Raw genomic sequence first — 144,179 nt, forward strand, 5'->3', positions numbered from 1 at the left:
GCCATGGTGATCTGCTTCAAATGACACGCACTTGAGAGAATCTAACAGCTTGTTAAAATTTGTTACACAAGCATGCAATGGCTCACATTAAAGAAATTCATGAAGTCGCAAATAAGTTGCGGAAAGAAGAAAGGTGGGGAGGTTGAGGGAAAGACAGCTGTCTCTTAGAGCGACGGTGTGAAAAAGTGAGGTAGTCAAACGATCAGAACGTCTGCATGAGCTCTGGCGTCAAACAGTAACAGTACACTGTTAGACAACATTTAGCTTAGAATGCTTTCAACAGCTGCTGGGTGAAAATATTACGTAATGACGAGTATGTAATTGATATTGAACCAAGGCTCCTGCAGTCAAAATGAAAAAGATATCAGTTCATTTGACGTAATATGATTCCACAGCGGGGCCATGTCACTATCGTGCAGCTAAAGGGCCGTAATGCAATCCAAGACCTTATGTACGTCATAGTGCTCATGCTACATGCTCACGCTCTGCTGACACAGTCTTTACCAGCTGCTGTTGGCTCGGTCTCTAATAAACCAGTTGTCTATGAGAATGAATATTCCTGTCATAAATGCTTAAGTACTGTTAAAAGTAACAGTACAATGTATACTAAAAACAGCCATGTCTTTACCAGTGAGTAGTCCCTACTGGATTTCACCATTTTGCAAGTAAAATTCTCTAATAAAAATTATTTAATTCAGAAATAATTTTATTAACTTCATTATTTACAGTTTTCACCTATGAACCTATATTAAAATGAGCTGGAGAACAATGAGAAATGTATATTCACTGAAAGAATAAAACACAACAAATTCTCTCAGAAATGTTTATGCATCTCTATATGAAAAATGTTTTAAAGAATTCCTCTTCTTACCGTTAACCTCACTCTCTCATTTTCTACCGCTTATCTGAACTACCTCGGGTCACGGGGAGCCTGTGCCTATCTCAGGCGTCATTGGGCATCAAGGCAGGATACACCCTGGACGGAGTGCCAACCCATCGCAGGGCACACACACACTCTCATTCACTCACGCAATCACACACTACGGACAATTTTTCCAGAGATGCCAATCAACCTACCATGCATGTCTTTGGACCGGGGGAGGAAACTGGAGTACCCGGAGGAAACCCCCGAGGCACGGGGAGAACATGCAAACTCCACACACAAGGCGGAGGCGGGAATCAAACCCCCAACCCTGGAGGTGTGAGGCGAACGTGCTAACCACTAAGCCACCGTGCCCCCCTACCGTTAACCTGTCGAGTAATATTTTTTTTAATGAATTGCTTTGGTTTCTTTTCATTGAGTCCACAAAGGCTTTGATAGGAGTAGTTGATATTGGCATAGATTACTTCTTTTGCGTTATACTGACATGTTCTGCTTGTATTCAGATACAGAAAAAAAAACAGCCACTAGCTCATGACTACAGTAGTCCTACAGCAACACCACTGTGCCATGGCATAATTTCCACATGTCTCCAGGATAGTCCTGAAGAATGTGTACATGAATATTATCTAAAATATATTCTCTCATTTGGTGTTTTGATGATAGGAAATACACTGTATTTTTTGAATCCTGACCTCTCTGTTGTTCCTTCACCCACTGCGCTGTATCATGTGCTCATTTTCTTCTTGATTAACGTATTACACATATGGCTCTATGAGCATCCACACCACAATGAGCAGGTGTGTTATTACCTCCGAGTGAGTCATTATGTAAGAGAAGGCTTGACCTTGAATTGTCTTTTAACTCCAGTGATGAAAGCTACTTGTGTACCATGCGGCTTCTATCAGTATGCACAGTCACAGTTATAATTCCATCAAGACAAGAAAAAAGGATTTCTGTGTGGCATTCAGTCAGTTGGCTGACCCTGAATCAGGTCAAATCACCCATCTGCTGTAAAAACAACCTTCATTTATGGCAGCTTCATTTGCTATCGGTCTGAAATACTCATATTAAAAACTCTATTGACTACAAAAGTGTAGGTACAGTTTTTTTTAATTCTGTTGGTTTCTGTGTGTCCTACATAGCTGTTCCCTGGCACGTCATAAAGAAATTATTTCTCCGGCTCCTGAGAAAAGCTTGATCTGACGTTAACATTGCAGGAACCTCAGAGGGACATGTAGAAGTAGGCCTCAGCTAAAAGTGTAAGCTCACTATCATTTAAGTTCATTGAAGAAGCTGTGCATCCATTTGAAAGACCCAGATAAGTGCATCACGCCGGTAGCTCTGGTACACATCTTCGTCACTGCAGACGCACAACCCAAATTACAGAGTTTTTTCTCTGTATCACATTTATGGTGCTGTGTGTGTGTGTGTGTGTGTGTGTGTGTGTGTGTGTGTGTGTGTGCATGAGTGAGTGAGTGAGTGAGTGAGTGAGTGAGTGAGTGAGTGAGTGAGTGAGTGAGTGAGTGTGTGTAAGTGCATTTATTGTTGTATTAAGAATGAGGAGTTGTTGGGAGATGTGTTATGGTGTACTGCTATTAGTATATACAGTGTTAAAGGAAATATGAAGGTTGCCGAAGCATTTTTCCTCCCATGGTTTCTGAGTAAAGAAAGAAAATTGGAAATAGATTTACAGGAAATACAAAAAAATATATAATTTATGAAATCCAAACCGTAATATAAAACAAACATATAAAAGTAGTCTGAGAAAAAGTACAACTGTCTCAGTATGTAGGCTACAACAGTTTTCAGCTTTGGACATATGAATACCTCTCTCTCTCTCTCTCTCTCTCTCTCACACACACACACACACACACACACAAATACACACACATTCAGAAGCACAGATCTGCACCATAATGACATTATTAGGACTAAAGTAAGACCCTCTCAAGAGAGACTATATTTAGAGAGGGGCAACAAGCTTAACTTTTCCACTTTCTCACTCTTCACTGGGTATCATTTTTGATGTGAACAGAAGAGAAACTGTTGAACTTAACATCATCTAATAATAAATAAATAAACATATGTAACAAAAGCACACTGGTTTTGAGACGTGAATGATCTCCTGTCCAGTGTGTTCACTAAGAGCTTGTACAAATGGCAACTTATAGTGTAACGGCTACAGCACAAGACATAACTCTAAATGTAAATGAGTCAAAATGGGTGTTTTTGTTTATCTAACGTAACCTATGGGAAATTATCTAAAAATATGATTGGCAGAATGCAAATTTGTGGCATGAAAGTGCTATCCAAACATCCAGTCTTTACTTTCCTGAAATGCTGAATGTGGTGAAGTCAGGAACTGGACCAAGTTACTTGAATACATCGTATTTTTCTTTTCCGAGAAGTGATGGAAAACAGCGGGGATGTGCATGTTTATCGAGTAACAATTTGCGTCTGATTGACGCAGAGCTCATAATTCCACTAGCAATTATGAAATATTTGTATAAACATTATTTATTTATTTTATTTATTTATTTCTTTTTATTTATTTTTATTTATTTTTATCTATTTTTATTTATTTATTCATTTTAGAACAATTGACTGCAAGGTATAAGTAAGTATATTGATATTTCTTTATCATGCAAAAAAATGGACATACAGTATTCTGATGAACTAGAAATGCAGCACTATGGGAATGTTTCTATAGTGGCTACAAGTAAAAACTGCTGTTAAATATGCATGACAAATCTATGCTGGACAATCAGGCCTCGCTAATGGAGTTATTTAAACTTTCTTTAAAAAGGGGAGCAGCAGGTTTGAAGTTGTGTGAAGGTTTAAAGATTATGTATCACTGTACAGTTCAGATATAACCTCTGCTGAGCAGAGTATGGCATTTTTATAGGCTGCTTTGTTTCATTTCTTGGTCTTGGTAAGTAGACTTGTGCTTTAAAGAAGCATTTTTTTCTCCATCACTAACAAAATAATTTGGGCAAATATGAAAATATGTCTCAGGTGAAACTTCCCTTGATGTCTGAAAGAACTAAATCTGTCACTACCTTGTGAGTATGTGTACTTGGCTTTTGTTTACCTTGGGAAAAAGATCCTTAAAGGAGAAGGTGGTGTTCTTTTTTCCCCTTTGCCAATATGTTCTTTCAACAAATAGATGTCACAAGTGAGCAACTTCTTCTCAGTGTTTTAGGCTTTAATGATTTACTTTCTTTTTTTTAATTTTTTATTGGTTTACTTTTATCTAAGAGTAGTACTGAGAGTTCTGACTTTAATTCATATCACAGGTTTATATTAATTAATGATGTAATACATTATCTTGTCTGTGGGATAAACTCATTTTAAGTGACATGTATGACCACTATGCCACATATTCTAGATTTCATTTAATAACAAAAACGGTGCTGTTTTTTAAGAAAAACTTATCATCGAAAAAGTTTAGTCACCCTAAGTGGAAGGAGTCACGGTTGTCTGCATGCTCTAAAGAGGTCAGGTCTGTCATGAGAATCTTCAGAACAGAGGACTTTGTGCTTTCTGGTTTCACGATAACATGACAAGTTGCATTTTTTTTGTCTTATTAACTTCAAGAGAGAGGAAAAGGGACCCTTACGCAAGACTATGGGTTACTTTCCTATAACAGCACATACTATCTTATTTCATCAAGAGTAAATTTGATCAAATTCCAATTTTCAGCAGATTACAGGACGTGTACAGGAAGTGAGGACCTCAGGCTTCAGTATTCTCCTAAAATGCCTTTACATGTAACTACATTCTTATAGTTACAGTTTTTAACCCTTGTATGGTGTTCGTATTTTTGTTACTCAGCCAGTGTTCGTGGGTCTGGTGGACCCGCTGCATTTTAGGGTTTTTAATTCAAAACAATCAAAAATTTTATGTTAAAATACTCTACAGATGTTTACCTCATCCCAATTACAAGCAATATAAACAGCATATATGGTTAATATTCGCCCTTTACCTTTACATCACATTTTTTAATTAAAGTGCTACTCGTTTTTTGTTGTTTTTTAATAAAATGTAATAAAAAAAGGAAATCAAATTTAATCAAGTTATGAGTGGAAACAAATCAACAAATTTACAAGGAAGCAAAGTTTTTCAAAACAATTGATGTTTATGAATATGGGTCCCACAGACCCGAACAACATACAAGGGTTAATTTTAAAAAGAATTTTCTTGTATGTCTGTTTGTATTATTAGTTATTTAGACAGTGGTGTGTTCTGTTCATCTTCTGTGACCTTCATGATCTGAGCACTTTTTTTTCTGAAAAGAATGAGGCATTGTTCAAACAAAGTCTTGGTTACGTGCACTCCGTGCCTCTCCTGTTAAGGTCATAGTCTGCTCAGCAAGATTGAGCCGTGTAGACAGGGGCTCTCACTGTAAAAATGCCTTGACAGCATATTAGCTTACTTCCTGAGCTCTCTGCTTCTACTGTACATGAGACACAATGATGATTTCACATCTCAGGTACTGTTTGCCTTACAAATCATTTCTGTAGATGTTTAATTAAAGGTTAAACATGAAATACAGTTTTTATATCAGCAAAAATGAGCTCAACAAGAAGAATAAATGGCATGGAAGTGCAGCAGGTAGCGTTTTTGCCTCACAGTCCAGGGTCCACTGAGACACTGAGCTCAGATTACTGCCTGTGTGAAGTTTCGTATGTTAATATCATGTGGGTTTTTCAATGGGTTCTCTGGTTTTCTTCTTCCTATCACAAACATGATTGTAAGTGAATTGTCAATATTAATTGTGTGAATAAGTGTATGTATGTGTGCCTTGTACAAGGTTTTCACAGATTCATCATGACCAGATTTAATTACTCATGAACAAACAAACAACTGGGGAAAAATCGAGCAACCGTTAATGTAACTCTAACCCTCTGGGATATGGTGAGATCTTATGGCAATTTGACTAAACAGACAAAAATGCGAAGCTCAAAAATCCAATTTTAAAAATCCATTTACCGCGTATCCTTCACAGGGTCACAGGGAACCTGGAGCTTTATCCAGGTTTTCCACACACTCACACAATACAGACAATGTACTGTAGGGATGCTAGTCAGCCTATAACACATGTCTTTGGACTGACGGAGGAAACCGGAGAACCTGGGCGAATCCCTGTATGTGCGAGGCTAAACATGCTAACCGCTAAACCACCATACCTGTAATTATAATATTTATAAAATATTAAAATATTAAATATTAAAATATCCAAAATAATATTTTGGACAGAAAAGTAGGTTTTTACAGGCAATTAAATTTAATGAATACTCAAGACAGAACATTTTTGTCAGAAACTGCTAAATAAAATCAGGAGTGAATTGATTCAGTAGTAATTAGTAATGAGTGAACAAAGTAGTCATTTCTCTCTACAGGATTCATTCATTCATCTCTGCCTAAATTTATACTATAGCAAAAGGCTTCATAAACCTTTCTTTTCAATTTAGTTCTCTGTAGATACTCTGCAAAATTTTAGCACATGTAAACAATCAGACAGCGTTAAAGTTTCCGTTTCCATTACTTGATGCTTATCCTGGCACTCTTTTAAATAAGCCCGCATGGTGTAACTACTTCACGTTCACTAGCTCACGTCACACTCCGTTGTGCAAAACAAGGCTAGCTGTGGAACGTGACCGAGTTTGCGGAAAACCCCTACATGCCTCTCCAACACTAACACACACCCGTTGGTGATCAGTGGTGATGATTGCGGGAGCGGCCCTTTAGTCCAAAACAACATTCCTCCAGCGACTTTGCCATAATGCGATGGCACAGATTAGGGTTCTACACGTCTGGTCTTCTCCTGTGCCTACGTGCTGTTTGGCCAGTGACGCTCTGCAGAAGGCTGGCACGAGCCATCACACATGCTCACACACCCTCATCAGTGGCCTTCCTTCCCCCTTGCAGACCAAAAGGATTCGAGCCAGACAGTGAATTTGCAAAGCAATTAGGACTTCCTTTGTTGATTCATGGGTTGATTTGGGAGAAATAGGGATGAGTGATATGGCCCATAATGAGGTCACATATAATGAGGTCATATAAAAAAAATGCTATAATGTAAAAGAAATGTTAATGTGGCCAAATGTATTTAAACCCCTGATCATCACACCCATATGTGGGGTTTTGCTAAACTATATGAACACTTGGTTTGCCATGGTTCATGGGGAAGTACTCGAATAGCCTGAACAGAGCCACGACCTCAACCCCACTGAGCACTTTTGGGATTAACTGAAATGCCAAATGCTTCCTCAGTGCTTGGTACTAATGGGTTTCAATCCCCACAGCCACACTTTAAAATGTAGAGGAAACTCTCCTAAAAGGTGTGGAGCTTATTATAACAGCAAACGATGATAAATCACAAATGAGATGTTTAAACACATCTAGGTGTGATGATCCGCAAACATCTGGGTGTAATGGTCAGGTGTTTGCAAACGTCTGGCCATGATGGTCAGGTGTCCACATGCATCTTTGTGTAATGGTCCGGTCTCTGCAAACATCTGGGTGTGATGGTCAGGTGTCCACAAAATATCTAGGTGTGATGGTCAATGTGTCCACAAACATCTGGGTGTGATGGTCAGGTGTCCACAAAACATCTGGGTGTGATGGTCAATGTGTCCACAAACATCTGGGTGTGATGGTCAGGTGTCCACAAAACATCTGGGTGTGATGGTCAATGTGTCCACAAACATCTGGGTGTGATGATCAGGTGTTCATAAACATCTGTGTGTGATGGACAGGTGTTCGTAAACATCTGGGTGTGATGGTCAAGTGTTTGTAAACAGCTGGCTGTGATTTGGGTGTGATAGTCAGGTGTCCACAAACATCTGGGTGTGATGGTCAGGTGTTCGTAAACATCTGGGTGTGATGGTCAAGTGTTCGTAAAAAGCTGGCTGTGATGTTCAGGTGTCCTCATAAGTCTGGGTGTGATTTTCAGGTGTCCACATAAATCTGGGTGTGATGTTCAGGTGTCCACATAAATCTGGGTGTGATGGACAGGTGTCCACATAAATCTGGGTGTGATGGACAGGTGTCCACATAAATCTGGGTGTGATGGACAGGTGTCCACATAATTCTGGGTGTGATGGTCAGGTGTCCACATAAATCTGGGTGTGATGGTCAGGTGTCTACATAAATCTAGGTGTGATGGACAGGTGTCCACATAAATCTGGGTGTGATGGTCATGTGTCCACATAAATCTGGGTGTGATGGTCAGGTGTCCACATAAATCTGGGTGTGATGTTCAGGTGTCCACAAAAATCTGGGTGTGATGTTCAGGTGTGATGGTAATGTGTTCACAAACGTTTAACCACAAAAGATTTTTCTATGTGCTTTAAGAGTAATTTTTCATTCAAAGTAGGAGTAACTTAATTATTCATTCATCTTCTACCGCTTATCCAAACTACCTTGGGTCACGGGGAGCCTGTGCCTATCTCAAGCGTCATCGGGCATCAAGGCAGGATACACCCTGGACGGAGTGCCAACCCATTGCAGGGCACAAACACACACACACTCTCATTCACTCACGCAATCACACACTAGGGACAATTTTCCAGAGATGCCAAGCAACCTACCATGCATGTCTTTGGACCGGGGAGGAAACCAGAGTACCTGGAGGAAACCCCCAAGGCACGGGGAGAACATGCAAACTCCACACACACAAGGTGGAGGCGGGAATCGAACCCTGACCCTGGAGATGTGAGGCGAACGTGCTAACCACTAAGCCACCGTGCCCCCGTAACTTAATTATTTTATTCCAACTAATGACATCTATTTATAAGGCTAAATTTCAACTTTCATTGATCTGGAATATAGATTTTTATAGCTTTTAAGAACAATTATTAAATGCTTTATGAGCGTTTTCGATATTTCAGTATATTCTTATTTTGTGTTTTTGCTCTTTGAATGGTCCTTGGGGTTGATTCTTGGTTGTCATAGATGATCTCTGGTCCTTTGTAGACTATGGCCACGGGTGGACTTGGTCACGAGGCAGTGTTCAGAGCAACACTTAATCCCATGGCATTTTAAAGGGGCTTTTAAGTTCTGTGGCACTCTTTGTAATAATAATCAGTCCCTTAACTCACAATTACTGCTGGACAGATGCACACCCCCAAACTCGGTGTGTGTGTGTGTGTGTGTGTGTGTGTGTGTGTGTGTGTGTGTGTGTGTGTGTGTGTGTGTGTGTGTGTGTGTGTGTGTGTGTGTGTGAGAGAGAGAGAGAGAGAGAGAGAGAGAGAGAGAGAGAGAGAGAGAGAGAGAGAGAGAGAGAACGTGTCCAGCTGCAGCTAGACATCTCTAGGCAGATAAATGAGTCCTGCACCCAGAGTCTGTGTGCCATCTATAGGAGACGGGAGGAATGTCTGCCCAATAAGTAGGTCAGAAAGAGAAGGAGGGGTGATGGAGTAGACAGATGACTGGAGATCTGAAAGACCATTATCTCACACTTCACTTATAACTGACATAATGGTGTCAAATTATTATTGAAAAATGTACTTTTTACTATTTAATCCATCACTGACCTATGCTGGAGACACTTAAGTATCATTTACACTGTTATTCACTGTTAGTGAATTTAACCATGTTAACCTTTCAAATGCAAGATTTAGGAAAATGTGTACATAATTTAGCATATGCCTTTCAATTGTTTTCTTTTGGTAAGGGCAAATACAGACCAGTGACAAATTAAAGGGAAAAAAGACTGTTATATGATACATATGTGGGATGTGGTAGCTCAGTGGTAAAGGTGTTGGGCTACTGATCGGAAGGTCATGGGTTCGAACCCCAGGTCCACCAAGCTACCACTGCTGGGCTCTTGAGCAAGGCCCCTAACCCTCAGTTGCTCAGTTGTAAGTCACTCAGGATAAGGGTGTCTGTTAAATGTACGTATGTGTTTATTTGTCCCCTTAGATGGATGCATCAATGCAAAGCAATTCAAACTATCTGCCCCATATATAGTACACAAGGGCTTGGTGAATGATTCAATGAGGATGTAAATTTTATACTTTGACCTTCATATTTACCGGATCTCATCCCACTTGAACACCAGTGGGAAATATTATGGTGACGTTAGCCAGTATTTTCTGCCCCTTTCATCAAAACCCAAGCTAAGGGAATATCTATTTAGACATGTTTTGTTCTCCAGTACAGTTCCAGAAATGTATACATAGGACCACATGAAGTAGCTACCACTGCTGGGCCTTTGTGCAAAGCCCTTAACTCTCAACTGCTCAGATGTATAAATATAAGAGATAAATATAAGTCGATCTGGATAAGGGCGTCTACCGAATGCTGTAAATGCATGAAAACTTTTGCCATGTATTGAAGCTGTCCTGGCAGCTTGTAGCAGCCCAAACACTGAGACTCTTTATTTTGCTTTTTTTCTGTACATGTACATAATGTTTCATAAGTGATTAAAGGAGGCAGTTCAGTTTTAAATTCAGAATTAAAATAATCAATATGTCCTGCATAAATATTTATATGACTTCTGTGAGTGACATCTATAATAGTGGTGTGCACACATAAAACATGAAAAGACTTTTTTTTAACTCAAGTTGCATGCAATTTGTGGGACATTTCCTGATATAATTTCCTGATGTGAACAAGCTGAAATATTCTCTCAAAGAACACGGCTTATGCAATAAAACGAGACATTTTCTTCAGTGGAAATGTACTAGACAAGCATTTCAGATGTGTTTGTGTGGCTTTTGGCCACTGTGTGCATGTATATGTGTATACAACTGAAAGGCTCGTTCCCACAACTGGGCAAGTATTTGCATGTAGCAATAGGTTGTGTCCTGGGTATTATTCAAGAAGAGAACTTTCCTGTCTTTAATGCATTAATATGTCTATACAGGTTGACAGGTCTGTTACAGTTAAAGCTGAATGTGCACAGATGTAATTTTTGTAAATATTTTATCCCTTTATGTAAGTGTGTATGTAAGAAAACTAATTTTGAGTATTAACTCACAGTGTATGTTAAGTTCTGCTTGGTTGAAATGCACACACATACCCTTTAATGTTAGGGAATAATGTCTTTATTGTGTTTTGGTGCTGTGTTGCTTCCTGTACTACGGTTCATAATGAGGTTACAATAAACACAGTGCAGGAAATGCTGCTGAGAGAGCGATCAGGTGTAATGACACATATGAAACAGCAGGTGGCAGACATCATGAACTGCTAAACACTTTGCCTTCATGATTTTTCTAATCGTGCTGAAATACATTAAGGCCAATTTTGATTGTGAATTATGTGCAGAACTTTAGGCCAATGTGAATGTGTTAAAATCTTAATGGAATATGTTCCATCCAAAGATATTGCTCTCTCTCTCTCTGTGTTTTTGTGTACGCGAGTGTGTGTATGCGTTTTTATGTTTGTGTGAGTGTTTGTGAGTGTGTGTGTGTGTGAGAGAGAGAGTACGTGTTTGTGTGTGTGTGTATGCGTTTTTATGTTTGTGTGAGTGTGTGTGTGTGAGAGAGTGTTTGCGTGAGAGTACGCGTTTGTGTGTGTGTGTGTGTGTATGCGTTTTTATGTTTGTGTGTGAGAGAGAGAGTGTTTGCGTGAGAGTACGCGTTTGTGTGTGTGTATGCGTTTTTATGCTTGTGCGTGTGTGTGTGTGTGTCAGAAAGAAAAAAAATCCCCTTTTCTCCTCTGCTGCAGGTTGTATTTCCCTCCTTGTGCTATTGCAGTGCAACATCCATGTATTCATCTGCTAACCTGTCTGAACTGTCTTGTCCTGTACAGACAGGACTGCTGTAGATACCTGAGGAGCTTGTTACGGACTGGTTTTATAGAACTGCAGGTAAACAGCTTTTTTGCAAGTACAAACACGTTTATTGTTGTGTCATTTAATGTGATTATAGAATTATTTTTTTCCCCTTTTTTGCATGTTGCCAACTAACTGGGAGAATATTCTTCAAAAATTCATGCCTTTATATAACTTATAATTTATAACAGAATATTATATCTTTATATATAATATTATATCTTTATTATATCTGTAGGTACACTATATTTAACAGAAAGCCGAAGAACTTTTCTTGTGATTTTATAACAATGATGTATAACACCACTATATATAACATTATAACATATATAATCATGTCAGGTTGCATAACCTATGTAATGAGGACAATGTGTGAGTTAATTACAATGTGAATTTAATGCAAAAAAAATTAATTCCGGGGCCACGGTGGCTTAGTGGTTCGCCTCACACCTCCAGGGTTGGGGGTTCGATTCCCGCCTCCGCCTTGTGTGTGTGGAGTTTGCATGTTCTCCCCGTGCCTCGGGGGTTTCCTCCGGGTACTCCGGTTTCCTCCCCCGGTCCAAAGACATGCATGGTAGGTTGATTGGCATCTCTGGAAAATTGTCCGTAGTGTGTGATTGTGTGAGTGAATGAGTGTGTGTGTGTGTGCCCTGCGATGGGTTGGCACGCCGTCCAGGGTGTATCCTGCCTTGATGCCCGATGACGCCTGAGATAGGCACAGGCTCCCCGTGACCCGAGGTAGTTCGGATAAGCGGGAGAAGATGAATGAAAAATTAATCCCTACATCTTTTACTTTTGCAAAACAAGCAATTTATGTTTCTCCTCATATGACAAAGTTTGTGTTTTTAATAACAACGTATGCTCCAAACAGACACTAATAAGATGAACTGATGATGAATAATGAAATAATAAGGAAACAGTGATATTTGAGCATGCTTGTATTTATGATCAGATTTGACCATAAGCAGCTTAAGCAGTAGTCAGTTCACGGTTACATTTGAGATCACTGTCGTTTATGGTACCTGTTGGAACAGGCAACTTCAGATAACCCCACAGCTGTAATGTGCATATGTTAACTTTTTAACTTTACAACAAAAAGACTGTCAAGGGTTGTGTTATGGGCAGTTTGAGCTACTTGAGTGGTACAAATCTAAAGTGACTTTAAACGTGAAGGAAAATTTAGGTTGTAATGTAAACATAATAGGATATTGAATGCTTTTGACTGTATGTGATTAATCTCATCATCTCGTAATGGGGCAGTGTTGACTCTGGGTTATTGAACAGGAATCAATCCAGTACTGCCAAGCTGCCACTGTTGGGCCCTTGAGCAAGGCCCTTAACCCTCACTGCTCCAGGGGCACTGTATCATAGCTGACCCTGCGCTCTGACCCCAACCACCAATGTCTGGATATACGAAGTATGAATTTTACTGAGCTGTAATGTCTATGTGACAATATAAAGGCTTCTTTCAAAGGCTTCTTTTCAAGTGCATGATGTGTTCAGAATTGTGTCAGAGGTTAACTGGCCTGTATTCTTCATATTTGGTGAAATATTATCTTAAAATAAGCACACGCAATTATTAAGGACTGTTTTGCAATCAGAAATCAGACAGGAATTTATGCTTGTAGCCTTCATGGGCTAAAAGAAAAAAAAAGACAGAAGATGGCGGCATTGCACCAAAATGCTTTGCTTTTCTCTATACTGCCACACTTGTATGTGAGCATGTGTGTTGTCTATGCATGCTCTGCTGTATCATTCCCTTGTGTACACTAATACCTATCCATTAGTGACCTTGGCTTTGGCGTTGTGCTTTATTGAGCAGACTCTCTTCATCCATATATAGCTGACATAAATTTAAACACTTATTTTAACATATACAAATAACCTGATCAGTCACCTTACCTTACTACAGATATGAAAGACTACTCAAACCTGTACAAACACAGACTTCTTTAGAAACCTGCTCTTGGTATCTCTCACACACACACACACACACACACACACACACACATACACACACACACAGGGATGAGTCTGGCCCAATAGGGGAAGGAGGTTAAAGTGGGGGAAGGGGAGGAAAACACAGACAGCATCTGTTATTAAACAGAAGATGGTGGATATATTGAGTCTGCTGATGAGTCTGCTTACTTGTCTGCTTACTTAATTAAACATGTAGGCTTCATTTAAATGTGGAGAAAGGAAACATTACGATCGATGAGGTCTAGATAGACAAAGAATAGAGAGGGGGATTCTGGGAGTGAGATGTTTACATGGATTAGAGTTGCTGATGTCACTGCCAAATCCCTGAGAATTGGAAAGAGCCAGGTTCCTAAAATTCCTTGATTTGTTTAAAAAAAAAAAGGAGAGAGAGAGACTGGGATGAGAAACATTTATGGTTGAATGGTGATAACCGTTGTTTTTAAATGCTTAGCACTTAATGAAAACTTAAGGGTTATATGTAAGACGGTCTGAAGTGGTGATGCTTTGTTTCAAAGTGGCTTCACATTACTATTTTTGACAAGCACCATGAACGCTGTATTATACTCTTGTATTTTTTTTAAAATCGTAAGCCATACTGTCAGTTTGCTAAACAGTCCAGAGAGGATAATAAGATGAAAAAAACTCTTCACTTTCTATGGTAATACTGCTAGCACTGTAGCTAGTTAGATACTGTAGCTAGATTCTACCTTCACCTAAGTAATTGACATACTTGCATGTGAGTGGATGAAACACAGCAGAAGATCTGCTACAGAAGCTGAGCTGTTTCAGAAACTAGTCTCTAGTATAGCATCAGTAGGATGAAGGCATCAAAATGTTTTGCTAATTTAATAGAAAGATGTATCATTCCCTTAAAATGGGATGAGAGGATTTTAAGGAGCCATCTATTCCAGAGTAAGTCTTGATGATAGATTGAGGACAATCATCTGGTACACGCAAGACCCTTTTCTTGATTTTCTCACACACCCTCTATATGAGCTCCACCTCCTCATGTTAAATCAATCACCTTCCTTTCTCATTGTATCTCCTCCCTCCTGTGTTCTTCTCTCCTCCCCTCCTAATGTTTCTGTCCATCTCTGTTGTCTGTACAGACTTCTCCCACAGTGGCACTAGCCTTTCTGCCATGACGTCAGAGTGATGATTCTTATCCAGGCGCAGAGACACTGAGAAGGCGAGCTGGAGAGCAAATGGTTTAGTGTAGACTGTTGGTGGAGCCTTGTGGAAAGAAAAGGCATGAGGTTCAGGACAGGGCTGCTTCTGGGTCTGAGAGAGTGAGAAACAAGTCTATCAGAAAGAAAGAGCACTTGGAACATGGATGGGCATTTTTCAGTTCACTTCATTAATCCCATTCTGTTCTGTTCTGGCAGTAGCTGGCACCATAATGAGGTGTGTATGTGTGTGTGTTTAGGTGCATGTGTGTATTCCCAGTGAGGGCGCTGAGAGAAGCTGTGAGCTGTGTACTGTGTGACGTATGGCAGCGCCTCAGGGATTGGCTGTGACATCAGCAAACCTCCCTTTACTTCCTCCCTCCCTCTCTCTCCCCTTTCCTCCCTCCCTCTCTCTCTCTCTCTCTCACTCTCTTGCTCTCTCTCTCTTTCTCTCTCTCTCTTTTCTCTAATTCCCTCCCTCTCTAGCACCCTCCCTCCATAGCTCCCTTCCCCTCTCTGCCTGGTTTGCTTTTTACCTCCTCCCTTTGAGCATCCTATGAAAGCCGCAGTGACTAGCAGCAGCAGCATCCATGGCCTAAACACGCACGGTCGAGCATTAGGCAGGCGACAGCCACTGGGAATCTCTTGAGCACGGCCGTCGTGTGCTGCCTATCTAGCTCTCCATCTGCTAACCAGGGGCTTCTTCCCCTCCTCCTGTCGTTGCAGGCTCCTTGGAGATAGAGGAATGCAAATCTGCAATCATGATGGAAGGTAAGGGTTGTGTCTGCTTATGCTTCACGTATCTCTCTCTCTCTCTCTCTCTCTCTCTCTCTCGCTTCTTTTTGTCTTTCACTTTATGTCCAGCTTTGATCGTGTGGGGTGGCTTTAAATGGCTAAATGGCATAAGCTCTCCGGCTATTTTGAGTGGCTTGCCATTCTGGTATCTTGCATATCATCCTCAGTATAGAGCTAGAGGCTACTGGCTATCTTAAGCGCACACACAAACATACACACACACACACTCATAGAGACGCACACATATACACATTTTAGAAGGGATAATTGCTGTTTTTCCCCCTTGTTTCTCCTCTCACCCCCTTCCTTTGGCTTGGTGTGGTAAAGGATTATTTGGATTTCACAGTTGCAGCTTATGTGCCCAGCTGGCTGGGGCAGAATTCTCTTTGTATTAGGAGTTTATTTCACAAATACACACCCACGCACACACTTATGTACACTCACTCACTCACTCACTCACTCACTCACATACATTCATCATACAATAGAACAGAGTACTAATACCCTATTGTAATAATGCTTGTGCAGGTCTCTTTTTTTTTCTTCAGAGAGAAAGTGTGTTCATGTTTGTATGTTGTGTTGTGAATGTGTACGTGTGTTGCTGTCACTGTGTGCCATCATCTGTATTTTTGGGAGTGAAATGGAGGCTTACTTGCTCCACATGCAATGACGGAGGTTTTATGTAATTCTCTGATGAGAGCATGGGTTTAAGAGAGTGCATCCAATCAGATCGATATCAGTTGTGCATGTAATTTTGCCATGTTTCAGGTTAAACGGTGCCTCGTATGTTTCTTCTACTGTTCGGCATATTTTGCAGTTTTGTATGTTTAATATGTTAGATGTGACCACAAATTCCTTGTAGTGCATGTGTAGCATACCTGTAAAAATAAAACTGATTCAGTTAACATGTTAGGCATCACAGCATATTTTCTTTCACCTTTCAAATGTTCCGCAGCATAGTATTAATTACTATGTAGGTAGATCTCTTATTGGTACAAGAGTATTTTTGTCTGTAAGTATAATTATTGCAATATCTAGTATATTTATATCAAAAGTGTGAACTTCAGTGGTTGTTAGAGTATTAAACAACAGAATATACACCTTTAGTTATTTTTGTGTTTGTATAAGAGAGCATATGCTTGTATGTGCGTGTATGTGTGTGTGAGTGTGCGTACATTTGCGTGTGTGTGTGTGTGTATGTGTGTGTGTGTGTGTGTGTGTGTGTGAATGCACACAGCTCATATACTGTAGGCCTCCATCCTCTCAACACTACCTGTGTTATTCATTCATGTTCTGTCTCGCCTGTGTTAGTTTGTCATGTCCTTGTGTGTGTCTGTGTGGGTGTGGGTGTGTGGGTGTGCGAGTTCACAGAGGTGTTTAGGTGTTAGATAACAGCTCAGCAGCAGAAAGAGACATGGACAGGGACTGCATCCAGGTAGCTGTGTGACATGAAGATGAATGTTGCTTAACGTGGCTAGCACAGGCTTAGCAGTTTCCTGGATTACCTGGGGGTGTAAAATAGGAAGCTAATCCAGTTCTCCTAGTGCTTTCTAAATTCTGAACCCTGTGTGTTAGCTGAAGCTGGTGTATGGCTGTAGAATAAGGTGACTTGAGCGATCTCAGGTTTCTAACCTGCCTGTGGTTTCTTTCTTGGAAGAGACACTGCAGCTAGGTCTATCCTACTGAGCAAAACAGCCTGAGGAAGCTCGCAGGGGGTTTTACATAATTCTTGCTGTGATGTCAGTAGAGGATCAGATTTTAAATTAGAAAATAAAATTCTTCAAAGCTTCAAGGAGCTTCTTCTATTATTTAAGAGTACATTAGTCTGATTTACAAATTTAAACTACAAATTAATATCTGATATTTACATTTACATTTCTGACACCCTTATCCAGAATGACTTAAATTTTATTTCATTTTATACACCTGAGCAACTTAGGGTTAAGGGCCTTGCTTAGGGGCCCAGCAGTGGAAGAATTGGTTGACCTGGAACTTGAACTCACAACCTTCTGATCAGTAGTACAACACATTAACCACAACATCCCATGCTAAAAATCCTACATGGAGGAAATCCTTGTTTAAGCAGTAAAGGCAGCTATTACTATATTAGTTTCATGTAAATGAAGTATAAAGAATGAGTTTAATATGATCCACCCTTTCCAGAATAAAGTGGTTATTGAAGATAAATGGAAAAATTAAATGAAGATATTACTTAAGAAATGCAATCATGGATCAAACTTGCAGGGAATTCCCACCTATATTTTTCAGCATAATTTGGCATGAAGTTATCCATAGTGTCCAGGGTTCTAGAGAAACCGTGTCCATTCTGATTTACTGTGCAGGTCTTTACTATAACTGCAATGCAGTTTCTGATCGTTCAACTGAGATTATAGGTGAAGGATGGAAGATTTTTATTCATTCATTCATCTTCTACTGCTTATCCGAACTACCTCGGGTCACGGGGAGCCTGTGCCTATCTCAGGCGTCATCGGGCATCAAGGCAGGATACACCCTGGACAGAGTGCCAACCCATCACAGGGCACACACACACTCTCATTCACTCACGCAATCACACACTAGGGACAATTTTCCAGAGATGCCAATCAACCTACCATGCATGTCTTTGGACTGAGGGAGGAAACCGGAGTACCCGGAGGAAACCCCTGAGGCACGGGGAGAACATGCAAACTCCACACACACAAGGTGGAGGCGGGAATCGAACCCCGACCCTGGAGGTGTGAGGCGAACGTGCTAACCACTAAGCCACCGTGCCCCCCTGGAAGATTTTTAAATCTTTTAAATTCACAGATTTCACATTCAAATTCACAAATTCACAGAATGTTTTCTCCTGTGCATTTCTCCTGTACCACATCCTTCTCCATCATCCAGATTAATGTCATGGCTGCTTTTAATTCAGGGCTGTGTTTTAAACAATGCACTACAGTAGATAGGTTGGATGAATTGTATTGACATCATAGGTGCACTAGTATATTATTAAGTAGTGAAGAATGGTTCAGTTATTGTTCAGCCTTCTATGTGCTAAGAGAGTATCACCTTTGTGCGTTTGATAATAATGCGTAATGTACACAAAAACATGAAACACGCTTCATTAACTATTGGTCATCAAGTATGCTGAAGCAGTTCAGCAAAGAAAACGACAGAAATGTGCAGACAAAATGCATGCACTTAAGCAAGTTTTACACAATGTATAAGCTTGAAGTGCGTAAAGTACAGAAACAAACATGCCAAACCCATTTCTTCGCCACTAGCTAACCCAGGTTAGTGACAGTTTGTAGGATTATAGTCTGACATCTATCAAAATTACGTACCCAAACTGAGCAGAAGTGTCGATCAACTTGCATTTGCCCAGTTTAAAATGCAGAAATACACAACTCCTCCTGTTAGCCACTCGGCAAATCACTGAAACAGCTTAACAACTGCTTAATGCTAGAACTGGAGTTCTCTAATGAGAGTAAATTGGCTGCCCCCCGCTAGTGTCCCTCCAAATTACAGAGCAAATTAATGCCTTACTTAATGTTCAATAACCTTTTCAACTCTTACACTATGAATGATAATGATTATGGTTTCACTATGATTAGCTGTGGCTCCTGTCATTCACCTTGTAGACTTCTATCTTTCGGTGTGTGTGGCGATGTTTTGGTGTTTGATGTTTTTGTATACATTTCCCACTACATCAACACAACGCAATACAATACAAGGGCACAATATTACAATGTTGTCAGAGTGTAAATGTACCCTTCCGCCACAGTTTTATAGAAGTGAACTCATGTAGAGTTTATACTATTGAGACTGACACTGAGGATCCTGCGTGTTAATACTTCTGATACTGTTCAACATAAATGTACAGTGTTATTAAATCAACCTCCATTTATTCGCTTTCACTGCTAGGCTTTATATCTAATTTGCTATTTCTGTCACACATAAAAATAGAGACTGCTGACAAACTAGTCCAAGGCCCTGTAGTCCTGCTGACATAGTCAATATTGCAGTTTTATATTTTTACAGTATCATATACTGTAATACCAACAGCAGTGACACAAAAGGGTAATTTTTTTCCTTTTCTAAAATTGTGTGTGCAGTTTTTCACATTGTTGAGCTTTCTCTGCCTCTTGCCTGTTATTTCTGTGTCATCACAGTATATTTATAGAAAATTGTTGCACTTTCTGAAGACACTTTGACATTGTACACAAACAGGTTCAGGGTGTTATATAAGGCCCAAATATAAGGGATTTATCTATTGGAACATTAATGTTGGAGGGAGGAGTAAAATCATACTGCTAATATTTCAAAATTTACTGATACTTAAAAATGACAGATCATTTTATTAAAAAAAAAATATGATTTAGGGTTAGGGCAATGGGTAATAGATAGATAGATAGATAGATAGATAGATAGATAGATAGATAGATAGATAGATAGACAGACAGACAGGTAGGCAGATAGATAGATAGATAGATAGATAGATAGACAGACAGACAGACAGACAGACAGACAGACAGACAGACAGACCAACAAAAAGACAGACAGGCAGACAGAAAGACTGACAGATAGATAGATAGATAGATAGATAGATAGATAGATAGATAGATAGATAGATAGATAGATAGATAGATAGATAGGTGTGTGGATGGACAGATAAAATGTACTGTATTGATATCTATATAAACACAGAATTATCTTCAGTCTTTTTTTATATTCAACATAGAAATTAAACAGATAAATTTGTTACTCAAAAAAAGACAAAAACAAGCTAAGAAATGAAAAAGAAATAGTTGTGTATAAAACTGATGAATCACGCTGAAGATTTGGCCTGTTATGGAAGCCTGGAGGCTATCGGTGTATATTTCAAACTCAGTTCTAATAGCTGTGGTCCTGGTAAAGTGTGGTGAAGGTGGAGTGTGTTTTTTTTTTTTTTTTTTTTTTTAAATAGCAGACCAGGCTATAGAGGACTTACTGCAAATAGTGTCAGTGGTAGATAGTATTTCCTGTGTTACAGCGTGGGATCTGGCCCCACCCAACACCACCCTTGTGTTTGTGACCACATGTTCACTTGGGTCACTAAAGTTTGCGAAGGAAAAAGCAGTAAAGAATTCCTATATGGAGTAGTTGTAGAGGATCAGATTTTTAGTCTTTATTTATTTATTTATTTATTTTATTCTAGTGTGTCAATTCTCAATGATTATTGTCCATATTCTAACAGGTAAAAACACCAGCACATCTTCACCACGGCGATCCGTTTTTTTCTATTTTCTTCTTATATATTTTATTGCTTTTTGTCAGGTCCTTTGCTCTGTGTGCAGACTCAGATGTCTACCTCACTCCCTGCAGTCTTTTTAAATTAGTAACCGGAGATTCATCTGTCTCTGTCCCTCAGGTGGGGCGAGAACAGAGCAACTCGGTTATGTCATTTCACTTTACCCTTAATGAACTTGAAAACAATGAACAGGTCGGATGCTCTGAAGGCAAATGTATTCTGAACCATATAATACTTTCATAAGAAGAAACATGACATCATGTATGAAATGGCTTGTGTTGTACAGCAGTAATGCAGGCTGCTCTGGCAGTAGATGACATGAGAGTAGAAGTGTTTTTTTTTCCCCAGCAGGCTAAAACAAACAGAGAGCTGCCATAGGGCTAGCGTAGAAGGAGATGGCCTCGCTCTGCCTGGATGAATAGGATCATGACTGTGCTGCTGTCTATAAAGCCGCTCTCTATTTATACTCAAGTCTGTCTGTAAATTTTATTGATAAATTAATTTAAATAAGTTTTTTTTTCCCCAAAATTTTTTCTACATTTAAAACATTGGGATTTATTCCATAGTGCTGTTGATATCTCAATTTCATTTTAATAGTCTGTTGTTTTATTTTTTTACAACACGACTCCTGACATAGTGCAAGGCAAGTTATAGGTTAATATCACTGTGCTCATTCTAACACTATCATTTCCATAGAAACAGCTCATTTACAGGGACTGGTTCGCCAACCTGCTTTTGTCCAGTGTCCAGTTTAAAATGCAAAAATACACAACTCCTCCTGTTATCAATAAAACAGCTTAACAACTGATTAATGATACAAATGGACTAATATGAATAAATTGTCTGCCCTCTGCTAGCTTACAGAGCAAATTAATGGCTAACATGTTCAATAAACTCTTCAACTCTTACAGTATGAATGATTATGGTTTCACTATGATTAGCTGTATGTGTCTTTTTGATGTATCTGTGCTGGTGTTTGTGTATAAATTTCCCACTGCATTTATACTTTCGCCACTGTTTAATGGAAGTGAGCTCATATATCTCATATGTGAACTCATGCCATTTAGAGTACTATAGAGACTGACTCATGATCATGTGTGTTAATACTGCTGATACTGTACAACATAAATGCACAGTGTTATTAAATCCCAATCATATATATAAATAAATATGAAATTTTCATGTCCTACTTGTGCTCCTCAGTGTGTGTAAATTTGTGCAGAACAACACTAACTAATTGATTGGACTTCAGATCCTATAAATCATCATGAATCATGAGTTGCTATGCGGCTCTATATTTCTATGTGTATTGTGCTACCAAGTTTAAATGTTGTATATTTTCAGTTCAGCATATTTTCTTTTCACTTACTTACTTTTGTGAATCTGTCATTTCACATGAACTGTATTGACTAAAGAAATATTCATTATAGTTATTAAATAAGGCAAGCTGGGACTTGAATATACCTTTTAAAAAAATCCTAAAATTGGTTATGTCTCTTGTACGACATTCAGGGAGCTGGATTCAGATCATTCAGTTGCAGAGTTTGTGTTTTTCGTAGTGCATGTAGAGCAGGATTAGAGCTCTACAATATGTAGGTGGAATGTTGGAGTTTGATCTTTAACAATGAAGTAAAGTGGACATGAAATCAGGGCTGAACGATATGACACAATCATCATCAGTGTTCAATCATATGTTTAATGTGTAATATAATTTATTATCCAACACTGAGAAGATTTTCTATTTTCTGAGAGTTAAAACTGTGCAAAATTGTAACAACTTATGAGCTGCTTTCAGTATTATATCTAGACATATTTTATCAGGATATCAGTATTATATTGTCATATGGCCCATCCCTCCATATCATTATGATAATACAGTTATCAATATAATCAACCAGTGTAAGCTGAAAATACTTATTTATATGTTTTAAAAGTTGTACATAATGTTTCAGTAAGTAAAACAAAACTATTTTGAAATTTCCCTATAGACTTTTTTGACGTTTTTGACAGGTTTGTGAAAATAAATGTGTGTGAGTGTGTATAAAAGAGAGTGAGAGAGAGACAGAGACAGAGAGACATAGAGATAGAGACACAGAGATAGAGGCAGAGAGATAGACAGAGAGACAGAGAGATAGAGACATACACAGAGATAGAGACATACACAGAGAGAGAGAGAGAGAGAGAGAGAGAGAGAGAGAGAGAGAGAAATGGATAGCGGGGTCTCACAGGCCCCAGATTATATCTATATACCCAGTATTCTGATATTATCTCACTGCTGTAACAGTTAATTACAGAGAGATAAACAAAAACATGTAAATAAGAATGGGAGATTGTGTGTGTGAAAGAGAAAGTGTGTCAGGAAAAATGAATTATGCATTAAAAAGAAAAGCATGGATTGGTTCAGAAACCCATCTAGATGAAGGAAAGTCAGTGGGAGATGGATGAAAGTAGAAATACACGGATATGTGAGAACAGCAAGACTGGTTCACTTAACGCTGATGATGAGAAGACAGAAAACAATGATCAGAGGTGAAGGAAAAGAGGAAGTGACAGTAAGAACAGAAGATAGAGCAAGGTAAAAAGTCTGTCCTGAAGCCAATTACTGAAGGTCTTTTATCTCTATATCTATGTATACTATACTGTATTATGCTGATTTTGATGATTATTTTTATTAGTGTATAAACATTCCTGAACATAGACATGATGATGAAGCTAGAAATAGTGTAGACCTTTTAAATAGTCAAATACAATAATCACTCAAGTCCTATTAAAGGACACACATACTGTAAGCTCTGTTTGTTTGGTTGCTTTATTTCATGTCACATTCACTACAGTATATGGCCATAAGTATGCGGACATCTGACCATAACATCTATATACGAGTCTTCCTCGAAGCAGAATGTTTTTTGTGTGCTATAACAATACGATTCTCCTTCACTAGAGGTAAGCCAAGCCCAAATCTGTTTAAACATGACAATGCCCTTGTGCACAAAGTGAGCTCCATAAAGACATGCTGTCAAGACTGGAGTGAGGAAACACAGATCTGTGACATCACCACCACTGAACATCTTCAGGATGAACTGGAACGCTTTGCAATAGGTCTTTTTGTCTGATATAAATGCCGGACCTCTTGTAGCTCAATGGAAAGTAAAATATAGTAGAAAGCCTTTTCAGAGGAAGCAAAATGGGTACAGCTCTATATTAATCTCCATGGTTTTGGAATGTTTAATACTCAGGTGTCCACATACTTTTAGTGTAAATAGAGATGCAGAGTAAAAAGTCAATCAGATAAAATAAAGCTAAACATTTTCGATTGTTGATAGTGTTGAACAATTGTATGAGAAATGTTGTCAACCTATAAAACATTTATTATACTGTTATGTAATAGGACAAGTTTGTTCTTCAATGTCAAACAACACTATTAAGCTCTTGCAATGCAAAATAATGTGTCCATTTCTACCAGCAGTTTTTTCAAATTCTACTACAATAATAAAAGCATGATTTTATAATTTTTTTTCAAAAGGTAAAATAACCCAATGCAGCCTTAGACGAAATAAATAGATTGTTTATATTCTTCATTCCCTACACATTATAGATATGTTCATGTCTTAAAATGATTGCAGTTTAATGTAAATAAATTCAGTGATACAATGATCTTATCATATCACTGCATATTACAAACTTGAAAAGTCTTTATTAGTGCGATGGATTTTACCATTAACAGAATTTCAAATATTAAAAAAACTGAGATAAAATAATTAAAGAAGCTATAATCTGAATGGAAATTTGAAAATGTGTCTCTGCTCTTCTTTGGAAATCTGATGCCCAAATTTGTGTTTTTTTCTCATTGATAAGCACAATTTCCTGTTTATACAGTAAGTTCTTCGTGGAGAAAAAGAGCCATTTATCGTCTATCTGTCTTTAGCTGCCAAAGATGACTTCATTAAAGACAAAAGAAAGACATTAGGGTGAAAGAGTGGTACATCACTCCACACACTGTACAGAAACCCAGGACATGTATCTTAAGTTGAAGATTGTGGCACGATGTATTTCTCCTTATGAAGACATTAAACATAAAGAGTGGTTAAGATGATAAACATTCTCTCTCTCTCTCTCTCTCTCTCTCACTTTTTCTTCCCTCTTGTTTGTGACTAAGCAGGAAGATGGATCTCCTCTGGATGGCTTGATTTATATTAGCTATGTTTTATTAATTTACCTTCATTATTCATTGACCAGACTACAAATTTATTCATGAAGGATTTAGTTTGTTCTCTTCAACTAGGTTAGGTGTGTGTGTGTGTGTGTGTGTGTGTGTGTGTGTGTGTGTGTGTGTGTGTGAGTGTGTGTGTGTGTGTGATTGATATATATATATATATATATATATATATATATATATACATATATAGATATATATATATATATAGAGAGAGAGAGAGAGAGAGAGAGATAGAGAGAGATAGAGAGAGAGAGAGAGAGAGAGAGAGAGAGAGAGAGAAAGAGAGTGATTGCTTTTGAGAAATGGGAAATGAGAATCAGACTACTCAGAGATCAGGAACACAGCAGGTTTCTCGGCAGTGTGCTTCAGTATCCAGGCACTTCAGCTGATTGCGGTGTCATTCACAGACTTGTTAATATTCATTTGATAATAGATGTATAACAGTAAGGACAGTTCTATGTTTGGACAAATAGCTTTACTAATTTTAATGCTGATGTTGGGACATCATTTATTAAACTGGATAAGAACAAATTTATTTGTAAATCACTTGCAAGGGCATTTACATAAGAAATGTCAAAACAATGCATACCGATTAAATTGCGTATTTATTTAAATTGCAAAGAGGAATTTAATTAACATTTTGTAAATCAATAGATAGGTAGACAGACAGACAGACAGACAGACAGACAGACAGACAGACAGATAGATAGATTTCATACTAATGACCTCAAAGAAAACAGTCCAAAAGAAATCCACAAATGAAATTTAATTAGTAATTTGTTTTGGTACCTTATAAGAGGAAGAAAAGTTAGAGTGTAGTGGCTGAGCTGTACTAATGAAAAATTTAGCACGATCTTAGAAGGACCTGTATGACCATTTACTCATCATTTTGTCATTTAGCTCTAGGTCAACTTTTCCTTTTATGGAGTTTTTTTTTATCATCAAATGTAAATTAGCTCGGTTATGAACATACTTGATAACTACTCACATGTGATTGGCATTTATCAATATACAACCATGAAAATCAACAGAAGTGAAACTTTTGTAAATCTGATGGGATTTTTTTTGTTTTAAAACATTGTAAAACAGTGTAAAATATTTACATAAAGTTTTACTAAAAGACTTAGAAAAAGAAAAAAAAATTAGGGCCAGTTGTTTATTCCCGTTTGCTCTCAGTTACTATTTTTGTAGCCAAAAATGAGTACCACTGTGCTAATGTGGGTGGAGTAGCATTTAAAATTAACCTTTAATTTTGAACCCATTCTGGTTCAGAAATGTGTTGTGTCACCAGCTTTTAGGCAAAATAGCTCTATTTAATTTCATTTATTCAAGCGCTTTTAATGGACATTGTGTCAAAGCAGCTTTACAGAAATCTGATTGTAGATTTCAAGGCTTTAATCACAAGCCACGGGTGACACGAGGAAGAAACCTTTAAAGGAATCAAGCTCAAACCAGACCCAGTATAGCAGGATTATAAATAATTATTCTTCCACAACTGTATACTATATTTATTACCAATACTGAGTAAGAATGTATTTCATAACCAATCCTGGCACTTTTGATTACAGTGGAGGTTTTAAGTTGTTTTACGTACCCAAGTGGATTTATTCACTGAAGAAATGGTGAGTCTGGAGCCTAATCTAAGTCCTAATTTTAATAAGTGCAATCTTTAGGGTATCTATGTGGGACTGTTCTGCAGCAGAGTCAGTGTTCTGCAGATCGGTCCATGAGGTGGAAAGAGTCAGGACCAATCAAACATCTCTTCATGCAGGAAAAACATGTATAGCTTGCTAGAGAAATAATGAATTAATAACTTTAAGCGATACATTAAACATCCTGTTACAATTCCCACAACCTGAGGATGTTTCTGTCACCACATTTCAGCATAAAATCGGGTAGGTAACTTACATTTACTGCATTTGGCAGATGCTCTTATCCACAGTGGCTTACATTTTTATCTAATTTTATACAGCTTAGCAAATGAGTAGCTTGGTGGCCCTGGCCCCTGAACTCCAGTGTTGTATAAAGTACTAGAAAGCAAAGTACAAGCATCGTACTAGAAAAAGACTTTGTTAGAAGTGAAAGTTACCTTTTAGTATATTACTCAAGTAAAAGTATCTGATATATACTGTACTTAAGTATCAAAAGTAACTTTCTGATATTTAATGTACTTAAGTATTTGAAGTAAAAGTAAAAAGTAAAATTTCAGTGATTTTCAGTAGGCATAAGAGGCACATCATCCGGTAGGAAGAATCTTTCATTCCAATGTACAGAAACATTTCTTGCAAATATGGCCACGGGTGTATAACGTTATCTTCTTCACCCTGTTCACCACTATCGTCGGGGTGGTCGTCTACAACAGGGGTGGCTAAACTGCGGCTCCCGAGCCTCATGCGGCTCTTTGCCCGGTTTCATGCGGCTCTTACGTTCATATCTAAGTTTGTATTTGTGTCTCTTTAATATGCGTGTTCGCTTCGCTTGAGTTCAATACGGTAATTTTGTCAAACGCACATGTGAGTGGGATGAAAATACCTCAAAGTTTCCCAGTAGGAGCAAGATCATTTGAGTAAATTTGTGTCAAGTTCGCTCTTAAAATGGCAGGAGAAAAAAGGTGATGTTCAAGTGTGCCCATGTGTATGATGTGGCTCTTTGCGGTAACACAGTAAAAAATGTGTCTCTGACTGGTTGGCCACCCCTGGTCTACGATAACGGGAGGTCCTCCAGTAGGTGCTTCCTTTTAGCAAAATTGCGCTGAAATAGAGCGTGCGGAGCGTAATGCAATCTAGGAGCAGTGATTCGCCAAACCTCCCTTATTGCAGTCGCACACATTTCTTCTGATTTTATTTTGTAGTAACGAGTAACGAAGATGCTTAGTGGAAATATAGCGGGGTAAAAGTATACATTTTATCTAGGAATTGTAGTGGAGTAAAAGTGAAAGTTGACATAAATTTAAATAGCAAAGTAAAGTACAGATACGTGAAATTTCTACTTAAGTACAGTAACGAAGTATTTGTACTCCGTTACATTTCAACACTGCTGAACTCACAACCTTTTAATCAGCAGTCCAACACTCTAACCACTAAGATACCACATCCCCAAAAGATACAGGGCGGTTTGTCTGGTCAATCCTGCAGTAACTTGACCAGTCACTAAATACTAAAAATGTCTAGTGTTCAGCTGTCAGTCATCTGGTTTTTATATTGGTCTATATATATTCAGTGGTCAATATGGTCAATATATTTTATTTTATTTATTTTTTGTTTTTTTACACTTGTGTACTGGACTGTTTGATTTCATAAAAAAATGCACAAATATTGATGCAGAATCAATAAGTCAGTTAACTGCCACTAAAACACTGTAATAAAATCTACACTGTGCACACCTGAAGCCCGTTTTCTTTCATATCACAGTTGTATGCCTAATCAAGTTATTTGACACATCTGGAATTAGTGTGAGCATATCTAACATTGCAGATATATGCGCTATTAATAATTGTGCCATGATCACACAAATTGGGACCATCATCTAAAACGATATGTAATTATTTTACATCCATATTCTGTTTTACCTCAATATGTTTTATAGATTGCTGGGCAGCATGTTGTTGCTCATGTGCCTGTGAATATCTTAGTGCTGAAAATGTTGGGGCGTGTGTTTGAGGCAGCGCATGAGTCATCTGAATAAACGAATGCTGCTCTCTCTGTGGGCTGTGTCATCTCAAGGATGGCAGACATTACAGAGATTAAGCTACAAGCTGACAGTCAATGTTAGCATTAGATGCTAATGACTAAGCTGTTCTATTTTCTAACCTGATCGTTTTTAGCCACTGTGTCTGGAATCAAATCCAAGTACCAGAACTTGAGCAGAGCAGAGAAAATTATATCGGTACTAAAAATGAGGAGGTGAAAATCAGGGGGACGGGATAATTTTATTCGTTAATGTACTGTAACACATTAAACAGTAAACCTGTGCTGTTGCACTGTGCGGTGAAATTTATATGATAAACCATCATTTAAATATAAACTGTAGCAATTGGCATTTACTGCTGTCTACAGGGTAATGTTTATGCCTGCCATTTTATGTGTGACGTGTCTAATATTTCAGTTAGGCTGTAAAAGGGACAGTACAGTGTTGATAGACATTGTGCAGCTTCTGTCCCTGTCCCAAAGTGTCATCCTTTAGACCCTTCATTGTCCTTGCTGATTCTTAAAATTAAGGCAAAGGGAACAAAAGGTTTATTAGAATCAATACAATATGAATGAAAGTTTTGTGGAATTCCCATGTCTGTGTTCAATACACACAGTTTTGCAAGATCCAAAAAACACGAGAAGACACATCTTATCTGAGACTATTCAAACATACTCTATACAGAGGCATTTATAGATACTCACCGTTTACTATAAGTGAAAATCTTTTCAGGTGTTCTCTTTAGGGTTAAAGATATCTATGTTATATACACCAATAGGAATTCAGAAAGCTGTTACATTAGATGTTGGAACATAGCATGGCAATACAGAGGACGAAAGATATTTGATCAAACTCTAATGGGCCATAGTATTTAGAAAGCAACCGCCATTTTGGTATTCAGAAAGTAACCGCCAAAGTGTAAAACTGTTTAGACATAAACAAAGTGATCAATGTCTAATTCAGTACCCTAATATGCAGATCATCTCCATCTGGGAATATGTTTTGAACCATTACACGATTCCAGCAAAAATCTTTTATCACTTACTAAAGAGTGTCTGGGGCTCCTTGATATTTGCATGTGCTGTTCAAAAAAGAACCTATCCAACTGCCTGTCAAACATCATTGATAGTTTTGCCAGTACAGTATTGTTTATGGTTTAATCAACTGAGGATACTAGGAAAGTTAGAGATGATGGCCAAGGCCTTTAAGAAGTTAACAGAACTGCTCACTCCTGATTTTTAATTCATGAGTGTTTATGTTAAAAAATACTAAAACATGACATGAAATAAATGTGAAGCAAATGTCCATTGGTCTGTATGGTTTTTTGAGGTCAGGGAAAAATAGATTTTGTGGCGCCATAGGCTATAAAGAAGGTATTTGTTTATTTAATATAATTGAATCACTGTTTTGTTATGTTTATTTAAAGACTGGCAAGTTAGTGTATTATATATACAGTTTATCTAAATGTTTTCATCTGAAGACATTAATTATGAACCCAGACCCAACTTCAGTTACAGCAAGTACCAAGGTTATTCGTACCAACTGATGTGACTTGGCACCGTTACAGATAAAATTAAAGACGGCGGTTAAGTTAGAGAGCCCACAGACGTTCCTGGAGCTACTCACTTCCAGACAGAGGCAGAACATAGGAGCAAGTGATGCGGAGATCTGTTTTGACAGCAATAGGAACTAACTGACCGTGTACCCTGCTCTGCAAATTTACAGCATAATCTACTGTTCATGCATCAGATACATTAAGGCTGAGACTATGATTTCCCACAGACGTTTGTGTATCACAAAATACATCAAGCATGTACAGCTAGAGCCGCAGCTGTTTGCCAAATAAATGAAGTCATTAGATGAACAGGAGCCACTAATGACCAACCAGCCCACTGCCATCAGTGGGAGGAGCCTTTCCTTTTACAGCTTTTGTCTTACCCCTAGGAATACAAACAGACACAGAACTATACATTTAAGCATACTTGGTTTATCGTTACAGCTCTTTTTTGATTTCTAGGTTTCTATGGGTTATATATGTATAAACATGCTACTTGCTCAGTTATCTGCATTTTTGGCCATTGGCCCCATTGGCAGAGACCAGCTATGAGTTTAAATTAAAGGAATATTACTTTTAGACATGAATTCAAAAAGAAAAATAATAGAGATACTTTAATTGGTGAACATTTTAGAGAATCAGTGTACCAGAAATGTATTCATCTGTGATCTTTGTGCACTGGTTGTGTGTGCGATGTAACACTTTGCAAGTGGCAAGCACAGCTCTGACTAGATTTGTTCTAGTCTGGTTATGTTGCTAGTGGTAACTGTGAGATTCCTCTCATTTTTTAAGGTTTCTTGTTTTAAGCAGTACCTGATGAAGGATTCATTATCACAAATTTTGAGGTAGCTTATGAAGAGTATTTAAGAAACTGGTTAAAGTTGGGATCTTGTTCTTGAGGCTGTGGGCTAACACCAGGTCAGGTGATCCTGTAGGTTACTCCCCATGCTGTTTTAGAGACAGATGCATTGAATAAACCCAGTATCTTATCACTTCCCCACAGAACCCAGGGCTAGGGTTACTCTCTTTTATGACTACTGGTCAGGAAGAGGCTCAGTTTCAAATATTCACCTAGCCCATTTGTTGGTGTACATACAATAAAAATCAGACTAGCAGACAGGCAGTTTTTATTAAGCTGAGATTGCAAAAAATTAATAAGGATTCGAAAAACGCACCACTTTACACAAAGTGATCTGTCCACTTTACCTACAGGTAGTAATATTGTGTAATGTCTCTAATGTTCTAGATCTACTCTCTGAACACCATGGCACTATTTGGTGTCAACGGTGACTTTAGTCTTCAGTGTTTTTAGAGGACTGATATATGACACAATAAAACAGCAACTTGTGCAACATTTTGGGAAATGAAAATATGTCTTGTCTGTTTTAAAGATTGTGATATACCTGAATTCTCTGCTTATATACACACCAGAGACACTGTTTCCTGTTTATGCTCTTACTAGACTTCAATCTTGTAAATTATAGGAAGTAGCTGAGTTGTCAGATGTTTATTTAGATACTAAATATCAAGTGAATATCAAGTGGATTTTACATAAACAGCTTTAGATACAGTACATCCATTTTAGTATTCTCTTTTTATTCCAAGTTGGTGCTACAATTAGCCCATCAGTAGCCATTGTCTGGAAATTTAAGGTTATAAAATTGCAGAAATCTATACCGAAACATTTTCGCCAGCTCTAAAAAAAATGTGCCAAACCACACTATCCCATTGCACAGCAGTCCTGCAATTTGTGAGTCATTTGTACAGGTATTAGTTTCTTATGTTGTCAGGAAGCCCATCTTTATAGATACCCATTTATGATGCCATACAATTGCGCAAATAACATCAATTTAATTCTGTCATTAATTATAATCTTTAGACATTTCCTGCTATATTGTCACATGATATAAGTACCAACATGATATACGTTGCTTTCTATGACTGCAGTGAAAGACAGCACTGAATGTGTAGGTGAATATAAAGTTATCTACAGTATCTAAATACATACAATTACTGTTAAATGTAGATAATAATTAATTATATAGTAAAACAACAGTTTTGTGCATTTTCTGCCTTGTCAGTGAACATCATGGTGATTTCTATAGTAATCAGTCTTAAGGCTTTTTAAACCAAAATTTCTTTCAAAAGATTGCTTTTTTTATCATTAATAATTGTGATTCAATCCTGACTGTGTCGCACACACAATAAAAGGTTTATTTTGTATATATATTAATCTGTGGTATGACAGTATTTCCTTTTTGTAATCATGAATTCTAATTTTAGCCCTGGTCTCTGCTGCTAAATAAATATTTAGACTTTCTGTTTAAATTTATCTTCCTAAACTTGGGCATAAAACGTGGATTGACTGGTTGTTCTACTAACAAGCATGTCAAGGATTTCACCCAGCTGACATATTGGCAGAAGAGCATTGTTTCCATCTTTTCCCTGAGGCACAAGGCTTAGACCTTCACCAGAAATTGCTCAATGCTGTGACTCGACAAATCACAACTGTAAGGCTCACTGCACTGCAACTCAGTGGGATTATAATTTAAAAAAATAATTAAATCTGCTAAAAAAACAAAGTAAATTAACATATACAGTACATGAAAGATTTCTGAGTAATTTGCTCATAGGAGTACAGTAGCCTCATAAAAATAGGGTGCACTATTACTATATTAAGGTACAGTACATATTAATATAGTGTCATAGAGTGTCATACAATTTTAAAAGAAAAATATTTTTCCAATGTCCCTGGCTACAATTTGCGTATGTGCCCATGTGCAAATGCATGGGTATTATGTAATTAAGTGCAGTTCAATACATGGCAGATGTCCTCTTTTGCACCCATTAGACTATTATCGTTTTTCTGAACTGGGCCAGATGAGGCTGATCAGGACATCCGTCTGTGTTTTGTCTCAGTTTTAGGGTCACATATGTGCTACAAATTTTCCGTCATTCGATTTAGACGTCTTTCACCCACGTAATCAGTTTATTTGACAAGCAAAGCATAATTTCTTTTAGTTCTGTCATGATATTCTCCTACAGCATTATATGAAGATCCACTGGTAAGTAATAATGAACATTAAACATTTATGTGTGTCTTGTGCTGAATAATCAAAAGACTAGTTGATGATGTCTCAAAGAATTTTCAGAAAACACAGAAACAAAGAAACGTTGGATATGCTGCACAGATGTGTCTTTAGTTTGGTGTAAAGTTTTAACATGCATGTTGAGCTCCAATAATCTGTGCTTTGTATCTAAAGGCATGATGGCTATTTAAAGCAGGCAGTTTGTAAATGCTGCTTTGGTGCTTATTCCTACTCAGCATGTCATTGTAGGGATTACTGCAGGCTCTACAGCTCTAAACAGATTGTTGTTATGGAGGTGGTATGTAACAGTTGATCTTGGAACCTGACAATCTCAGGAATCAAATAAACCATGCAATTAACTAAATTTTAAATTCTGTTAAAATGGTCCTAATTATGCTTAATAGTAGAATTATATTTAATGGTAAGCTTATCGTGTATATATACTTACATACACCACACACACAGACACACACACACACACACACACAGGAAAATTTAGCCTTTTCATTTGTATCCTAAAGAAACAGTACATGATCTGTGTTCTGTGTTGGATTTTAAGAGCAACTGCAGCATTTAAAAGAATGACTTACATTTTACATACATTTTACACATTTACTCATAATATACTTATACATACTTATATATACTTTAAATATTTGTTTGTAGCAACATTTGTAAGAGAAAATTTATTGGTTTATTTTATGTACTTATTTTATGTACTTATTTTTGCTAACTTATTCTGAGCCTACAACTCATTTCATTGGACTAGGAGGGGAAGCTAAAGTACCTGCAGGAAATCCACAAACATGGGAAGAACATACATCTTCCAGAGGCAGCTTGTTTTGTTACTGAGAAATCAGAAAGCAATACAGAAAAAATTATTTCTCTTTATTATAAGTCTTAGTCAATTAGACTAATTATGTACTAATTATGTGGACAGACCACCGTCACTGTAAAATAAGTAAAACATTAAAAAAGTGGTCATTGATATAAAGCATTTTATTTAAATGATTTCTAATCAATTAATATATTTCTTTGGCCTAGCACATTGGTTATGAACCAAAACAATGACTTTGTAGCAGAATGTCAGAGGGATCACAGAACCAACGATTGGCAGTGCCATTGTTTCATGTTGAATATTCCTAACCTGAAATATATATATATTTTTTATATTTACATATCTTTGCAATCATCCACATTCACAGATGACAAAAGGGCTTTGTGATCCAGATTCAGTATATTGTCTTGCGATGCTCTACTAATCTGTTCCAGTTATTGCTTGTTTTGGCAGGTCTGCTTGTTAGTAAATAAAATACAACTCAGATCCTGTGGCAAGTCAGAAACAATCTGTGAGAAATTCTGTTTGTGTTTTAGCATTTAGCATTTAATTTTGTATTATTCAGTATTCAGCCGGTATTCAGCTACATATTGAATTTCAGTTTGAGGAAGTTTGAGTCACTGAGTTTGAGCTTGCACCCATGCAACAGAAAAGATTTCAATACAACATTTTTTCCTTTATGTTAAAACTTAAAGGGACAGCTTAACCTCAGAGTGTGACAAAGTGTTTATACAGGAGACATCTTCAATAAATGCTTAGTATATTTAGAATATCTTAGCACTTCTATCAGATCTTCTCACAGAACACATCACCATATCATCCGTGATGTTACAGAGTCATATGGTAGCCTGACATGTCTGTTTCTGAGGCATACCAGTAGCTGTATATTGTGATTGAAACATTTAAAGTAATGTTGCTATGTAATGCCCGTAATAGTATCCTTGTATACATCTATGCTGATCTAATGGACACTGAAGATTATTCTACAGCCTTATTATGGGCTTCTTTTCTGCCACTGATGCTTGTGTGCAAAACAATAGCAGCAGTCTTCGGCTACAAATAGCAGCATCTTGAATCACCTTTGCACCTCCTAATATAAATCGCTTTATTTTTCTGGAAGTAGTAGATCCAGCCTGTGGGAAACACACCAAAGCAAGGTGCCAATGCCAACAGTCAGTCAGCCAGGCTGCCGAGGAAAAGCCTGTGGCTAATGGAGTCCCCTGTTTATTCCCTCACTTTTCTTTGCCCTAAGCTATTTGCTGTGTATCAGCCAACAAGTCTACTTGCATGACTGATATCTTGCCATATCTACAGTGTGGGTCTGTTGGTTGCTTGCTTGGTCAGGTACTGTTTATATAATGTCTTTTTCAAAAAAGTGTCTTTTCCTCATCTGGGCCCAGTGTTTGGACAGGGTTATGTAAAATCCATTTGCAAAGAAAAAACAAGGCTTGATTCTGTGTGTTTAGAGACCTTGAAGTAGTTATAGAATGTTAATGTAATGTTTCTTTACATCGAATAGAATGTATCGGGATCTCTGAAGGATCAGTGAAACTGCTGATGAATCAGCAGCTCCCATAGGGTGCTGAACTCTTTACACCTCTCCAGTTGTACTTCTGGGTCAGTGAAACAGAGGGTTTCTCCATCACAAAGGATGGCATCTATAAACCATTTAAGAAATTTAATGATGTATCCAATAAAACGTTAGTGTGTCATAGAATAGTTTGTTTAAGTGGTTATTGAATTTTATGAATCAGATAAATCGAACATTTCCTTGTGTGCATGTGATAACCTTTCATTATCTTTGCAGTTTAAAATTGGGTCTCCAGACAGTGTCTGTTCCAGTTTTGGGATTAGGTCAATACTATGAGGTATTCAGTAGTTATTTCTTCAGCTCAGAGAAGAATGAGAAAGAGGATGGAGGTGGGGGGGTTCGGTGGGCAGCAAAGGTAAAGCAGCTGCTGCATGCCAGTCCTGCAGTAATAGTCGTGACTCCCTCAACCTGAGCTGTAGTTTCTGCCTCACCAATTATGCCATGCGGGGATACCTAAAACCAGTCAATAAAATAAAGCAATTTCTCATGTTGTTTCATGATAAAGATAAAGAATTACATCAACAATACCAGCTATGTTGCCTATGTAATGATGCTTTACATATGATTATTCACTTTAAAAGATTCTTTTGCTTGAAAGGTTCTGATCAAAAAGGTCTGGATGAACAAATAACATGACTGACTGGTGAAAATGGTTACCTTTTAATGCTAAACTATTTAGTGATTTAGTGTTTAGTTTATGGGGGGGCACGGTGGCTTAGTAGTTAGCACGTTCGCCTCACACCTCCAGGGTTGGGGGTTCGATTCCTGCCTCCACCTTGTGTGTGTGGAGTTTGCATGTTCTCCCCGTGCCTCGGGGGTTTCCTCCGGGTACTCCGGTTTCCTCCCCCGGTCCAAATACATGCATGGTAGGTTGATTGGCATCTCTGGAAAATTGTCCGTAGTGTGAGAGGGTGTGTGTGCCCTGCGATGGGTTTTCACTCCGTCCAGGGTGTATCCTGCCTTGATGCCCGATGACGCCTGAGATAGGCACAGGCTCCCCAGGACCCGAGAAGTTCGGATAAGCGGTAGAAAATGAATGAATGAATGAATGAATGAATGAATGTTTAGTTTATGACTTTTTATAAGGCATCAATTTGAAGAGATAGTTATATTTCATAATAGCACTTTACCACAGTTAAGTAGTGCTATGAACATCTAGTCCCCTGTTTTGCACTTGAAGCAGAGACACATAAACACACACAAACATACTACTCTCTTTAAATTCTGTTTCTGAACTTGACTTTTTTCTTGAGACAAAAATTAGTTATTGGTTTGCTAATGAGGAGCTGTTCTGACCTACATCTGAAAGAGGATCAGGAATGGAAGGATGTATATACTATACTGTAAGTGAGCAGGAAGGATGACTAAATAAATAAAGAAGGATGGATAGAGGCCATGAAGGTTGGTTTAGGATTCTTGTGAACAATAACTTCAGGAAATGCATCATTATAAAAGTATTCTAACCTTTAGCATTAAGATTTTAAGTCTATGGACTAATCATAAGCTACTACTACAATCTACTGAAAGGTTTTATCTTTAACAGTCCTTTCATCATTGTTCTGCTCATCCTAATATCTTTTTCCTCAGTGTTTGCCTGCTTTGTTTTGCCAACAAGCTTCTCTTCTCTTCTCCTGACCCATTTTAGGGCACATACTCTCACAGTGAGGGAACTCATGCAGAATGTCTTTTCAGTATGTGCAGTCGTCTAGTTGGTGCTGTGTAAATGTTAAAAGCTCATTGGATGTATTACCAGCTCCAGCGTTTACTGTCAGAATGCTATAGGATTGAATAAGATGGCATGAGATGGAAATGAAATGCACAGGGTTTTTATCTTGTGGCTTCACTCAGCAGTTAGTCATTTGTAGCATGAGTCAGTATGTGGGAGGTGATGTGGTTTGTATGTCAGGTGCTACAAAAATGATGAAGCATGTTATACTCTGGTCTACAGAGTTATAGCCACCCTTAATAAAATGAGCAAAAAAATAAATAAAATGGCATAAAATAAAATAAAAACATTTACACATGACGATTACAATCCCCCACACAAATAGTAAGAGATGTGATTGATTTTAACAAAAAAGTAATTAAATAGAATTATTTTTTTAAATATTATTTTCTCTGAAAATATATTTTTGCCAAAATTAGGTACTTCTAATTATTCTTGTTTGTTGATGTTGAGCTGCTCCATTATTTTTTATTGTTATATGGTGGAATTGTTCAGGAATATATATACTATAAGACAGGAATATATACTATATGTAGGGAAGGTCCAACTCCAGCCCATGACCATAGACTTTGGAAGGGCAGAAAGAGAATTAATAATAACCCTCATTAAAATGTATTCCAGAGGTTATCACAGGTTAATGTTTAGTCACATAACATTAAAGGCCAGGTTTTCCCAACGGTGATCAGTTGTGACAGTATTTTTTAAACGCTCGGCTAAATGCGCTCAAATATTTTGTGCCGTCTGCACACGAACCTTGTAAAGACAGCCTACATTGTAATGTCCTTTGTGACGAACTGTATTTTCCTAAATTCAATTCAAATTATGTGTTATATATGTCAATATGCAGCATATATGTTGGAGCTCTCACCCACCTGCCCCTTTAGATGAGCCTAAACTGGTGATGTCTATCTTATTTCTTTGGAAAGGGCCTCAGAAGCCCGTGGGACTGGGCGGCAGTGTCTCAGCAGTACTGCATGATACTTATCTGTTCTACAGACTGTGAGCAAAAGATAACCATCAGTAAACAGAGCAGAGGATAATGTTTCATAACAGCTGTGTTGTGGGTGCATCAGTAGCTATAATATTAGAAATGTAGATATACACATATATTTTAACCTTCTTGAAGGGTCCAGTATTAGTTTCAATTTAGTATTTAGTTTATTTTTACCTCCTGTCTCTGTCTGTATCTCATACTACAGATTACTATGTAATATAAACAACCAAGCATCATTATTAAGCATCTCATTTTCCTCCTGTCCTCAATTCCCACAGTTCCAGGCTGTGTAGTTTTTATGATTCTCCTCACTTCCTGTTTACTGTGAAGCCATGTTGTTGTAGTTACGACTCAATAAGATTAGGCCTGTTTCTAATTGTTACTGCATCCGGCACGTGCACGCACACGGAGGATATTACGCCAACGTATCTGTTGGTAATAGAATTTCTGTAAAGCCGCTGTGTGACGATGTCTGTTATTAAAAACGCTATATGAATAGAATTGTTAGGATAGATGAATACAGTGGAATCAAATCATTTGTATAGACAAATACAGAAGGTGGATATGTTGCAATTAACTATGTTGGATTGCACTGTTACATGTGATATGTAACATTTCTTATTTTAATCATGCACATAATACCTGAATATCTGCTTATACCCTCTCTGCAGATGCTTTCTGAAAAAGCACACCATCATGAATTCACTTTTTTATGTGACATTGATTTGGGCAAGTCTTCAGGTTGACATCGCCTCTGGCACACTGACTCGTACTGCAGCCGTGTGTTGATCTTCAGTGGGTGTGTGCAGCAGGCTTCACAGCAGGGAGTGGGAGAGACGGCTGTTTGATTATCTTGATTTGCTGTTTGATTCAATCCTCCAGGGTCTCTGTGGGCCTCCTTCTTTCTTCTTAAAGCTTTATACAAGTCCCAGGCTTCAATGCATGTTGGATTAAAATTTCTGGCCGTGAATCAAAGTGAACGTGTGTGTGGGCGTGGGTGTACGCATGTGGTCAACCGAGCTGCGTGAATGAGACACTGCTGTGTGAGATGCAGATATAGTAGCCTCTTATTATTTCCTGCTTCATTTGCATGCATTCTGAAATCCTTATTCATTTTTATTGGCCTTTATTTCAATTATTTTTATAATTTACAAAGCAAAACATCAAGATTTATTAAACGAAGCAGTGATTAAAAAAAGAAAAGGATGTGAAACGCCCCTATAGTCAGAAGGATTAGTATTGCTTTATGCACCAGATGGGATTTTCTGAAGCGTGGGGAAATATTTAGCAAGGATCAATAAAGCCAGTTGTTGTGCAGCAGATCCCCCTCACTTCCCAATTCCTGGCTGGATTGATGTGTGCCAGACACTCCTCAAAGCTCTGTGGAGTATTTAAAACTTTGATTTGGAGTACTTAAAACTTTGAGTACCCAACTTTGATATACAGTACTTCATGTTTGGTCGTTACAGCTAATCCCAAATGAGCCTTTTTATAGCTTATGTTCCCGGCAAATGACGTGACCAATATCTGCAGACCAGCCTTCTGTTTCTTTGAAAGTGTTTATGATTAGATAAGGATCGTTTTGGGATTTTGCTTGCTAAAAATGCTATTTACAAAAAGCACAGCTGACACATATTAGCAGATCGATTTTTTTATGGGAACATACTGTAAACAATGACAAGGTGGTGTCTTGTGTCTTAATTCTAAGCGGCCCAACGTTTTTCAGCAGTATATTATTTCTCTTCTACTTAAGCAGTTGCTAATGCTAAGCATTTTTTTTAGTTATAAAAGAATGCCACGTACTGTTTATCCATTTATAGTTACCTTTGATGCTGAGTCATTGAACACTAGGTCTTGAAATCATTTATGTTTTAGCGTTAGTCAACTTACTACTGACCTTTAACTTCAAGAAAAGATTTTTTACATCTCTTTTTTAATCATAATCCTCAGTTTAAATGCAGCACCTGGCAAATTCTGGTAAATGATTAACATAAACATAATTTGATTTTGTCTATACAAATGCAAGCAGCTAGTTTATTGTTATTGGAAATTAATCAACAGCTTCTGAATCAAGAACTCAACAGATCAAAAGCACTCAGCAACAGAAACAAAGCACTCAGTAAGACTATAAATATCGACACAGTGTGATTTAATAATGCATGAAGGCCTCTGTTCTGATCTCTAAGGTCATGGGTCAGTCTCTGCTCATCTTTATGAACTGCCATTCATTTTACAAACACATACACACAAAGCGCAAGTCTGTCACTGCGAGTAATGTCTGCTTAAACCCCTTTGAATCTTGTGTGTATCTGTGTTTTCTGCACACTGGTAATCTGAGTTCCTCTTTCACTTTATCTGCAGGACTGAAAAAACGTACCAGGAAAGCCTTTGGGATACGGAAAAAAGAGAAGGACACTGATTCCACGTAAGTTGAATTTTTTAATCCAGGATACTAAACAGACTTTATAAGCTGATGTATTGCAGGATATTTGAAGTGTATGTGGAAATTAAATCTCTAACATGGTTCATATTTGTCCTGGTAAACTGCAATGTTGTCCATTAATCAATACCTAAGCAGATTCTCTGCTAGACCACTGAATGTGTCATGGCTCTAAGCTGCTTAAGTGGAGTCTCTCTGCACAAGTTGATGATAGAAAGCACGCTTGAGTGTTTTAGGAAGCATTAAATCAACAAAGTGAGACTTTTTCCTCAGTCCATTATGGGTCAGCAACTCCAGCTGCAACCCCCATTCTGTGTCTGCTTGAGTGTATAAGTGTGTTTGTGTTAAAATCCAGGGAACAGGAATTTGAGTGTAAATCTGAGTTTGGAGAGCAGGACACATGTGTCTCTTTTTCTCTTTTTCCTCACAGAGGTTCACCAGACAGAGAAGGAGTAAGTAATTCTTTGCTTTTGTTTAAATAAAGTATATGACCATTTTCTCAATAGTTACATTTCTTTCTTTATAAATAGCTTTTAGATATCATTTTGGTTAACCTTCATCTTGCATTAATGGTATTACCTTTCCAATTTTTTTCTTTGCAAACAATATTTAATATTAAGTGCAAAAATCTTTAGAAAGTATTAAGTAGCTTAGTAGTTATCAGGTTAATGATGAGGTTTTGAAAGCTGAAGTTTTTTTATTTTCCTGTTCTTTGGGCCTCCACAACAGGACGAGCAAAAGATTAAATCAGCAGTCATACAGTAGGAAAAGAACAAGCTAACAACCTCCACTCTTTACATTTTGGTATTTTTCCTCCTCTGAAATGCACAATTCAACTTACAATGCCATGCATAAATATTCACTTCTTTGATTCAGTAGATTTACCCACTCTGGCTTTTCTGGGTTATAGCCATTCTAAACCCCACATTTAACCAAGTCTAGAGGAACATTTCACACATATAATATAGAAACTCAGCTGTTTACCTGGAGTTATAAAACCCTGCTTTACGACTAGATGCTAAGTGACAGACAACAAATTAAACAGTGGTAGTAGTTGAGAGAAAAATATAATATTGTCACATTTTCTTACCTTTGTACATCTCAGGAGGCTTAAAACAGCCTAGTAGGATTTATGTGGCAACATTTTATTTCCACTGATGTGAATGCATGAGACAAGCTGTTATTTAGTGCATTTTGCCAGACAATCTTATCAAGAGTGACCTACATTTATCTCATTTATACAACTGAGCATAGAAGGGTTAAGGGCCTTGCTCAGGAGCCCAACAGTTGCAGCTTATTGGTCCTGGGATTTGAAGACCTGATCAGTTGCCCAAAATGCAAATAAGAAGGTTAATTCAGCTTTTAGGAATGTCCAGTAAGAAAATTCAGATTATAAATTTACTCACACCCATTTCACACACTTTATTCAATAGTATATTCCTACTCATTGTACTCACATCGTCATGTCAGTCATTGCATTCACGTGCCATATTACCTCCTTATTTTGTCTATTATTTACCTTATTTACTCCCTGTCTTTCCCGTCTCTCTCTCTCTCTCTCTCTCTCTCTCTCTTTCTCTCTCTCTCTCACTCACTCTTTTTCCGTACTCTGTAATAAAACATGTAAATAAACATGTCTTAGGTCAAATTTTTACCAGTCTAAAACAGTAGAAATACTAAAATGTGTATCTTGTTGGTAATTATAAAGTGCTGATGAATATAATGTTTACTGGATGTCTGATAAAATAATATCATGTAACAGATTTCTGATCTGATTCACTCATAGCCACAGAAGAAGAGCAATGGGGCTCCCAACGGATTCTACGGCGAGATTGACTGGGACAGATATGTAAGCAATTAGATTTGAATTGAAATGGAGACTGAAATAAAATTGATTTTTTTTCAATATTCAGTTTTGTACTAAGGTTTGCATAACCTTTAATTCAGTTAAGAAGACAGAAATTTAATTTATTTTCACAGAACCTTCATTAAAAAATAATGAATTTTGCAATTTATGCTGAAATAATAAAAGTTAAAAATGTAAATAATACAATTCAAAAACCTTTAGTAACTTTTATGTAACCTTTTGCATTTTTTCTTTTCAAAATGTGTTCTTCACATTTTCTGCATTTAACTGAAAAAACCCATCTATAGCGAATATCTTCATATAGCTTACTAGGCACTTGTTAGGCCTCTTATGAAAATGACTAAGTTTAGAATACTTGAAATTACACTAGAACACAGAAAGAAAGTTATTAACCATTTACACAGAACATTTTTACGTGTACTATTTTTAATCCCTGCTCTTGCTGCAGGCTCACATTTTATTTTAAACACCTTGGAATTATATTACTTGTACATAAATTGTACAATAGCAGTGTATGTCTTTTGTTATTAAACTACGTACACTCCTGAACAAAATCTTAAGACCATGGAATATATTACAAGTATTCACACTTCCCACTAGTGGATCGTAAACAGGTTGTAAGTATTTCTTCAAAATGCCAAAAGAAGAAACAAGAGCAAGAGGCAAAAAATAAAGAGTAGGCAATTTATTGAAAACTGCATTTAAACTCAAACAGGCTGGTCATCAGCTGATCAAAGGTTTAAGACCATAGCCTTGAAAAGTTCAAATCTGTGCAAAAATATGGCTTTAATGTCATTGTCCAGACACGTGTCATGATCTCCTGATGGCAAAATCAGAAAGGCTTTCTGTTTTTGAACTTGGCAGATTGTTGAGCTGCACAAGCAAAGGCTCTTGCAATGTGCCATTTCTGCCAAGGTTGGACACAGTAAGATAGTCGTCTTAAATTTCTTAAAAGATCCTGAGTTATGGGTCAAAAATATAGGTGGTAGACCCATAAAAATTTCACTTGCACTGAGCTGGAGGATCCGACGGGCTGTCTGTGAAGACGCAGGTAGATCCTTGACCCAAATTAAGGCCATTACTGATGCTAACTGCATCCCTAAAACCATAGAGAAGGGCTTAAAGCAAAAATGCCTTTGAAAGCCACGTCTCCTCCAACAGCACAAATTTGCAAAGCACAATTTGCCAGGAAGCACCAAACATGGTGCATTGAATGATGGAAGAAAGTTTTATTCTCGGACGAGAAAAAATTTAACCTGGATGGTCCTGATGGCTTCCAACAATACTGGCATGACAAAGAAATCCTGCTGAAGATGTTTTCTACCCAGCACATTAAAGGAGGCTTCATCATGATCTGGGGTGCTTTTTCCTTCAATGGGAAAATGAAGGGGAGTCAAATGGCGCTGGCTATGTGGACATGCTGCAGTAGAAATCCCTCTTGACTGAGGTCCCCTGTCTGTGTGGTAATGACTGGGTCTTTCAACAGGACAACTCTGAAATTTACAACGCCCCCCTGACAAAGGACTTCTTCCAGGACAATAACATTGCACTTTTGGACCATCCTGCGTGTCCCTGATCCAAGTCCATGATCTAGATCTCCTGATCTAAATCCCCTTGAGAATGTTTGGGAATGGATGGCAAGGGAAGTTTACAAAAATGGACATCAGTTCAAGACTGTGGATGCCCTTCATGAAGCCATCTTTACCACATGGAGCAACGTTCCCACCAGCCTCCTGGAAACAGTTGCAAGCATGCTGAAACGAGTGTTTGAAGTTATCAGCAAGGACGGTGGGGCTACTCACTACTGAGTCGGTTTTTGACACTTTTAGTTCTGTTGTGGGTAATTTTGGGCTATGGTCTTAAACTTTTGATCAGCTGATGAACAGCCTGTTTGAGTTTGAATGCAGTTTTCAATAAATTGCCAATCTCTGATTTTTTGTCTCTTTGTGCAAATACTTGGAATGTTTTCCACGGTCTTAAGGTTTTGTTCAGGAGTTTATCTGTATCTGGCTCCAGTGAAATCACTTTAGCTGACTCTTACTGCTCTGTGTTGTAGAACTCTCCCATGGTGGATGAAGAAGGTTATAGCATCAGGCCAGATGAAGATGGTGATATCCTGACCTGCATGTATGCCATACGAGGAACCAATCCAGATTATTCTGCATCTGCTATACATGTGTGATAAATGTATAATAGCATCTGTTTTAAATGTATAATAAAGTCTCACAGCTTTTTTTTGTTCTGTTTGACCAATGATATGACCAACTTCCATGCTAGAATGCTAGTGCTTTTCTTAACAGCTAACTACCAACCCCTAAAGACAAATCCCACTTCTTCTCATCCAGTGAGTCAGAGGAAGAAGAGGACCACCGGAAAAAATTTAAGATCAAGATCAAACCCTTGCTAGCTGACAATCCTGACTTTGTGACTCCTTCGGTAGATGAATTAAAAGCCTCTATAGGCAACATAGCTCTGTCTCCTTCTCCTCTGGTGAGTCCTGCCTATGTTACCTAGAATTTGTTCTTAATTTGTCATGCTTCCTACTGTTTACCTATTTGCTTGCATTGTTTTTTTTTTATATTTTGATTTTCGCTTAGAAAAACTGTTTTTAGTTAGAGTAGTGATCGAGAAATATCCATTTTGACACTGATTCATACCAAGTTACATTTTTATTGAACTGGCACTAAAACCACTATATATAGGCAGTGATGGTACAGCTGTCTGTGCTGCTCTCTGATTAATGACGGTGTAGCTGCAGCTTTTGGACTCTTCATCTTCTACATGTCCTTATTTACTGAGGATCATGCGGACAAATCTAAAAGCAGTTTTGGCGACTGCTTGTATAGAGTAGAACCTGCGGTGTTTTACTGCAGGAGCCATGTTTTTGGAAGGTCAGGTGCTGTCAAGTGAGCTTGTTTTGTAGCTCTATAACAGATGATGATCATCATCAAATTATTACTTCTCACTCAAGGTACATGTTCATTCACGGAACTTGGTATGAAGTATTATTGGCGCAAAACATCTGTTGGAGTAAAACATATGACAGTGGAATTTGACCTTATTCTCCTTATTCTAAAAATCACAAAACATTTTGCTACAGTGAATTAGTGCAAAACACATTCAAGACATGGACAATATTTGCAACTCAGTATGTGAATTCATGCAATGAGAGATAAAGCACACCTGGTTTTTTCCGCTCACAATTTTTCATTTTCAACTTTTGGCCAAACAAAGGAGCTTCTTTATGCACATGTCTCTTGGTATTTGAAGGAGGTGTTCCAGGTGGTCCACTCAGACCTTAACAAACAATTTCTATGTAACACCTTCAGTTCTCTTAGTTTTAGTGAATGCAATTTCCTATGGGTGTTATGGTCAGGTGTCCAATTACTTTTGGAATTATAGTCTAGGTAACATCTGTAAACTATGTTTATTATGGATACATCAAAATTAAAACGTCCCTTTTGTAAAACGTCAGTTACAGCCCATGTCACAGTTTCTACAACAGATATTACCTAGGCATATGTAATTGGACTACATCAAAAATTGGTTATGTTTTGTTTTTTACTGTTGGCTGCATTTTTACACGCGACCCTGCTTTTACACCTTTTTCATTCCATGGGATTAAGGTTTACTCCATTTTAGGTTTGACAAGTCTGCAAGCGGTTCACTAACATTTGTAAACATAATCCAAAAAGGAGGCTTGTAATTCTGTCTTGATATTTGGCTAAAATATGGCCCTTGGGTGGTCATCTATTGTCTGAATGGGACAAATCTTCACAAATTTACAAAGTGCTGCCTACTGCAGAAAGCTACTTTTTGATTAGAAATCAAAGTATATTTTATGAATATATTTTTCAGATCATAATAAAAAAAAATTTAATATTTACTTTTTTTAAAATGTAAAAAGCTCAAATGAGCTTTTTACAGAATTTTTACAGAATTTACGAGATGTGTCTTCTGACTGACCTAATGCAATGGGTCTAGTGTGCAGTCTCAGGTGTGCTGGAGGACTGAGCGTTCTCCCTCAATAATTCAGCTCGGAAACTCAGCACAGTGACGCTGCATGACACAACACTGTAAGAACAGAAGCACGACTGTGGTGTGTGTCATATGCAGGCCACATCACTGAATTATTCACACACATGCACTGAAGCAAGAATCACTTCAAGATTAGGAAGACCTGCATTGCCTGCTTTCTTACTGTCAGGTTCAGCATACGCTGCATGGATGTTGCAGGTGTCGGTATTCTGAAAGATTCTGTATGTTCTCTACATCAACCAAAACAAAAAGGCACAATCCATGACACTTAATACTTTCTTCATACATGAACAGTCAAAAGCACACTGCTAGTAGTATTATTTAGAAAAGATAAGTGTTTGGCTTGAGCCAGAATTCAGTTCAATTCAGTTTTATTTGTAAAGCGCTTTTCACAACGGACATTGTCACAAAGCGGCTTTACAGAAAAAATAAAATTCAGGATATAAGTTATAAATTTTGCATGTATCCTAATAAGCAAGCAAAGGCAACGGTGGTAAGGAAAAACTCACTGAGACAATATAAGGAAGAAACCTTGATAGGAAACAGACTTAAAAGACAACCCATTCTCATCTGGGTGACACCAGATAGAGTGATTATAAATAATTTCTCTTTTATAACTGTGTACTCTATGGTCAAATTGCATAAGCAGGAAATATATTCTACTTTCAACCTGAAGTTTATCTTGTTGAATAGAGATTTCAAACTGTTCATGGCAATTACATTTGGAAACCTACAAACTTTATGATTTCTAAGTCCACTGTAAACAAATGTATCTCCAAGCTTTTCATGTAGGGTGATTCTCAGCAGCAGTGAGCAGCCTCCAAGTGATGAGAACCCCAGTCAGAATTAGGGCATCAAAATAGATCAGGCAGGTTCAGAGAGCAGAAGGGGTCAGGGCACTGTTATCTCAGGAAGAGCATGGAAGGGGGGGAATTTAGATTACAATTTAGAAAAAAATATCAATTAGATACTCTAAAAGAACACTTCTAATATTTAAAGAAGACATGCAAATTAAAAATATGGCTATTATTATTATTTTTAGAATAAAGACTGACAAGCTGTTCAAAAGTCCCACTCACCAAAAGGCTTTAGATATAGTTCATAAATACACAACTGAATACCCAAAATTCTTTAACCTATCAGTAACACATGATTGGTATAATGCGCATGCTCATTTAACCTACTCACTGTATTTCAGTGTGTGTGTGCATAGGTCAGGGTTTTATTTGTAATTTAGTGGGACATGGGACACTGATATAAATTGGCCAAGCAGCTTTTCTTATACACTTTTACAGGGATCAGTTCTGTGGTGTTGCATCACCACTCCAGGGTCCTGGGTTCCCAAAACCATGCCTGTAAATGATTGTCTATGCTATATTGCTCTGCAACAGACCAGTCTACCATTTAGTGTGCATTTCCACGATAGTCTCCAGATCCCCTGTGATGCTGACCAGAGGATACTGAAGAAGAAAGTGCAACATGTGTTTGAATTAAATTTTATACCGTTTTATTTTTTATGTTTATAAGTTATGAGTTAATAAGTTATAAGTGTTATAAATGTTACAATTCATTGGCCACCTCTACTTGTAACCATAGAGACAGATTGAGCATGAAATCTGACCAAAGGTTAACAGGCCTGATAAGCTAAACAAGAGAAACCCAGCTCTCGTTGTATTCGATGCTGTACTTGAAAACAGAGTAATAATATGTGTAGGCTGTTGTATTATCTTGGGAGCAAGCTGAATCGAGCTGAAACAAATCAAAGGCACAGGCTTTTCTAAATATAGCTCATAGAGGAACCATGTACTAGGTTGCAGGTGCTATATGAGATTTATTGATCAGACCTGCACTATAGTTAGGATTATTGCATATGGTTGGTCATACATTAAAGTCTTAACAAAGCTCCAAAAATAAACAGCTCCAATATTGTTGGACAACAATAATAATATCTTATAAACAAATCTGAACTGTAGTTTGAATTCTCACATAGGATGATACATTTATAACCGTCGCTGTTTTCTCATGTTCTTTCATTTCTTAACATCTATGAATAAGAGCCCATGTTTACTAGATAATAGATCATGCTATTAATACATTCATGTTTTTTCTAAATTGCAAGAGTTATGTTAAAGGTATATTTCATGCCATTTCATCAGCTGTAGTCCCAGGTCTATGAAACGATGGCTACACTAATGTAGTACCTCTGTTTCTGTTTTTTCCTTCTCCTTGTCTCTAATGCTGGCCTCCTCAGAGGAGTAGTCCGGTAAGATCTTTCCCCAAATGTCTCTTCAGGAGTGCTGTGTTCTCTTTCTTATTACAGAGGATTCATGGGCAGTTCTTTGCATGGTTCAGGGTCTGTTTGGTGCTTGAAATTAATATTAAGACAGTTATACATTCAGCCGAGTTTTCCTGAGTTGTTGTAGAGCCATTGTTTATGTATCCAGTTTATATATTTTTGTAGCTCTACATTACATAAACTATGTTACCTACATAAACTATGTTCATAGAGCTATTTCCTAACTAAATAAGTTATGGTTTGGGAGCAACAGGACATAAATAAGCCATGTGTTAATAAAGATGCATTATGAATGCATAAGCCGTGTTCTATGAGCAAAATGATACTCATAGAGGTACATGGCTTTCATAAACACTATTCATAGCACAACATGACACCTATATAAACCATGTTAATAGAGCTACATGACACTTACATGAGCTATGATTTTAGAGCTACATAACACATACATGAGACCTTCATAGCAACCAGCATAATCCCACATAAGTGTTGACAAATATAGGATTAATCCTGTAGGTGTCTAATAAGAATTTGCTACAAATTTATTTGGGAAAGAGTATATTTACATAAGTGGCCACATACAAATTAAGGTGAGGAAATTCTTCGTTCGTGATCAGACCATATCTCGGTCTGCTTTGTGGTTTTTCTGGCTTGATCTGTTTGAACTACACTGACTCATGTTGGTAATATTGCTAATCGCTATCTTGCTAACATCTATGGCACTGTGTAAAAAGAATAAGAGCAGCTGCTTAGAACGGATTTGAGAGTGAATAGGGAATCATATGTTGATTAATGCACTGTGTTCTAGATATCTGTTCTTACATACACATAATTTCTACACACCTTGTTATTTTCCAGATAGCATTCATATTACAGAGCAGCAACCTCATACTTGTCTTTTGCGATTATATTTTTTATTCGCCTTAATGGAGGTGGTTTGTATAAGCTGCTGTCTTTGTAAGCTGGCCCATGGAGCAGAGGGGAAAATAGCAGTTCTAATAAAAATCATTCAAGATTATCTGTGAAACAAAAATAATTGTTCAGACAAAAATGTGAACAGAAGGCAGCAGGGCATGAAACCTGCAGTTAGCATGATGATGGTAAGTGTCCTGCTGGCTAATAAATGTTCTTTGCCATATTGCCATGTTAGAATTTTTGGGTTAAATTTTGCTCTATTGACACTCCAAACCTGGCAATATTTATGTTTGTGCACCCTCACAGTTTAGATATTTACTGAATCCCTTTTAAACCTTAGGGCTTTTTTTCCTGAACCTTTTACAACAGCTTGAATGTTATTTTGGGTTTAAATGCTTCACTTTCTGTTCTCTACATAGAGTTTATTTTAAGAGTGTGTATTACTGATTTGTCACTCTCTGACCAGGTGTCTCTTCTCTCTTCCTTTTTGCTGGTCACAGAAACGTAGCCCGGTAAGTGTTTATTGTTGCTTTTTATGTTTCCAAATGCTCAAAGTAGTCCTTTAGCTGAAACAAACCTGGTGTTGCGAGGCTAAGGGTACTGTGAGTGTTTTAATAATTAATATTATAGTGCCATGTATGTGTAACAGCTGTGCTACACTTCAAGGTCATTTATATTGATGTGCTGTGTGCTGAGCACTTTGCTTGCAATATATTGTCGAACACACAAAAGTGAGCACAAAACTGCTTACACTACAATTGTACATTTTGTGAAAGCATAAGCTGCAATGAAGCACTATATAATGATGATAATAATGATGATGTTTAGTAGTAGTAGTAGTAGTAGTAGTAGAGATGTCACCACTTATACCATGAAAATATGATTAAAAGGTATGGGTTTTTTTTGTCCTAAAAGCTTAACTACATACAATTCAGTGACAGACATGAATTTCTGCTTGTTTATCAGAACTGACATTCATACTGTGTTGTCATTATTGTCTTAACAATTATTCCATGCTAGAATTTACATTTATTTGTCATTTATGTAAAATAGTTATAATAATAATTATTATTATTATACTAACTAGTTGTCTAAATGAATAAATTACTAGTATTAATATTAATATTAATATTATGGTTGTTGTTTTTGTTATTGTTATTATTATTATAGCAGTTGGAATAGTAATAGGGTTTGTATTATTATGAAATTATAAATGACAAAAGATAATAAATAGCATAGGGTTAAACAGTGTTCTGTCTTTAAACATTTGATATTTTACAAGATGCCAGAAAATAAGATTTTGTTTGTTTATTAGTGATCAATAAATGTATTAGTTTATTGTTTTATGAGTCATTCAGTGTTTTGTTTTTGTGTTTTATTGCAGGGTCTGGCAAAAAGAGAGGTGCCTAGTGAGTACATTTTTAAAAATATGAAAGGTCTAAATTAGTAAATAATCTTAACAAAAAATTTAGGCAGATGTTTTGTCCTTAGGTGTAGAAATTGAAATTGCACGACCAAGACGTTCAGTTCGCACCGTTACTCCAGCCTCAGTCCCCACACCTGCACCTGCAGCTGCAACTGCTCCTACACCCGTACCAGTATCGGTACCAGAAACTCCAAGGTAAACACACATACACCCACAAACACACACACACACACACACACACGCACACACACACACACACACACAAAGTTGTCACTTGGTAAAGTTCAGAGCTTCAAGGGTTCTTTGCTTTGCTTTTTCCTTCTCTTTTTTTCAGAAGTAAGAAATCTCCTGTGCCAGAGGATGCAATCGCCTTATTTGGCCCTCCACTGGAGACAGCATTTGAAGATCAGAAGACTGAAGGTATAAAGAGTAGCTGTTAGTGACTGCAAAGTTCACTAATCATTAAAGATTTCTGAATATTTCAGATTATTGTTGCAAAACAGATTGATAACCATTTAGTTATTGTCCTCTTCCCTGTTACACCCTTCCATTTATGTATATTTGTGATATTGGGATTTTTAAAGAATATAAGATGGGAATTTACTGTATTCTAAAATGTTCTAGATCCATTTGATACAATTCTACATACAGTAGTCTCACATCCAGACCACTAATTGTATATGTTCAGCAAATACACAGATTTTGTCTATAGATACTTCTGTTTGAGAAATATTTTATTTTATTCAGGAAAAAATAAGGCAAATGATTTGACTGGTTTACATCTGGGACAGAGGTGTCAAACTCATTTAAGGTCATTTAAGGGATATGTTACACTTAGTCCGATGTCAAGTGGGTCAGACCAAAACATCAGTTTAGTAGAGCAGTAACAAGTAGTATCATCAACCAGTTCTCTTAAACATATTCAATTCAATTCAATTCCATTTATTTGTATAGCGCTTTTAACAATTTACCATTGTCTCAAAGCAGCTTTACAGGAGTATGAAAACCGAAGAGAGAGAAAAAGAAATAAATATATAATAATTATAAGAAGAAAAAGGATAAAAATAATTAAATGAATATATACAATGAAATATTCAGCATTTGAGAATCAATTAGCATTTATCAGAATCCATTTTCAATGCACAAACGTATATATTTATATAGTGTCTATATATACACTCACTGTCAGAAAAAAACCATTGTGTGAGCAACAGTTCTCTGGGGAAAAATGCCTTTTTGATAATAGCGGTCAGAGGAAAATGGTCAGGTCCTAGTCCCAGGAAGGATATATTAACTCATATAGTCGCTCTAAAAATCACTCTGAGCATAAAAGCATTTCAGCAAGCTGAAAAGATCAAACCCTGACATGGATCAGGCTTATTTTCTATCTTACAGTGAGTAAGATCATTTAAGTTTATATCACAAACTCAAAATTTATTCAGTGAGTTGGAATGAAAAGTCATTGGTCCTTTCCTGACTCACAGGCTGTATATTTTGACACCTCTGGCCTAGGAGTAGGATATGTGTCTAAGCTCCATGATGGGTAACATTGCTCTCCATTGGTGTGTTGTGCCATTTTCCATATATTAGTGATGATAGAGGAACCTGAGGTTTGGGGTACTCCTTTACATGAGCCAAACCCAGACTCTTCTCTAGGAAGACCTTTTCCTCCAGGACGTAAGTTTCTGACAATGACAATGTGGCACGGATTGTGTCTCGTCGGGATCATGATCTCTTTCCTTCCATGTTTTCCTAATGGTTGTATGAGCAAAGAATCATCTGGGAATGTGGTTTTCATTAACGTTTGCTTTTTTGCAAGCTCCAGTAACCCACTAATTTCACAAATCCTTAGTGAGGACAACTAATCAAACTCAGATCCCTAAAGGCATCCAGTTTAGCCCATGGCAATCTCTTGTGATGACAGTTAACTCGATGTGGCCTAAGTTAACTACTATGTAACACTATTTTATATAGCCTTGGTCAAATAAACCCTGGATATAGGTAGGTGGCAGCTAAATGTCTGTATAAAACTATATAATAAACGTTTATCAAGCTTTTATATAGTATATTTGTGTTTTCTATGTTTAGTATTTTTGATAAAATATGAGATGGGTTGAGGACACCTAATCTCACTCTATATGATATTATTCAGAGAAAATTGGTCAGGCCACAGGGAGTGAATTGTTATCCTCTGTGAGTTACTCATCCCATGTCCCAGCTCCCCATTTACTCCTTGCACCCAGATTTTAAAGTCTTGCATATGCATGGTACTTTGGGCTTGGAATGGTCTTGTTTTTTTTTGAGCTAGTAGAGTGTGAGCATAATGTCTGACCACTAGGGGCGTTTGAAAAAGCTTGCTCAGTCACCCTGATGTCATTGCAGCACTCCCTCCTCTTCCACCCAAGAATGTGCCGACTTCTCCCCCTCTGAGCAACACTACAAGCCCAGATTCCTCCGGTAAGCCCCGTGCTTCATCCTCATTTGGATGTTCCTCCCTTCCATTTGTGTCTTGTATGTATTCCATATTTCTTTATGGAATATGCCATTTCACAAACTCTGAGCACTCTAATTCATATCTGATAGCGTTTTCTACCTGTAATGTTTTCTTCAATTACTCTTGACATGATGCAGATGTGAAAGGTGAGGACACTTCAGCAAACCCATCCAAACCCTCTATAGCAGACCTGGACAACATTTTTGGCCCAGCAGATTCCCCTTCACCTGGTGACATTGCTGCAGACAAGTGGGTCTGCTTCCAGGATGAGTCACCTCAAAGACCACCAATACCAGAAGAGCCAGCCCCTCCTATACCAAAATCTCCACCTCCTCCTGAAGAATCTGCCCCTCCTCTTCCACCACCAGAACCACCCAGAAACACCACACCTTCTCCTCCAGCCCCCATTCAATCACCCAAAGATCCTTCTCCTCCAAAACAAGTACCCATTTCTCCAGATGAGGTATCCCTGCCTCCTCTAGATGAACCTCTCCAGCCTGATGCTGAATCAACTCAGACTATTCCTGATACAGAGGCAAAGTCTGGCTCAGTCAAGTCTCCACCTAGTGCTCTGGAGATAAATGCACGTACAATCCCCCCACCCCTGGCCCTTAACCAGGAAGATAAGAACAACCCTGAGGAGGGCAATCGAAAAGAGGATCAAAGTCAAAGCAGTACTTCACCCAAAGAGATTGATCAGGGCACTAGATCAACACCACCCCCTCCACCACCACCCACATACAGGGCAGTGGTGTCATCTCCTGGGCCTACACCTGCAGTCATGAGTGGAGGAAGTGGCAGTGGTGAGTCATAGCCATGCATCATTAAAAATGAACAATTAACACTTAGTTAATATGTACACTTTGTTTCAAACTCTCAGTGGAAGTCATTAGTCATTGGCACATTTAATAAAGAATGACTAAGTCTTAGAGCTTTGATTATTTAAACACTAATACAAAGTTATTCAAACATTAATGTTAATTCTGAACTATAGTGAGTTTTGAGTCAGTTCCAGATATAGTGATGAGGTTCAAATTGTTTAATATGGTCTAAATCAGTATAGTGTTTTAAAATTCACTTGGACTAATATATTTTTCTAAATGCTTTGCCACATGAAAAGTAAAAAGAAATCTTTTAGACAGTGAGAAGCCTAGGTGTAAAGAAATGATTTTCCCCGAATTAACTATTGCAGAGAACATGACATGGTTTTGCTGTTGTGTTAATTACTGACGATGTAGAATGATGCAATTTCTTATTAACTAAAGACACATCATACTTTTTATACTTATGGAGTTACATTTAGACCTGACATTATTAATATTTTTATTATTAAATTATCGATTTATACAAAGATCGTAGCATCTAAAAGGAGACATTACCTTGAAGCTTTTCTTGTATAACTTTCTCCTGAAGTTAATAAAGCAGAAAATGCAGCTTGTTACCAAGAAACCTCAAAGCAAAAATTCCTTCAAGCTTAAAGTTTCCTATGAATAGTTTAGCTCTGACTGCTGATGAGCACTGACGTTAGAGGCTCTTTCCGTAAATGTTAAATAAATTTTACCACAAAATACTTTCCCATGACAATTCTACATTTGTCTTTGTTCAACGACAATGTTGTTTTAATCTATGTAGATATTATTTGTTTATTAGAGAGAGCACATTTTTGGAAACGTTTTTGGAAACATGAGATTTGCCTTACAAGCAGAAGCTCTGGCCATGTAGGTTCGAGAATTCAACAGTACTGTGGTACAACAGTTATTAATGGCACTCTCTAGCTAACATGTTAGAATTTTGAATGTTCAGATAAACATGGAATAGCGAAACAGGATGAGTGTGATATCACTGAGCTAGCACAAGTAGTTGTGGTAATGGAACAGTCCAAGCATTGGTCCCACCAGTCATGTCTTAAATGATAGGTTCTAAATAATTTCTCACCAAACCAATATAATACAACCATAAGCAACATTAACATTGTAGTCTGTTTCATCCTGCTGAGGGTTAAGGATGATGTACGTATATTGTATGTATTTGGCTGATCCAAAATGTGTTATAACTATTTGCAAATGTCTGTAACGTCATGTTATGTCCCAGCTGAATGTTGTTTTAATGAAATGCCCTTGATATGCAGGCTCATCTTCCCCTGTACGCCCTGCTACGCCATTGGCTGCCAGCAGCCCCCCTCCTCCCCCTCCTCCTCCACGGCCGCCCTCCCGTCCCAAGCTGGCTCCTGGGAAAGGCAGCATAGGGGAAGCGGTATGTGATAGCACAAAGCTTCTGAAACACAACAACACAGTTAGCGGTGGCACAGGTCGTCTTTACTTGAAATGCAGGAAGCCGTTCTGTGTGTCAGTGTGTTTTAATGTTACTTTGTTCTCTTGCTCTGTTTGTATTTATTTTGTGCTATTTGCACATAGTTTATAGTAATATACAGTAGTATATCTGATAGCTACGTATCTGGCAGTTTAAAGACTGCTAGTTTAAAAAGTAGTTTATGGGTGTTTCTCTACATAAGTATGCAGTGTTCCTGAATTCTGGAAAAGAGCCAAAAACGGGGGTAATAAATTAGACTTTGGCTAAAACTATTTTTTTTTGCCAATAGTATAATAAATATTTTCTGGAAACGTTTGTATTTTATCGCAAATCTTCTTAAAGCAGTTTAACTAAAACAGTAGGTAAAAATGTCAGTCTGCCCAATCTTATCTAAATCAGGTGTTATTTCCTCACATGGTGAACTTCAGAAAGCTATTGACTGTGCATCTACTCAATGTAATTTACAATCAGCTGCCAAAATGTTCACAATTTCCAAGATCACCACACAAATCCTTAGATCTCCTGGAGCTGGTTTAGATTTGACAGGATGTACTATACTTTAAATGACTACAGGCGAGCCTTTTGTCCAGTACACATCTGCAATGTCTGTAGTCAAACCCCATAAAAGTTACATTACCAAGCTACTGATTAAAACTAATCCAACTCAAATAATATTTTTGTGAAGGAAAGTGCAATTTTGGATTTTGTTCCGATCTGCAGATTAAGTTTCACTCGGGAAAAGACACAATATTGATAGGACCCACACTGATGGAATCTCTTCCTTTTCCTCCCCAAACAGAATCGTCCCTTCAGCCCTCCGGTGCACTCTTCAAGCCCTCCGCCCTTGGCACCACTGGCCCGAGCAGAGAGCACCTCCTCCATCTCCTCCACCAACTCCCTCAGTGCTGCCTCTACGCCCACTGTTGGTAAAGAGCTCTCCGTGTCTGTGTCAGGTGTGACTCCATTCTTCCTGCTCTGTGTGTGTATGGTTTTGCAAATTGAATTGGTTTGCAAAATCCAACATGGCTGCTTAGCTGGTTAGATTTTAGTCTAATTTATTTTCTTGCAGTGTTACTGCAAGGGTTTGGTTTTGATGTCAGTATTTCCCTCCAATTGAGTGTTTACTGTAGAAAAAGAATGAGAAGCTTTATGATTTTAAACTGAAATTGCTCTGGAGGGTAATTTGGATTTTGTTTCAGGGTGTAATGCAATACCTCAAATTTGTGTAAGTGACAGTATATTGCCGTAAGCAGCTAGGAACATAACACACGAGTTTGAGTCCTGATGAATTGCAGTATATCTGCTAGCTTTTCCATGCCATTCATTTGAGTATTTTTTGCTTACCTCCTTTCTATTCATTTGTCATTTTGAGTTTAATGCTATGTGTCTGTGCAGCATGACCCTGTCTTGTGTTTAATAACTATTTTTTTTCTTATAGTGTTTGTTGTTTTGATTTGAATTGCGTTTACCTTTTGTTTCTGTTTTGACGTCTGTCTCGTCTTGTGTTTCGGGCTGACGTTTTGTCTGATGTTGGAAGATGACGTTTTTGTAGGCAAACTGCCCAGCTTTGAGAGGCGAGCTGACCTCCTAGCAGGTACGGTATGGGCCTTTCCTGATTCGGTGGATGATTCGGTTAATAGAAAAAAATTTATACCATGGCTTTCAAATGCCTGTGTTACCTACACTGCATTTGAACCAACTGGCATAGGTCATCTTTAAGACTTTGAGCCTGTTGAACAAAATTAGTAAATCAATCGGCCATACTAGTATGTATTAGTGAGTTCATCTTTGTCCTTCTCCATTATTTTTTCTCAAAAAGGGAAAAAAGATCCCCTACAACATATACACACCACAGGTTCAACATTAATGTCAGCCATACAGAGGGCAGAAGCAGCTTAAACATTTCACATCAGTTTTCCCCATCCTCTCATAATTCACTCCATTTGCCTGAAAAGACATGCATTCATAGTTCATCAAGCGCACGCGTTTGTCAAAACATTGCCGACACTGACACTCGAAGCTCAACTGTGCATCATTCACAGTGTGTCCAAGGAGCATCTGTCTCCCAGGACACCCTTCAGAACCTGATTGAGACCCTCCTCCAGCCAGACGCCAGACACACTTGAGCACAGTCAAGGCCTCTGTGAGTTTGACGTCTGGCCTGGAAAGTAGCCCAGAGAGCAGCAGTGCTCATCAGTATGCTTCTCTGCACACTTCTGAGACTGAAGTGCAATTTAGACATTAGACCTGGGTTTAATTTCCGATTTTCAAGCATTTTGTTTACGCCTGTGTGAAAATATCAGATTCTTGAATGCCTCTTATTGCAAAGTATCACTTATAATACGTACATAAGTATGTAACTTAGTGATCCAGCATTAATGTATTCAATGTTAGAGATTTAAGCACTCATGTACATCGCTCTGGATAAGGGCGTCTGCTAAATGCTGTAAATGTAAATGTAAATGTAATACATTTCAGAATGGAAAAAAAACTACCCACGTTGCTTAAGACTCTTAAACATGAAGTATACATGAAGTATAAAATCCTCACATTTATCCTATGGTAAACCTATTTATTATCATTTAGCATTGAAGTAAATACTTTCTTTTGTAGTTTAGTCAAAAATATTTTAGATTGACCAGTTTAACTTTGCTCTGTCACTCATTAGTGCCCCCTGTTGTCCATCATTCACACAACAGAGTAATAGTTTCCCTTCTCTACAGTCCAGACCCATATACAGAAGCAAAAATGCTTGCACTATAGCCATAACTTGTCCTAGGAACAGAATGATGACAAGGCAAAAAAAGGTGTTCCATTATAAACTAGGCCAGTTCACACTGAAACCACCTGGACTTTAATTATGTTGGCTTGTAGAAGGCAACATTATGTTTTTTGCTTATTCTTATTAGACAAAAATATATCAAGAGTAACTCCTCCTAGAGTTTTCGAGTCACATGCACCAAAATCGGATATATCGTAAACACTGGTCTGAAGTTTGTTGCTATTAACCGAGATCCGAGTTCCGGTACTCACGGTACCAGGTCTCAAAATGGCCTTTTTTGCCATAGACACCCATTATAAAATTTTGAGGTTTATAACTTGGCAAGCTTTCGAGATATCTACACCAAAGCCGGCCACTTTCTTTAGGGTGTTACTCTGGACAAAGTTTTAAATTGATGTACGGACTGGCCTTTCGGTTTTCCCCCAGCCCCGCCCCCAACATATACCTAATCAAAAAACTTTCCACAAGATTGACATGTGACATATCAAAACATTCAGAACAATGAGGGGAACTACCTCACAGGTATTCTGATGATGTCATGTGACGTTACATGCAGCCCCGCCCCCAAAAGAAAAATTACCACAAAATGAATGTGCTATATCAAAACACTCAGCACAATGAGGGGAACTGTGTTATGGATATTCGGATGACGTCATGTGACGTCACATGCAACCCCGCCCCCAAAATAAAAAATGACTACAAAATGGACATGTGGTATATCAAAACACTCAGCACAATGAGGGGAATTGCGTTGCGGGTATTCGAGGGATGCTCGCACATGCTCGTATCCACTTGTCTCCAAAAGTATTGGCACCCTAGAAAACCGGCCTTTGGGAATACTTGCTCCGACAAGCCAACATCAAAGTTTGTCACGACGAACTTTACAAATCTAGTTCATTATTCATGCACATATAAAGTATGTGATCACATGGATATGGGCACTTTATAAATATTAGTCATTTATAGTATGATTAATATTTACAGTTTTCATACCAAGCAGAAATTGCACAACTGACACAGTGTTTGAGTAAGAAATGTATTGAATAACATTATAGTTCATGTATAATGCCCCATGTGTAAGCTCTGAATATTTTCTGAATGACAGCCTTCCCAACTTGAGCCCTTTGACCTTAAGTCCCTGGCCCCTTCTCTGTGATGTTACTCATGCTAGTATCCTTCTCTTCCCCTTTCCCCTACACCTTCCCCTTCTCATCCTTCTGCCTTCCCTCCTCCCCTCACACAGAGACAGACCAGCCCTCCCTCGTATGGTTTGACAGAGGCAAGTTTTATTTAACCTTTGAAGGTAAGTCAGGCTTTTTCACCCAAGGACAAAGTGCGTACATGCACTCGAGTCTTCTCTCCATCTCTCCAACCTCATTCTCGTCCACTTCTCCCTGCATCAGTCAATCCTCCATCCAGCGCCTGCTTCATTTTGGTCAGCCAGTGCCTCCCTCTTGCTCTCCCACTCTCCTCTGCATCACAACGTTCATCTGCTCATGTAACACAGCAGCCTGACCTTTCATGGGGAATCATGCATTTTCATGTTCTGGCACTAACCTGTCATCAATTATTAAATGCTTTTGTGGCTTTAATCTCTTAGATTTTTGGCCTAGTCAGTTCATATAATAAATGCATGTAATTAAGTTGCATTTAATCTTGCTTTAATCACCTTATCATCTTGATATTTGTGTTTATGGGATTTATTGATTGTACATATGCTGCATTTACACCTTAACCGTATGTGTGGAAATGCACTGAGTTTCCATTTATTAGTCAATAGATTGGATTGCTCAGTAAACTAGGATGTCAGTGTGTATGTAGTGTAGATGTACTTATCTACAGGATTCCAGATTTCTTGTGATGAATGGACAAACTAAAGAAATAACGAATAAGCTAATTAGTGGACAAGTAGCAAATGATTACACAAAAATTATTTTCTTTGATGTCATGTGAAAATTAGGGCACAACAATTAAATGAGTTTTTTTTGTGTGTGTTACATGTTCACAATAGGCTTGAAAATCTAATCCAAGACTCCCAGAATCAGGGGTGTCCAATCTTATTTCCAAAGATCCCTTTATTTCTATTGAAACCAAGTTCAACTGAATAAATACTGTAAGTGGAAGCAGTTGTTGCTCCTGCTTGACAGGAATGAAAACGTGCACCCACTCCAGCCCTTTGTAAATACGATTGGACGCCATAAAGCATAACCCTTGACATTGGTATATCTAGTAACTCATCAGATATTACAATGATTAAAGATTGTAATAAGTATTTAAAAATGACTAATTTTCTCCCTTTTTAAAATTAATTATTTAAAATTTGCACTTGAATAGTGAAGCCAGAAATATTTTTTGCGTATCTGCTCCAAATTTCATGTTCGTTAAAAGAAAAACACAATCCATACAACGGCTTTGTCCATTTAACAGCTGCAGTCCGTTAATTTGCGAATCAGCTTGTATGATTTCTGTAAGTGCCTCCATGACTGACTTTGTAAACATACAAAGCTTTTAGTAAATCACGGCCTGGGTTGCCAGGTTATTCAACATCCAGATCTGGTTACCAATAAATTGCCAACTCTGCTAATAAACTTAGAAAACCTCTACAGAAAGATGAACTTTAAATCTGTCTCCCTAATTCCATGTAAGGCAGTTAGTTTAAGGTGCATGTAGAGCAAAGAGTAGAACCAGTAGAACCTACATGTGGAACTAAGGATAAGTGATGTATTTGTATGTTTCTTTATTTGACCGTCATTTGTATACGATCAACATTGGTCATCTGTTTTGTTTTTTTACTTAGTTTTTATTTTCTTTTATGTTTTTTTTCCCACTGTACATATGTGTCTCTTATATTTTACTTAGTGTGTGTGTATGTGTGTATTCTAGGCTGTTCTCGGGGCCCGAGTCCCCTCACCATGGGCGCCCAGGACACCCTGCCTGTGGCTGCAGCATTCACAGAGACGGTCAATGCTTACTTCAAGGGAACTGATCCCAGCAAGTAAGGACACTGACACATTCAGTAAACATGCAATGATCTAAATAGAATATTAACTGTGAGGACAATATTGATGTTCAATGAGGATTTCAAGCACAAACATTTAATAATTAACAATTACATGCCCACAAAATCTTAATCTCGGTGTCCGTCTTTAAGGTGTGTGGTGAAGATCACGGGTGAGATGGTGTTATCCTTCCCAGCTGGCATCACCAGGCATTTTGCCAATAATCAAACACCTGCAGTGCTAACTTTTAGCATAACCAACTACAGTCATCTGGAGCACGTCCTTCCTAACCCGCAGTTACTGTGCTGGTAAATGACACTTTTAACATACTTTTGATAATTTATATATTCCCAACCCTTTACAGCAAGGACAATAACACACACTAGATATTTTTAGATTTCTCACAAGTTCCTTTTTGACTTCATTTGATTAAGACTGTAACATTTCTTGCTCATGTCAAGCATTAGTTGTATTTGTATCTTTTTTGGTTATTTACTTATTTATTTGGTTTATTCTGACTTATTGTCTTATTGCTCTAGGCTTCAGCTCACACCTTTATCTTTTTTTTTCTTCGAGTCAGCTGATGGTGACTCACTTATGACTAATCAGCAGAGCTTATCACATTCAGTGTCAGCCTCATACGCAGGCTGTATTTTCACACAGTAGCACTATTTGAAAAAGGGGGTTTGACCATGTATCTGTGTTACATTGTCCTGCCATTGCTCCCATAGTGACACCACCCAGTCCAAACCCAACTCTAAGGAATTCTGGGTAAACATGCCGAACCTCATGACCCACTTAAAGAAGGTATCCGAGCAGAAACCTCAGGCCACATACTACAATGTAGACATGCTGAAATATCAGGTAAAAACCTTTACTTGAAAATGTGTTACTGGTTTTATTTGCAGTATGGGATTTTTTTATGATTAATAAACACTTTCCTTGACAACAATGATAAGGTATGTGATCTAATCTTAACTATATTTATAAAGGCCTCAATGTATTTGTGTGTATCAGGTATCAGCGCAGGGTCTTCAGTCCACTCCTCTGAACCTGGCCATGAACTGGAGGTGTGAACCCACTAGCACTGACCTGAGAATAGACTACAGATACAATGGCAATGCCATGACCACACCTGTGGCTCTCAATAACGTGCAGTTCCTTGTTCCTGTTGACGGAGGAGTCGGTCAGCTACAAGCTGTCCTTCCTCCTGCTGTCTGGTAAGAGAACAATAACTAATCTCTTAATCTTTACTTTTTTCTTATAATTAAAGTCTTTTATGCTGTAAGGGTGCTTTACTATGAATTAGGCTTGGTCATATAGGACAAGTGGTTTGGTTAACACTTGAACACACCAGTATTTTATGTTCAGTGTGGGCATTTGTGAAAGTTCCCTAAATACCATACCTCTTAATTTTATGTACATATTGCCGTTTTAACTTAAAAAATATCATGTATACCTTAAATAATCAATTATGACGATTTTAATATCAGTAAGCAATTGGAGATGAATAAGTGCAGTAAAAATAATACTTCTTAAAAAATACAAAGAAATGCAAGTATCAAGTTATATTTCTAGTAAAAGAAAAGACATCAAGAAGAGTTTTATTCAAATTCTTGAGGTTGTTTCTTAATAAAACGCATCATTTTTTGTTTGGATTTAAATATCAATTTAAAATTTATATACAGAAAACATTAATGTATAGATTTTGTTTACAATGTTGGCCTCTGAAAGCAATTTCTTCTATAGATTTTTTGAAACATTGCTATTCTTTTGAACAGAGGATTTTGCAAGGTTACTAGTTTACTTACATAGCAGGGATCCAAGCTTTGTATTCATTTCGAGATTAACAAAGAGGTTTGTAGTGAATATGAAACCAGTGCATGCTTGATTCCTTTTATCATTTCTTCCTAATGTTGTCTGAAATCCTAGAGCCTAGAGAGGATTCCCATAAGTCCAACTTTATAAGAGTAAGATAACAAAAACAAAAGCTTTTAATTATAGAACTTAAATACACAATCAGCACACAAATTCCTCACTCACTCTCACTCATTTTCTACCGCTTATCCGAACTACCTCGGGTCACGGGGAGCCTGTGCCTATCTCAGGCGTCATCGGGCATGAAGGCAGGATACACCCTGGACGGAGTGCCAACCCATCGCAGGGCACACACACAACTTTTCCAGAGATGCCAATCAACCTACCATGCATGTCTTAGGACCGGGGGAGGAAACCGGAGTACCCGGAGGAAACCCCCGAGGCACGGGGAGAACATGCAAACTCCACACACACAAGGCGGAGGCGGGAATCGAACCCCCAACCCTGGAGGTGTGAGGCGAACGTGCTAACCACTAAGCCACCGTGCCCCCTCCCACAAATTCCTATGAGTAGATTTGTTTGATGCATCATGGTTTTTTGAAGAAGAAAAAATTCATGTACTCATTTAGCAGACGCTTTTATACAAAGCGACTTACAAGCAAAGTCAAATATTAAACCTGGGACAATACAAATAGTGCTTCTACACAAATGTTTAAATTCAGTGCTAGAGGAGCAAAGTGCACAGAGTAGAGGAGTAAGACCTAGAGGAAGTGCAGATATTTATTTATTTATTTATTTATTTGATTGTTTTTGGAGTGGAGACAAGTTAGGGTTTTATTTAAGTGTCCATGGAAAAGGTGGGTCTTTAAGCGTGTGTTGAGGATAGTGATGAATCCTGCTGTCTGGAGGTGTCGAGGTGTGAAGTTTATTTCACCACTGAGTGACCGTCATTAGGAAGCTTCTAGAAAGGAAATTTCTGCCTTGCTAAGCAGCCACTAGTGTTAAAAAATCTAACCTATAGTATGATGCTGAACTTCTGCTACCTACATCTGACTTCTGTAAAGCTGCTTTGTGACAGTGTCTATTGTTAAAACCTATAATTGAACTGAAATTGAAATTTAGACTTAGAAATAAAAAATAGAAATATCTTGCTGCATTTTGAAAAAGGGAGATTTTGTTCATACCTAAAATGATGTTTCAGACAACAGAGCAGTGATCAGTGAGCTTTCATTCATGGCTATTTTGTTATATGTGATGTTTATGTAAGAAAATATATTACATTACATTTACGGCATTTAGCAGACACCCTTATCCAGAGTGACTTACATTTTATTTCAGTTCATACAACTGAGCAATTGAGGCCCAGTAGTGGCAGCTAGGTGGACCTGGGATTCGAGCTCAGTAGGCTACCACATCCCCATATTATTTGGTTTATTATCATATTATCTCATTTTTGCAATGAGCGATTAACATTGCCCTTTGCCAGTTAGTTCTGGATTTGATTGCAGTATAGTATAAAGTTAAAAGCATTTTCAAAATTTACCAGTTGAGGTGTTTTTTGATTTTGGACATATTCCAATTGATATTAAGTCCTGAACTCTAACCTTACTAATACAGTATGTGAAGCAATGCAATGTAGAGATCTTAATGTAGTGTAGTTTGTGAGTGCAGATTGAAAGAGGAGTCGATTAAGGGGGTGACGCAGAGTGCTGAGTCTGACAGATGATGTTTTTTCTTTCTTTTTCATTTGATCTACACAGGAATGCAGAACAGCAGAGGATCCTGTGGAAGATCCCGGATATCTCACAAAAGTCTGAGAATGGAGGTAAAAAAAAAAAGCATGTCAATAAATTTTTTATTTAATCTAGCTGCTCTTATTTAATAAGACTGCAGCTCACGTTGCCTGTTTTGGCTCTTTTTTTTTGCTCTTACTCTCTGCTCCAGGAGTTGGCTCCTTGCTGGCACGGTTCCAACTAACGAATGGCCCCAGTAAACCAGCCCCTCTGGCTGTGCAGTTCACCAGCGAGGGCAGCACACTGTCAGGCTGTGATATCGAGCTGCTCGGCTCTGGATACCGATTCTCTCTCATCAAGAAGAGGTTTGCTGCAGGTGAGAACGGAACCTGACTGATAAGAAAACACTTTTATAAATGGGCTGATAAATGTGTGTCTTGATATTTTCATGCTTTAGCTGTTTTTAATCTATTCCTTATTTAACAAAGGAATAAAACACCCCATGTGGATAGCATGAAAAAACATGATGATGGCTTTAGAATACAAAGCAAGCAGTTCTGCACGCATGTCTCCATCATTGACCCGGTGGTACAAAACAGACTTCATTTTAAAACTAGAAAGAATTTCTTGGTTACACAATTGCACTTATTGACAATATATTGTACATATATAGAATGGAAATGATTTATAAGCTCAATCACTAGTATTAACCAGACGAGGACCGGTTCCTTTTTGAGTCTGGTTCATCTCAAGGTTTCTTCATCATATCGTCTCAGAGAGTTTTTCTATTCAATAAAATTAATACATTTGCAAAGTTAAAAATTTATATCTTGAATTTTTGTGTGTATCAAATCAATTTTAATTGAATTCAAACAAGAAAAGACTATTTATTTAAGGATTACATTATACAGTGATATTACCTACATTAAATTGAAAAAAAAGGGAGCTTAATAATTAAGATATTTTGCATTATATATATTTTTTTCTTTTTTATAAAATGTTCTTTTTTCTTTTACTCAGCGATCAACATTGCCAGTTAGTTCCTGATTTGATTGCAATAAAATATATTATAACGTATATATTATAAAGTTATTATAACTTATCTTGAAGTTGAACCTAAAATGTTAAAACAGGTTGCTCAAAAACATTTGACTGACAGTTTAACTGATTAAAACCCAAATCTGTAAAACGTCCCTCATTTCATCAAACATGGTTTGATAATTAACTGAGTAATATAAATATATCTGAGCAGAGAATGAATGAAACTAGAGGTTACTGCAGGATTATTCTGGAACTGATATTAAAATATGGCAGTGTTTATTGGGACATGATCATGAGGTTTCAATCAGGTTTCAACTGATTTCAAATCCCCAAGCTGCCATCGATGGGTCCCTTAACGCTCAAGTTGTATAAGTGAGATAAATTTAAGTCCATCTGCTAAATGCTGTAATTGTAAATGTATTCGGGTAAAATGACTCACACTGTCCTCTGTTTGTAGGAAAATACCTGGCAGATAACTAATCTGCACCACAGCTCCATGCAGAAGAGTGTGTCTTTATGGACTAAATTAAATTCACTCAAACCATAGAAGAGATGATCACTCTGATCTCTGCCAGATGTTTTTGGGGATCCCCTTTCTAGATGTCTGACCCAGGAGGAGGCCACTACGCTCCAGCAGTATTTTTAGGGTGTACTTCTCGTATTTGTAAAATCGTAAACATTTCAGAACTGTATTGCTGCTGTTAGACAGCATGGGTTTCTCCTAAGACTAGCCTCTCGTCTGTCTAACGTCTATTCGTTAAACTCGTTGGCTGTGGCTGCCTGAATACGTTCTATCTCCCTAAACACGCTGTCGCTGTTAAAGCTGTTCAGCTCTAGACACCTTTCTGCCGATAGAGAAACTTTCCATCTAGAACCTTGAAGGTGTTTCCAAACTAATTTGAAGCTTTCAGGTTGAATAGGAAACTGTTCAGAGTTTGACCTGATGCTAGAAGGCAGATCAATTTAAGTACTTAATATAAGTAATAAAAGATAATTTACTACTCATTCAGGTAATCTTGAAAAGCTGAATCAGGCAAAGGAAAGGACAGAGGATCCACGGTCAAAGAAGATTTAAACCATTAATGTAAAAAGTCAAGTATTTGTGCTCCTCTTGGCACTGAAAAGTCTTGTCCTGTATTATGTCTTGTTTAGGCAGCCACAGCTGAAACTATGTCTTGCTTGCAATTGTATTAAAAAGAAAAAAAAAAAACAAGGATTTCTTTCAGTTGAGAAAAAAAGCTGTTTAAAATGTAATTTTAAATGGATAATATATATCTTGAAGGGCGTTTGGTGTTTTTCCTCATACTGGTGAATAGCCTTTCTGTTGTTCCTAAGACAGCAGTGTTAGACTTCTGAGTACATCACTCTATTTTTATTTATTCCTGATCATTTGTTGTACAAAAAAAGAAACAGAAATTCCGTGACTGTATATGTATCACAGTTTAGGATCCTTAAAGTTATAAATATTTGATTTGATTATTTTTTTTTGTTATCTGTGTAGTTGGGTAACCTGTGTACAGTATAATGCGGAGGTATAATTTTTACATTTATTTCAGATATAATTTTTTAAACTCAAGTGCAACAGAGAATCGAGCTGTATGTATATGGGTGGGGGTAAAAGTGGCTGAATACTGTATCTGTGTGGGTGCTCATGCTTTATGAAAGCAGTGTTATGTATATCTGCACTATTAGTTAGAAACACGAATCAGTTTTTGGACAGTTTAAACCCATTTACTGTTCACATCATTGTGCTGTATTCAACTGTTCGCATCTTCCCGTGTATTTTATTTGATGTTTCAAGCATGAACCCTTGTCAAAAAAACCCAGCACTTGAGTTCATGGATTTATTTTTGAATCATAATGTCTCTGTGAGATGACAAGGACGAGGTTTGGCGAGTGGTTAGGAAGACCAAAACGCTTTTTTTTTCTTCTTCTTCTTTTTCGTATGTGTGTGTATCCCAAGAGAGAATAAGCTGCATATTTTTAAATGTTATAAACGATTAATAAAGTGATAAAATATTGTTTCTTGTGGAAAGCATACCACTGTGCTACTTTTGAACTTCCCGTATTCTCCAATATATGATACAAAGAACAAAAACTTCCTCCTGTCACATTAAGTGGTTGCTGTAGAGAAAACACTGGTGCTTTGAGAAAGTTTATTCCCATCTGTTTTTTTTTTTTTTCTTTTTAATTATTTATTTTTTTTGCATTCATACCTGCTGTACGTTGTGAAGGATCAGTGCACTTGCCTTTAAACATTAACACATTATTCTGTGTTGCATTAAACACATTTTGAGAATCCTGAGTACAGTTCTCCAGCAGTGGATGAGTTTTCTCTCTGTAATCCAAACTGAAGTGTTATCCAGACTGTGCTTGAGAGGCAAGAAGCTGTGTTGTGTGTCAGTCAGGTACAGTAATTGAAGTGTGTGTGGTGTGAGTGTGTACTGTATGTGTGTTTCTGAGGTTGTGAGCATGTGTGACTGTCTGTTGTTTGATCATTCTAGAATTTTCTTGCCAGCAAAATGTGCAAGCTATGTTTGTACAGACGGTGTTAACAATGAACCCGAGATTCTTTGCTCTTTCCAAACCAATAAAATAACATGTAAGCTGAGAGTAATGTTTTTTTCTTTTACTACTCTGATTTTCAGATAGCGTTGAGACTTTGATGTGACCAATGCATTCATGATTTCATATTTATTCATCCATCTTCAGTCAGCACTTTTTTCTGGTTATGACATATTATGATGATGAAGTGAATCCTGAGCTTTTCCTGGGAACGTTGAAGGTGAGGTGGAAATATGTCTTGGACGTGGGACAAGTCCATGTCAGGGCAGCATGCACACAATAATAGGGCAATTTTAGCACAGGCAATTTATCTACCAGCATGTTTTTGGGAAACCAACACAGATGCAGGAAAAACATGCAAATGTTTTGTAAAGGTGTTTCACATTTATCTTATTTACACAAGTTCATACTTTTCACTCGTTTATAAAGTTCAAAAGCTTTCATTGGTATGTATGATGAGAGGTAGCTGAGTGGTTAAGGTGTTGAACTACTGAGCAGAAGGTTGTGATTTCTAATCCCAGGACTGCCCAGTTGTTACTGCTGGACCCATAAGCAAAGCCCTAATCCCTCCATTGCTCAGCTGTATAAACGAGATACATGTGAGCCACTCTGAATAAGGGTAAATGCTGTGTGGGGTTCTTGGAAGTTTTATCAAGGGCATGATTGTATGTAATATAAACTGAAACAAATTATATAGACAAATATAATAATGCTGTAACATTTATTAGACAATAAAACTTAAAAATATGCATTACAAGCAGACTATAGGGTTCCTCAACTCTTTTGTAGACACTTGACATTGAATTGAACACAAAACACACATTAAATCTTTTCACATAATGCTTGTGTTTTATGCCCAAATGTATAAGCATGTGTACTGATTTGCCAGTTATAAGCAGAAAGGCAACTGATTTTACTTATTTTTACATAAAGCCCAGAAGGTCTTCGCTCTCTAGCTAACTTTCTCTCACACACACAAACCCATACACTGTGAAGCTTGTGAGCTCGTGAAGAGAGTGTGTCTGATGCTCAACACAGGAGAGAGAGGTCACTCTTTCGGCAGCCCACCTGACAGCATACGTTGGTCATCATGGGGTTCAGGTCTCGTGTTGACAGATCCAACCCTGTGCTCTCACTCAGGTCCTCATCACTGCTCTGCTCTGCAAGAGAAAACACTGTGGAACACATACATACACATACATTATGTTATTATTTACATCCACCTTTTTAAAAAGAACATTTTTACCGGTGCTCTCACTGCTGAAGCAGTCTAAAGGCAGGTTATTGTATCAGAATTGCATTTGAATTGGCATCATGGTCCTATAGAGGTACAAACAAGAAGTGATTAAGTAAACAGAAGTTATTAAGTGGGTTCAGGGCAATATTATTTTCCTAATGACCAGGCCCCAGAGAAGTCCAGTTAGATTATGCAATTACACCGCAAAGAAAATCTAGTTACACAGCATGCTGTATCTATTAGAAATGCATGTTAGCATAACTGATCATAATTACACTGTGTTAACAGATCAGGCCTGTGTTCTAGTGCTGTTATTGAGTCTGTTCATTCAGAAATCTGGATGTAGATGGAGAATTTAAACAATAAATCTGAGTTAAAATAGCAGCAAATAGTATTTGAAAATAAGGTTGGTGGCTCATTAATGAACAGAGAGAGAGAGGTGCTAATAGCTGGCTGTTGAACTGCTCATGCTATTGAATAACCTGTAAAATCAAGATGTTAACAAGGAAGCTGAATTAAGACAAAAGGAGCCGACAGATTTCTGATCCCTAATTTGTGCATTAGAACCTCATTTGTTAAGGCTGGACTTTGAACTACTGGGCTACCAAGCATTGCAGTGTCCTTGAGCAGGACTTTTAACCCCTTAGTTGAATTGTATCCTGGTTTGATTGTATTTTTTTACATAAAAGAATCAACCAAAGGAACTTAATCAAATGTACTTAATCCAGTCAAATGACATTAAGTCATTCATGTAAGACATATTTTCTGTTTTGTAGGTGGTCCTTGTTGGTTTACTGCATAAGCTTACCAGGATGTTGTAGACATGTATTTAAGAAGTGTTCGAATCATTTATCGCTGCACTTGTGCTCATTCCAGGACTTTTCTTTAATTCAATTCAATTTTATTTGTATAGCAATTTTAACAATGGACATTGTCTCAACGCAGCTTTAAATAATCATAAAATTCAGAATAAATTCATAATATGCTCAGAACTTTCAAGACACTTAGTAGCGTTTGCCTTCCCTATTTTACTGTATACTGTAATGCTTTATAGAAGAGGATGGTTACATTTTGGGTTTATTTCCTCTCAAGAATTCTTCTCATATAATTTTTTACTCTCCAATGATGCCTCATTTTTTACTGGGGATCTAATTTTGACCACAATTTTGTAAAGGTGCTATGGGGTTGTAATTTTATTTGTAAAAAGAAATACAAAAAGTGGAATATTATTTAAATAGTGATACAAATAATGGAATAAAGATGAATTCATGTTTTTTTTTGAACTACACCATACTTGATTTTAAAATGGCAGCAATTTAAAGTAATAACGTTCATATTTACGTATCCAGGCTGTACAGCCTTTAGAAGAAATTATTGCATTTGGATATAAATAGTACTTTGACTCACCATCATTTTGTGGTGTAAGCAGCCTTCTCCACCTGGAGCCTCCACAGGTGTAGACTACGGCCCGGATGAATTCACGGCCACAGAGCTTGACCGCCTTGACCTCCGCTTGCACCTGCACCATGCTGCAACCGGCCCACAGCAGCAACAAGGGCACCAGAGGCAACTGATAACTTCCTCTCATAGTGGCTCCTTCACGTTCGTACTCTTTCCTTGTTGTTCTCTGCTTCTTCACTAACTTCAAGGCTAAAAGCTTGTCTGTGAAATGTGCTGTAACTTGTGCTCTGTTTATATAGGGGCATTCTCCATCTTTCTTATCTATTTTATCCAGTCCACCTCCCCTTTAAACTCCACCCTGATCACAGTGCTCCTCTCAGCGAAACATGTTTATAATGCCTGCTATCTTTAAAGGCAGAAAAAAACATTTTCAACAGGTTGTTAAGTGCTTTACTGCCCCAATCTAGAATCAAATTACATCCCTTTCGGGAAAGCACCTTGTCTCCTGGCTGCTCCAGTGTAATGGTTTCATCCTTCATAATGCAAAGCTAATCGAGTCATACCTCGAGCATCAGACCTCATCACCCCCCAGCCCTGGCAAAACATACAAAAGCACATAATCTGATTGCTATGTTATTATGTTCTCTGAAACCAGCTGAGCCACAAATAAAAAGTGGAAATGATTATGATCACTCTAATATGGACCATAATGGCTTTATTGTCAGAGCGACGTCTCCCTGGAGAAGGTTAATATGTCCCTATATGACTGAGATATCATATCATCATGCCATGTGCAACATTAAATGATATAGGAATACTTTTGATAAAGCCCAATTTGAATTTTGAAGAAATGCATTTTTGACCACATATATATAGAACATATGATAAAAAAAAATCCACACGAGCACCTTATAGAAAATATTTCCTTATAGTGGGAAAAATCTTGTTCTAGCTAGCAGACCACCAAAAATCAAGCATCGCGTTAGTTCTGGCAGGCCACGTCGTCAAGCGTGCATCAGCTGATAATCAGCTGTCCACGACACACACCAATCCGGTTACAACATCCATATTACCCGACCATTTAAATTCCCATTCATAGAGCCGCTCTAGGGCTTTGCTGCTGCGATCTAAACTCCCTCCTCCAACCCCGACTCCACCATGCCGGAACCTGTGTACGTTGTACCAGTTTACGTCATAAATCTCCACATTTTTTCCCCTCTCTCTCTAATTATTTAATTATTTATTTATCCATTTATTCATTTATTATTTGCAAAAAAAAAAACTATGCATGATTAATTGTTCTGTTATAACACTAACTGTATGCTACAGTATCATCTAATTAATTCTCATTTGACAAAGTGGTCCTGACAGAACTAGACTGTTAAAGGCTGGAAATGACCAAATTACCTCCTAATCTTCAACTGTCTAGTTTGGATGAGTTTTTGCCCATGACAGCCTCAGAACTTGGCTGACAGGAGTGGAACCTGATGTGGTTTTCTGCTGTTGTAGTCCATCCACCTCAATGTTTGATGTGTTGTGTGTTCGGAGATGCGTTTCTGCTCACCATGGTTGTAAAGAGCTGGTTTAAGGCATACATAAGGAATTAGATAACTGGTAATTGATTGAATGAATGGATGGATGGATGGATGGATGGATGGATGGATAGATAGATAGATAGATAGATAGATAGATGGATGGATGGATGGATGGATGGATGGATGGATGGATGGATGGATGGATGGATGGTAAATTCATTTCACATTTTTGTTTGTTTTTTTATCTACCAAAAATTCTATAAAGTCTGGTACTTCGGTCTATAATGGATAAACACGACACACTGCCACAACCATGTGCCCTATATAATCACAGGTCCATTTAAGTTAGTCACTTCCCATTTCTGCTGCTCTGATGAAGCTCTGTTTGATTTGCACTAAAAGACCCTGAATATTGAACTCTCAGGTAAATCATAGATTGGAGCAGCTCATATAATGACAGCCATTTGCAGAGGTCTGATGGGGTATTGATGATATGACAGGGTTGTAATCTGTCCACAGGTTCTGGCAATCACACTCTTCCTTCCCTCTCCATTACCTTTTAGTGTGTTACTGTTAAACCCATCACCTCCTCTCCAATGTAACTGCAGGGTGTTTTAATTGTAATTTCTCAAACATTTCTTTCGTTCTTATTCTTGGATCGGACTATCATATTTAATACATTTAATTAATAAACTTAAAACTTTAAACACTTAAACACTTTACTCAAATCAAATGATGATTTAGGTTATTCATAATTATTCAGAAATTGGAAGTCCACTAAATGTTGTGCTTTAAGATTCTTAACATAAATCAGGATTTCAGTACAACGCCCCCAGCCTGGGTAAGCATGAAACAAGAGTCTGTCCCAGATCAGCTCTATACTCTTTAGATATTAAGTCATTGAAGAAACAGAAAAAATCATTTTCTTAAAAATACAAATTTAGTTTGGAATGCTGCACATAAACATATAGGTCTATAAACATAAACATAAACATATAGATATGTCTAGAATATCTCAATTTATCTCCTATTTGGGGTAAGGAAAAGTTTACACCTGGTAAGAAAGATTTAAATTGTGGAATATAAAAGTTATTCAGACAGTGATCGATCGGAGTTTTAATTTTAATAAAATCAATTAGAAATATACACTATACAATATACATATATTTACAGTTAAAAAGCTAAATAAAATGTAATCCCACAGGAAGGGACACACATCTATACTATATATTATTACAACACAATGGTTAAATATAGTACTGAATCATTAAGATTAAATGCTTGGGAAATGGATATACAATATAAAATGGATATACTCGCTTGTCTTAATGCACAAACACAGCCAATAAACACAAAGTTTAAATTAATTCAATACAAATGGTTATGATAACATATATAACTCCTGTCAAGCTCAGGGGCCCAGCAATAGCAACCTGTTGGACCTGGGAATTGAACTCACAACCTTCCAAATGGTAACAACACCTTAACCACTAGGCTAAGACATCCGCATATAGCTTTATACAGAGATCTTTATACATCAAAACAGACTGAAATTCAGACTCCTTCAAGCCAAGAGAGTGATTGCATTATGCTGGAAGTGTATGGATGTGCCATCTTTGAAAAAGGATAAGGATGATCAGACTCTAGTGGGCTGGAAAGACTAACTTACATTGCTAAGGACAAGCGGAAAGACTTTGTCCAGCTACGGGAACCATGCATGAGCACTGTGAAAACTGGAAATGTAAACTTTGCTTGAAAAATAATTGTAAAAATGTTTGTAATTATTATTATTATTATTTTTTTTAATATTTGTGTAACTGTTTCCTGGGAAAAAACATGGTTTCTCTCTGTCACAGCTGTCAGTAGAGTGAAGAGCTGACTATCTCCTCCAGTCTGTCCACCTGCCAAAACAACAACAACATTGCAGTGTTCAGCACCAGTGTAGGAAAGGTAGATATTATACAGTACAATCCTAACATTAGAATCCAAAACTAAGAACTGCTTTATTAAATACTGGCACCCCAGCAACATTCTATCAGTAATAAATGTTTTCCTGTATTATTTAATGATCTAATCTTGGTTGCAAAAATATTTGTCCTCTTTTTTATGAGAATGAACTGTTCTCAGCTCAAACATTTATACCCTACTGTAAGAATTGTTACGATGTGCAAAAGGAACAGTTTGACTTGTTGAAGTTCACCTCTGTTCCGTCTCCTGCTGTGAAGTTCTTCAGCTTGTAGACGTTGACTTGGCCCTCACTGTCCCCTACTAGAACACAATCTGTCTTCATGGCAAATAGCAGAGTGGTTGGTCTCACCCCAGGAATGGGCTCACTTACTAAAGTTGGATTTACACTGTGAAATAGAAATGAACCAGGAATGAAAAACAAAGCAATTGAGGCAAAATAGTTAACAGAATGAAACCATGCCATAATCACATTTTCATCGGTTAGTCATCTGTTAGTAAAGTGAGTGATATGAAACCAAGTGAGAATGGTAAGGGTGCTTACCGGCTAGCTCCCAGATCCCAGATTTCTACTCTGTCCTTATTAACCGCCCCAAACACAGTAGCCCAGCGATAGGACCACATGATATCATACACAGGTTTCTTGAGGGAAGTGATGCTCAGCACTGGAGTAAAGTGTCCCTCTGACCAAAGCTGAATGGTCCAGTCAGCAGAACAACTGAGGAAGACATCTGGACAAAACGGTGACCGTGTGACCTTATAAACGGCACCCTAAAGTGATTGAATCAATATATGTTAAGGTCAGTCAGGAAATGCAAACCAGTGTTACCAATTAATTAATAAGCCAATTTTTACCAATAAAATTAATTTTCACTTTTGCAAGTGTACAGAAGTAACAAACCAGGTGATGTGTGTAGGTCTCCAAGAAGTGCTCATTGTGTGAACAGGAACATTCATGAATGTGTCCTTCTTCGGTTCCCACCAAATACATATTGGAATCCTGTTGCATAGATACAAGAATACAACAACAGATATTTTGCACTCCTCCTTAACTGCAGTGATAGGTGGCGAACAATTTGATTCACACAAGTCAAGTCACGAAGATTTTATTTTCATGTCAACCATATTTAGCTGACTCAGTACAGAGTGAAATGCAACGATGCTTCTTCAAAGCCTTCTTCTGCTACATAAACTACCACAGAGCTAAGGACATAAAGTAAGTTGTCCTAGCTACACAAAGTGGATATTGTGCATCTTAGTGTAAACGGTGCAAAATAAAAAACAGACAGACAATACAAAACACTACAGGACATACAGGACATAAAACAGCGCTGACCAGTGTGCAGTCTGTAATTGACCACTGTGCAAATAAGCAGATGTAAAAAATAAGAGGATTCTTGTAAACATATGTAAACATACAGTAGCAGCAGCTGATGGTAGCGATTAAACAGAGATGTGTCTATTCTACCCAGAAGAATATATTTACACAAGCAAACTTCATGTAATTAAATGTCACGGCTGATCAACTGCACCTTTTTTGATTGTGAACTATTCCTTTTTTTGATTGTGAACTATCAACTATAACAGTTTACTTGATTTTTGTGTGTGATCCATTGTGATGTTTCTAACCTTGGGGTGAAATTCAAGGCAGAGTCCAACGGCCCAGCGAGAGGTCAATGGATCCTGCTTCCACGATTTCTCTGTTTTTTCATTCCTTATCCTCTTCAGCTTCAGCATATCTGGTTCAAATCGGTGACGCGCAACAGACACACAAAGAAAATGAGTTGACCTTTTTACCAAGATATTATTTAACAGTAACAAATTTATTTTTGACCAGTCGCATAGATCAGTCTAGTCTAATGATGAAAATGAAAGTTTGACGAGCATTTTATAAGCTCATCATTTACCTTAATAGAGAAGCATCCATCCATTTCCACCACTACAGAGACATGTTCTATGGTTTGTTTTTCTTTAAGATGACGTGATATATTTTTATTTTTAATTTACCAGTGCATTCAAGGCCTTGATGAGGAAACCATTCACTGACCCTCCCATCAGCTGACACAGAGAACAGCGTCTCTCTTTTATCTTCTTCTGATTGACTCTGTATGCGATCGATCCACTTTACCTGCCACGCTGCTGCTGTGTGTTTTTGGGCACAGTCCCTGCACAAAGATATGAATCATGGTCAATGATAGAGGTATAGTCAGACCTTGTGTTATAATGGCAAAAAAACTGCATGATCATCCAGAACCCTTTATTCAATTATCCAAATCTCACTAATAATGTGTTTTTACAGCAATATTCCACAGTACTCTGCTCTTTTTATACTGTAGTACCATGTAAAATTCTATTTTCTACAGAAATTTGTGGGGAAGTTGTAAAAGATGTCATTGGAAACAAGAAGATCAATTCAATTCAATTTAATTCAAATTTTATTTTAACAATGGACATTGTCTCAAAGCAGCTTTAGAAAACATGAGAAACATAGTACAAAGTTTAATATTATACAAAGATTAATATTAATATTAGACTTATTTTTAAATGTGTTTGTATTTATCTCCAATGAGGAAAGGAGCCTGAGGTGACTGAGGCGACTGTGGTGAGGAAAAAGTCCCATAGATGGAAGAGGAAGAAACCTTGAGAGGAACCAGACTCAAAAGGGAACTTCATCCTCATTTTGGTGACACCGGAGAGTGTGATTATAGATATACAGAACAAAAAGGCTATTAATGGTGATGTTTCTGGATTTTCATTTAAGTACGGTACAGTACGTCTATATAGAAGTGCAGAAAAACAAATCCAATACACTGAAAATCTCTTAGTAAGGCTTCCTTCCTGCATCCTGTTCTTTTTTTTTACTGTTTTAAATGTTTTATTGTTTGGCAAAATCATTAAAATGTGAACATCTGGTGTCATAAAAACCACTGAAAATGCTTTTTTGTTTACTATATTTTATGTCAGGTGCAAAAAACACTGACTGTAATCGATTATTTACGTAATGAAAGGCCATTTTCAGTAGAGAAAGAGAGAGAGAGAGAGAGAGAGGGGGGGAAGAACCCTTCAAAGAGAAGAGCATAGTCATGATCATTTCAGAATGCACTACAGCTCATATCCTTTTGTGCTTTAGATGAAGTGGAAAGTAAAAGTGCTCATATTCTACCTGCTGTCACAGACCAGCATTGCCTCAGTGCTCTGCATGCTGTAGATAGCAATGGTACCATCATATAGGCCCACTGCTATCTGACTGGGATTTGAAGCTGAGAAGTCCAGTGATGTTACACTGGTGTGACAATGGAAAATCCGCTCAGGCCACTATAAAACATTCACAGAAAAACTCATTAGCACAGTCACAGCTAGAGAAAAATGTAATGACATTCTGATTTATGAAGTAAATGTGAATCATACAGTAGGATTCTTCAGAGACCAGATGCAGACCAGTCCAGAGGCCTGATCCTTGAATTCAAACTGTCCATATCCCACGGCCAGAATGTCCTACAGCAGAACAAAGATGATTGCTAGTCATAAACTCTTACATTATCGATTCAGTTAGATTTTTTTTCACACTTCAATACACTATGTGTACAAAATAGTTCACTTTGCATATCTATACAATGTGCAACATGCCTCTAATGGCTTCATGTTATGTGCAAAATACACACCGCATTATACACTCATGCATACCCTCAATATACACTGATATAGTCATGTTTCATATATATTTATTCTTAATTCTTTCTTTTTAATTTCTTCTTTTTCGTTATCAATTTTCAGTTGAATTCATTACATTTCATTGTATTGTATACAATGACAATAAAGTATCTATTATCTTAGCTTATCCTGCCTTATCTTATCATATTTAGACCACTAAAGAGCAACATTTAAAGAGCTTTTCAAGCTCTTTATTTCAATCAAGTGAGAAAAAGAAGGCTGAAACAGTGTGTAGTGTATTACTGGATTGTTCTTGTTCCAGGTCATGCAGCTCACACTGTGGGCCTTGGTTAGCTCACAGCTGAAGGCCCAGAGGAGCTCCAGAGCTGGGCTGAGCGAATCCTCTTCCTTAACCTCGACTTCATCCTCTTCAACCAAGTTTGGTTCATAGTCTGGATCTGGAAATAAAAGAAAGTACAGACCTGCTCTGTAAATCTACAAATTTCAATTTCTAAATAAAAAAATTGAAAGGACACAAAATGTATATAAAGACTAAAGCTAAATACAGGCTTTGCTCTAAACAAATACACTATACAATTTAAAATAATGTCTTAGTAATGTCTTTTTATTTAAGAATTCATGTTGTGTTTGAATCAAAGTACTAATGAATGTTTAGAAACTGCTCATTACCTGACAGGATGGGCAGCCCTCTGTAGGCAGCTAGTTTTTGTTGGTAGATGTTCAGCAGAACCGTTTTCTCCATCACCTTCAGAGACTGTAGGAAGTTCTCTGAGTACAGGATCCGCTCTGAGTCAGGCTCTTCCACCACCTTAGCTGTGGAAGCCACTATCTCTCTTTGAGTGCTAGTGGTACTGGCTATGAACATAAAACAGAGTCCGTGAATTATTTACATGTTTTATGACATTCTTGAAACTGATGTTGATCGATGATGTTTCATCAACCAATGATGATTCATTTTCTATAACAGCAGCGCTGATGGTAGTGCTGGTTGTGATTAAAATGACAGGTTGATATTAATGTGATTAACTATAGAAGGTAGGGACGCATCACATAAACCACATTTACATACCAATGTGTGTAGTTGTTGACAGAGAACTTTACTGTGAGGAGCGATTTGTTTAGCATTTTTGGAAAAAGTCTCCATGTCAGTGCTTGGTGAAGTGGTGGCTCAAGTGGTTAAGGCTCTGGGTTATTGATAAGAAGGTTGAGCAAATGAGCAATGCATTTAACCCTCCCTGCTTCACTGTACTGTATATGCTTCCCAGTTGAATATGCAAAGAAAAGAATTCTGCTGTAATGTATACATGGTGATAACAAAGGCATCTATTCTATCAGCTGTGTCTTCAAGACAAAGGACTTGAAGGAATGACTATTTATAGCCTCTGTAAAGCAAGTAAAAGCTAGAATAACAATTTTCATAGATGTTCCAATGTACTTATTATTAGCTAAAAATATTGATGCAAATTTAGCATTGGCAAAATGCCATGCTGCCTGAGGAATAAAACGCATCACCTGTAACAGAACCCGTTGTGTTAATTTTAACATAATAATAACAGCTAGAAAATCTGTTTGAGTAAATGAAGGTGCCACTCTTACCTGTGCTGGTGGAACTGAGTATGGACATGGCTCTCTTGAAACCTCCATCTGACTCTAATTGAGGGGTGGAGGCGACATCTAGGATGCTGGTTTTCACATCATCTGTAATACTTCCTGACTCTTCTGCCCCGTTGCTGTTAAACCACAAGTCGTAGATGTCCCAACTGGTGGCCATGGAACCTGTACACATGAATAAATATATTTTTCTTCTATACATTTCTTTATGTACACTGTATATTGAGTAGTTCTTATTTTACCTAGCCCACTAATGGCAATATAGTCATAAAGAAGTTCCAAAGAAAACCCCAAAACAGTTGCTTTTCAAAGTAAAGAGCAATATATAACCTATTTCTCCTCTCTGAGATGCTCCAAATGTTTATTCATAAGCTTTTAACATTTTAAGGTTTTTTCAACTATTAGAATTTTACCCTGATATTATACTGTATAAGAAATCAAAGTATTGAAAAATTGGAAAAGTGACAGTTATATTCAGCAACTTACCTTTTTCCACCATGATGATTTGATCGCTCTGCGCTTCTTTAGATTTAGAGGCTGCGTTAAATGTCTGCATAGCTCGCTCCATATATAGATCATTTCCCTCTCTGCTCTTGCAAAGTTCTGTATAAGCCTTGTTCCTCGTCCTTCAGGCACCAAGAAAGAGACATATGTAATGATTACGTTATGTTTATGTATGAAGCTGATATTAAGCATTTCTGTAAACAAATCAACAGCAAAACAGCTCAGTGTTGAGCTTCTGAAGTTTGCAGGAACTCAGCAAGGCTTTTACACCCTTTAGCTTATATTTCTGGAACATATAAAGCATGCAAAGAAAGATAGCGTAAGCTCTTACTTGACTGCTTCAGCCTCTTCTGAGTCAACAGATACACACACTGCAGGAATATCCAGGAAGCACATGTTCTCTGTTTCAGTGAGGTTAATAACCACTGGAATGTCCAGCATATCCTCGGTGATCTCCTCCTCTATCTTCGTCTTTGGTTCTTTTAGTTCTTTAAGAAAACACGTGTCAGAATTACAGTTAAAGATAAACACAGATACTGCTGAATTTATCGGTGTAGTGGCTTTTCTGACTGCATAGAGTTCTGTATGCTTTACTATACTCTTTTGTATGTACCCAATATGTCCTGACACCTAAGCATCGCATCCTAATGTGCTTTTCCGACATCCCATTAGAAACCTCAAAATCTAGTATCAAGCCTTTCCAGAAGTGTGGTGGTTCTTATAACAGTATCTAGAACTGGGTGCTCAAAAAACACATATATGTGATGGAGAGATGCCCACAAACGTTATGCCATGTGAATGTACTTAGTTTCACAAAGAGGACAGATCTGAAGAGATGGGCAAACCTGGGAGACTAATCAAAGTTTCTTCTTTTATAGTAGGCTCCTCAAGTTCTTCGCCCAAAGATGCAATCGTAGAGCAACTCACACTTGACACTACACTGCTCCCGAAGGCAGACCTAGAACAGAAATTCTTTAATTATTACCGATTCAATTTGAGTGTATTTCTATGACCCTTTAAACAACAGATACGGTCACAAAGCAGCTTTACAGAAATATTAATTTGAATATTATTTATCTCCAGTGAGCAAGACAGAGCTGTGGAAAAACCTGAAGAAACCGTGAAAGGAACCAGACTCAAAAGGGTCTGTGTAACACTACTGTGTGAGATAATAAATCATTTCCTTTTATATCTGTGTACTATATGGTCAAAAAGTGCAATTATGTAACCAGGAAATTCTGAAAGTCTGTTTTTTTGACGTTTTTTGCTGCTACTTATGTAAAAGGCCCTAAACAGTTTAGCTCCCATGTATCTAGCCAGTCTTTTAACACACTACATTCTGTCAGACTGTCACAAAACTCTGAACTTCTGGAAGTTCCCAGAATATAAGAGTCTACTAAAAGTGGTAGGGCATTTTCATATTCAGCTCCCAAACTTTGGAACAGCCTTCCTGACAGTGTTCGGGCCAGCTCCAGGTGAATTCTGCTTCATGAAGATTTCAGACCTTCATTGAGAAGAAGCTAATCCTGTGAGGATCCCGAGGCACCTAAAGACGTACCAGTTCCAGTTGGATTACGCTTCAAGATTTTCATTCAAAGTGAAGATGGCAACTACATGAGGACTTTGAGGAGCACAACCTCTTAATCAATACATATGATGGGCTATTTTATGGGTTGCTCAGGAGCTGCTGGATACACAACTCAAATTAACTGTATATGACTGTCAAAGGACATTATTTATAATCATTTATAGCTACACTCTCTGGTGTCACCCAAATGAGGATGGGTTCCCTTTTGAGTCTGGTTCCTCCTAAGATTTCTTCCTCATACCAACATCTAAGGGAGGCTTTCCTTGCCACAGTCACCTTAGGTTTGCTCATTCAGGATAAATAAGGATAAATTCAAATAAACATTTTATGTTCTGCAAAGCTGCTTTGAGACAATAGTCGTTGTTATAAGCGCTTTACAAATAAAATTGAATTGAACTGGAAAAAGTTATCAACTGTTTACTGAGGTAGACTTGAATGCAAAACTGCATCAACTGCATCAACATTGATTCTATGTGTACAATCCACATTAACCTCATGATTACTGTTGACTCAGAGGGAGAAAGCTCATCTACTATAGAGAAGAACAGCGATGAACAGTTTGCAGTATAATTACATGGTAAAGGGTCCTACAGAGCTTGAACTCATTGTGTGGAACGCTGTGGACAAAAAGTCAGAGATGGTCACTTCTGATGCGTCATGTCGTGCTAATATTTTGCTCTGTTTCTTTTGCATGGCTCCGGGTTCCGGCCTGTACAGAGGCTTAGGAGTGACATCCTTCCCTGTTTCGTCAAACACCTGAGCAAAAAGTCAGTGAACACATCATTAGACAGATGTTTTAGCCTGAAATTGAGTTTCAGTTCAGACACACCCAGTGGCCTGGTGTAATGGCTATTACCTGTACAGTGTGTTTGGGGGCTTGAACATGGCTTTTATCAAGAACTCTACTGTCTCTTGCTAAACTGAAGCTCCTGCGGCTCATAGACCCATGGACATTCCTTTTTATGAAGCTTTGGTTTACACGGAGTGTTCCGGATCCTGACTGTGGTATCATTCGTGATGATCTAAGGAAGATAATAATATCATCATCATCATCATCATCATCATCATCATCATCATCATCATCATCATCATCAATATAATCATCATCATGGGCTGCTTGAGGAAGAACAAAGATTAAATCAAACAACATGAAACAGAAACGTTACTACTGCTACTACTAATAATAATAGCAGTATTATTATTAATTATATAATAATTATAATAATAAAGTAATTATTATATATTATTCTATTAATAATAGTAATAGTATAATATTATTATTATTATTCCTGATAGCTAGGTTCATTACATTTATCTAGTAAAATTATTTTATTAAAGTAGAATTACTCTTCTTCTTCTTCTTCTTCTTCTTCTTCTTCTTCTCCAATTATTATTATTATTATTATTATTATTATTATTGTTATTATTATTATTATTATTATTATTATTATTATTATTATTATTATTATTATTATTACAGCAGTTAGAATAAAGCATTTCAATATTTCATGCTGTTTTCAAACAGCATGAATAATTGAAATGCTTTATTCTAATTGCTGTAATAATAATGATATATTATTATTTATTATTAATTATTTATTATTATAGTCGTTCTTTGTCCTAAATATATATGACTGATCTTAATGAGAAACATGAAACTATTTAATGTTGTAATTCTACTTTAATAAAATGCTTAAATACTGTAATAAAAACTAGATGAATGTAATTATAGCTATCAGGAACAAGTCTGTATACTATATACTATATATATTCTGACTTTATACTAAACAGACATTTTATCCATAAAGGAATAACTTACGGAGTGACTCTTAAAGAGGATCTGACTGGTTTTGCCGTTTGATTGGACATTTTGTTGATCCTTTAGTTAACAATTGAACAGAAAAGCAGTAAATAGTAATAAAGTGCCGTTCGACACCGAGCTCGCGAAGTTTCCTTGGAGTGTGCACTGTAACCATGGTAACAGACCCCTCTGACGAAACACGAGTAGCTTCGTCCGAGTAACCACCAGATGGCAGCAGTTATATTTCCCGCTGAACAAATATGTACGATTTCGCCTAAGAAGAAGAAAAGCCGGTTTTCTTCAAAATGGCTGCCTCTCAGAGACCAAGTGCACTTAGTACGCTGTCGAAGCCCCTATTTTACACTCAGTGTAGTGCACGTGCGAAGGCAGCAGTGAGTGGATTGGAACACAGCCTGTGTTTAGTATTCAAACCTAATACTTCAAACTTGTGCGTGTTTTTTTTACTGAAAATATCATTTCTTTTATAGCTTAGTGCAAATAAATAAGTGCAGGAATTTTAAATATATATATTCTTATACACGGTAAGTCGGTTTAAATTAGTAATAGTTAATAGTTTACTTCCTCAATTAGCAGATTAGCAGCAATAATTAACATTTAGCTTTGAGCTACTAAGTGTATACAGTATGTTATTGTTATTAATAAACATCCTTGTAAACAACTGCTGCAGTGGCACAGAGTATCATATGATAATGAATAAGATTTATGTCCGTTTATTGCACAAAACAACCTCCACCTTGGGCTGTAGGTCAGAATGATACTAAACTCCCTGAGAGCACACAGTACATTATACACGTGTAGGAGAGTAAAGACATTGTGTACATTGTGTTGAAAAGATGTTCAGGCTTATTGTGAATAAGGATCCTGTGATGATCAAGGGACAGGATTTCTGATCACAACAACACTCATGTGACACACAGGTCAGATTATCTGTTGAAGCAAAGAGTAAAGTTTGGTTTTAGGAGGTATAATGTGTAGGATGTCCAAATGGGATCATTCACAACATCAGAAGGAAAGTCACACATGCAGAAAAGTCTGTTTAAGTGCAATTACAGCATGTTTCTTATGTGTCTAGATAGATAGATAGAGAGGAAGATAGAAGTAAGGTAGACAGGAAGGAAGGAAGGAAGATGGGTAGATAGATAGATAGATAGATAGATAGATAGATAGATAGATAGAGAGGAAGATAGAAGTAAGGTAGACAGGAAGGAAGGAAGGAAGATGGGTAGATAGATAGATAGATAGATAGATAGATTGATTGATTGATAGACAGATAGGAAGACAGATAGATAGATAGATAGATAGATAGATAGATATATAGATACTTCACTGAAGTGGAATTGAGCAGCTTTGGGAAACTTCTCCTCTATCTGCAAATGAATGACACTGATCTATGATCATTATTATTAGCAGTAGTATTAGTGTGATGCTTATTTGTCATTAGATGGCCCAGAAATGACTATGATTTGAATTAAAACTCTATTATTCTTTGTTAAAAATTATGCAATTGTCAATCAGGAGATTTGCTTGATCTTCAGATCCTCAGTGTTTATTTGCAGTCTTGTTGTTTCTTCAGCTCAGCTGTTTGACCGTCATAACTATATCCTGGGAAAGACTTTGCTTTCTTGCTCATGTAGAGAGGAGAAAAGAAGATGTATTGTGTCACATTTAACATTAATGTTCAGAGATAAATGCAACTGAACCTAAAACGTTAGCAGACACTCGAGAGGTAAATAATTAAGGCAAATATTTCTTCACATTATCTTATGTTTTCCCTCAAAGATTTATTCTAAATAGAAGTCCTCACAATGGAGGTATTGGCACAGCTCTGTCGACGCAAAGCATGTACACTGATGCCCAGCTTACTGAGCCAAGCATGCAGAAGGAGTCACCACTGCCATCCACAAGCATCACAGTGTTCTGCTCGCATTTCCTCCAAACCACTGACTCCAATACCTTTGGTATCAAGGCTGTTCCAGCCCTCGAACCTCCGTGAAGGCCAGGATATGGGGGATATGACGTGTCGCAGCCAGAGGCTGATGCTGAAGGCTGGCCTTATTCACAGCTCCAACTCAGGCTGCTTTTACTACCTTCCTACTGCCCTGCGCTCCATGGAGAAGCTAGTGAGACTCATTGATGAGGAAATGCAAGCTATTGGTGGGCAGAAAGTGGACATGCCAGCTCTGTGTGGAGCCGAGCTCTGGAAACGGAGCGGGCGCTGGGAGCTCATGGGGAAGGAGATGTTCAGACTGCGGGATCGACACAATGCTGAGTACTGTCTCGGCCCGACGCACGAGGAGGCAGTGACGGATCTGCTGGCGTCTCAGAGTATGTTGTCTTATAAACAGCTGCCACTGCTGCTTTATCAGGTATCAGCTTCAGAATGGACTTTCTTTCTGGTATTCTTTCTGTTGTATTTTGTAGGCTTCATGCAGGTTTTGATTTTTGCAGGTCACCCGGAAATTCCGTGATGAACAGAAACCAAAGTTCGGATTGCTCCGGGGCCGAGAGTTCTACATGAAAGATATGTACTCCTTCGACGTCAGCGAGGAAGCTGCTCTGCACACCTACCGCTCCGTGTGCCATGCCTACGCTTGCCTGTTTGACCGTCTTGGGCTGAAGTTTGTACAGGTGCAGGCTGCTACTGGTAATATCGGAGGAACGCTCTCACATGAGTTTCATCTGCCAGCTGATATAGGAGAAGACCGTCTGCTTATGTGTGGGAACTGTGGCTTCTCTGCTAACTTTGAAACAGTGGAAGCGGGTCAGACTGACTGTCCTCAGTGCCACACATCTCATCTCACCGAGTCAAAAGGCATTGAACTGGGACATACTTTTTATCTCGGAACAAAATATTCCAAAGTGTTTAATGCCACGTTTGTTAATGCTCAGAACAAGCCTTCATTGACCGAGATGGGCTGTTTTGGTCTAGGTGTTAATCGCATCCTTGCTGCATCCATTGAGGTGCTCTCCTCTGAGGACTACATTCGCTGGCCTGGGATTCTTGCACCTTATCAAGTGTGCATCCTTCCCCCTAAAAAGGGCAGCAAAGCCAGTGAAGCAGTCCACTTGGCAGAGGAACTTGCACAAAGCTTAGGAAACAGCTTACCAAATCTAAAAGGAGAGGTGGTTCTGGATGACAGAACCCACTTGACCATTGGGAAGCGGATAAAAGATGCTAACATGCTGGGTTACCCGTATGTGGTGGTGGTTGGGCATAAGGCCATGGAGGAGCAGCCTGTGTTTGAGGTGGTGTGTCAGAGTAGTGGGGAGACCATGTTCCTCAGTAAAGACGCCCTGATGCACTTTTTGACTGGAGTCGAGACAGTCTAACAATATTGAATTCTCTACAGTTTCAAGCTTTTCATGCGTCAAGCACGAGCTGAATCGTGTGCTGGGAATATCTAAAGCTCTGCAGGGAAGTGGGCCTCCAGGACTAGAGTGAAGAAACTGTGATATATATGAGCTACATTGGGATGTGTAACTTCATAAGATCTGAAACACAAGAGAGTGTTTAATACAGAGAAGGTGTTTTTTTGGTATTGATATGGCAGAATGCATCAACATGTATCACTTCTACTGATAATGATCTTCTTTTAATAAAGGCGATCTGTTTATACTGAAAAAATATAGATTTAATTACATTTCTTTGAAAAATAGGCAGACATTTTTCATTTTGCATCTTTTCTGGAGAGTGTTGGTAACAGTAACAGGCTTCATCATGTGGATTCTGTCATGAGATACAATAGTATGATTTTTTTGTTTGTGATCTTTCTTGATTTCTCTTTTCCTTCTTGATTCTTCTTTTTTCTTTTCTATTTTTCACCCTTCAAATATATTTACGAGTCTTTTTGTATTCCAGTGAGAATCTGCATTCAGTACTAATTGCTTTGTAAGACTATGACATGTATGAAATATTACACCCTCTCTTTGCCATTGCCGGTGTGTTATTCCTGGCCAGGGAACCGATCCAGCAACGGTGTGGTTTAACTCTCAGTGCTGGTCCCAAAACCGGATCAAATGGGAGGGATGTGTCAGAAAGGGCACCGGCATAAAACCTGAACCAAATCGAATACGCAGATCAGACGATCTACTCTGGCGAGCCCTAATGGCAGTGGGTCTGGATGTATTGACATTTCTTAAAATCTAGATTTCTTTAACTTGAATTTGAAACAAATTTAGAAAACCATCTGTTTTTCCACAGTGTTACATATCGCTTTGTGTTTTTCTTGCTTTAAAGTCTCTCTGGAATCCAAATAGGTGTTTCAGGGCCTTTTGTACCTTCCCCCAGTGCATGATTAGATGGTATACCTAAAATACATAAATGAAAGCAATTTCTTTAGTCATACTCTAGTACTCTTGTGTAAATGTGTGAGTCTGATTAAATGCTCTCTTGCCCTAAGACAGAGGTTTGGGGACCTCCTCTGGTCTCTGGGTTAGCATGAAATAGCATGTAACTAACTATAGCATGTATAATTCTAATATTATGTATCTATGCTCTATGTCCTACGATCCTATATAGCAGTTTTCCCAGCCATGTCAGGGTGGACTGTAAATATGCTCCACGCCACACGGTGGCGCTAAACATCTTCAGCAGGGTCGCAAACTCACTCGAGAGCCGCGTTAGCGTGACGTATTGGAGTGCCGTCAGTTCCCGGAAGTAGCGGAACGCACATGTGTTTACTAAATGTATAACGCTGACTGTTGTGTGAGAGTGTGTGTGAGAGTGTGTGAGAGTGTGTGAGAGTGTGTGAGAGTGTGTGAGAGTGTGTGAGAGAGTGTGTGTGAGAGAGAGTGTGTGAGAGAGAGTGTGTGTGAGAGAGAGAGTGTGTGAGAGAGAGAGTGTGTGTGTGTGAGAGAGAGTGTGTGATGTTCAGTGTGAAGGCGGGTTAAAGTCTAGTTTATAATGCGGTAAACTGGGTTAGGGCTTTGTCGTTAAATAGTACAACATAGGAAACAATGGCTTCACAGGTCAGAGAGGAGGACAGTGATGATGGTATGGACGAGTTTATGGAGAAATTTAAGACCCATAAATACAAAAATGCGTTCAGTGAAAACAACTGGGAGGAGGTGAGAACAGATAAGTGTCTAACATCTGTAACAGCTGTTTGGTAAATAATACAGAATATAATGTGAATGTTTTGCATAATAGATTCCCGTGTGTGTGTGTGTATATGTATATGTACAGTATATGTGTGTGTGTGGGTGTGTGTGTATATGTATATGTACAGTATATGTGTGTGTGGGTGTATGTGTATATATGTATTATAATATATATAAATCCCATGAAAGGTTATTAACTGATTTAGTACATTACCGGTTATATTCACAAACCTAACTGTGATAATCTTGCATCTTAGGAGTTTGATAAAGTCCCCATGTTCATGAAGTCAGCTCCAGAAGACATAGACCCTGTTAAACACCCTGACCTTGCCTGTCTTCAGTCCATTATACATGATGATGACCGACCACCTGAGGGTATGTGATAGTCCTGGCTGCAGGACCAGGGGTGGATCTGGGCCTGATCCAACACCTTCTGTATCCCTAAACTAACCATTAAAACCAACAAACACTGCTTATTTACCTCCCCTAACTTTGGGCTTGACTCTTCTCAGACAGGAGGTGCTGGATCAGGTCAGACTTCACCCCTGGACTATCCTCTTTAATCAGCTTCTCAGGCTAATATAATTAAGCCAGAGTGTGACTTAAAATGTTTCAAATATACAGTACTTCATGTTACTAAACATACCTCTACTTCCTCTCCTACAGAGCAAGCAAAGTGTCTAAAGGACGAGGGCAATGAGTACTTTAAGGAAAAGAACTATAAGAAAGCCATAGTGTCCTATACAGCGGGCCTGAAAAAGAACTCTGCCGATTCAGACCTAAACGCTATCCTTTATACTAATCGTGCTGCAGCCCACTTTCATCTAGGTGAGGATATTTTTCTTATAGCAAGTGCTTTCTTGGTCATCAATGGCACTGGGGAAAGCTACAGCCTGGGACAAATTTAAGGAAAAAGCAACTTAAAATTATTTGGTAAACTGTTGAGCTACTGCAGTCTACTTGATCAAGTTCAGAGTGCAAGTATTCTGGACAAATAAGCATTGTTCTTTCAAAAAATGCTCACTCACTCACTCACTCACTCACTCACTCACTCACTCAGTGTGTTTATAATGGTAATGGACATTGTTCAATTGGTGTTCGAATGGGCCGAGATCTGACGAAGGCTTAAGTATACGATTTATTATTTTTATTATGATTTTCAATCATTCAGTGAGCTCTTATGCCATGTGGATGTCCTATCCAGGGAATTCCTGGGTGAGATCACTTCCATCAAGAAAGAAAAGATTCAGCATAGTGTAAATGTGTTCAGTCAGAAAAGTGGATGCAAACCAGCACCGCCATGTTATGACAGTCAGTTTTCCTTTTGTTTTTCACCTGTCTGTATATTCATCTGGTTTGTCTGCCTTGATCTTAAACACAAAGTCAAACACTGTAATGTGCTGAAAAGGAAACAACATTTAGCAGTTATAGTGGATTTACAGCAGTAAAATAATATGTATACCATGACTGGATTTTTTTTTTTTTTCTTCACCTTCTGTAGGAAATATGCGATCAGCTTTGAATGATGCAACCGCTGCACGGAAACTGAAACCCGGCCACATTAAAGCCGTCATCAGAGGTGAATAGCTAGAACAATAATGTATACATTTTTAAATATAAACGATGTTTTTGACAAATATAAATTGCTACCTAATCATGTATCATGTATCTATTTATGTAATTACATAAAAATCTCTAAGCTGTGTGTGTGTAGGAGCCCAGTGCTGTATGGAGCTGTGTAATTATGCAGATGCATTGCAGTGGTGTGATGAAGGCCTCAGGGTCCAGCCTACTGATAAGAAACTCCTAGAGCTCAGAGCCACTGCAGATAAACAGAAGGTAGGCAGATCTAACACTAGCAATACATAAATAATTAATCTAAATGAAAATATTCACCCAGTAAATGAGTTGAACTGTATACACAGTACACTTGTTTCCTGTCTCTCCTTTGTCTTTGTTTACATTTATGGCATTTGGCCCTTATCCAGAGTGACTTGCATTTAATTTCATTTTATTCAACTGAGCAATTGACAGTTAGGGGCCTTGCTCAGGGGCCCAGCAGTGGCAGCTTGTTGGACTCTATTCAAACTCGCAACCTTCCAATCGGTAGTCCAACACCTTAATCACAAGGCTACCACGTCTCCCTATCTGAGTAATTACTAAGATTTATGCCTGTGTCTTTCAGAGGGCAGCAGAGCGAGATGCCAGAAAGGCTAAAGCTAAAGCGAGAAAGCAGCAGAACGAGCGAGGAGCACTGTTGGCTGCTATTAAGGTAAAGTTGTATATAATATACATTACTTTAAGCACAAGTCACTTTGTGAAACAGTTGAAATTGATAGAGATTCTGTTTGGACCAGGAGCGTGGAATTAGGCTTCTAAAAGCTGAGAAGGGTGACCACAGGGGCTCTGACAGTGAGGAGGAGGATGCTGACCATGGATCCACTTCAGCTATGGCAGAGTTGAGTCTGGATGGACTGAGCTCTCAGGAAGCCACTGGAGCACAGGTGTACCTGGATGAGCAGGGCGCCCTCCACTGGCCTGTGCTGTTCCTTTACCCTGAGCACAGACAGACCGACTTTATATCAGCCTTCTGTGAAAACTCCAGGTCAGTATTCAGCACTTATACGTTTTGTATTTATTCAAGTATTGTGCAAGGGATGCCATCCTCATCTGCACTAATTGCACTTTCTGACATCAGAAAGGGAAGGGGAAGGATGTGGTAGCTCAATGGATAAGGTGTTGGACTACTAACCGGGAAGGTTGTGAGTTTGAATCCCAGGGCTACCAAGCTGCCACTCCTGGGCCCCTGAGCAAGGCCCTTAACCCTCAATTGCTCAGTTGTATAAATGAGAGAAATGTAAGTCGCTCTGGATAATGGCATCTGCCACATAATGTCAAATGTAAATAGTGCAATTATAAACCATTTCTTTTCTATATCTGGGTACTATATGATGAAATAGTGCAAACTGTTTACTGATGGAAACTTGAAGGCAAAAATTTGTGGCATTTGCTGTAAACGCCTTCTTGTCCAAGTCAATTTCCTCACTAATACACTTACAGCTCATTAATCATAAGCTCTTCCTCAGAGCAGTAGCATTTGTAACACACGGTGCTGATAGCAGATTAATAAAAGGAAATGTAATGACTTCTTAAATAGCTAAAATAATAGCTATAAATGGTCATTAAAAAAATTACCACAAACCTGTTGACTTCTCAGATCTGATCAGAAGGTGTTTAGTTCACTATAATAGCTTTATATTACTTCACTTCTTCTAATATGTTTCTCTCTCTATAGTAACAACTTATTGTGTACCATACAAATTCACAGGGATTTGTATGGTACACAACTACACAATCTACTACTGCTAATAATCAGATTACTAGATGTTTTATCTATCAAATCATGCATAATAAACAAACAAATTTCATTGCTCAGGGAAACCTGCTTTCCTCACTGGGTATATGACAATAAACACATTGAATCTTGAATAATTGTTGATAAAGTGTAATAGATAAGTAAGTTTTAATAGATGTTAGTTTAACATTCATGGGAGGAGGCATGACATGACTTAACATAACAGCTGGCATTTTTTTCGTGTTTTTGTCTTTCATTAATAAATCAAAACTTAAGTCATGGAAACAATTGCTGCCATATAAGAGGAATAAAACACTTCCAGATGTAGTGTTTGTAGACAGTTAATTCACTTTGTCAGGCTATTTCACACCCTGTCTTTGATTTCTTTTTTATAACCACATGCCATTTTGTGTTTTATTCCTTATAATAATAAACAATGAAATTGTTTGAGTCATCTGGTCATTTCACAGTGTGTCCTTGGCTTCTTGTTCAGCTTTATAGATCACCTAGTGCTCATGTTTGGAGAGGAACTTCCACCATGGGACACAGATAAAAAATATCAGCCGACAAATCTTAAGGTCAGTCTAGAACTCCAGTTAAGCCCAAATCATTATGTTTAGTTCAAGATTGTTGAGAATTGTTTGTTTTTTTTGTTTTTTTGACGCATCCTTGTTTTCATATTTCACTTGTTGTTCTAGCTGTTCTTTGAAGACCACAAGAATGGGCACCTTTATGAAGTGGCTCTAGAGACATCTCTACTAGACGTCCTACAATCTCCAGGGTGATTTTCCTATTTAAAGATCTGTAAAGAATAATCTGTTAAAAGTAATATAGCATGTGCTATTCTGATGGATTCCTTTATTCTTTGTTTAGGTGCAGTGTAAAGGCAGGAACTCCAAGCTTCATCATAATGGTTAAAGGATCGCTATTTTGTAAACAGTTTCTATCAGGAAAGAAAGTCCATAGGCTGGAATGAAAGATGGTGAAAGGACACTGTGTTTTGGCCACTGATGAAACCTCATGTCCTAAATAATTGACTGCTGATGGGTGAGATGACTTTTGCCAAAAGTCAAATTTATTTTAATAATCAGTATTTCTGAATTCACCCAAAGCACAATTTTAATGCACAGAGACACCTACAGGGAAACCAACAAGGAAATATAAACATGAAATCCTAAATGAATACTAAATGGAGCCACATGTAATGAAAACTCTGCCTCCTTGTATTAGACTCTGTCTCCTTTATTATGTAAAGAACTAAATCCTAAAATAAATAAGTCTTTCCCCAAAACATTGATGCAGTCTGTTCTTTAAGACAGTAATAATAAATACACTTTTTTTACGTCTGTAAACTAACAGAACATCATTATAGATGATCTAGATATCATGTTAAGTAAATATTTATTATTCCAACCTGTTTGGAGAAGATGAGATGATGCAAGTACAAGCTTTGCACTTGCATATTCCCTTTGTGTAGGGCGATAAATGTCACGTGATTATCTTCTATTATTGGTGAATGAAGTGTTATGGTTTAGAACTATTTAGCTATAGCTATATATATATATATATATATATATATATATATATATATATATATATATATATATATATATATAAACAAGATATAAATTTTAATGTATCCCTCATGAACAAACCAGAGCTGACGGCATTGGAAAACTCCCTGAGATGATATTAGGTATAAATCTTAAGAGGAAACCATCCTTATCAGGGTGACACCAGATGTGTGATATTTTTCCATCTATAACTGACAAATTAATTCCTTATATATAATTAACACTTCTATGTAACACTTTTACGTTTTACAAACTTTTTCACAGTATAATGTGAATCACAATGTATATATTTTTATTTCTTTTCATTAATGAAAAGAAATAATGGATCCAAGATGTTTTAATCTTCTAAATTTGGTGGGTAAAATACTTGTGACTAGCTGATATTGATCAACCTATGGTTATAATACGTATTCACTGAACAAACTGTGCTAATAGAAATCATCACAACTATTTCATGGTCAGGACTCAGTCACTGATAATATGCAATATTATTATTAATAATATTATATATATACACAGTGCCTCCAGAAAGTATTCACTCCCTAGTGATTATTTTTCTTTTTTGCTAATGGGATGCTAATTTTCCTTCTTTTGAAGTGAATATAAAATTATTTCAGATTCTAATATACTTAAAACTAATGCTGCAATAAAACAACAAAAATAATAATATCCAGGCGGTGGATACCCCTAATCCTAACTGTATGTGTCTGTTTCTGAAATAATGCTTTTTGAACACACAGTGTTAGTAGTAGCTCAGGAGGAGGAAGTTTTTGTTCATAAATACATGAGGAATTCATCATGTGAAAGTGAAGCTGATGTCTATCACAGAGGAGGTGTGTGTTGGAGAAAGGCACTCCAGGAAGGTACACAGACGGACATCTAGGAGCCTGTTAGATCTACAGGCAACAGTCTGTCATAGGCCATAATTATGGATAATAAAACATATTACTGTAGTGTAGTGACTCACAGTTCACTTTGAAAATGTTCGCCTGATATTTCATAATTAATGAAACATGACAGGGTTTGCTGTAGAAGCAAATGGCAACTTTGTGGTGGCAAAAAGTGACTCTGTTACTTGTCCAACCACATTACACCATTCCATTAATACCACTACATACTATTTGACAACAATGAATACATTTGAATGTATTTTTATTTATGTTTAATGTTGGAGTGCAAAAGCAAAGTACTAACTATAGTCATTCCATCACCAACCTCTAGATTTCTCTCACTTGAAGCTAATAAGAGGAAAAAATGCAGCCTGTCATTTTACCAAGAAATCTCAAATCATTTTGTTCTGAAGAATCTCCTGTTACATTTCTGAGAGCTGAACATTTCACCCTGTTGCATATCCTTTTAATCTGTTCCGATTATTAGATTGATTAGATTATGTAGATTGTATAGTATGACGTGTATGGGACTTGTATGGCAGACTCCATGAGCATATCTGCAATCTACATGCAAATTACTTACCGTGAATGGGTTGTGGCTATAGTAATGGTAACATATGTAAATGAGTATATTATTGTAAACTTTCTACCGACACTCCAGACAGTACTAGATGAATTCAAGTAATGATTCAGATTTATAATTATTTATTTACAGAGCCTGATATAATGCGTCTGTTATTAAGCTAAGTTTTGAATAAGGAAGATGGCCTTGTGCAAAAATAAGCAGTAATCCACAGGAAATTAACAGCTTTTCAAAGTGTATGTATAAATGTATATTTTTAGAATGACACTGTTCCACTCTATTGCACTAGCAGTAGTGTTTTGTCCTGTGTTAATTTTAAAATATGTAAAAATTACATTCACTCTGTTTTCAAGAATTAATAGTAAGCATTGTATTTGACAGTCCAGGATTCCTCTTGAAAATCCCACACAGTCCAATGCTCACTGGTCCTCTACTTCTTATGTTTCTCCTACAGAGACAGAGATCTGCCCAGAGGCAGTTTATCCTGTGGCTGTATGCTCTGCAGTAATCTCCTCACCATTCCTAACTTCCCCTTCTTCACCAGTTCCCTTGACAGCTCAGCGACTTCATCAGTGTATGTCCTACACAACAGCCTGAGCTCTACTCGGACTGCGTCAGTGCCGTGTCTCTCTTCAGCCAGTTTTACACATTCCTCCACCTGGGATAAAATGTTACTGATGTCCCCTGTGCTCTTGGTGAAATTGGTCAACAGAGCCTCCAGCGAGAAGTGTAATGCCTGCTGCTCATAGCTTCCAGGTCGTTCCAGTTCCAACGATTGTCTGAAGCAGTCGATGGCATTCTGCTCCTCTCCTTTGAGCAGCAAGCAGCGGCCGCGCAAGAGCTGTAATTCTGGCACAGTGGAACCCAGTGGGCACTTCAAGGCTTGTGCTAGGCTGACCAAAGCCTGATTTACTGCCATCTCGTCCACCATTATAGTCTCCTTCACAGCATCCACACCCATATAGTAGTAAACCTGTCAGAAGAAAGACATGCTGGAACAGTTACACATTGAATAATGTATTAAAAGTTTGTCAAATTTAAAATAATTGAGCCTCAGCTATCAAGCTGGACATGAACAGAATTTTACGTTTATTTTTGCAGGAAAATGTTCATATAGTATAAGATATACTGTCAAAACATAGTTTTGTCTATAAGCACACTTAATAATGTGAACCTAGATCGACAGGCTTCGAATTGTCTAACAGGCCTGCAATGTTATGTGGCTTAAAATGATTATTTATTTTAATTACACCCACTATTTTACCGTTTAGATGTCATATGTCAGTGCAAGCACTCTATGAGCTTTTCCTTTTATTGTGTTTTGTGGGCATCATAAAATATAAATCAGCTTCGCACTCTGCACTTTACAACTGTATGCCATTTATCAACATACAAGTATGAGTTCAAAATGAATCAGCATTACAGGTTTGGTTTGGCCTACAAAAATATTTATACCCAACCTAACTTAATTGGTAACTACTACTTTAATTTAATTTAATTTAATTCAATGGACTATATTTTGAACCCTAAAGAGCAAACCGGGAAAACTCGACAAGACGCAATGAGAAAGAAACTTTAAGAGGAATCAGACTCAAAAGGAAACCCACCCTCTTCTGGATGTCAGCCCATAGTCCAATTATGACTCATTACTCATGTATGATCAAATAAAATGACTGCTACTATCATGTCATGCACTGTTTAGTTGAGCTTAGTATCACTATAATAATAATACAGTTATGTAAGTCAGCACTTAGCTATGTTAGACATCTTGTCTCACCTGTCCCATATCTAGGTGAGTCCTGAGACACGGCTGAACACTCAGCACCTTCTCAAGGTCAGCTCGGGCCTCTCTCAGTTCCTGACGGTCAGGAATCCCACTCAGTCCCAGCTTTGTCTGGTCCAAGGCCTTTGTATAGTTTGTGAGTTTAAGCTGGAGAGAGAATGAAAAATGTCTGTTAGGCAACTTTTTTGTCAGTCTGTAAGCAATTGGACAGGAATGTAACGTGTAATGTTACAGGAATTACAACGTGAATGTAACACATGTAATGTGTTTTTCTTTATATTATGTGCCCATGTGTTGACCCTAACATTGCTAAAGTACATTATTTGCTGCTTAACTTACATAACAAGAACCTCCAGATATAAAAAGCACATATATTATCAACTTAAATCTTTTGTTAGCTCTCTCTTATTCTTAAACGGCGGAGGCAAATCCATAATGATGGATTATGTGTGAAAAACCCTATAGTCTACGCTGAAAGTACTGGCAAGGTTAATTTTTTGTTTTTGCTATACACTGAAGACATTTGCAAAAACAAAAGAATTAAGAGTAAACATTCAGAGCTATAAATTGTTTAAGCGGTCAATCTAACAGGAAACACCTGGGCAATAAGTAACATTTATCAGTGAGGAGAAAAAAAAAGGATCGTGTACCGATTTTTGATCACCGATTAATGGGTGGATGCATACAAAAGGTCAGAAAATAAAAACTAAGATTCTAATACATTGATACATATTCATCTTTATATATTAAACCCAAATGTCTTCATGCGTATAGCAAAAATCATAGATTCCAATACGTTCAGAGGGAACTGCATGTCTATATACTTTGTGGTGTTTGGCAGCCATGATACCTTAGCTCGAGTGCAGTATGCTTTCCAGTTTAGCTCTGCATCAGGCAGCACATTCAGAGCCATGTTACAGATGCCCATCGACATCTCATGTTTGCCTGACCAAAAAAAAACGCTGGCTAGATGATTCAACGTGAATGCATCATCTGTGGCCAGTTTGAGTCCCTGTAAATACACACAAAAAAGATCCTTTCTTATTGCATATAATTTTGATCATTCTTGATAACTAATTAAGTGAAGTTCCAGACCATTTTCTTTCAAATATTGACTGAATTGGTTGATATTCGAAAAGGCTGACAGCATTGATGGAGGCCTGAGAAACACTAGTAACTCTAATAACTCAAAATAACTTGGCATTTTTATATCCAAGACAGATCTTATTTGAATAGATTGAATGAATTGTTACAGGGAAACAGCAGAAATGGAAACATCTGTAGAATGTTATTTCCACTGGCAAGAATGGTGAGATGTCTCCTTTTTTTTTAATCAAAAGAATTTATAGTTGATTTTGTTATATTTTATTATATTATGTTTGGACGATTAGACGATTCGTATTTTATTATATTATAAATTATAATATTTATATATATAATATTTTATTATATTATGTTTGGACGATTTGATATAAAACTAGAAGTAGCTGGAGAATTCTTTTGAATCAGTGTTCAAAAGAACAACTTTGAAGAGATATTTTCTCATGTCTCACCCTAATTTTTTAGGGTCTATGTGTTTTGAATTTGCATAAACAGACATTAACCGTCTCAACAACTGTCCTCAGACCTCCCTCCATAGCAAGTGAGTATTGAATAGCCAAAAAACGTTGACGTGATGTCAGTGGTAATCACTACCTATGCAGTAGTTTTAGGTAGACAAAAACACATTTTATAAAGCAAATGTAACATGTATTAACTGTGTTGCATCTTGTTGTGCTTAAAATGATGGCATTTTATGAAATGTTGTGGAAACTGAGAACATCCGAGCAGTGAAAAATTTTATCTTGTGATTTACACAAGATAAAATGTGAGAGGAGATCTCCTATCTAGAGAAAAGTAATGTAAGAATGTGGAGTAAAATTCTATATCTCTTTAAACATAAATTACAACCTATTAAAATTAGGACACAAACTACGTACAGGTTTTATCAAAAAGGTCAATTTTGTTTGGCTAAAATCCCTCAACATCTTAGAATTTTATACATATCCCAGGTTCTTGATACATCATCCCTGGAACAAATAGGATTAAGTGACCTGCTCAAGGGCTATACAGGGGTATTTTGGCAGTGCTGGGGCTTAAACCCCTGACCATAAGCTCTGTAGCCTCAGCCTTAACCAGGCTACAGAGCTTAACCAGGCTATAAAGCTACAGTCTGCATAGCTTCTGATATATCAGGATTAACAAACAATACCGATCCATAGCATGACAGCGGTTCAGATCCTGACAGGCCACAGTCATGAACAGCCATTGGCACAGTGGAGAACTCATCTTTCCTCTCAAGCATGAGACCAAGGTAACACCAAGCAAGTGCTAAGAAGTAGAAGAAGAAGAGTCAGGTATGGAGAAGAGTCAGTTGTGACACTAGAAACTAGACAGACAGGTCAACTTCCCATAAGTCACAGAGACTTGTAAAATACATTGAATTTAAAACAATAACAAGCTAAACAGACAAATTAAAAGTTCAAGTTTTTTTGTGGAGAATGATAAGACATGAATGTTTACCTTTGAGGTGTGTTGTGTCTGATTTCAGAGTCTCCACTAGCAGTGTCAGAGCTTTGTTGTAGTGTGTAAGCCTTGTATGCTCTAAATCCTTTGAATCATTTTCAATACCATACAATCTATAAAGGGAACAAGATTTCAAAAGAATGTATTGTATGTCAGGTGGAATTTATTAATTTTTTATGATTAAAGCAGCGAACAATAGGCTCAGTTACGAATAAAGTATATCATGCAAAATTTCATACTTTATGTGAATTGTTGCCATTTTAAAATACCAGCTCCACTTCTCTTCTTGTGGGATCTGTAAAAGCAGAAAATATTTGAATATTTCTTATTAACTATATATAAATAAATATTATATATTAAAAAATAAAGGCTTCTCTTGAAACATCAGCTTATTACCAGTTCAGCTCCATAGTGAAGAGCTCGGTTATACAAGGTGAGTGAGGTTGTCAGTCTTTCCTGGAGGTCTTCCTCTCGCTCCAGGTCCACATCATGAAGATGGGCAAAAGCCTGCTCTGACAGGCACCGGCTTGCCCTAAGCCTGCCCTCTGTTGGGCTGTCGCTGGTCTCCAGATCCATGAGATATTTCACCTGTTCTAGACAATCGCTCTCTTCACTGTCCCGTCCGAGTCGTTCATAAATGTGGGCTAGGTTGGCCCAGGCATTAAGGTTTCCTGGATCCTCCTGGCAGATGCTACGGAAAACCTCCTCAGCGTCTTCTAGCTCATCAAGATGATAAGCTAGCAGGCCCAGCATGTTTCGAATAGCATACTGCAACCTACCTGTCTCAGCCTCAAGCTCAGCACGTAGGTTCTCACGCTTCATCTGTATGTCACGGAGGCGCAGGTTGGTTGGCCCGCTTGACTCGATGTTTAGATTCAGAAGCAGGTGAAAGTGTCCAGGGATGAAGTCCAAGTCTTCAATAAGAGACTCAAGGTCCTCTTCTGTGCTCTCCTCCATAGTTGTCTCTTCACCATTAAGCACACTAGTACTGATAGTGCCAGACTTTAGAAATGAAGTTATGTTGTAACCAGGACAGGAAATACAGGTTTGCCATGCTGAAGCAAAACCAGGGAGGGAAGGAGTGAAGAATGATATGGTTTGACAAGTGCTGTTCTCTTTCGGAATTGGTTTTCTGCACTGACAAGTCAACACAAATTAGAATGGAGGTATTGAGTAGACAGGGGAGTGAACAATAATGAATGTCTGATGACACACCTTCTTTCCATCAGCTAGGTTGTACTGTTTCTAAACAACCCCAAGGGAGGTTTCCAAGTGCTGTTAAGTTAATGGAGTCTACTTCTTTAGATGGAAAATATCTCTTCAGAGAAAAAGAGCTTGCTTTCAGTAAGCCTATTTTTTAGAGACAAGTTTGATATGATGGGTTTTCAGATAAACCACTGTAATGATTGAAATATACAGGACATATTGAAGTCTGTGTTTTGTGTTGGCGTAAATAACTTCACAGCTGTGATTTTTTATTTTATCACAGGCACAATCTTTAGACCTTCTAAACTGTGGTGATATTCATAAAAATACACAACTCAAGTGTTTTACAACTTTTATACAGTAGTTTACAAGGTTACTGGAGAAGAATAAAGCAAATATGTTTTAAATGTTTATTTTTAATAACGATAATTTCTTCTGCTATATTGTAATCCCACCACAAGTGGCTTGTTGCTAAGCAACATGGCAGGCCTGTTGATGAATGGAGCTGAATTATTGATCAGCAAAATGACCAATAATTGGTCAATAAACCATGTTGTTTTCAGATGTGCCCAAAATGCTTGTTAAAGAATTAGATAGTTGACACAAGGCCCAGCCAAACACATCCAGTGTACTAAACAGGTTTTTTCAGCTACTTGTACTTTACAGTTTGCCATGTTCTGCATATGTTCCTGGATACCTTTAAGAGTAAAGCTAAACAAAATTGACTATTGCACCTTTACCCAATATCAATATGTTTTCTAATTTCCATAACATTAAAATGAATGTCATCAGTTTTGGCAAAATGGAAAGAAACGCCTATTAGGGATATAATGTTTTTTTTTCTTCCTGTAAAAATAATACTTTCCCTTTAAAGAGTTAACACCCAGAGATGTATCATGTGTTGGGGTATTTGTTTATTTAATGGCAAATAAGACAAAAAAAACAAGGGAATGAAAATGTATTGGTATATTGGCTGCAGTCAGTGCAATGCAAGAAGTCTACTACAATCACTTTGCATATCCTCCACTGAACACTAGATGTCAACTGAGTCCTGGTCCTGGATTACTGTGAGTAGAACCCGGAAATGATATCACTGTTTCACACATTCATCAAGAAAATTTATAAGGTTGTTCTTATAGTCCCTAAAATTAAAATGCAGAAAAACTTAATCATCATAAATAATGGTTAGCTCAATAATGGAGCAACAATACAAATACAGCCAGAACTGGTCATAAAGCACAGTCTCTGTGTTGAAGGAACAGAATTCTTGCTGCCATCTGTTTACTTAAGCATGAAAAGTCTTTATCATCAGCCATAAGAGATTATCTTTTCCCCCTGCTGTTCTGTTTTACTCCATGATGACTTTTCCATCATACAGACCTTAAATGATATTATCATTCTAAACTCTTTCAGTCTGCTCTCTCTTCAGTCTCGCTCTGTTCTCCACTTCCACATTTGACAGACTCAGTCTTCATGTGAGCATGACTTAATGAGCATATTATCAGTAAATTATCAGAGAGATTCATTTAGAAGCAGCACAGTGTTTCAGGAAACTCCAGTGGAAAAAGTCAGCTTATTATTCTACCCCTATAGACTGTAAATAATATAATATTTAACCAAAAGATTAGGCTCCATATAAAAAATATATAAAATGATCTTGCAATGCTGGTGTACTGATAAGTTAAATTCTTAGGTCAAACATATGCAGGTGTAGTTCAAAATACATTAAAATGTACCTTGATACTGTAAAATATCAACATAATAATAATAATAATAATAATAATAATAATAATAATAATAATAATAATATTTTATGGACAGGGATAGATATATAGTATTTTAAATTTTGAATTAATATTTTTAAATGCATTTTAAACTTTAAATGTATGTATTTATTGTGTTATTCCTATTTTTTTCTTCTTTATATATATATATATATATATATATATATATATATATATATATATATATATATATATATATATATATATATATAAATTTCCATAATATATATATATATATATATATATATATATATATATATATTTTTTTTCTGTTTCTATTTGAATTAGTTTTACATGTCTTGTCACTAACCGCTACTAAAAAAAAAAATCTAATACGTGCAAACAAAACAAAGTAATACATACAAGTTAATAGTTTTTGTAACATGTCAGGTAGAAATGAGTTCACCAACACATTCTCCCTAATGAGTCTAGGTTTTAGGAAGCTTCTGTACTGTTTCTGGACTATTAAAAAAGTCTATTAAAGTACTATTAGAAAGTACTATTTATTAATAATATAATGCATACTATTTAATAACTATTTATTAAAATATCTAGCCATATTGCAGTTCCAATGTGATTGTCAAATTTACATTCACCAGAATGAAAACAAGAAGGATTTTCTGGAATTGACCACACAAAATCTATTCTTATTCCAAATTTAAAAAAAAAAGCAAAGAACACAAATTACATACAGATTTACTGTACAGCATTAAAAGATCTTATCTTTATAAAGACTTTCTAAATGTAACATATTCTATATTGTTGTGCCTTAGCTTTGGGGACTAGGTTATATTGCATCAGATCCTGGAAGTGTTATGTCCTTGGAGTGAAAATGAGGTAGAAAAAATATGAGACTACCTTACTGAGGATGACAGGTAAATCTGCTGCGGAAAATAACTTCAGAAAGGAAATCACATTTTTATGAGCTGCCAGCTGCCTTTGGGAGCAGACATTTTAAGCTGTTGCAATAATTCATAGGAATTTTAGTGCTGGAATTTAACTTGAACATGTCTCTATGTAGCAGAGGAGCAATTATAGCAATTATAAAGCCTAACTGCAGATGGCAGACAAATTACAAAACCGTGCTGAACTATTCATCCTCTATGTACAGAGGTAACACAAAGCTAATATTACAATAATAGGATAGACAAGTGAGTAGCCGGGGTGCCTGGAAAAAAGCACCCCGATTCAAGTGCTACTGCCCGCTGTACTACACACATCGGCTGAGATGTGACTGGCTGTCAGTACAACAAACTTTACAAGGATAAATGAATGTGCAATGACTAATTGCACATTATTCTTTTTAACTTTACACACAGTCATCTAAGCTAAACATGTCAGCAGAAAATAAAAGTCCTACACATAATATCTTTTAATGTGATGTGGGGACAAAATGCTAAAATATTAATCCATAATTTAGGTAAATGACTTTTTAAAAAATGTAATTAATTAATTAATTAATTAAAAGTTGTTTGTTAGGTTTTTATTGAGATTGCATGCATGGGGTGCTTTAGTTATAATTAATTATGTACAAAATAAATAAATATATTTTGATCTACAAATTTAATATACATTTAGGTTACATAGTGATATTCATAAATTCATTAAAAATATATTTTTATTTATTTTATTTTTTTAGGATATGGATGTGGGTGTGGGAGGAGACTGTAGTGTGTAATTACGGTAGTTGTGTGTGTGTGAGTGTGTGTGTGTGTGTGTGAGAGAGAGAGAGAGAGAGAGAGAGAGAGAGAGAGAGAGAAGGGTGGTGTTATACTACGGTATGTACGGCACATAACTCGCAGTTTTTTTTATTCGGCAATAACTGTCATGCAGGTGGAATTTGCGTCTCGGCTATTGCCACAGCGATGGGTCAAAACTGGGCAACTGAGTTCATCAGATTCGGAGGATTAATGATTTCATAGATTCCAGACAGAACAAATTCTCCACTCGCTATTACTCCGATGTAATGGAGCTGTCATAGTGGCATATGATGCTAAACTGGTCCTTCTGCTGCGCACCTGAGGATGGACATTATGATTGGGAAAATACACAATACTGTATTTTTTTAGGAGCTCAGTAGACTATTTTTCGTTGTCACTGCGTCATTCATAGCTTGAATGGAACGACGATTTTTATAGCATGACTTCATGAGATTCATTCATGTTTTGTGTAGATGTACTGTATAAAGCAGAAACTAAATGGAAGGTGAGAATGGTCGCTGTAGCTGACTGCACGGTTTCATTAAACCTGGTCTAAAATCAGCCTGGCAGCTCGAAATCGCAGTGAAAGTAGCTCTGTTTGAAGAACGCATCATGGATGAAGTGAATGGAAGTGAATGTGTGCCTGATCTGAAAGAGTTGGAGGTGAAGGTGGGGAGGAAGACGCCGGAAGGATTGCTCAGGTGGATGCGACAAGACGCAGCGCAACGCGGCGAGCACAGCAAAGTCATCCGGCAGGAGAGCGCACACAGCGGCGAGCAAGGACTGGATGAGAAGATCAGGAAGCTGAAAGTCGAGATGGTAAGACTACTATCTGGTCGATCTTACTATAAATGTGACTACAGGTTAAGTGAACCAGCTTTAAAAGCACGCTCTTGCTTTGCGTAAAGATGCGTTTGCACGCATAATAATACAATGTGCAATAAAGTGCTTGCGTCCATCCAAAACTGCCATACTTTCTTTTTTGGTTTAACCAAGAAAAGTGGCTCATCTTCTTTACTTCACAGGAATCCAGACACTTCGTTTAAATTTGCTGCATCACTATGAAGGTTATAATACACATTAAAAAAGTAGTGAAATATGACTCCAATAGCTTTATACACAAAAAGGTGAATACACTTTATCTCACATTACCTCCATGTAGTATTTCATTAGTACTCCTGGCAAGCATACCCAAACAAAAGAAATTGGTTACTGTTCCCTAAAACATAGATGTATTCAAATTTGGACATTTCAGATATCTTTTTTTTTTTCAGATCCATTGCTACGCGGCAACCAGAACACAAGGATTAATTGTGCACTCTGTCCCATCTGTTGTTATTCAGATCTTGTCACCAATTCTTTATCTTATTCATCAGGTGAAAAGACTACTATAAAACCACCACTGGCTGGGTATGTATATGGCAGACCACTTTTAGATGTGTATGTGGCAATGGTACAAGTCCAAGCACCAAAGGATACACAGAGGTCCAAGTGGAACCTCAGGCAGCAAGGACTGCTTGGCAGGGTAGTGGGGATAGGAGCAATAACCTGTCAGGGGCCCCAAAATCTTTACTAGCACCCTTGGCGTGGAGCTTGGACTAGCAGGGATTCTACACATTAGCCAAGTGTTCCTGTTGAAAACACACAGTGGAGTACAGCCTCCATTTGCTGTTGAATCAGCACAAGGACTCAAGGTTGCCATGCAACAACAGATCCTTTAGAACTGACTGTGTTGGGATGCTTCTCTGCCACCGTGTGTGTGTTAAACTACACCGAATATGCATTTATAATACGCTACACCGAATATATTTTGACTAGTCAGAAATCACCGATGGTAGTAACAGCTACTTTTTTTTTTTACAGATCTTCTCTGTCTGATTCTCAATCATACTCAGAGGAACATATGGCTTCCAAAGAGGTGTCAGTGGAAGTGAATTGGAATCAGTTAGAGAGAGTTATAACATTAAGTAATAACATCATGATAAGATAAGATTAGCCTGTACCAGAGTGATGGAAAAAGGAAGGGTGGAGAAGAGGAACTGCTGTTTATTCAGAGCAGGGCACCTCATTTGTGCAACATGGTGGCCTGAGCATTTAGACTGCGACTGAAGAAAGGCTTCAGAACTGAACATGAACTGCATTATTGTAGTTATGAATGTAGTTATGAACAGCATGAATGTTTTTCGTATAAAGATTGCAAAAGAATGTTACCAATCTTAGCTATTTTCTATACAATCAGAGTGAAAATTTTGGACTGTGTAATCCTGAGTTGTACATTCTTTATGTGGGCTGTTTTCATTACCATTATATATACATATAACAGCTTAAAGTCCACAGACCAGTCCACCAACATTTCCAAAAAAAAACATCATAGTAACTATTAACGTTCCATGCCAATGTAACAAAGCTCTAAACATGTTACAAAGCTGCGTATATGACACATGACCCATTTGTCCTTACAATACTTCTTTAAACATGGAAAACTCTCAGTGAATAATTTCCATATAATCTAAATAGATTTAGAACCTTAAAGAACCCGTTTGTGTAAAAATGATTTAAATGTGAATAGTAGAGTATGGGAATAAGGCCAAGCATGCATAATCTTGACATTTAAAATATATACACGCATACAGTTTGGAAAAAGAAACATATATTGTTTCATTTGTAGACTATTTTCCAATAACTAATCAAATGCACATGATCCATCACATTCTTCTCAAATTCCACAGGCAGCTGACTGAAATAATTCAGAGCCATTAAGAAAATAAGTCCTGGATGTTACCATAAGTCTCTTGATTGAGTGGGAAATATATCGGAAGTCAGTGGAAAGCCATTATAAGTATTGCCTCTGTCAGCCGTCTTTCCAATTAGTCTTGACGTCAGTATTGATTAGGCTGTTTGAAGATCAGGAGAATCCTGCGGCTCCAGCCAGTTTATTATATTGAACAACAAGTAATTCTGTGGTTTTAGGTCAGTGGTTCTCAATCTTAATCTTGAGGAACATTAACTCTACAAATTGCAGTGTTTACCCTGTTTAGTCTTGACTCAGCTCATGAAGAGCTTGATAATTAGCTGACAGATTGAATTTTAACAGTAGTCTTCCTCCTCACTGTATTCTCACCTCCTCTGGTGCAGTTACTCACCTCCCACTTACAAGGCTTGAGATGGTAGAAAACATGAAAAAACTGCTGAGTAGAGCAGGGAACGGGAGCCGCTGTTTAATTAACTGGGGAAAAAACAACAAATTTTGATTCTGCTACATGCTACAATCATACAGCATTGGAAATGATGCAGGCATTCATTTTCACATAAAAACAGGATAAAATATTTCAGCACAAAAGAGACAAATGGTGGTTGACCTGACCAAATCAGGACATCGATAAAATATAAAAAAAAAAAAAAAGTTTTACATGTCTGAAATAGAAGGAAATTTGCCTGGAACTAAAATCAAGAACTAAGTACCCATGAGCACATATTGAGGAGTATGACAAAGGACAGATATAGTATTTTGTAGAATTCTTTTAGAATTGTATTGTAATTAAACTTAAAATTGTGATTATTTTTAATGGACTGTTAAATGTGTTGCCCTTGCTGTGAGCACCTGCAAAATTTAGCATCTGAACTTCATTAAGCATCACTAAAACTACTTTTGGCATCATGTTTTGAACTCACATGAAACCAAATGTAACTTTTTGGACACTAGTATGTTATCTGACAACAAAAATGAACTGCCTGCGTGGAAATGCAACTAATAGTCACTGTAAAATATGCCAGTGGATCACTAATGTTTGGGGCTGTTTTGTGGCTGGTGGTTATGAAGATTGATGGCATCATGAATGTACCAGGATATTTCAGTCCAAAATGTGTTTGCCTCTGCCAGGATGTTCAGACTAGGCCAAAGATGGAGCTTTAAAAGATGAGTCAAGCACATGTCTAAAGAAACCCTACATTTTTGCAGTGACCACTGCAGATTCTATATTTGAATTGAGGGAGGTCCGCATACGAATACCTAACATAAAGTACAGTAGCCTAAATATATCACTCACACATAAGTGGACCAAGAGCCATCTACAATTATCTCCAATCTTGTTAGACATCAAAATTAAAAACTGAGGCTTTCATCATTTGTTTTTTTTTGGTACTTTACAATGTCTAAGATGGAATCTGGAAAATAATTCTCTTCTAAACAGATCCGTTATTGATTTTTGCATATACTATAAGAATTTGCCCAAATATATAATTTTTTGACCACACAGCTAAGACCTGTAGAGAAAATGCATATGTTACTCACTCAGTGTCAGCAGTGATTTATGTTATGTTTATCAGTACTTCCTCTGAAATGGGTGCTTGATTGCAGTTGATGGGAGATTATCTTCGTTATCTTCAATGTTGTTAGTCCTAAAATGTGGTAAGCTAGCTGTCATTGACTCTGATCTTATTCTCTGTGGCTATGACACCTGGATCTGCTGCGGTGTGTGACCGCAGTGTGTTGGCCTCATAATCGCCTGTGATGCAGTGGCAAAGGTTAGGAGAAAAGTAGACTAGTTAAGCTGTATGGAAGCAAACTGGATCCAACTAGATTTGATACTGTAGGTGTGATGTTAGAACATCTGCTTAAAGAGCAAATAGGTTATAATGTTTAATGTATAATAAGGAGATGAAACAACTTGTTTAAATAAATTAGATACCACAAGGACATTGTTTTGAACACCTGTGCACTGTGTGACGTGCATGACAGCACAAGTCTGTAAGTGCAAGTGTTACGTAAACTCATTTTCTCTGCTCACTCCCACTCTCCCTGTCTTTTTCTCTCTCTTTCGCTGCACAGATGGAAAACACAGGGGATGGTGTGCTGACAGATGGAAGCAATGACTCTAGCTTGATAGGGGCAATGAGAAGTGCTAAGTAATTGCATGGAGGACAAAGAAGCACTGAAGGACAGACTGATATGTGGTGCAGTTTCAGTGGAAGGGGTTCTGTTTTTTATAATTAAATGTGTCGTTATGTCTGTGTGCAGCAGCAGACATCGAGAAAAACAGAGTGTGCCTAGGGATGCAGGGTTTGATGTCTAGTCATGCAGTCAGATGACTGCAGTTTGACATTGGGCTGCCTGTGATGTCAACATAGACTTTGGTAGTGTTTGCATACACTCTGTAATATTTGGACAAAATGGCATTTGATTCTTTACCTTGACTACCTTCCTGACATAGGGTCTGACCAGGAAAATCAACAAAGTATCTATATAGGAAGCTAATGATAAATAAGGACATCAGTTATCCACAAAACAAATATATGCACACACTTGATCCTGGTCTGTGGTGTGATACTTAACAGAGCAGAACGCCCCTGTAGGGAAAATGAGAATTCCAGGGATTAGAGTTGGAACAATAATGGAAAAATTGGAACTGTCTGGCTGTGAAAATAAAGATCCTTCAGTCCTCCCTGCTTCAGATGTAACAGATTGTTGTCACATATGCCAGTCACGGAAAAGTGGGTACAAAGGATGATGGACTAATAACCTTAGACTTAGATTAATTTAGATTAATAGCTATATTTATTTTACATCCTGACAAAATGTACTGTGTATATAGTCATTTATATCTCACCAGTGTTGAACCACAAGTAGGGAGGAATTCTTAGGCTTCATGGCTTAGACAGAATATTCCAAGACATTACTCATGTATGTAGTTTAACACACGTGGGTTTACAATACGCATTGCAGACAGGGTGAGTTGGGGAAGAGGAACTTAACCACATCAGTGCTGAGCCAGGAAGAAAAGTGAATTTATGAGCAGCTCGATTTGCCTCAGACTGAGGCGTGGAGCCAGACTGATCCAAGCCCAAACCCTCAGAGAAGAATCCAGCCATCAGAGCCCACCTCACACCACTACTTCTACTACCATTTCTCTTTCTTTCCTTTCTCTTCTCTCTATGTCTTTGGTTGTCTCTCACTTTCTATACATTACTTATCTCTTTAATTTACATTACATTACATTACATTACAATTACTCATTTGGCAAGAAATTGTGGGTGGCTCTCTTGGGATTTGAGTTATTAATTCCTGTCAGTTTTTTTTTTTTTTTTACAAAAACTCCAGTACAAACAAAAGTACCATAAGGAATTAAATCATCTTAATCCATTTAGAAACTGGTTTGGTGTTTTGCACATTACCAGTACATTACTGTAATGTTTCCTCTTTACTAATTGACCTTTTACTTGTGTGAGGGTTTTTGAACAACTCTGTAATAAATCTGTAATCTTTTGTAAATTTAAAGCATATTATGAGTTCCGCCAAACAGTGAAGCCCATTATTATATTCAGTGGTTGTTTGGGAATCGAGTTTCTCAGTCTCTGAATCTGAGGTACTCGACTCCCTTCATGTCCCACGGTTATTTTTCTGTATGGAACTTTCTGCTACCATTTCTTCAGTATCTCCCTCCTTCCCAAACACACACTCTTAAAACCAACCGACCCACCCGACACACACGTGCGCGCACACACACGCACGCACACACGCACACACACTCACATGCACACACAAACTCACACACTTTATTGTTTTCTCTGTTTCATTTGTACTATAATTAGTAACACTGACTACAGCTGTAAATAATGCAGTTACAAACCGTTTCATTTTCTGCTTCATCTGTATCTCCAGGGTCTTTCCTTTCTCTACTGATTTATTACTTGATTTTTTTTTATTCTTAATACATGTAAAACACACTTTTAATTCTGCAACATGGCATACAAACAGATGCTGCTACACATAAAGGTCTATATCTCCAGCTACCTCTATGGCAAAATGTGGTATGTTTGGATGAGACTGCAGTTTAGACATTATAGATGAGCTAAAACAGCCTGGAGATCAGTGGGGAGCTGCTGAATTTCATTAGGTTTCAGGGAAAACATGAAACACAATAGTTATACTTAGCATTCTCCTTATAGACATATAAACCTATATTTATATTACATAAGCATATGGTTAGTGCTGCTGGCAGGCAGTTGCTGGATATAGGATGTGGACATTTGTGGTTTAGAAGCTGCTTTCAGATAGAAAAAAGTATTAGAAGTAAGTAAAAACCATTCTGCTCAACTGCATGTATTAATCTATACAAAGCCATGTGGCAAACTGCATACTATGGGCTAAAAATCTCACACCACAACTCTGTCTCAGTCTCTAAAACTAGATGTTAACCAGAATCAAAACACACACATGCACACACACTGCACTGCTTAAATGCTTAAATAATTGCAGGGACATATGGACATCTGACCATCACATCAATGCATGGGTTTAAAGGTTTACCACAAATTAAAAAACACACAAATATATAGAAAGTCTTTGCATGCTGTATGATTACATTTTCCCTTCACTGAAATGTAAGAGGCCCAACCATGTTCCAGCATGACAATGCCCGTGTGCACAAAGCAAACTCTCTTAACACATGGTTTACAAGGACTAGAGGATGTCCTGCACAGTGCCCTGAACTTAACCTCACTGGACACTGGATTAACTGAAACACTGGCTACACCTCAGTCCTCCTCACCTGACCTCACTAATGCTGAATAAGCACAAATCCCCACAGCGACACACCACACTCTAGTACAAAGCCTTCCCGGTGGAGTGGAGTGGAGCGGAGCTTATTGGAACAGCAAACAGGACTAAATCTGTTTTAGGGTGTTTATAACATTTAAAATCACATATGGGTTTGATGTTCAGGTGTTCACATAATTTTCAAATCAAGTCAAATTATATTTGTCACATACACAATCATACATGGTATGAGAGTCCAGATCTGCATGCTGCTTTATTCCACTATACAGGTGACAGGTGAACTGGTGTAGATAAGTTATAAGTGGAGACATGAGTTCACAAATGTTCAGAAGAACAATCAATACGCCCCATTTATCTCTTCATTGATTTGGCCTCGAGGGAGTTACAGTGACCCAATGTGAAACAAATGCTTTTATGGATACAGCACTATATATTAAAATGTCTTAAAAAATCTCAAAACATTTAAGGGCTAACTAAAAAAATAAAGATTAGTATATTACAAAAATGCTTCATTACATATTCATAAGACCTACTTAGGGCTCTTTATTTTTTTAAATCCACACATAATGTGGTTTTAGCACTATATTTTAGACACTGCTATTAACAGTATATTGTAAAACAAACTACTCTTATGTACTCAATTTGTTTATTTAAGAAAATATGTCCAGTGCTATAAGAGGTACACTACAGAGAATTGATGTTGTCAGAGAGCTCCATAAATTTCAAAAGCACTTATCATAATGGCCTCCTAGCCTTCCTCAGCATAACAGGCCAACGGCATTCACACTAGGATTACGCAACGCTAATCCTACCAACGGTATACCAACAGGTGCAATTTCTCTTATTTAAACAGATTTAAAACAGTCGATTTCCTTTTTATATGTAAGGGATAAAACATGACAAGGCTTCTTCACTTACACGGTGGTGTGATGTGTCACAAAATGAAGAACATCTTTTCGATTTTCTGTATCAGCATGTCTCAAAGTGTTTATTCTTCTTGCACCAACTAAATAATGAGCAACACATACTAAACAGTTTATACTTACATTTAATGTGGGACCTCTCAGAGACAAGGTAGTTTCTGCTATCACTTATAATATAACAAATACTTGTCTTCTAACTGACTTTTTTTATGTCTTGCTTGAATTTAATCAAACAAAACATAAAGCTTCAGAATCCCTCTCATCCAGAACTGTTGTAAAAAAACAAAACATTGACTTATAAAACACTGGCACTGGAGAATCCTTCTGTAAATGTTAAACCTATCAATGTTTAAAAAAGAAATCATAACAAAAAGTTTCACCATATTAATGATTAGGTTTCTGTACATTAAATGATCCAAAGAAAATACTAACATTAGAAAGAACATGTTAATAAACATTTGCAGGACTGCAATAGTGTCAGGTCTGTTAGCTTTAGGCCTGCTGACCAATCAGAATAGGCAGCATGTCCCTGAATAATGTATTACTTGAGTATCAAACATTGTGTCTTATGTTTAAATAGATCTTCTTTATTATGTCTTTGGTGGTGTTAGGCTCATCTCCGGGCGGTGGATGTGAAAATCCTGCAACAACTTGTGGCACTGCACGAGGGCATTGAGGCTGCAAAATGGCTTATGGAAGAGCGTGGCCTGCTTACCAGCCACTGCAGCAGCTTGACAGGTAGTCAGTACAGCCTTGGAGGCAGCTGGAGCAGCCTGCATGAGCCCCATGACAAGCTGGATAACATCTCCATCGGTAGCTACCTGGACACACTGGCTGATGATCTGGATGAATACTGCACCTCCAGTGGTGCTGAGTCAGTGCTCTGCTCTGCACCTGCATGCACAGACAACTCTAAACCCGCTCAGGTGAAACCCAATGGCCCTAAAGGGGACGTGAGACCTTCTAACCTGGACTCTAACCATGAAGAAGCCAGTAAGAGTAATGGAGCTAATACTCCAGTCTTGGATGGCACAGTTAAGCAAGACACAGACTCCCCTAAGGCTCTTGCAGCTGAGAGACTGGCAAAGACCCTGAGCCCTAAGGGTAAGATTTACAAGAATGGCAAGGTAGAACTGGAAAGCTGCAAAATGAATGGTAAAGTGCACTTGGAGTATGATGCACACTGGCGCTGGGTGCAGTCACAGGATGATGTAACATTTTTGTAAGGGTTTAAAGGATTATATGCTGGTTATATTTTGGACTTCAGAGCCTTATTGGTCAGATTGATTTAACTATGGGATCGGTAATTAACAACACTGTCATGTTCTTTTAAACTGACTGCCGAGCTTAAATGGACTCAGATATAGAGATATGATGTCAAAGTTCCCAAGGGGCCAAAGCTTATAAAGCATGAACTTCAGATTTGTCTTTACAATCATTTATGTGCACAGATGTTTATCTATTAAAACTCTTCTGCTCAGTGATTTCCAGTTCTGGTGCTAGATGGACTTGTGTTGGAGCAGGAACGTTAGTGAAAATGCAGGGAAGGAAACTGGCAGGACAAGAGCTGGGAATTGCTAATGCAGTATTTTATATGCGACTGTGGAATCCTGTTCCTTTAAATATTTCTTTGCAGAGACGTGGTTGATAAACTCAAGCAATTTCTGTGTTAATATTCGGTGTTAATTATTAGATCTTTTGGTTTCTGGTTTTTATTTGGTTCAAGTTGACCAATACAACATCTATTTACATATAACATTTATTTTGTATTAAGTGTTTTATTTAAAACAGCCTGGTAAGTGATCATTATAAAAAAAAAATGAAAGAATTCTTATTTTCATGTAAACTCTGAAGGGGACTGAAATACAAAGATATGAAGAGTGGATCAGCTGACAATTATTAAGTATTTTAGAGAGGACCAAAGTTTTTAGCTAATAAACACAAGATATCATAGTGATATTTTTCTATTTAATCGAAAGTTAAATGTTCCATAAATATAACATTTGCAGTATAAAATTAATGCACATTTATTCAATTGTTTTAGTTTATGTTGCAACGGCACACTGTGGCAGACCCGTGCTCAGACTATCAGGTTCGAGGTTGGAATATGCAAACAGAAAAGACAAAGAAATTCGTTTATTTTAGTGATGAGATGTTTAATAACTGAACATAGAGATATAATCTAACATGAATGGTATTTCATTTTGTTGTATTGGTAGTTCAGAATTTACTGAAATGAAAAGACAACAAAAGGACAGTGTAAATTTTATCTGGAGAGCTGCGAGCAATCAGGATGATTTCCGTGTGTACTTTGATCACAGAATCCACGCCTACGTGAATATGCTTGTGCAATATGATTAAATATATTGTCAGTCGATTTAAATATATATGTATTGAACTAATTCAGATAAATGTGGCCTGTCGATTTATGCTGGGTCATGCAACCGCATTTTGACCCACTCTTATGTAACCATGTAGTAGTGTAGAGGCACATTAATGTAGTGAGATCTTCATGATTGTGAATGCAGGGAATTGAATGCATGGAAATTATGGGTTTGTGTATTTGAGAGGTCATATTTTGCTATGGGTTCTGTATTAAAGAAATATTTATATTAATTAAAAAGAAAAAGGTTTTTATATTAGTGATAACCCATTTTAGTTTTGCCTGTTTTACTTATAAGAGAACTGCACTGCTGTAATAGTTTTATGTAATGAAGTTATAAATGCTCTTCGACATTTGATGTGTTACCTAATAAATGGTGATGTCTGGCTCAAGTTGGTGACTTAAAAAGTTTGGGGTTGTGAACATGGATGTTTGAAAAGCTGTAAAATTGTGCTCTCTGGTGTATTAAGGACACATGTGGGAGAGTTAATGTTCCCAGTGCAATCAGAGCTGCTCTCTTTCTCCCACACAGCCACACTGAATAGTAATAATGGTTGTGCTTCTAGGAACAGTTTCCATGACTACTGTTGGTTGTGTGGGATGTGTATACATGCATGCATATGTGTGTGTGTGACTGTTCAGTGACCATCGGGATAAACAAGAATGATTGCACAAGAGTCAGAGGTTGTGATGACATAAGATAAATGTAGATTGTGGGGTTTCACAGTAAAAGAAACGATACAAGTTGGATGGAATGAATATAAACAAGTATATATTTAACTACACATTAACTACACATATGGGATGAAAACAGTTATATGAGCTCTGACTGGACTGTTAAACACATTAATTATGTGATATGATCATCATGTAAACTGTTGTTTCTGACCACTCTTCTCACTCCAGCACCCACACACACACACACACACACACACACACACTATAATTATGGTTTAAAACATTATGATTCAAATCACAAATTGTATTTGTCACATACACAATTATGCACAGTACAGCATGTAGTGAAATGCTTTTTACGACTGTATATATAAAAATAGCAGATTTCACTAAGGTAAAGAATAAAAATAACGTCAAGGAAAACAAATAAGACACAAATTAAAGAAGAAATAAATGTATCAAAAATAAAGGGAGTAACTGAATATGGTACGATGATGCATGTGAATATTTAAAATTAACAATAATATATAGCGTATATTTTTAAAGTACAACATGTGCATATTGTGCAAATTGTGCTATTTTGTTAAAGTCCGGATGAGGTAGTGGGTGATGTGGGTAGTCCTGAAAAGTCCAGAAAAGGTCCAGGCTCAGGTGTTCTCCTGGTTTACGGCCCGAATAGCCGGCACGAAGACGCTCCTCTTCCTACAACCCATTAGGGTTCTCAACCAGGAGAACAGTGTCATGTCAGAGAGATGGTTGGCAAAAATATCTTTGCTTTTAAGGTTTTGATCTGATTAATGAGGGATGATTGTAATTTGCTGTCACTATCTCTGACATATAAATACATGAATCTATTTACAAACTATAAACAATACAAAAAGTCTATGTTTGTAGACTAAATCAGCAGCTTGGACCCGAAATGGTGAAGTCTTCGTTTGGCTTGAATTGCTGCATTTTTTCAACTAATGTGTCTCATAGAGTGGGAAGAAATTGCTAAATCTGGTACTGGGCAGTATTTGTATGTTGGAAGAAAAACAGACTGCAGGGTGAACACCAGGGGATAAAACAGAAAGAATAAAGCTCACTCTGGATGCAGTGAAATGCTTGGGACACTGTATAACCCCAAGCCTTGTATTCTCTGCTACATTTTTCACTTAAAATATAGACAGGCAAAGAAAGCACATTGCACACCGTTTTAGCAGACAGTGAGGGATGGGAGAGTGAATGTCAGTGTAATGACCCTGTTTAAAAGCTTTCTCATGGCACACTCAGCACTCTCTTCATCTCAGCAGGATGTATGCAACTAATAGGTTCCAAATGAGAGATATTCAGTAAACGCAGCAATAAATTCTTCAAATACTTCCTTTTTTACTCGTTTAACTTCTTCTATCATTCTTTGTGCTGCGCCAAAGTTTTCTGTCCAAAAGCCCTAATTCTATCTGATACTGAGCATAAGACATGTTAAAAAGATTGCACTACTATTTTCATAGTAATAGTTTGTTCCTAAAACGATGTCATTTATTTTTATTACTTCACCATAGTTTTGAGTAAATCTTTCCTTCCTGCTCTGTTTTAATAATTTGGCATGGTCAGTAAAACCTTGGCTTGATCTGCTTTTTCCATGACTGTCCAGACATGCACAATACAGACTATACTGTACAGTATACATATATATATATATATATATATATATATATATATATATATATATATATATATATGTATGATATATTATTTTTTTTGGCAGATCAAGCCAAGCCAAATATATATATCGTCTTCCCTTAAAAAAGTAATTTGGTTACAGTTTAACTTTACAGCTTATCATAAATAGTCAAAAACTCAAGCAGGATGTGGTGTGACAAAGAAAAATGTCTGGAAAAAAATACACAAACACAATGACCTTACGTGACCCGATACAGCCTGTAGCAACCATATAGAACCAATTTGTTTTCCCATACTCTGGCTAAGTGACCTGATTTTTATTCAAATTTAAAGGCAAGTCACATCCTGCAGTCTTGAAGAAAATCCTTTGGTCGGTTTGTGAACTTTTTTTCAGAATGGTCAGTGACAGGCCAGCTGTAAGGCTTGCCGGAGACGGAAAGAAAGGCATGCTGGGAAGGACTGAAAGGGCATTTCCGTTCATGTTTCTCGTAGTGGCCCTAATCCAATCTGCTTACTAGAACAGGGTTGATCTAAAAATGCTTTTACTGGGATAAAAGAACAAGCAACAATAATTCCTCATTAATAGTCAACACATCCTGTGCTCTTACATCCGGTGGCTTAAATGAGAAATAACAAAGGTTCTAAATTGTTGCATGCATGTCAAAATGATCATTTTGATCAAAATTGCCTCTTTTTAATGTTCAGTTTTGTCTTCCTCTGAATAATGGTGCCAAGCCAACCGAATATATTTGGAACATGTACTGTATTATTCAGTGCTGCTAAACACAATGCATCTTTATCTACGTTTTCTAAATTTCCCCACATGATCTATTGTTGTTAGAATGTGTAATGATTATAATGTCTGCAGTAGCATAGGAGCTTTGGCTGTGGTGCATCTATGTCAGATAATAATGACCTCAGAACATGAAATACAATCAATATCAATGTCTGATAATTCATTTAATCTTCTCTAACTGCTTAATCTGTGGTGGGTTCACAGAGCACTAGGTAGGAGTACATGCACACTACATACACACTTTATAAACCCAGTAATATTGGAAACATCAATATTTAGAATCGGATATGATATTCTTAATACTTTTTTTTAGAAATCAGGACCATTCCTGTTATTTTACATACTGTATGCTGTCAACTGTACATATAATTAATTATGTTAACAATGAAAATTCACCTAGGAAACTGGGTCAGTCAAAAGACATACTGCACACTATAACAACAAGTAACTTCACAATACATATTTTTTCTAGGCTAACAAGATAATAGATTGAAACCATGCACTATATTTTTTCCTTCTTATACTCACATGCCATGTACAATCAGCAACAAGCATGGAATGCTTGATAAGGACCAAAGTATCATTTGGATTTTCATGTGTTTATTTTTTTTGTGTGTATGTGTGTATTTTTGATGATCACGTGTTTCCGAATTTGCTGATGTTTTGGATATGATATTGCGTTTGCTTAAGATTTGATATTGCATTTGCTCAAGTCTGGGATCCAGACTTGAGAAAACGCAATATTCACCATGAAAATAACATTAATGCATTAAAGATATATGGAATAGTAAAAAATTATACAATGTATTTGTAGTTTAGAGTCACTATGTATTAAAATTAGATCACTATAGTATTGGGAATACTGGAAAATACTGAAGATATCCCACTGGTATACCGCTCACCAGCGCAGACCCGCTGATACTGATTAAGCTCGAACTGACAATGAACCTGCCCTCCGGCCAACGAAGCCCTTTACACAATACAAGAATAGCTATCTACTTATTTTAGTTGCAGTGTTATTTATAATGAGCAGCTATAGGTGGAAAAGAAATATTGTCTGGATGGAAATATACTGCAGCATTTCTATATTCATGTCTCCACTTTCCATCACATTGCATGCAGATGTATGTAGCCCACATCATATTGTGTACAGATGTGGCTTTATAACAAAAACAGGAAGATAATCAGATCTCTAACTCTGCCCTGAGCCTTACCCACCAAAAACGATATGGCACTCTCCCATCTCCAGATGCCTTCAAACCTGCACAGACAGATGTGTTTATGCAGCTGTGGCTCTCCTCTTTCTTTCTACGACCTCAGACCTCCCATAAACAGCTTTATGAAGACCAAAATGGAAGCATATATGATGATTATTGTAAAGCTAAGACACTTTGCCCTGTCAATTAACGTTATTGCTGATTATATAGTCAGGTTTACTGCAGAATGTGATTTGATGAGTTTGGCTTTGGAGACTGCATGTGATTTCTTGACTGTATGTAAGACTCCAGAGTGTTGAGCCTCATCCCTTTTGGCTCTCTAATATCCTATCACGGTTGTGATGTTTGCAATGTTTTGCATAAATAGTCACTGTAGCTCAGTGCAGCTGAGTGTAGCTTCTGCAACATTTTTTCCTGTTAATGAACTGATTCAATTAATTTTAACCATTTCAACCATTTTCATTCATTCATTCATTTTCTACCGCTTATCCGAACTACCTCGGGTCACGGGGAGCCTGTGCCTATCTCAGGCGTCATCGGGCATCAAGGCAGGATTCACCCTGGACGGAGTGCCAACCCATCGCAGGGCACACACACACTCTCATTCACTCACGCAATCACACACTACGGACAATTTTCCAGAGATGCCAATCAACCTACCATGCATGTCTTTGGACCGGGGGAGGAAACCGGAGTACCCGGAGGAAACCCCCGAGGCACGGGGAGAACATGCAAACTCCACACACACAAGGTGGATGTGGGAATCGAACCCCCAACCCTGGAGGTGTGAGGCGAACGTGCTAACCACTAAGCCACCGTGCCCCCCTTCAACCATTTTATTCAATTCAATTTATTTGTATAGAACTTTTAACAATTGTCTGAAAGCAGCTTTACAGAAGTATAGAAACTAAATAAAAAATTGTAAAGTTTAAAATTAAGTTACTATTTATCTCTAACATCTATCCCTATTAAACTAGCCTGAGGGGACGATAGCAAGGAAAAACTCCCTGAGATAATATGAGGAAGAAAGCTTGAGAGGAACCAGAACCTCATCCTCATTTGGGGGACACTGGGCAGGAAATAATGTCAATGTAAATAATGTCCTTTCTACAACAGTTTGTGGTTGATTGGAATTGAGTAACCAAGAGCTCCTGAGGAACTAACAGGTCAGACTTTACACTAATTCCTTCCTGCCGAAGTCTTAAAATGTTCAATGATGAAGACCCGAGCACAAAGCTGACTGACGCAATTGCAGTTCAAAGACTGCGTGATTCCAAGTCTCCAAGTGGTTCTATCCACAACAATCTCTGTCTGTCCATGCATAGCACATAATAATTGCCCTTTTCCCAAAGCATTTTCGGATCTTGGTTTGGATCTCTAATGAGCAAACAAGAGGATAGTGGAAAAGACAACATAAAGATTCAACATAAAGATGTGTTATTTCAAAGAAATTATCAGATGCATCTAAGTGTTTTTGAGATATACTGTACAGGATCATTGCACTCCAAATCTAATGGAGTGAGTCATATCCCATGAAGGCAGAATGATTTATTTATGCTTATTTATAATTTATATAAAAAAAAGACCATCTCCTAAGTTACCAGAAAAACTCCATCAGCCTCTTCAATACTGTGGCTTGACCTCAGTCCCCCTTACTGAAATTATGCCCCAGACCCAGTCCAAAACTATGATGACAGAAGGATCTTGTTTAAGCTTGTATGTCATGTGTGTAGAATTTGGCCATTATTTTGTTTTCATTATGAGCAAGAGTAACACTATGACTCGCATCTGTAAATGCTCCATCATCACGTTTGCAGCGGTTTCCAACCAGTCACTCCTACAAGCACAATAAATATAATTTTTATACTCCCAGTAATAGAAAGAGTGGAAACTTAAATACCACTAGCATCTGAGAGAGCATCTACATTTACGCCATTTGGCTCTTATTCAGAGCGACGTACAAAAGTGCTTTAAAGTCTCTATCAATGAATACATAAACAAACAGGGAAAATAAGTGCTAGTTTAAGTGTTTCAGGAAGAGGTAGGTGCTCACATGTCGATTAAAGACAGCCAGTGACTCAGTTGTTCAAACATCTAGGTAAATTCATTCCACCACCTCGGTGCCAGAACAGAAAAGAGTCTTTATGTATACCTAACTCTTACCCTGAGAGATGGTAGGACCAGTCAAACGTGTGCATTGTTCTAGAGCTGCAACACATAGCTAAACTGCTATAGAAGTGTTTAGTAGCATGCTATTGGGTACCTTTATGCCGATAATCTTCAAATCAAAACAACGAGCAAATTTGAGCTCTTGTTATCTTTGTGCATAGTATGAATGTAACATTCTTATTTATAAACATATTGTATATGTGCATGTGTGGTTTAAATTATCAGGGATATAAGATGGAAGCTCAATATGCCAAAGTGAAGTGAAGTGATTTCCTCTGGGGATGCCCAGCTGTGTGCGACGGAGGAGGAAGAGAACAGAGGGGCAGGAACAGGCCACATGGTTCCCACGCAGTGATGTAATTAGATTGAGAATGGGGGCACAAGAGGTCTGCTGAGACTTGTTCAGGAACTGCTAATGGATAACAGCAATACCCCAGAACATGATGACGTACAGGTCTGCTTTATGGTACATGATGTGTACATATATACATGTATATAATTCCTCAGCTACACTAAAGCATTCTGTTTCTCAGACACAGATGTAAACCCATACAGCAGGGGATTTTCAAATCAAACCATTTTTGGAAGAGCTGTTTTAAAGAACATCCAAGATTGTATAAAAAATAAACAACAGTACTATTGGGCAATTTTGGTCCATTTATTTTGTCAAATTGACCTTGAAATTAGTGGAAATCCTAATTACAGTGTGCACAGTGCAGTCCCTTCCCATGGAATGTTATTCTCTTACATTTCATCAAGTCTCATTCAGAAGAAATTCCTTTTTAAAAATATCCTATACCTACAAAAAAAATAAAATTAAATAAACATGCGATTGTGCTCAAATTAATATATGCCAATGTTTATATTGTTAATCTGTATGTTAATTAATTTCTGTATGCTAATGTATGTCTGTATGCTAATTCATTTCTTTAATGTATCTGTTTTAATCATTATCACATTACCACAGTGATTTTGGCTCTTAAAGCAAAATGTTTAATGTCTATATGAATAAAAAGAGTTTAAATTGCAACTGTATGCATGAAGGGAGGTATTAGACCGACTACAGCAGTTGTCGGTCTAAATGTCAAAGGTACAGAACATTAAGATAAAGATTTTCCTTTTTGAAACCCAGTTTTTCAGTTTATCAAATATAAAATATTAAATATCAACTATAAGAGAAAGATAATGAATAATATATAATAGAAATAATATATTTAGAATTTTCTAATTCGTCAGTCAGATTTTTAGCATCGTGTTATAATTGTGAGACTGCCAGATTGTTAGATGCAAATTAAAGTAATAACACTGATCTAGTGTTTCTGGGTATTTGTGGTGTTTGAAACATTTCAGTGATTCAGTGGACACCTGAGATTTGAAGTATCAGTCTTTAACTGTTTAAAGTTCACAGCCCATATGTACAGTACATATTTAAAATTGGCTTTTAAAAATGAAATCCTAAAAACCCTTAAACGAAGCATACCAAGTTAGCAAGGCAATTGGCTCAGCATTCTGAGGGCCTGAATGGACCCTCTTCAACAGCGCTTACGTTTAATTAACCAGGGACAAGTAAGCTTTGTGCCTGTTGCACCAAAAACTATGCAACTGCATGACTGAGCACAGAGGACACACACGCATCAGACGCACATGGTTAGATGTCCTTCAGACTTCCCTCATCAGCTGCACTGAGGATCAAAGACGCAGAAGCTTGAGCTCATCTCTGAACACGTGGGTCACATTCCTGGCCTGGATTTCAGGTATCAAAAGGATAGCAAGACAGGCTGGAATTATAGGACTATGTGTTCATGAGGGGTTCCATACAAGATGTGACTTGTCTGAGTCACATTAATGTAATGAAAAAACTATACCAAGACATGTAATAATGTATTATACAAAAATAATTTCTGGTCTATGTGTACAAGTTCAATTATTGTGATAATATGGCATTGATGGAAATCAAGTGAAGATGCTATAAAGAAAAAAAGTGATGTATAAATACAGATTTACATTAGAAATTGCTTAATCCTGCAGAAAGATGTCTTCTCCAATATGGAATACCGTTGCCATTAATGGGTGAATGAATGTCAGAAGCCAAGTTTTCCCCAGCAGAACATTGCCCAGAGCATCACACTGCTTCTGCCGGCTTGTCGTCTTCCCCAGGTAAGAGACACACATACTCCATGGTACACTTCTAATTTCAGCGGCGTACGGGGTCATGATGTGCACTCTGACTTGTCTGCAAACTGCAATACATGGTTTGTTCTGACACCAATTATTGCCAGCATTTACTTGATCAACAATGTGTGTAGCTCTACAGTAGCTCTTCTGTGGGATCTGAACAGTTAGATGAGCCTTGGGAGTCTATGACCCTGTTGACAGTTCGCTGGTTGTCTTTGGGCCACATTCAGTATTTTCTAACCAATACATACAGTACAAGAAACACCCCACAAGACCTGTTGTTGTCAAAGTCACTCACTTGCCCATTTTTTTATGCTTCCAGCAAATCAACTCAAGAACTAACTGTTCATGTGCATGAAATTTCCAAAGATTTCATCTAAGTCACTCATGGCAACCTTACTTATACACTGCTCGGTATAAGAGCGTCTACCAAATGGCATAAATGTAAGTGTAAATGCCTAATATTTCAATATGTAGAATTCGCATCATATATATTTATAGACATAGTATGCTGCTTTAAAATGATCACATTTGTAAACTAGCATTTCCTTCTATAATGCAATAATTGAATACTTAATTAAAATCAGTAATATTGTATACATTGCAATAATACGTGCAGTGCTGTAATTAAAATACCATGATACATTTTACAGAGAAGGATTAAAACGTGAATTTAATCAGTATTTCTGTCACACAATTTATCCACATGGATAACTTAATCCAACTACGTCTTCTCTCTCATGTCTCACTACTAAAGCAGATTATTTACCAGGTCTTAAATCAGTACCAGATGACTCCATCTTGACCTTGGAAGATAAATTCAATCAGATGCCAGCATGTGTTTTTATGATTGTTGTGATACTGATGTGCTGTTTCCTGGGAGGTGAGGTGTCTGACAGGGAGATATTTATGTGGGAAGGAAACAGCCATTTCCCAGATGGATGAAGCCTTCTTTGACAAGCGTGTAGCTACAGGTGGGGAGAGCCTCACTGCACTGATGAGTGAAGACTAGAGCTTTGACAGAGCTTAGTCTTGCAATCTGAGTAAGTGTTTCAGATTAAAACAGCACCTGTGCAGTGTGTCACCAGCTATATCTGCCCTGCAACAACTCAAGCAACATGTAAATTTGTCATTCTAGTATGAGGATGTGCTTTTAATAAAGACTACAAAGCACTTCAGTAGGTCACTTTGGATATGGGTATCTCAATGACAAACATTAACAATATTAATGCTAATAGGCAATAATGCAATAATTTCCACATCGCATTATAATAGTGTCCACTCACTCACTCACTCACTCATTTTCTACCGCTTATCCGAACTACCTCGGGTCACGGGGAGCCTGTGCCTATCTCAGGCATCATCGGGCATCAAGGCAGGATACACCCTGGACGGAGTGCCAACCCATCGCAGGGCACACACACACTCTCATTCACTCACGCACTCACACACTACACACATTTTTCCAGAGATGCCAATCAACCTACCATGCATTTCTTTGGACCGGGGGAGGAAACCGGAGTACCCGGACGAAACCCCCGAGGCACGGGGAGAACATGCAAACTCCACACACACAAGGCGGAGGCGGGAACCGAACCCCCAACCCTGGAGGTGTGAGGCGAACGTGCTAACCACTAAGCCACCGTGCCCCCCCAATAGTGTCCAAAGTGTGATAATACTTTCACATTTCCTAATGTGTACTACATCAATTAATCATTTTTTATCTGTTGTGTTATCCTTCCATTCTTCTATTCCAAACAGCTGACACCAGATAGATTGTTTAATTGTACTGTGCTAAATATTTTTTATATATAAGTTACCTGTTAGGGGGACACGGTGGCTTAGTGGTTAGCACGTTCGCCTCACACCTCCAGGGTTGGGGGTTCGATTCCCGCCTCCGCCTTGTGTGTGTGGAGTTTGCATGTTCTCCCTGTGCCTCGGGGGTTTCCTCCGGGTACTCCGGTTTCCTCCCCCGGTCCAAAGACATGCATGGTAGGTTGATTGGCATCTCTGGAAAATTGTCCGTAGTGTGTGATTGTGTGAGTGAATGAGAGTGTGTGTGTGTTCCCTGCGATGGGTTGGCACTCCGTCCAGGGTGTATCCTGCCTTGATGCCCGATGACGCCTGAGATAGGCACAGGCTCCCTGTGACCCGAGGTAGTTCGGATAAGCTGTAGAAGATGAATGAATGAATGAATGAATGAAGTTACCTGTTAAATTCTGAATTATCTTACATGATACACAGTGCTCATATCCATCCATCCATCCATCCAATAATCTATTCACCCATCCATCCATCCATCCATCCATCCATCCATCCATCCAATTAAATTCTATTTGTATAGTGTTTGCATGTTCTCCCCATTCCTCAGGGGATTCCTTTGGCTACTCCAGTTTTCTTCCCAGTCCAAAAAATGCTTTGAATGCTGATTGGCAGTCTCCCGACCTCAATATCATTGAGCCATCACTTTAGGGAGATCTCAAATGTGCAGTTTGTTCAAGAGAACCAAAACATTTACAGGCACTGGAGGTATTTTGCCAAGAAGAATGGGCAGCTATACCCGCTGAGAGAATTAATCGCCTCATGCACAATCGCTATCAGTGATGCTAAAGGGGACAACACAATATTAAGAATTAAAGGTATGAAAACTATTGAACAGGGATTATTTCCTCATTTTCTTGTAGTTATGTTAGAGGATTGTCAAATTCTGTTATGACTTACATATTAACTTGAGTCCTATAAGAAATAAAATACATTTGTTTTGCCTTCTCACTCATTTTCTTTAAAAAAAAAAAAAAGGTACACAACTTGCAAATTCTCCCAAGATATGAAAACGTTTGAGCACAACTGTAATGTCAGTGGAAACTTCAACAATATAGAAATCTTTAATATGTGCTTAAGATTAATCACAGACATTTGAATAATGGGCTGAATATTTGTCTCTGAGATTCCCTGTTCTAAAAGAAAAATAGCCATAGCCATAGAGAGAGAGAGAGAGAGAGAGAGAGAGAGAGAGAGAGAGAGAGAGAGAGAGAGAGAGAGAGAGAGAGAGAGAGAGAGAGAGAGAGAGAGAGAGAGAGAGAGAGAGAGAGAGAGAGAGAGAGAGAGAGCATTAATATACAGTGTAAGAGGATGAATGGTTTTTAATCTCCAAGTTTATATTGAACATCAGTTTTCTAACTATGTTAATATAAGTGCTTCTATTTTTAAGACTTTGGGCTCAATGTAATTATACCTTATACAGTCATGCCAAAAAACCTTATTAAACTGAAAGATTTATAGATATAGAAGATTCAGTTTATCATTAGAATTATATCTCTAGTCCAGTACAGATCTGTACTGACAGTATGGTGCATTAGTTGTTGCTATTGTAATATAGCTATTGTGTGTTTTAACTCCTACAGTCTCGCACAGACAGAAAGTCTGGAGGAGGAGGATGACGATTACTCATAACATGGCTTCTGTGGCTGCTGGAAATGAGAAAGAGCACCTATACCAGAGAAGATGAGAGTGTTGGGAACGAAAAGTCCACCAGTTGGCTTCACAGATATCAGATGAGGTTCATCATCTGTTGGCTAATGTGTAATAGAGAAGTACTGTTCAGGGTGAGAGAAAGCTGAACACAGAGAAATAGAAGAGGTTCCAGTGAGAGAAAAGATGATAGGTTGCCAAAGGTTTAGTTTCAGCAGTTAATTACAAAGAACTGAGAAGTATTCTGAAAGATGCAGAGGAGGCAAAAAGAAAGCTCAATGGGAGACAATTCCCATCTGTCTGTAAGAGAGAGATAGAGAGAGGAAGAGAGAGAGAGAGAGAGAGAGAGAGAGAGAGAGAGAGAGAGAGAGAGAGAGAGCGAGATCAATATCTTTATAGATCAGCTTGTACTGACACCTGACATGACACTTCATCATTTATAGCACATTGTGAGAACAGAGGAAGAAAAAAGAGGAATGGTGAGGAGAAAAAGAGAAAGAATGAAAAGAAAGATTAGGAGTAGGAGTTAGAAGACAAAGAGGAAGAAGAAGAGTAAGAAGGACGAGGAGAAAAAGATGATTAAGGAAAAGAAGAAGGAGGAATAGAAGTATAATAATAATAATAATAATAATAATAATAATAATAATAATAATAATAATAATAATACATAAAAAATAGAAGTAGAAGACGACGAATAAATAATTAGAGGAAAGGTAAGGAGAAAAAAAGAAAGAAGGCAAAGAAGGAAGAGGAGAAAAAGAGAATGAAGGAAAAAAAAGGAGATAGAGGAGGAGGAGAAGTTTCCATCCCTGTTGGTCCTTGAGTCAAGAATGTGTCACTACACAGTTTATATTCTCTTGATGGATTTTTCCAGTTAAAATTTTTTCTCATTATTTATAAAGTATGCTTTTTGTTAAAATAATCTCTAATTTTATTCATTTAATTTATCTAAACATAATAGAACACGGCTGAAAATATCAAATGTTGAAATATTGAGCTGGCCTGATTCAGCTCTATTTAAACTCCTGTAAATGACATGCTTAATCCAAGTAAGGAACAGTAGATGTGATGGTGAGTATCACACATAAATTGTCTCTAGTTTGTGAATGGGTATGTGAGTGTTTGTGTGTGTCTGTGTGTATGTGTGTTTGTGTGTGTCATGTGATAGACTGGCTTCCTGTCCATTGTTTACTCTGCCTTGGATGGATGGATGGATGGATAAATGTTGGGCTCAGATGTTGAGCTATTTATTACTCAGGAGCTCCTGGTTACTGAACTCCATCTGACTGTATATGACTGTGGAAAGGACATTACTCATAATAACACTCTCTGGTGTTTATAACAATTTATAATCACACTCTCCAGTGTCAACCAATTTTTTTCTATACAACTGAGCAAGTAAGGGTTAAGGACCTTGCTCAGGGGCCCAACACTGGCAGCTTGATGGACCTGCGATTGAACTCACAACCTCCCGATTGGTAGCTCAACACCTTAACCACTAGACTTCCACACGCCCACCTAAGAAAATTTTTCCTCACCACAGTCTCCTCAGTCACCTCAGGCTTATTTATGTGGGATAAATACAAACACATTTAAATACAAGTCTAATATTAATCTTAAACTTTTTTGTACTACATTTCTTATGTTCTGTAAAGCTGCTTTGAGACGATGTCCATTGTTAAAAGCGCTATACAAATAAAATTGAAAAAGGTCCTGAGTCCCTGTGTCCCAGTAAGGATAAGCGGTGTAGAGAACGGATGGATGGATGGATGGATGGTGATTATCTTCTTGTCTGGATCACTTCGTTCATATTTCCAAACCCTTGATGTTCCACTCGTGGAGTTGCATGGAGGGTTCAGGCCTGGCTCCTGTTTCACCACTTACTTAGCCAGTGTGCATTTTCTTAGCATTATTTTTTACACCAATCAGATATCGAGTTAAAACACATCCCTCGTATGTAATGTTCTCAGTTTATGTGCTCAGGGGAGTAAATTTTGCGATTCTGTTAAACAGTAACTCTGGTGGTCCTTTTTAATGGCAGTTATTCTGGTCCACTGGGGATCCAGGAAAAGTAAAAGTGCAGATCTCTGGCATTTAAAAGGCTTGTAGCGTAGTGCTTACTCTGCCATCTTGCAGGAAAACACCACCATGCAACAGGATAATTACATTTAATGTGTGGCTTTTTCTTGAAAAGCTGCCAGACTTTGCCACGGAAAGTTCTGTATTAGGGGTTTGAGTTCTTATACTTCAGCAACATTTAATATAATTAACGAACAGGATTTTCCTGACTTTTTAAACCAGAAACAAGTCTTCTGATGTTGGATAAAAGGGTGGCATCATAAATGTGCTCCTAATTCAAGCAAGCAATCTGGTCATTAGCATAAATGCTACCTACTGTGCATTTGAAACTCATTTATCTTTTAAGACTTAAAAGTCAAGTAATATTTAACTTTTATGCCTAAAATTGGGATAAAAATTAATTCCATTTCCTCGGTGTATGTGAATTCTGTATTTTGTATTGTTATCAGGAAACCATTTTCTTCATAAAGACTTAGCACTTTCAGTAGGAAGATGGTCTGATGCCAGCTTTCGGGCCTGTTTTTTTGTTGCTGATTAAACCAAAGAAAGGGACTGATACGTTGAAGATGGCGCCCTCTTCTGCATGACACCTACAACCATCAACAAGCTCAGGAATATACACTCTCTCTCACTCACTCATTTTCTACCGCTTATCCGAACTACCACGGGTAACGAAGAGCCTGTGCCTATCTCAGGCGTCATTGGGCATCAAGGCAGGATACACCCTGGACGGAGTGCCAACCCATCGCAGGGCACACACACACACTCACACACTCTCATTCACTCACGCAATCACACACTACGGACAATTTTCCAGAGATGCCAATCAACCTACCATGCATGTCTTTGGACCGGGGGAGAAAACTGGAGTACACGGAGGAAACCCCCGAGGCACTGGGAGAACATGCAAACTCCACACACACAAGGCGGAGGCGGAGAACGTGCTAACCACTAAGCCACGTGCCCCCCAGGAATATACAGAGATTTACAAAATAAATGATCATAACCATTATAAACATAAGCCTTTAAACAAAGTCTAGAGACTGAATCGATAACTCCAAAAAGCACAAAACAAACCTCAGACTTTTCTTTAAGGTTATCGTAACAGATATAATTTACATCTGTCCATCTGAGGTAGCTGTTAGCTCTAGAATAATAATAAATAATAGAAAAATGTGTCCAAAAGTTAGCATGATCACTCTAGAATAAGTGCTTTAATAGTCATGGGATTGCTAATCCTATATCACTGAATGCAGCTGATTAACAAAGCAGATTTTGGAATTGAGACCAACAAGGTGAAGGTCACAGCAAGGGTAGATACTTTTCCTTTATCCAGATGAGGATGGCTTCATTCCTAAGTCTGGATCCTCTCAAGCTTTCTTTCTAAGAGCGTCTGAGAGAGATTTTCCTCGTCAACATTACCTCAGGCTTACTCATATGGGATAAATTGTACCAGCTCTGCTTGTGTTCTGTGTCATGAAGATTTCGGATCTTCATTGAGATGAGGCCAATGCTCTGAGGATCATGAGGCATCTATAGATGTACCAGCTCCAGTTAGACTCTCATTCTAAAAGGAGATGCCAACTCCATGTGGTCTTTGAAGACAACAATCTTCTCATTAATACACAATTAATACAAACGATTTATAAATCACACCCTCCAGTGTCACCCAAATGAGGACAAGGTTCCCTTTTGTCAGCAATAAGAAAAATCTGCTCGTTTCTTCTTCGCCTTTTTTAAAATTATTTACTTATCAATCATCATGAGCAGTATGAATAACTGAATTCACACCTGAACATGTTTGCGGGCATTAAGAGGCAAAAATCAGAACAGAGGATGTAGTCAGTACCTATATTTAGTCCCAGTGTTCATTAAAGTTCCTAACATTTAGTACCAGGTACTGTAATAAAGTTTCCTTTCTTGTTATTATTTAGGTTCTGGATTGAATAAGAATTAGTTAAAACATTAATGATTTAAAACATTTAAACAAACCAATTAATACACAAGTTAACTTACTAGGTTACATTATCATCATTACTGAGAGTACATTTAAAACCGTCGTTTGTTCATTTAACTACTGCAGCAAATAGTTTTAAAGAAACCTTAATGCAAAACATTTCCATTTTCTTTGCTGTAATAATGGTCACACAGACTCCTCTAGCTTTCGAGTATTTCATCATCATATTCTGTTAGTGCAAGTATAAAGGTTAATGACAGAGACTCTGAAGCATTTCTGTAAGCCCTTCTGGATAAGAGAGTCTGCCGAATTCTGTAAAAGTCGTCTTCTTCTGTCGGTTCTTCCCCTTAGGGGTCGTCACAGCGAATCATCTGTTTCCACCTAACTCTTTCCTCGGCTTCCTCTTCTCTCACACCAGTTAACTTCATGTCCTCTTTTTAACACATCCATATATCTCCTCTTTGGCCTTCCTCTTGACCTCTTAAGTGGCAGGTCCATCTCCAACATCCTTCTACCAATATAACTATCTCCCTCCTCTGTACATTTCCAAACCATCTCAGTCTAGCCTCTCTGTCCTTGTCCACAAAACAGCTAATCTGGGCTGTCCTTGTGATGTGCTCGTTCCCAATCCTGTCCTCCATCATCTCTTCTACCTCCATCTCTGCCTCATGACTTTTCCTCACTGATACAGTCTCTAACCCATACAACAAAGCTGGTTTCACTCGAATGCTGTAAAAGTAAATGTAAAAATAAAAGAAACTACAACAATGACAAACAGCTGCACTTTTAACGTTTAATGGTTTTTATCTTTACAAAAGAGGTAACACTGCAGATGTTCCTACAGACGCCATTAGAAAAAAAAAAAAACTGAAAACAGTGTTTCATATAGTCATCTATATACTGAAAAGTACAAGTAATAATATTAATAATTTTTAATATAACAATAGCACAAATGACAATGACGACTGTAATAAAAGTGAATCAAAAAGTGACATTTTAGGCAAATAACACCAAACAATCAGGTAACAGAAACAAAATCAGCTGAAAGTTTCATTCTACTGTACGTCAAACACTTCGAGTAAGTGCTATTTCTCTTAGCTTTATAAAATACATTTTTTAAAAAAGGCAGGAAGCAGTTTTATTTCCTTCAAGGAAAAGTACTATAAAATAAGTTACAGTACAGTGAATTTGTCTAAACTGACTTTGTTCCCGTCTTCCAGCCTCACGTAAGCACAAACACTTTCAGAAGTACATTGTACAGGAGTAAAAGATCATCTCTTCTCTTAGAAAAGAACTGTTTCCCTTACAACAGGAAGGGAAATCAGTCGAGATGTCAATAATTACACGATACAAAGTAAAATGCACACATGGGTGTGTGCATGAATGCGTGTACATACACATGCTCACCTCTTCACCCACACACAAACACACACACACACACACGTAGGCACACACACCTTTTTTTGCAGCTGAATGTTGAAATTTGCATAACTTTCATTTTGTTCTTTGTGCTGAAATAACTATATGGTTGCTCCAATTACTTCATGGGCATGGATACAAAAAATAAAGACAAATACTTCATATCTGATAGTATGGCGTCCAGGAGGGGAGTCACACGTCGTCGGCTGACAGTGGTGGGATGTTGAACCTTGGTCTAGTGAAGAATGCCATCTTCTCTCTGTTAGAGTAAAGGACAGGATGAGAAGGTCAGAGCAGCGCCAAGGTGACTCTGACTCAGTAAGGCTTGTGTATCTTAATTACCTGATCACAATATCACAATACATCGTCAGTTTTTGAGTATATGAACGATTCTCATGTAAGCCAATGATTCAACATGATTTATATCACAGCTCTGAGGAATTCTCCAGTTATTCCTTACTCTTTATTCATCACCATCTAACCAATCAAGGTCAGATAATGAATAGAGTAAGGAATAACATGTGACAGACTGTGCCATAATACACAATAAAAATGCATGCTCTATACATAATGTGTGTGTGACAGCACAGTCTGGAGTGTGTTATTTGCCAACAATAACAATCTATAATTAATTAATGAACGACATAAATGGTTTATAGTTAGATGTAAGCTGTGAAACCTCCAAGAAAAGATCTGAATGTTAAACCGCAGATAAAGTCATTCACACATAGAAACACACACAGAGAAACAGAGACAGAGACACACAGAGAAACAGAGACAGAGACACACACAGAGAAACAGAGACAGAGACACACACAGAGAAACAGAGACAGAGACACACACAGAGAAACAGAGACAGAGACACACACAGAGAAACAGAGACAGAGACACACACAGAGAAACAGAGACAGAGACACACACAGAGAAACAGAGACAGAGACACACACAGAGAAACAGAGACAGAGACACACACAGAGAAACAGAGACAGAGACACACACAGAGAAACAGAGACAGAGACACACAGAGAAACAGAGACAGAGACGGACAGAAAAACAGACACAGAGATGCACACACAGACAGGCACAAACAGACACACAGACAGAGACACACACACAGGCAGACACACACATACGTACATACAGGCAGACACACACATACGTACATACAGGCAGACACACACATACGTACATACAGGCAGACACACACATACGTACATACAGGCAGACACACACATACGTACATACAGGCAGACACACACACGCGCGCAGGCAGGCAGACACACACACGCGCGCAGGCAGGCAGACACACACACGCGCGCAGGCAGGCAGACACACACACGCGCGCAGGCAGGCAGACACACACACGCGCGCAGGCAGGCAGACACACACACGCGCGCAGGCAGGCAGACACACACACGCGAGCAGGCAGGCAGACACACACGCGCGCAGGCAGGCAGACACACGCGGGCAGGCAGGCAGACACACGCGGGCAGGCAGGCAGACACACACGCGCGCAGGCAGGCAGACACACACGCGCGCAGGCAGGCAGACACACGCGCGCAGGCAGGCAGACACACGCGGGCAGGCAGGCAGACACACGCGGGCAGGCAGGCAGACACACGCGGGCAGGCAGGCAGACACACGCGGGCAGGCAGGCAGACACACGCGGGCAGGCAGGCAGACACACGCGGGCAGGCAGGCAGACACACGCGGGCAGGCAGGCAGACACACGCGGGCAGGCAGGCAGACACACGCGGGCAGGCAGGCAGACACACGCGGGCAGGCAGGCAGACACACGCGGGCAGGCAGGCAGACACACGCGGGCAGGCAGGCAGACACACGCGGGCAGGCAGGCAGACACACGCGGGCAGGCAGGCAGACACACGCGGGCAGGCAGGCAGACACACGCGGGCAGGCAGGCAGACACACAGGCAGGCAGGCAGACACACAGGCAGGCAGGCAGACACACAGGCAGGCAGGCAGACACACAGGCAGGCAGACACACACACAGGCAGGCAGACACACACACAGGCAGGCAGACACACACACAGGCAGGCAGACACACACACACGCAGGCAGACACACACGCAGGCAGACACACACGCAGGCAGACACACACGCAGGCAGACACACACGCAGGCAGACACACGCAGGCAGACACACACACAGGCAGACACACACACAGGCAGACACACACACAGGCAGACACACACACAGGCAGACACACACACAGGCAGACACACACACAGGCAGACACACACACAGGCAGACACACACACAGGCAGACACACACACAGGCAGACACACACACAGGCAGACACACACACACAGGCAGACACACACACACAGGCAGACACACACACACACAGGCAGACACACACACACACACACACACACACACACACAGGCAGACACACACACACAGGCAGACACACACACACAGGCAGACACACACACACAGGCAGACACACACACACAGGCAGACACACACACACAGGCAGACACACACACACACAGGCAGACACACACACACAGGCAGACACACACACACAGGCAGACACACACACACACGCAGACACACACACACAGGCAGACACACACACACAGGCAGACACACACACACAGGCAGACACACACACACAGGCAGACACACACACACAGGCAGACACACACACACAGGCAGACACACACACACAGGCAGACACACACACACAGGCAGACACACACACACAGGCAGACACACACACACAGGCAGACACACACACAGGCAGACACACACACACAGGCAGACACACACACACAGGCAGACACACACACACAGGCAGACACACACACACAGGCAGACACACACACACAGGCAGACACACACACACAGGCAGACACACACACACAGGCAGACACACACACACAGGCAGACACACACACAGGCAGACACACACACACAGGCAGACACACACACAGGCAGACACACACACAGGCAGACAGACACACAGGCAGACAGACACACAGGCAGACAGACACACAGGCAGACAGACACACAGGCAGACAGACACACACACACACAGACAGACAGACACACACACACACAGACAGACACACACACACACAGACAGACACACACACACACAGACAGACACACACACACAGACAGACACACACACACAGACAGACACACACACACAGACAGACACACACACACAGACAGACACACACACAGACATACACACACACACACACACACACACAGACACAGAGCTTGCAACAAAAACTACCGTAAATGTTAAATAAATGTCTCCTTAACCAAAAAAGTTCACATCAGCGATGACAAGTATTAGTCTGATAAACACCACATTACCAAATCTTTTAGAATCTACATTTCTTAGATCATGTGGGATGACTGCCATACTGATACTTGTTTACTACAGCTAAAAAAACAATAAAATATTAGAAGCAGCGCATTAATATAAACGTTGCTGTTACATGTGAGCATTCAAACACGCTGTTGTGTCAGTGTCTAGAACAGCAGGTGTGACAATGTGATGAATGTTGCACATAATCCCAGACAAAAGAAAATAAAAACATTGTTGATATGGCAAAACTTTCTGCCAGGAGAAGAGTATCAGTGTCAGTACTTTGTAAGAGTCAGAGTTAAAGCTGTAACTTCAAGCTTTTCACCACAGTAAAGTCTTTTAGTTTCGGAATGAAATAGAAATCGAGGGAATGATGACTTGTTCCACACACATTCCTCAACACTGCAATGATATTAATGATAATCCCAGTAAATAAGCTGCGCATCAGACTTTACAGCACAGAAGGACCTGTATTATTATTCAGTCAGGACTGAACACCTGCATATTAACACTGATGGGAATCAGTGAATCATTACACCCCAGTATACCAGATGAGAAGATACATACGACTCAAATCATTATGCTAATAACTTTGAGGAGGAAAAGCACCATGCAGCTGGAGGTTTACCTGAAAGTGTGCACAGGGAGCGGCTCTTTGTGGCTCTGGCCCCTCATCTGCAACACTTCTTTAGAGGCCTTTCGCAACCTTCTCTCAGCTGCCTCCTCCTGCCTCTGCTCCTGTCTGCTCTGCATCGCCTGAGAGAGAGAGAGAGAGAGAGAGAGAGAGAGGGGGAGAGAGAGAAACTTCCATTTACAGTGACTATATGGTTAACTGTTGAATTTGTAACTACTAATGTTAGCTTTCTAGCTTTTCAATGTGCCCATGTTCCCCCCAATGCACCAAGCTCAGACTTATTTCATTTCTACATTAGAGAGCCCACTTCTGAGTAGGAAACAGCATAAAAGTTGACATGGAAATCTGATGGCCAGTAATATTGTGGCACCTCTGCCCTCAGGGCCAAATTCCTTTATTTATTTAATGTATTAAAAGGTACACAGGTAAGTTTGTGTCTTCATCAATCGTGTGTTTTACGTGCATGTATAGGTATTACACTGATCTAAATGTGTAAAGTCTCACTGTTCGTTCCACAGAGTAATGGTAATGAGTTTAGGTGCAGTACTTGTCTGTGGGCCTCTCGCAGGAGGCTGCGGAAGCGCTCGTCCCTCAGGGCCCAGTGAGGTAGATCCACTGGACCACGGATGCTCTGAGGCCCCTGAACGCTCTGACTTGGCTCCTCCAGCCTCATCTTCAGCTCTCTCAGAGCGTTCAGCTCCTCACTCAGCTGCCTCTGCCGTGTGCGGCATGCCTGGAGGTCCAGCTCCAGATCCAGCGAGGTACGCGTGGGCTGCTCAGCCAGGGAGGAACGATGAGGCTGCTGCACACACCACACACTTTATACAGTCAAACTGATTTGTGTGGCATGGGAAGCATTTATAATTCATTCTTGACAGATTCTGCCTTACATTTACACAAATGTAAAAGTGCATTAATTTTTTTTTGTAACAATAATCATTATTATTATTATTATCATCATAAATCATTTATGCCATAAAATCACATGCAATTATTCATATTATTTTTTATGAATTAAAACAGCAGAAGGTTTGGGGATTCCTTTTTCTAATAAACTAGGTGATTTAAAAATAAATACATACAATCATGCTCTTATCAGTTTTCGGGAAGACTCTTTTGCTCACCTGTTTGTATCTCAGTGTTCTTCTCTCCAGAGTGTTTCTGATAAAGGGGGACTTCTTTGGGAGAGTGGAGCTGTCGCTGTCACTGCGGTACAGCTGAGAGAGGAGAATGTAGGGGGAGAGAGGGGAAGAGAGGGAGAGAATGAGTCCCAAGTGCAGCTGATCTCAATACAACAGTTTGTAAGTGTGACACTCACCCTGCAGACATACTGGCTGCGGGCTCCAGGTGAGAATGTGTGTGAGCGTGACAGTGTGCTTGTGCGCAGGAATGGGGGGCCGTGTCCATATCGCCCGGGCCTCTCCTTAGGCTGCATTCGCATTAGCTCTGTGTTGGTTGCCTTGTCAACCTGAAAGCATATGAATAGTATGTGTATTATACACACACAAGGTCATGTAGACACAGAGCAAGATTAGGACTGGACTGAATGATGTTTACACCAGACATCTTATTTCCACACTTTTTATATTTAATTAATTTAAATAGAAAACATAGAAAAAGTACATTTGTAAACACAAACCACAAGCTCCTTCCTAACTTTTAAATTGTTGCATGAATACTCATTTATCACATTTAAAGGATGAGTAAAAGTAAGTATTTAGGCATGCAAATGTCTGTTACCTTTAGAATGTGAGACCTTTCTGAATGAGGGACACAGCGCCCCCCTGTGGCTATACACAAGCCCTCAGCACACAGACCCTCAGGACACGGAGAGACAAATGCTGTGCTGTTACTGCAGCCACTGTCCACTGATTCAGCCTGCCAACTCCTAACACACACACAGAGAGAGAGAGAGAGAGAGAGAGAGAGAGAGAGAGAGAGAAGAGATGGGAAGAAAGATCTTCAGGTTTAAGATACAAAAGTTCCCAAGAGTTACCTACTTTTATCAAATTATTGATTTTATGTAATTAAATAACTATAGTACATATGACTATTAAAGCAACAGTGATGATGAGGCATAACGATGAGTACTAATCCAGTAAGCCTCATATTTTAATTATAAAGATTTACATATTTAAACATTTCTATATAATCATGTGTTACATGACCAGGATAGTTAGATATTTAAATTTCATTCATGATTCTGGCTTTACAACAGTGTACCTCTCAGACACAGCTTCTCCCTGCTCTTCCTTCCTTTCGAGCTCCTCCTCGCTCAGATCCATCTCTCTCTTCCCCTCATTCAGCTGTGCTGCCGCCGACACCTACAGACACACAGAACACAGGAGAGATCTGTCAGTGTGGGAGGTTTAGAGAATAAGTAACCATGTGCACAGTTTGAGCAATGTTCTCATTGAGCTCTGTCCTTACCTGTGCTCTGCTACGCTCTTCATCCTCCTCCTCTTCCTCGTCCACGCTGTGTCCGGGTTGGCACAGGCTCCTAGGCTCAGCCCTGTGGTTCTCCTGCAGCAGCAGCTGTATACGGTACCACTGGAACAACATTTCTGTGCTGTTCGCACAATCAGCCAGTGCCACCTGTGCTGAGCCCTGGCATGTGTACACACACACGCAGGCAGACACACACACACGCAGGCAGACACACACACACACGCAGGCAGACACACACACACACGCAGGCAGACACACACACACACACGCAGGCAGACACACACACACACACGCAGGCAGACACACACACACACACGCAGGCAGACACACACACACACACACACACGCAGGCAGACACACACACACACACACACACGCAGGCAGACACACACACACACAGGCAGACACACACACACACAGGCAGACACACACACACACAGGCAGACACACACACACACACACGCAGGCACACACACACGCAGGCACACACACACACACACACACGCAGGCACACACACACACACACACGCAGGCAGACACACACACACGCAGGCAGACACACACACACACGCAGGCAGACACACACACACACACACGCAGGCAGACACACACACACACAGGCAGACACACACACACACACACGCAGGCAGACACACACACACACACACACACGCAGGCAGACACACACACACACGCAGGCAGACACACACACACACACACACACGCAGGCAGACACACACACACACACGCAGGCAGACACACACACACACGCAGGCAGACACACACACACACGCAGGCAGACACACACACACACGCAGGCAGACACACACACACACGCAGGCAGACACACACACACACACACGCAGGCAGACACACACACACACACACACGCAGGCAGACACACACACACACACGCAGGCAGACACACACACACACACGCAGGCAGACACACACACACACGCAGGCAGACACACACACACACGCAGGCAGACACACACACACACGCAGGCAGACACACACACACACACGCAGGCAGACACACACACACACACGCAGGCAGACACACACACACACGCAGGCAGACACACACACACACACGCAGGCAGACACACACACACACACGCAGGCAGACACACACACACACACGCAGGCAGACACACACACACACAGGCAGACACACACACACACGCAGGCAGACACACACACACACGCAGGCAGACACACACGCAGGCAGACACACACGCAGGCAGACACACGCAGGCAGACACACGCAGGCAGACACACACACACACACACGCAGGCAGACACACACACACACACACGCAGGCAGACACACACACACACAGGCAGGCAGACACACACACACACAGGCAGACACACACACACACACACAGGCAGGCAGACACACACACACAGGCAGACACACACACACAGGCAGACACACACACACACACAGGCAGACACACACACACACACAGGCAGACACACACACACACAGGCAGACACACACACACAGGCAGACACGCAAGGACGCACCCATACAGGCAAAGATGCACACAAAGAAACACTTTAAAACTAAGCAATTTGTGTTTAAGAAAATGAGCATTTATTTCTAATGTTTCATTTATTTCTAATGTAACTATGAACTTTGGAATTGGTGATTGTACATATTCATCTCACCAGTAGTTCGTCATGCCCAAGTGGTCCCAGGGCACAGAGCTGAAGATGCAGGGTGTGGGAGACAGCGCCCCCAGGAGGCAGCAGAATCTGGAAACCCTCATTAAAGCTGATAGCTGAGCGTGGCTCCTGGGCCTTGCAGCAGTAGTATGTGCACGGCCTACTGGAATCCATGGGCAGCACGTGCACCTTCACAAAGCTAAAATAAAAATTATATTTAGACCAATAAATAAATTAAATAAATAAATAAATAAAATAAATAAAAACCCAAAGGAAAAAACTTTACAAAGTAAAACATGGTGTCTATACAAGCCACTATACAAGCTCATGCATAAATAAAAGCAGACTTACACTTTGTAGCCATCTCGTACAGTGGCCTTGCTCAGATATCTCACTTGGAGCACGTGAAGCAGCAGTGACATGGAACTGGAATCATACCTGCAGAAATTAACCCAAAAACCCTGGATTAGAAATAACACCAACCTTCTGCAGAGCCAGAGATAACATCACATCAATCTTAAGGTAATTCTCAGTGAACGACAAATCAACTAAAATGTGTTTCATTTGTTTTTAATGACCCGATGGCTGTGATGTTCACTATGAACAGCTAGCGTTATTATTTAGTTATAACGATGACAGTTGTCTGGCTACAGAAGCTGAAGGAAGTGTAATATTATTTCAGTCATCTAATACACAGTGGCACACAAAAATTCAGGGCATTACAAACTGAAAAGTGGAAAAAAAAAAATAAAAAAAAAAATCGAGCACCTTCAAAAAATAATTACAATAAAATAAAAAAATTATTTATAAAAAAAAAAATAAAAATTAAAATAAAATACACGAGTCAGATAATGCTCCTATCAAAAACTACATAAAAATAAAATGCACTTTATAAGTGCACGTAATTCAATAACAAGGCCAATGAAATCCCCAGATTCCTGTAGAAATGTATGAAACTTTCTGAATGACATTATTACAGTACACAAAAGTGGAAGCTGACAATAAATAAAATAAATACGGAGTTATATGTAAACGCACTTGTCGGCGTGTGTTGAGAAATCGTGCATTTCATAATGTCTCAGCATAGAAAGTCAGACTGAATCTAACTGAAATGTTAACAAATCAGGAAAAACACTGTTTATATGATTCAAAAATAAAAAAAACATCTCCGTGTGGTAATCAGAGGGTCTTTAAATTTTATCTAAATTATTTTACAGTGAAAATGATCCCCCGCGGCGAAGCATGTCTGTGGGATGAGTGGTGAACTACAAAGAGAAGCAGAGAGATAGAGAAGAGATAGAGAGAGAGAACGAGTGAGAGAGACACGCTTACAGGAGTCCCAGCTGGACCTGAGGGGATTCTGGAGAGCTGATTGCATCTCGGTTAAGCAGGACCTCGTCTGTCTCCTCTGTCCTGCTGGGAAGAACCATTTCACCAAATGATTAAGACACAGATGTCAGCAGGCAATACAGGAAATCTCACGAGTTAGCACAAGCAATCAAAAATAAGACTAACTACTAGATATTAACAACATATTTCTATAATGAGTGTGTAAACAGGGTCTGGATTGTTTTATACATGTGCATAGCACGGACAAGGATCGTGTCACTAATCTAGTACCACTGGATAGGGAGTGTTTTAGGTCAGGCAAAAGTTATGGCAGAAAACCAGAGAAACCCTTAATGTGCTTTCAGCGTTTCTCAAACAGCGCACACACTCCCTCGGCGTTCACGTCGACACGCTCCCTCAGCGTTCACGTCGACACGGCCCCTCGGCTTTCACGTCAAACCAGGTCTGAGACGTCGTTAAGCAGACGTCTGCTTGTTAAACTAGCTTTTTACTCACATGACCTTTGATAAAAACTAGCCTAGACAAGATTTTAAAGTAAATAAATACAGCTCCACATATTTGTCTATATATAATGTGTGTATAATATATCACACACACAAATACATTATATATAAGCTTAAAGTGTCTGTGTCAGAAAACAGAAAAACCCAAAGGTGGCCAGAAACTTTTTGTCCTTTGGCCATTAAACACTAAATAGATTATATTTTTTTTCAGATCAATATTTCTATTGTTGCAGAACACTACAATCGTTGTTATAAGACGTGATGAAAATACAAAGAAACATAGAAAAATGTTTTGGCAAATGATTCAAATTAATATTACTAACTAATGTATGGCAGTAATGTCCCAGGATTTGAGTGTGAAAACAGCATGATCGGCTTCTGTCTATTGTAAAAAGCAATATACTGTACGTGTGACAGCTGAATAGGATCACAAAATATAGGATTAAATATTCCTGGATATGAATTTCTTTGTATTCAGCTTGTGTGTGTGCGTCTGTGTGTCAGTCCATGTTAAAAATGCCACTCTGACCTTCTGCTCCAGGCCTCAAACACGCCG

General features: G+C 38.3%; 8 protein-coding genes across 20 annotated transcripts in view; 4 read left to right on the forward strand and 4 right to left on the reverse strand.

The window, feature by feature from the left end:
* The first annotated feature begins 11,683 nt into the window (after positions 1-11,683).
* sgip1a (SH3GL interacting endocytic adaptor 1a) lies at positions 11,684-69,348 on the forward strand. 8 transcript variants are annotated; one of them, XM_060867620.1, is made up of 25 exons: positions 11,684-11,702; positions 15,539-15,583; positions 40,940-41,003; positions 41,449-41,470; positions 42,805-42,867; positions 44,942-44,996; positions 45,194-45,375; positions 50,635-50,646; positions 51,519-51,543; positions 51,626-51,755; positions 51,895-51,980; positions 53,151-53,237; positions 53,943-54,017; positions 54,192-54,857; positions 56,183-56,307; positions 57,164-57,317; positions 57,902-57,958; positions 60,390-60,449; positions 62,030-62,141; positions 62,298-62,453; positions 62,877-63,009; positions 63,163-63,365; positions 65,724-65,788; positions 65,908-66,072; positions 67,195-69,348. In XM_060867620.1, the coding sequence occupies exons 2-25, from the start codon at positions 15,574-15,576 to the stop codon at positions 67,215-67,217; spliced, it is 2,730 nt and encodes a 909-aa protein (XP_060723603.1). In that variant the 5' UTR covers positions 11,684-11,702; positions 15,539-15,573; the 3' UTR covers positions 67,218-69,348. The 8 variants fall into 8 exon arrangements, with proteins under 8 accessions (XP_060723603.1, XP_060723605.1, XP_060723604.1 ...); XM_060867628.1 differs by lacking the exon at positions 11,684-11,702 and adding an exon at positions 41,748-41,822 and having other exon boundaries at positions 15,306-15,583; XM_060867622.1 differs by lacking the exon at positions 11,684-11,702 and having other exon boundaries at positions 15,305-15,583; positions 60,390-60,425.
* Positions 69,349-70,006: 658 nt separating this feature from the next.
* insl5a (insulin-like 5a) lies at positions 70,007-72,220 on the reverse strand. The gene is made up of 2 exons (XM_060867064.1): positions 71,947-72,220; positions 70,007-70,477 (listed from the first exon to the last, which is right to left on the reverse strand). Exons 1-2 carry the CDS (start codon positions 72,125-72,127, stop codon positions 70,332-70,334), a joined length of 327 nt encoding a protein of 108 aa, XP_060723047.1. The 5' UTR covers positions 72,128-72,220; the 3' UTR covers positions 70,007-70,331.
* Positions 72,221-75,315: 3,095 nt separating this feature from the next.
* On the reverse strand, positions 75,316-84,769 carry dnai4 (dynein axonemal intermediate chain 4). The gene is made up of 17 exons (XM_060867065.1): positions 84,635-84,769; positions 83,672-83,837; positions 83,390-83,571; positions 82,073-82,185; positions 81,559-81,706; positions 81,210-81,349; positions 80,709-80,888; positions 79,782-79,967; positions 79,395-79,549; positions 78,849-78,935; positions 78,604-78,755; positions 77,448-77,605; positions 77,070-77,179; positions 76,342-76,440; positions 75,985-76,211; positions 75,676-75,829; positions 75,316-75,376 (listed from the first exon to the last, which is right to left on the reverse strand). The coding sequence occupies exons 1-17, from the start codon at positions 84,682-84,684 to the stop codon at positions 75,335-75,337; spliced, it is 2,349 nt and encodes a 782-aa protein (XP_060723048.1). The 5' UTR covers positions 84,685-84,769; the 3' UTR covers positions 75,316-75,334.
* Positions 84,770-85,008: 239 nt separating this feature from the next.
* On the forward strand, positions 85,009-88,266 carry pars2 (prolyl-tRNA synthetase 2, mitochondrial). Its single transcript, XM_060867629.1, has 3 exons — positions 85,009-85,158; positions 86,417-87,003; positions 87,086-88,266. Exons 2-3 carry the CDS (start codon positions 86,443-86,445, stop codon positions 87,965-87,967), a joined length of 1,443 nt encoding a protein of 480 aa, XP_060723612.1. The 5' UTR covers positions 85,009-85,158; positions 86,417-86,442; the 3' UTR covers positions 87,968-88,266.
* A 1,109-nt stretch (positions 88,267-89,375) lies between these two features.
* On the forward strand, positions 89,376-94,383 carry ttc4 (tetratricopeptide repeat domain 4). Of its 2 annotated transcripts, XM_060867630.1 has the most exons (10): positions 89,382-89,704; positions 89,995-90,112; positions 90,404-90,565; positions 91,239-91,316; positions 91,452-91,576; positions 91,923-92,009; positions 92,095-92,342; positions 93,586-93,670; positions 93,791-93,873; positions 93,966-94,383. In XM_060867630.1, the coding sequence occupies exons 1-10, from the start codon at positions 89,594-89,596 to the stop codon at positions 94,066-94,068; spliced, it is 1,200 nt and encodes a 399-aa protein (XP_060723613.1). In that variant the 5' UTR covers positions 89,382-89,593; the 3' UTR covers positions 94,069-94,383. The 2 variants fall into 2 exon arrangements, with proteins under 2 accessions (XP_060723614.1, XP_060723613.1); XM_060867631.1 differs by lacking the exon at positions 90,404-90,565 and having other exon boundaries at positions 89,376-89,704.
* Positions 94,384-96,244: 1,861 nt separating this feature from the next.
* ttc22 (tetratricopeptide repeat domain 22) lies at positions 96,245-101,573 on the reverse strand. Its single transcript, XM_060867632.1, has 7 exons — positions 100,884-101,573; positions 100,727-100,782; positions 100,485-100,600; positions 100,174-100,292; positions 98,773-98,934; positions 97,917-98,069; positions 96,245-97,112 (listed from the first exon to the last, which is right to left on the reverse strand). Exons 1-7 carry the CDS (start codon positions 101,442-101,444, stop codon positions 96,588-96,590), a joined length of 1,692 nt encoding a protein of 563 aa, XP_060723615.1. The 5' UTR covers positions 101,445-101,573; the 3' UTR covers positions 96,245-96,587.
* Positions 101,574-105,256: 3,683 nt separating this feature from the next.
* Positions 105,257-116,381, forward strand: lurap1 (leucine rich adaptor protein 1). The gene is made up of 2 exons (XM_060867633.1): positions 105,257-105,996; positions 114,267-116,381. Exons 1-2 carry the CDS (start codon positions 105,790-105,792, stop codon positions 114,879-114,881), a joined length of 822 nt encoding a protein of 273 aa, XP_060723616.1. The 5' UTR covers positions 105,257-105,789; the 3' UTR covers positions 114,882-116,381.
* A 16,640-nt stretch (positions 116,382-133,021) lies between these two features.
* The window catches only part of wwc3 (WWC family member 3), a 58,596-nt gene continuing 47,438 nt past the window's right edge, over positions 133,022-144,179 (reverse strand). For 2 of the 5 annotated variants that reach the window (XM_060867637.1, XM_060867634.1), the window contains exons 12-23: positions 144,153-144,179; positions 143,103-143,186; positions 142,122-142,208; positions 141,774-141,969; positions 140,076-140,252; positions 139,869-139,969; positions 139,386-139,533; positions 138,964-139,113; positions 138,770-138,862; positions 138,193-138,447; positions 137,640-137,767; positions 133,022-133,920 (exon numbers count right to left, since the gene is read on the reverse strand). The exon at positions 144,153-144,179 is cut by the window's right edge. In XM_060867637.1, coding sequence (XP_060723620.1) covers positions 133,854-133,920; positions 137,640-137,767; positions 138,193-138,447; positions 138,770-138,862; positions 138,964-139,113; positions 139,386-139,533; positions 139,869-139,969; positions 140,076-140,252; positions 141,774-141,969; positions 142,122-142,208; positions 143,103-143,186; positions 144,153-144,179 — 1,513 coding nt within the window. In that variant the 3' untranslated portion in view covers positions 133,022-133,853. The remainder of the gene's footprint in view (positions 133,921-137,639; positions 137,768-138,192; positions 138,448-138,769; positions 138,863-138,963; positions 139,114-139,385; positions 139,534-139,868; positions 139,970-140,075; positions 140,253-141,773; positions 141,970-142,121; positions 142,209-143,102; positions 143,187-144,152) is intronic. The other 3 variants (XM_060867635.1, XM_060867638.1, XM_060867636.1) reach the window with 2 other exon arrangements.

The sequence above is a fragment of the Tachysurus vachellii genome, chromosome 4 (genome assembly GCF_030014155.1).
Source record: "Tachysurus vachellii isolate PV-2020 chromosome 4, HZAU_Pvac_v1, whole genome shotgun sequence".
NCBI classification, from domain to species: domain Eukaryota; kingdom Metazoa; phylum Chordata; class Actinopteri; order Siluriformes; family Bagridae; genus Tachysurus; species Tachysurus vachellii.

Bases quoted from the DNA above. Each gene is read 5' to 3' on its own strand.
- lurap1 (XM_060867633.1), top strand. From the start codon at position 105,790: ATGGATGAAGTGAATGGAAGTGAATGTGTGCCTGATCTGAAAGAGTTG. The intron at 105,997-114,266 runs GTAAGACTACTA...TGGTGGTGTTAG, and splicing joins GGAAGCTGAAAGTCGAGATG to GCTCATCTCCGGGCGGTGGA.
- ttc4 (XM_060867630.1), top strand. From the start codon at position 89,594: ATGGCTTCACAGGTCAGAGAGGAGGACAGTGATGATGGTATGGACGAG. The intron at 90,113-90,403 runs GTATGTGATAGT...CCTCTCCTACAG, and splicing joins TGATGACCGACCACCTGAGG to AGCAAGCAAAGTGTCTAAAG. The intron at 90,566-91,238 runs GTGAGGATATTT...CACCTTCTGTAG, and splicing joins TGCAGCCCACTTTCATCTAG to GAAATATGCGATCAGCTTTG.
- dnai4 (XM_060867065.1), bottom strand. From the start codon at position 84,684: ATGTCCAATCAAACGGCAAAACCAGTCAGATCCTCTTTAAGAGTCACT. The intron at 76,212-76,341 runs GTTTGTTACTTC...CAATCACTTTAG, and splicing joins AGACCTACACACATCACCTG to GGTGCCGTTTATAAGGTCAC. The intron at 75,830-75,984 runs GTAAGCACCCTT...TCTATTTCACAG, and splicing joins TGGGATCTGGGAGCTAGCCG to TGTAAATCCAACTTTAGTAA.
- insl5a (XM_060867064.1), bottom strand. From the start codon at position 72,127: ATGAGAGGAAGTTATCAGTTGCCTCTGGTGCCCTTGTTGCTGCTGTGG. The intron at 70,478-71,946 runs GTGAGTCAAAGT...TGTGTTCCACAG, and splicing joins GCTTACACCACAAAATGATG to TGTTTTCTCTTGCAGAGCAG.
- pars2 (XM_060867629.1), top strand. From the start codon at position 86,443: ATGGAGGTATTGGCACAGCTCTGTCGACGCAAAGCATGTACACTGATG. The intron at 87,004-87,085 runs GTATCAGCTTCA...TGATTTTTGCAG, and splicing joins TGCCACTGCTGCTTTATCAG to GTCACCCGGAAATTCCGTGA.
- ttc22 (XM_060867632.1), bottom strand. From the start codon at position 101,444: ATGGAGGAGAGCACAGAAGAGGACCTTGAGTCTCTTATTGAAGACTTG. The intron at 100,783-100,883 runs GTAATAAGCTGA...CTGCTTTTACAG, and splicing joins TTCACTATGGAGCTGAACTG to ATCCCACAAGAAGAGAAGTG. The intron at 97,113-97,916 runs GTGAGACAAGAT...TTCTTCTGACAG, and splicing joins CTCACCTAGATATGGGACAG to GTTTACTACTATATGGGTGT.
- sgip1a (XM_060867620.1), top strand. The intron at 42,868-44,941 runs GTAAGCAATTAG...TCTGTGTTGTAG, and splicing joins AGATTGACTGGGACAGATAT to AACTCTCCCATGGTGGATGA. The intron at 54,018-54,191 runs GTAAGCCCCGTG...GACATGATGCAG, and splicing joins TACAAGCCCAGATTCCTCCG to ATGTGAAAGGTGAGGACACT.